General features: G+C 40.5%; 7 protein-coding genes across 11 annotated transcripts; 4 read left to right on the top strand and 3 right to left on the bottom strand.

Moving 5' to 3' along the window:
* The first annotated feature begins 50018 nt into the window (after positions 1–50018).
* LOC100710442 (rhomboid-related protein 4) lies at positions 50019–59820 on the top strand. Of its 4 annotated transcripts, XM_003456408.5 has the most exons (8): positions 50019–50171; positions 52018–52169; positions 54010–54322; positions 55696–55828; positions 55997–56085; positions 56269–56325; positions 57712–57855; positions 57983–59820. In XM_003456408.5, exons 2-8 carry the CDS (start codon positions 52026–52028, stop codon positions 58093–58095), a joined length of 993 nt encoding a protein of 330 aa, XP_003456456.2. In that variant the 5' UTR covers positions 50019–50171; positions 52018–52025; the 3' UTR covers positions 58096–59820. The 4 variants fall into 4 exon arrangements, 3 of the variants coding, with proteins under 3 accessions (XP_003456456.2, XP_013120283.1, XP_013120284.1); XR_002056429.2 differs by lacking the exon at positions 50019–50171 and having other exon boundaries at positions 50677–52169; positions 57693–57855; positions 57983–58039; XM_013264829.2 differs by lacking the exon at positions 50019–50171 and having other exon boundaries at positions 50677–52169.
* Positions 59821–59844: 24 nt separating this feature from the next.
* On the bottom strand, positions 59845–69595 carry LOC100710181 (solute carrier family 35 member F2). Its single transcript, XM_003456407.5, has 9 exons — positions 69550–69595; positions 67502–67668; positions 66075–66250; positions 65447–65574; positions 64764–64923; positions 63589–63745; positions 63453–63505; positions 62366–62520; positions 59845–60117 (listed from the first exon to the last, which is right to left on the bottom strand). The coding sequence occupies exons 2-9, from the start codon at positions 67564–67566 to the stop codon at positions 59857–59859; spliced, it is 1155 nt and encodes a 384-aa protein (XP_003456455.1). The 5' UTR covers positions 67567–67668; positions 69550–69595; the 3' UTR covers positions 59845–59856.
* On the top strand, positions 69546–93984 carry LOC100703753 (cullin-5). Its single transcript, XM_003456384.4, has 19 exons — positions 69546–69637; positions 72297–72406; positions 75618–75717; positions 76289–76465; positions 77004–77145; positions 77492–77637; positions 77817–77897; positions 79452–79545; positions 79956–80086; positions 80515–80622; positions 81282–81346; positions 81465–81597; positions 81690–81821; positions 82626–82749; positions 82965–83140; positions 83865–84026; positions 84939–85057; positions 85238–85361; positions 87008–93984. Exons 1-19 carry the CDS (start codon positions 69614–69616, stop codon positions 87200–87202), a joined length of 2343 nt encoding a protein of 780 aa, XP_003456432.1. The 5' UTR covers positions 69546–69613; the 3' UTR covers positions 87203–93984.
* A 2064-nt stretch (positions 93985–96048) lies between these two features.
* dcun1d5 (DCN1, defective in cullin neddylation 1, domain containing 5 (S. cerevisiae)) lies at positions 96049–104734 on the top strand. Its single transcript, XM_003456383.5, has 10 exons — positions 96049–96200; positions 99292–99349; positions 99504–99546; positions 100162–100258; positions 101113–101278; positions 101508–101599; positions 101680–101788; positions 102368–102472; positions 102589–102691; positions 103260–104734. Exons 4-10 carry the CDS (start codon positions 100194–100196, stop codon positions 103313–103315), a joined length of 696 nt encoding a protein of 231 aa, XP_003456431.1. The 5' UTR covers positions 96049–96200; positions 99292–99349; positions 99504–99546; positions 100162–100193; the 3' UTR covers positions 103316–104734.
* Positions 104735–105770: 1036 nt separating this feature from the next.
* Positions 105771–111315, bottom strand: LOC102078319 (uncharacterized). Of its 2 annotated transcripts, XM_025898210.1 has the most exons (7): positions 111114–111315; positions 110051–110189; positions 109895–109965; positions 109781–109819; positions 108960–109129; positions 107367–107772; positions 105771–107167 (listed from the first exon to the last, which is right to left on the bottom strand). In XM_025898210.1, exons 4-7 carry the CDS (start codon positions 109801–109803, stop codon positions 106411–106413), a joined length of 1356 nt encoding a protein of 451 aa, XP_025753995.1. In that variant the 5' UTR covers positions 109804–109819; positions 109895–109965; positions 110051–110189; positions 111114–111315; the 3' UTR covers positions 105771–106410. The 2 variants fall into 2 exon arrangements, with proteins under 2 accessions (XP_025753995.1, XP_005461209.1); XM_005461152.4 differs by lacking the exon at positions 111114–111315 and having other exon boundaries at positions 110051–110326.
* A 1046-nt stretch (positions 111316–112361) lies between these two features.
* Positions 112362–142397, top strand: LOC100709916 (calpain-5). The gene is made up of 13 exons (XM_003456406.5): positions 112362–112597; positions 121113–121272; positions 127606–127737; positions 136433–136641; positions 137720–137912; positions 137984–138177; positions 138272–138349; positions 138443–138638; positions 138729–138851; positions 138999–139195; positions 139522–139643; positions 139940–140076; positions 140157–142397. Exons 2-13 carry the CDS (start codon positions 121117–121119, stop codon positions 140331–140333), a joined length of 1914 nt encoding a protein of 637 aa, XP_003456454.1. The 5' UTR covers positions 112362–112597; positions 121113–121116; the 3' UTR covers positions 140334–142397.
* ompa (olfactory marker protein a) lies at positions 132551–136392 on the bottom strand. Its single transcript, XM_003456382.5, has 2 exons — positions 135113–136392; positions 132551–134058 (listed from the first exon to the last, which is right to left on the bottom strand). The coding sequence occupies exons 1-2, from the start codon at positions 135416–135418 to the stop codon at positions 133627–133629; spliced, it is 738 nt and encodes a 245-aa protein (XP_003456430.4). The 5' UTR covers positions 135419–136392; the 3' UTR covers positions 132551–133626.
* Positions 142398–142896: the final 499 nt, after the last annotated feature.

Below are 142896 nucleotides of genomic sequence, written 5' to 3'. Positions count from 1 at the left end.
GGTCTTAGTGAGGACTCTAGCAGCAGAGTTCTGAATGAGCTGTAGTTGTCTGACTGATTTTTTAGGTAGACCTGTAAAGATGCTGTTACAGTAATCAAGCCTACTAAAGATGAATGCATGGACTAGTTTTTCCAGGTCCTGTTGAGACATCAGATCTTTTATCCTTGAAATATTCTTGAGGTGATAGTAAGCTGATTTTGTTATTGTCTTAATGTGTTTTTCTAAGTTTAGGTCTGCATCCATCACTACACCCAAATTTCTCGCCTGGTTTGTGGTTTTTAGGTGTATAGATTGAAGTTCTCTGGTGACCTGTAATCGTTTTTCTTTGGCACCAAAGACTATTACCTCAGTTTTATTTTTGTTTAGCTGGAGAAAATTGTGGCACAACCAGTCATTAATTTCCTCAATGCATTTACCAAGAGCCTGTACAGGGCCTCGGTCTCCTGGTGACATTGTGATATATATTTGTGTGTCATCTGCATAGCTATGATAGTTTATTTTGTTGTTCTTTATAATCTGTGCCAGTGGGAGCATGTAAATGTTAAACAGAAGGGGTCCCAAGATGGAACCTTGGGGAACTCCACATGTGATACTTGTCTGCTCAGATGTGAAGTTACCTATTGATACAAAGTATTTCCTGTTTTCTAAGTATGTTTTGAACCAGTTTAGTACAGTTCCTGAAAGACCTGCCCAGTTCTCCAGTCGTTTGAGTAATATGTTGTGGTCAACTGTATCAAATGCTGCACTGAGATCCAGTAAAACTAAGACTGACATTCTTCCACTGTCTGTGTTCAGACATATGTCATTAAACACTTTGGTCAGAGCGGTTTCAGTGCTGTGGTTCTGTCTAAAACCTGACTGGAAGGCATCATAGCAGTTATTCTGTTTTAGGAAGTAATTGAGCTGTTGAGAAACTGCTTTTTCAATAATCTTACTTAAAAATGGGAGATTTGAGATCGGCCTGTAGTTATTCATTTGTGTCTTGTCAAGATTGTCCTTTTTCAGTATAGGTTTAATTACAGCAGTTTTTAGTGATTCTGGAAACACACCTGATATTAAAGAAAAGTTGACGATCTGTAACAGGTCTGACTCCAAAGTCTTTGTGACCTTTTTGAAAAAACTTGAGTAAAGTAAGAGTAAAGTAAGGGATTACTATTGCAACAAAGTAATTAGGTGACTGGTACTTTCCCGTAAGCACGCTGTGTTACTGCGTTACTAAACCATGATTTTTTTGCGAGAGTGTCTCATGACAATTAGTCCTTTATTTATTCAGGTAAAAATCTCATTGAGATTTAATGACGTAAGTGAGTGCGGCGTTTGTAGCAACAGCTGTGTGCAGATCAACAATGGATAATATTGCGAGTGCGGGAGAGAGTATGAGCATGCAGCGTTTAAAGCGTGGAAGTACTGACCTTACTTTGAGGTTGATTCCGTAAAAAGTGACAAAAACATTAGCGTCCGCTGCTCACTGCGTGGGAAGAAAACATTTTACAGCGAAAAAAAACCCCTAAACTTCTGAGCAAGCACCGAGTACGCTGCCACGGGAATGTGACATTCACAGAGAAACTCCCGGATCCTTCCACTGACATGACGGCTGTGACACACCTGCACCAGGGCAAACCTCCGCCTGCCCCACTCCTGCTAAACAGGTGAAAATAGAGCAACAGGTCAGCAACAGTCTTTGATTAATCAGTAATTAGATACTGATTACTTTTTTCAAGTAACTTGACCAACACTGCTTGTGTGTCTGTGTGAGTCTATTTGTGTGATCAGTGTTTTCTGTTATTGGTGCAGATTCTAAACTGCAACAAGTAAAACAACCACATGAAGCTGAAGTCACCTGTCTGACACTGAACACAGGAATCAAACTGTCCTAGAGTACATTCACTAATCTACCATCCAGTTTGTGACATGAAAAGAGAAACAGGACCAGAAACTACTTGGACTGGTTTCATGCGCCTCATCTTTTACCCACAAAGAAAGCATCAGTACATTATTAGTACATCTCAGAGATACTTTCTTTCTCAAGAAGTCACATGAAGAGTAATAGATTACATCTCTCACAGTATCTGACAGTATAGACACAGAGATGAAAGATGTTTAACTGAATGCTGATAAGTGAATACTAAGAATTTAGAAGGAAATGTTTTCATCTGAGGTTCTGATTAAAACTGTCACACTAATCTTTGTATTTTTAATTTTTGGACACTCTCAAGCAAACAGATCAGATATTCCCTTAACCTCCTAAGACCCGAACTCTTCCACGGCATGCATTTTTAATTTCTCTTTGATATTTGGGCATATTGGGGCCCGATAAATGTAAAAACAAAGAATTACCAGATTTTTTTTTTTACCTTATTTTTGTTTTTATGAAAAATCAGAGCCACATATGAGGATATTCATTTAAAATTTTGATAGAACAGTAGCAGTATAATGTCCTCGTAAATGGATATCAGGCCCTTGAAGAGCAAAATTGAGTATTTTGGTCTAAATAACCCAAAATGTGATGTCCACATATGTGGACGGCAGGTCCTAGGAGGTTAAATATGAAGCTTTGCTGTTTTTTCTCTTTCATTTTTGGATGTTCAGTCAGTAAAAACAGGCACAAACATGATGTTAAAAGTCATATTTTGGCCATTGTTAAATAAATCATGTAATATGACTATAATAAAATAATTTTGGCTCTCATGTTGAAGATGATGCTGGGATCCAAATGTAGGTTAAAATGAGACCTTTCATATACAGGGTGGGCCATTTATGGATACACCGTAATAACATGGGAATGGTTGGTGATATCAAAGTCCTGTTTGTGGCACAGTAGTATATGTGAGGGGGCAAACTCCTCAAGATGGGTGGTGACCATGGTGGCCATTTAGAAGTCGACCATCTTGTATACAACTTTTGTTTTTTCAATAGGAAGAGGGCCATGTGACACATCAAACTTATTGGTAATGTCACAAGAAAAACAATGGTTTGCTTGGTTGCTTGATTCTGAGCCAAATGCTTCAAAGTGTTCCTTGATGATGTGATAAAGAAGTGGCGTTCCTCCTCCAACCACAAACAGGACGCTCATGAAGCGAGCAGTGTCAGTGTTTGTACGACACTCACCAGGAGACCTCTGAGCAGGATGGCTGCAGTCGCACAGCTCTGCTTCTCCCTGCTGTTCACTCTCATCAGAAACATTCATGCAGAAGAAATTATCGCCATAAGAGAAGAAGGACGCTCTCTTAAATTCAAGCTCCCAGGTGAGGGCGACTTCTGCATAACCTCCAAACATGTTGGTGAAGATACTTTGGTCCTGTGGAACATTTCTCACATTGGGACGAGAGTCCCAACATTACATGAAGATGTGACGGGACGAATCAAATATTCAGCATTAAATGATTCATCTTCATTTACTCTCCACCAGCTGACCCACTCGGACTCTGGACTGTACCAAGATTTGTGTTGGAAAGAGGGCAAAGTTACATATGTGAGAAACATCAACCTGACTGTGTGTAGGAGAACATATCATTCAGGATTGCGTAGTAATGATGTTTTAACATGGGACATGCAATGTAAAGGAGCAGGTGAAAATCTGACGGTCCAGTGGATCAAATATGACGCGATGCTTGAGGAAGATTTCTGGACACCTTTGGTGGTGGACAGTGGAAGAGCACATTTCCTGAAGGAGACAAACATTTCAACTCTTCATGTGTCCAACATAAAAATGAGCACATTGTACATCTGTCTGGTGATGAACCAACAGCAGTGTGTGAGCAGTACTTCTTTACATGTGACCACAAGAACACAGATGTCGATCAACTATTACTTAGAGGGAGAGACAGCTGTGCTGCAGTGTCCCTTCAGTCATGACCAGACCCCAATTTGGAGTAAGTCGAGTAAGTCTTTCCCAAAATTAGATAAAAACTACTCGCTGGTGCTTCCATCAGTGATGTTAAATGATTCAGGTTTTTACACATGTAAAGGTCAAAGAATAAAACAAGAGTACTGGCTTATAGTGTGCCCCAAATTTGGTCCATCATCAGTAGAGGTCTTCTCAGAAGGAGATGAAGTCAATTTAACATGTTCAGCAAAAAGTGGGCGGTTCACAAAGTGGTTCATGAAGACGAACCAGACAGAAGGAGAAATTGGGCACTTTGATTGGTTTCTTAAACAAAAAGCCAGGATAACGCTTTCTGATGACAGCCTGGTAATCTCTAATGTCTCACTGGAAGATGCAGGAGAGTATTGGTGTGCAGGTTTAGAGTCAACTTATAGGTGTCTGTCAGGAGAAAAAACAGTTCTGATCCACAGAGAGCCCTTTGGGGTTTACTCGACCTTCTACAGAGTCAGGTGGATACTGCTCAGCGGTCTGCAGGTGATGCTTTGTGTTGTTGTGGTCTGTGTGATACAGAAAACCAGGAGAGGAGAGCGGCTTTCAGCTCAGACACACACTTAATATGCTTATCAGCATTTATAATAATAATTAAAATACATATAAGTAACAGCATGAAAACAAAACAAACAAAAATATTATTGTAGATATGAATATGTACTCTGACCTGATTGGACGGCCCGGGCTCTTATGTGATTATGATTTTATCTTGTCGCTTATATGTTGATTATCTTTGCTGATATTGTATTTCAACTATAATGATTTTGTGATTTTGTGTGTTTTATGTGATTTTTTCTATCCATATATCATTCACGTATCTATTTTTGTTTTATGCAATTTCATTCTTAGCCATATATCATTCATGTATCTCTCAGAGTATCATTTTGAATATTCTTCTGTTTCTATCAGTGATCAGTTCGATCTATAATAAATGTTAGAAACCAGTTGTAAATGTATTCGTTCTTCACTCTGATGTGAATCATTATCGTCTCTCTTGGAAAATGTATTTTGTTATTGTGTTTAAGAGCAGATTCATTACAGCACCATGTTTATCTGCACTATATTGTTTTCATTGTTGTAAATCATTTATATTTGCATTTCAAATTGTTGTGATGCAGCAGGCTGGAAACATGATTGTCTGATACAGCAAACACTTCATAATATGGACTTTACTGCTTTGATTGTGTTTTTATATTCTCCATTTTTGTTAGGAATCATTTCTGAAATAAAAATATCAAAATCTAATTTAACAGGCTGAATGTTGTGAATTGAGGTTGTGCCGCCTCATGTTACAGAGAGGCAGGAGAGCCATAATTGACTTCATGGTCAGCCAACATCAGGGAGATGAACTGCACACGTGTGCGTTTCAACAGTTTATTTTTCTTAGTTATGTTCCTAACTGAGCGACGTAACTCAGAGAAATAGCTACCTGGCGGCCATAAACAGAGTCTTTCCAATTCTCTGAATACTGAGGAAAGGAGCTTCAATGCTTCCTTTGTTGCCTCCTTTAGCACAGGAAACACTGGAGCATCCTTTATGAAAGGAGATGAGAAAATGCTGTTCCATAATTCACTGCAGCGGACCTCCATTCAGGAAAATGATTAACACAATAAACAAAGTGGCACAGATCATGCAAATGTTCATTGTAACTGTATTTTCCTATTCATGCCAAAACCTGCTGTCATATTTGGAGTTTTAACAGTTTTAAGCTCACTGTTGAACTCTGAACATCACACTGCTGGAATAAAAACTACTTCTTGTTGAGTTGTTGCTTTACATGAAGAACACACATTTATATAAAGTCAGGTGTGTTTAAGGCTCGATATAATCAGTTTGCAGTAATAATGCCCTTTGCTGAATTCCAAACTTTAGGATTCATTTTTACTTCAGTCCAGTTCAGCTGCTGGATGGAAGGAATTTTACTGCAGTCACATAAACCGTAAGAAGGGAGGAGGAAAGGAGACTCACTGAATCACAGCAGGTAAATATAAGAAAAGAAGATGTATTTAATGTTATATGCTTTGTGACAGACTTATTAAGCATGACCTAACTATCAGGTATTTACATCCAGCTGCAGTCAGTTTATTTCAGTTCACTTAAGGGCGAATCAAACAGGCAAATATTAGTTCTTGAAACAGTATATTATCAAAACATATAGGTTTTTGTTTGTTTTGTTTCTTGTTATCATAACAGTGACATCATTGGTAACTGCCCCTTTCTAGCCTACACTGCTGAGGCTAGTGGTCTCTCCCATAGTCAGCTAGCTAGTAGATACGGTACTACTACGGTTCAAAATGAAATAAAGAGGCATGACAGGAAAACTTAAAATCATCATTTGCTGTTTAAGTCCAGCAGCTGTCGCGTGTTTAGCCTCATGTTACAGAGAGGCAGGAGAGCCATGTTTGTCTTCATGTTCAGCCAACATCAGAGAGATGAAAGCAGGAGGGAACTGAAGTGCACACATGTGCGTTTCAACAGTTTATTTTTCTTAGTTACGTTCCTACCTCAGTGACCTGGAGAAATAGCTACTTTGCTGCCATAAACAGAGCCGTGAGAAGAAAGAAAGAAAGAATATTCCTTATGGTTGGGGTGAAGGGAGCGCCATGCATCGCAAAGCCCAAAGTCGCTCATATACTGTTTAATTATGCCAATTGCGCTGAGTTCCTGCTGTGTTGAGCCTATCCAATTCTTCATTTAGTCCAAGGTTGAGGTCGCCTCCAAAAATCTAGGTGTGCAGAGAGTGCACTGAAAAAACTGAGAAAGAATGAGGGGTCATCAATATTTGGGCCATATATACTTATAATACATAGCTTTTTGTTAAGTATAGATAATTTAATGATTAGGAATCTGCCCTCTGGATCTATAACCGTGTTGAGTACTGTGAAGTTAATTTTTTTATTTATTGAAATTGCTACCCAAGCGCAGCTGCAGGTGACCAAAACAAAAGCAGATCAGCCACCTGCAACAGGGAGAAAGAGGAAAAGAGACAGGGATGATGAGCTGCTAGACCTCATCAGAGAGGACAAGAGGCAGCAAAGAGAGGCTGAGGAGAGGAGAGTGCAGGAGAGCAAGGAAAGGGAAATTTTATACACTTCATCTGTGTAACGAAGCTTTTTTGTGGCCTCACAAATAACCCTCTTTCAGCTTTCTGACATTTTGACAGCCCATCTATGCACACAAATAAGTTACAGGATCAAATGACTAATAGAAAATAAATAGCAATAGAAAATGTTTTTCTATAAGTTTCAAAGAGATTTAGTTTACATATTTTATATAATACAGTAAATGTGCACAAGTGACCGGCACGGCAATCATTCGGTCACTGAAATTATCCATGAAACTAGCTAGGTCATTCCTAAAATGCGTGTAGATTAAATAAAATTATTTTACCTGGATACGATTGTCTCTCATGAGCCTAAGGTACAATACATGCCGGTGACAATAATAAAGTTTTTCTAGCTCCTCAAAAATTAAAAATGTACCAAAAAGTGGAGCAACATTTCTGGGTCCATTTTAAAGTTTTTGCACTGTGGCGTTAGTGACCGGAAAAATGACCGGAAGGGTGGACTTGAACGAAGGCTAGAAGACTGTCCAATTTCACAGCTGCTCCCTTCCGGCCTGTCCAGCCTTCGAAGGACCTGACCTACCTGGTCCATGTAGGGCGGGTCCTTCGAACCATGCTACCCCTGAATTTGGACACAGGAAGTGTGTGAGTTTTCATTCATTCATTGTCAGGTCGTCTGTTTCGCTCGACGCCATGTTTCCAAGTTTCTGTGTTCTAGTTAGCCACGCATCCACGCAGGTTCCATGATCAGGGTTTTTTCATGTTTAATTTTAGTTCATCCAGTTTAGGCTTATTGTTTAGTTTTGCCTAGGTTTGCCTTTACCATTTGTTTTGTACTTCTCCATCAGCCATAATAAACAGCTCGCTTTCTGTTAAAACTAAGATTTGTTCCACATTTCTGTTTGTCAGCTTTTGGGTCCACTGTCCTCACTCCACACAGTCTGGATCCATTGACTCTGACATGTTCTCAAGTTGTACCAGGGTAGCCGACCTCCAGCGGTGTCGTGGGGGCCTCCATTTGGGGCCTCCCTTCTTCTCCTGCTAGGATGCACACACCGATGACACTGAAAGTCAAATAACACAAGTAGAAATGAATAAATAAACAGATTCACATGAACAAGTGGAGCCTACAGAGGTCTTATACAGCTGTTCTTGGAAAAGCATCTGTTTGGAACCACAGTGCATTCACATCACAATTCTGATTGTAACAGCTGCCACACAGGACAGAATTTAAAAAAATAGGAAGGTGAAAAAACTTTTCTGTTGTTGAGACGTTCAGTGCGATGACATGCAAGCTAATCCAGAGGTTAGCAGCTCACAATCACAATGGATTTATGACCTCAAAGTCTGACTGGATGTAAATAAAAGAACCAGGCGGCCCCCACCAGTACAGGGCATGCTGTACCACACAAACAAAGACACAAGCATGCAGAATTATCCCTGCTTTACCTGATTATTGTTATTATTATTATTATTATTATTGTTATCATTATTATTATTGTTATTGTTATTATTATTATTATTATTATTATCAAGAGAGAAAAAAAATTATTTTTCTCTTTGGTCACATCCAAAAAGTGGTGATTTTTCCTGATGAAAGCTGTCCGTGCCACACTTCATCACTGTTTCAACACTCATCAGAGTGGGACCGTGGTATTGTGAGGAGGTGCTGAAGGGAGGAAAAAGGTGGTTACTTGTCTCTCTCTCTTTCTCTCCCTCTCTTTCCTCGTCTCTCAGTCTTTGTGCTGTCACCCAAAAGGTAAATGTAACAGTGAAACAAATTTCCAGTAAGTCAGACTTTCTGTCTCTACTTTAATTCACTCGCCATAAACGTCCCAATAAGTTGATTCTGTTTATCTGGACGTAGCGTTTTCATTAAAGTGACTTCTTCTGTCTCAGCTGACTGCAGGTTTCCCCAAACTCTAAACCAGGGGTAGGCAACCTTTCTGATGGCGAGTGCCATTTAAAATTTCCTCAGAAGTCAATGTGCCATATGATTGCATTAGCAATAAATTTAATAACGCTCTATATTAACAGTTACACATTATATAGAACCACTTTATAGAATTATATTTGTTCGCAGATGTTGGCAGCTATCAGCGAATAGTTATCAGCTATTTTGAAACAAAAACAAAAAAAAGTTCCATAACAAGAACTCCATTACAGCAAATACAGAAAATACAAATGCTATTTATGGTCTCCTCACAACAATGATAAGAAAAATAAACTGGGCCAATATGGCATGTTTGTTAATGCAGAGATACACATGTTAATGTGATCTCTGGTCTCCCACTCAGAGACACAGGTCTACGAGTGTCCAGCATTCAGACGACTACCCGAGGACGCTCATGTGATAGAAAATCTGCTCACACAGATATGTAGAGCCCAATACTGTCAATAAGGCCTCTGCAGTGTTCTGAAGACAGTTAAACTTGTCAGGTAGTGATGTCCAGCAGGTGACAATGCAAGCTCCATGAACACGCACAGCTGTGGATTCCAGCTACTTCAATGTTATATGTATGATTTCTATACATTTTATGTCAGATAAAAACTTTGGTTGTAAGCTTCAGATAATTATTTAATAACAGCTGGACATTTTAAATGAGAATAAGAATGAAAAGTATTTCTTTGTGCCCCCCTTTCCCTGTTAATGCCCTACCTGGCCCCCTGGCAAAACTTTGCTAGACCTGCACAGTTACCAGCTGTCAGCTACGTAGAAAAGGATCCTGGTGTTATTTGTCTCTCAGAAACAGTTCATAACTTCCCTTCAACTCATTCATGTCACCTAAAAGGTAAACCTGTTTCTCCATCACCTGTTCAGCTCTGATGATTCAGTAAGGACATCTCCTGGTTTCATCTTCATGTTTCCCTCTCACCACATATACAAACCATCATGACCAGCAGCTTTACAGCTGTGGCTCCAGCAAACATCATCTGATACTAGAAAGTAATATTAAATAAATTCTAACAACAGCTGATCAAGCTTAAACGTGCTGCTGTTGTTTAACGCGACATCCGCTGGTTTCCTCTTTCTGGCGCAAATAAACAAACACGAGAGAAAAGCCGATCAGCTGATCATTGATCGTTTCATGATTGAAGTAGCAACAGGAGAGGGAGGGGAGAGAATGAGAGAAGAAGAGGCAGCTGACAGTGTAACGACAGAATAAATCCAGCGTTGTGTCTTTTTTTCATTTTAGCTAAAGTACGGGACAAACTGTGTTCCTTTTCAGCTTAATACGAAACGTGTAATATTTTCTCTGAATGAGGGACGATTCCGTCCTTTTACAGGCAACTCTACTAACTAACCTTATGAATAAAATACAGTTCACTATGGTATCACTAACATCATAGCACCCACCCAGCTGTATAGAAACTCCGTCATGCTAGCTAGCACGTAGTACGAGTTATTGTAACTGACTGTAAAAAGTCAGCATAACGAAAATAAACTCCACCTAAACTTGGTTTATATCTGACCCAGATAGACTGCAGGTCATAACTTCTTACCTGAAGTTCAGTTCACCTGACACTCGGCCGCCTCGGGTCTCTCCTCCTCCTGCCTCCCTTTTCGCTCATCCACCTGCTGGCCTCCACCACTTGCTAATTTTACTGAATCTGAGGAAGCTTCGCCATAGCCACCACCACACAACTGAGTTATTTTTACACACCGACCAGCATCTGGACAAACCACCACCTTTCATTGTTTATACCGTTACAAAGGGAAAAAAAAGTCACCGGGCCACCGAGCAAATGCCCGATGGCCAGTCCAGCATTGGTCGTGCCATCAGTTAACCCTTCTTTGGCACGCGTGCCGAGGGTTGCCAACCCCTGCGCTAAACAGTACATTTGCATAATGACTGAAACTAGCACCACTGGTGAACAACAGGCTGTGAGGTCAGTTTCTTGCAAGCATGTTACATTTTAACCTGCTAGTGTTTGAAGTAAAGTGTGTTTTAAATCTACACCTCTGATTTGTGCCATGAAATTACCTCTTCATCTTCTTTCAGCTGCACAAACTCAAGTCTCACATATCAGCAGTGTTGGGACTAACGCGTTATTAAGTAACGCGTTACAGTAACTACGTTATTATTGTGGTAACAAGCACGGTAACTAGTTATTATACCAAAATCAGGAACGCGTTACTCGTTACTGGGATTTAGATAGGCTCGTTATTCGTTACTTCGTGTGGTGGATATCGCAGAGCTTCCACAGATTCAGTAACATTAGCAAGTGGTGGAGGCCAGCAGGTGGATGAGAGAAAGTGGAGGCAAGAGGAGAGACCCGAAGCGGCCGCCGGTCCGAGTGTCAGGTGAACTGAACTTCAGGTAAGAAGTTATGACCTGCAGTCTATCGGAGTCAGATATAAACCAAGTTTAGTTGGAGTTTATTTTCGTTATGCTGACTTTTTCGTACTGCGTGCTAGCTAGCATGACGGAGTTTCTATACAGCTGTGTGGGTGCTATGTTACTGATGTTGAACTTTATTTTGTTCATAAGATTAATTATTAGAGTTGCCAACCGTGCCCTAAAAAACGGAATCGTCTGGTATACAGAGAAAACATTATGCGTTTCGTATTGAGCTGAAAAGTAACACAGTTTGTCCCGGACTTCAGCTACAATGAAAAAGACACAAAGCTGGAGTTATTCTGTTGTTATGCTGCAGCTGCCCCTTCTCCTCTCATTCTCTCCCCCTCCCTCTCCTGTTTCTACTTCAATCACGAAACTGATCAATGATCAGCTGATCGGCTTTTCTCTCTTGTTTGTTTATCGCCCACTTTGCGCCAGAAAGAGGAAACCAGCGGATGTCGCACTAAACAACAGCAGCACGTTTAAGCTTGATCAGCTGTTGTTAGAATTTATTTAATGTTAATTTCTAATATCAGCTGATGTTTGCTGGAGCCACAGCTGTAAAGCTGCTGGTCATGATGTCGGTTTGGTTATCTGGTGAGAGGAAAACATGAAGATGAAACCAGGAGATGTCCTTACTGAATCATCAGAGCTGAACAGGTGATGGAGAAACAGGTTTACCTTTTAGGTGACATGAATGAGTTGAAGGGAAGTTATGAACTGTTTCTGAGAGACAAATAACACCAGGATCCTTTTCTATGTAGCTGACAGCTGGTAACTGTGCAGGGGCGGATCTAGCAAAGTGATGCCAGGGGGCCAGGTAGGGCATTAACAGGGAAAGGGGGGACAAGGAAATACTTTTCTTTATTATTCTCATTTAAAATGTCTCGCTTTTAATAAATAATTATCTGAGTCTTACAACAAACGATTGATAGATTGATACATATATACCATCAGAACAGTGTACATCACTGTCACAACAGTGTTTGTTTTCATTCAAAGGCTTTATGATTTTTCCTATAATGGTGGGCCGGTCTCTAGTCAAAATGCCCGGGACGATTTTTTTGTCCCAGTCCAGCTCTGTATGCAGCTCATCTGCAGTCTGGTGTTACCTACATCTTCCTATTCAGAAGGCAGAATTTCTGAGTTCTGAGTACAATCGAAAGCACCACGACTGCAGTTTTTGTGTTGGATGTAAAAAGCGCACATGACGCTGTGACGTAGGCTAGAATCATGGCGGCAGTCGACGATGGTCCAGGAGTGGGATTTCTCTCGTGGAAGTATGCACATTATTTTTTCCTTTCTATTGGTAGGTGGCACAGTGCACGTGTGGCAAGTAAGCAAGCTAGAAGACTGGCAGTCTGGCTGGGTATCCAGTTACGGAAGCAACACATTAACAAGAGAATTCTGAGTAAAACCAAAGTTACTTTCCCTAGTAACTAGTTACTTTGAAAGTAATGAGTAACTTGAAGTAACTGAGTTACTTTTGATGGAAGTAACTAGTAATGTAACTAAGTTACTAATTTAAAGTAACTTACCCAACACTGCATATCAGTGACAAACCACACTTGTGCTGTTGGAGCATCCACAGCCTCTGTGTGAGTGCACTGCATCATCATGACATGAAGAATACTGGACACTTAAACCTGCTTTCAGTCTAACTTTAACTTTGTATCTCTAGTAGACAAGTTGTCAAAATTTACCACTCAGAACATGGAGTCAGAAAATAATACTAAAACGTATTATTATTACTACGATTACCTTTGACTAAAACTCTTGTTTGCAAGCAGCATGTTGAGCTTGATAAAGACGTGCTGCTTACTTGTGTAAAAACAGTGAAATTTGTACCAACGTGGAGCTAAAACCACTGAAACCAGAGTGTTAGCAGACACACAGATAATGAAGACATGCTGCTCGGAAATGTAGATACAGATAAAAATGGAGTGTGTGTGTGTGTGTGTGTGTGTGTGTGTGTGTCCACTGAGACAAGATTACAAAAACTGAATAACTGCCTCAGTACTTATGGACTTTATAGTCCATTGTTCAAGTTACGTGAAAAAAGTTAAAATTAGTTACTTATAGTTATTACTGATTACTTCTCCGAAAAACGAATTTTGCTACATTACTAATTACTTATTTTCAAAAGTAATTAGTTACTTATTTCTTAGTTACTTTTTAAAAACATGATACACAACCTGAATACTTAATAAAGCAATAGAACTTTCAGCCCAATTCTATTTTTTCTGCATAATCCATCATATAAAAGTGAATCAAATGAAAAAGTCTCTTTTTAAAAATTGTTTTATTAGTTTTAATCTTTTAATTTTGTGCACATTGCATTAAGCAAAAATTTAATTACATGCAACAGTCTTTGACTTGAAGAAATTAATTTACATTTAAATTTAAACATTACATTTAAACCTTTTTTCTGCATATTCCAATATATAAAATAAAATAATTATTTGTGTTTACACTCACTCTTTCAAATAGATGCACGTAAAACAGAGCAAAAAATAAATAAAATCAAAGATTTAGCAGCAGTATGTGCTGTCGCTCTTAGATCTATTTTCACCTGTTTAGCAGGAGTGGGGCCGATGGAGGTTTGCCCGGTGCCTAAGCAGTCATGTCAGTGGGGGGATCCAGGGGTTTCTCTGTGGATTTCACATTCCGGTGGCAGCTTGCGAGGTGCTTGCGCAGATTTGAAGTTTAATTTTTTGCTGTGGAAAGAAGTTTTCTTCTTGTAGAGTGCACAGCGGACACTAATGTTTTTGTCACTTTTTATGGAATAAAACTGGAAGTAATGTCAGCACTTCCACGCTTTTAACACTACATGATCGTACTCTCTCCCGCACTCCATATTATCCATTGTTGATCTGCACATGTCTGTTGCTGCCACAGGCGTCGCACGCGTGTACGTCATTGTTATGAGACACTCTCACAAACAAAATCATGGTTTGGTAACGCAGTAACGCAGCGTGCTTACGGGAAAGTAACAGTAATCTAATTACTTTTTTGTAATCCCTCACATTACTCGTTACTTGAAAAAAGTAATCAGATTACAGTAATGTGTTACTTGTTTGTGACATGAAAAGAGAAACAGGACCAGAAACTACTTGGACTGGTTTCATCCGCCTCATCTTTTACCCACAAAGAAAGCATCAGTACATTATTAGTACATCTCAGAGACACTTTCTTTCTCAAGAAGTCACATGAAGAGTAATAGATTACATCTCTCACAGTATCTGACCAACCAGTTGCTCTGGAAAGTCTTTTTTAGACACAGAGATAAAAGATGTTTGACTAAATGCTGATAAGTGAATACTGAGAATTTAGAAGGAAATGTTTTCATCTGAGGATCTGATTAATACTGTGAAACTAACCTTTATATTTGTAATTTTGTGCCATTCTCAAGCAAACAGATCAGATATTCTCTTAAACATAAAGATTTCCTCCTTTCTTTCTTTAATTTTTTAAATTTTCAGTCAGTAAAAACAGGCACAAACATGATGTTAATGATGATCTTTATATAAATCATTCAATATGACTATATTATAAAATAATTTTGATTCTCAGGTTGAAAATGATCCTGGGATAGGTTAAAATGAGACCTTTGATAAACTATAACTAATACGATCCTTGAAAGTTTACTGAAAATACACTTTTTGAAGTTTTCTCTAGTGAATTATCAGAAAACAGATCAAACATCCAGAGTACCAATGCTGGTTTCTGTTACTGTACATCACAGACATGAACCTGTTCAGCTGTGCTAAATATGAAAAAAAAAAAGACTTTTTAAAACAACACTACAGTTATTAAACAAAGAAATCAGCTGATTCTGAGGTGGGAACTTTGTTTTTTTCAGATTTAATTGAGTTTATATGGAATGACCCTCCCTGGTTTCTTGCTGGTTTGGGGTCCAAAGGAGTTCAGCTTTAGGATCAGTGTCTCTGAGTTTTAGAAACTTCTAATAAATTTTTTCTTATTTGAGCTGTAAAAGGTTTTGTAACATTAAACAGACCGAACGCTTGATACTGAGCCAAATGCTTCAAAGTGTTCCTTGATGATGTGATAAAGAAGTGGCGTTCCTCCTCCAACCACAAACAGGACGCTCATGAAGCGAGCAGTGTCAGTGTTTGTACGACACTCACCAGGAGACCTCTGAGCAGGATGGCTGCAGTCGCACAGCTCTGCTTCTCCCTGCTGTTCACTCTCATCAGCAACATTCATGCAGAAGAAATTATCGTCATAATCGAGGAAGGAAGCTCTTTTGAATTCAAGCTCCCAAGTAAGGGCGACTTCTGCATAACCTCCAAACTTATTGGTGAAGACACTCTGGTCCTGTGGAACATTTCTCACATCAGGAAGAGAGTCCCCACATTACATGAAAATGTGACAGAACGAGTCAAATATTCAGTTTTTCATGATTCTACTTCATTTACTCTCCATCAGCTGACCCACTCGGACTCTGGACTGTACCAAGATGTGTGCTGGACTGATGGCAACGTGACATATGAGAGAAACATCAACCTGACTGTATGCAGGAGAGTAAGTGGACAAGCAATTATTATTGAAAGTCTTGAAGCAACAGTGGACGTACGATGTGAGGGAGCAGGTGAGAATCTGACCGTCCAGTGGATCAAATATGAACCGACGCTTGAGGAAGATTTCTGGACTGGAGGTTCTGGGTATCTTTTGATGAAAGACGATGGAAGAGCACATTTCCTGAAGGAGACAAATATGTCAAATCTTCATGTGTCCAAGATTAAAATTAACACATTTTACATCTGTGTGGTGATGAATGAACAGCAGTGGGTGAGCAGTCATTCTGTACACTTGAAAAAAGAAAGAGAGACAATCTATCACTCAGTGGGAGAGACAGCTGTGCTTCAGTGTCCCATCAGTCATGACCAGCCCCCGGTTTGGAAGAAGCGGGACAAACTTTTCCAAGAATTCAGTCAAAACTACTCGCTGGTGTTTCCATCACTGATGTTAAATGATTCAGGTTGGTACAGCTGTGAAGGTCAAACAATAAAACAAGAGTACGAGCTTGTAGTGTGCCCCACATTTGGTCCACCTGCAGTAGAGGTCTTCTCAGACGGAGATGATGTCACTGTCAGATGTACAGTTAAATTTGGATACAATCGGTGGTTTAGGAAATTGACCCGAACAGAAGGAAAAATTGAGCACCTTGATAGTTATAGTGATCTAAAATGGGGAATCACACGTTCCCATCATTTACTGGCAATCCCTCGTGTCTCACTGGAAGAAGCAGGAGAGTATTGGTGTGCAGTTTTAGAGTCAGATGATGAGTGTGTGTCAGCAGAAAAAACAGTTCTGATCCACAGAGAGCCCTTTGGGGTTTACTCGACCTTCTACAGAGTCAGGTGGATACTGCTCAGCGGTCTGCAGGTGATGCTTTGTGTTGTTGTGGTCTGTGTGATACAGAAAACCAGGAGAGGAGAGCGGCTTTCAGCTCAGACACACACTTAGTATGCTTATCATCATTTATAATAATAATAATAATAATAATAATAATAATAATAATAATAATAATACGTAGAAGTGATGAAATTAAAACAAACCTAAACATTATTGTAGATAAGAATCTGTGACCTGACTGGACGGCTCAGTCTCTTATGTGATCATATATTTCAAGCATGTTGCCTTTTTTAGTCGATGACTTTAAAAAAGAAAAAAACTTGTGTTCATATTTTATTTCAGCTATAATGATTATGTGCTTTTTTAATGTGATTTGATGTTTATCCATATCTCATTCATGTATCTCTGAGAGTATCATTTTGAATATTCTTCTGTTTCTATCAGTGATCAGTTCGATCTATAATAAATGTTAGAAACCAGTTGTAAATGTATTCGTTCTTCACTCTGATGTGAATCATTATCATCTCTCTTGGAAAATGTATTTTGTTATTGTGTTTAAGAGCAGATTCATTACAGCACCATGTTTATCTGCACTATATTGTTTTCATTGTTGTAAATCATTTATATTTGCATTTCAAATTGTTGTGATGCAGCAGACTGGAAACATGATTGTCTGATACAGCAAACACTTCATAATATGGACTTTACTGCTTTGATTGTGTTTTTATATTCTCCATTTTTGTTAGGAATCATTTCTGAAATAAAAATATCAAAATCTAATTCAACAGACTGAATGTTGTGAATTTATAAAGAACGAAAAACTACTTAAAGTTAAATAATCTACATCAATCTTGTTTTTAGTCATTAAAGAGGAGAATGGGGAGATGGCGCCATCTAGTGGTGAGAGTGAGCGGGCTGCTGAAGAATGAGGATAAAATAAATCTCATTATATTTCTGGAGCAAACAGATTCAAAGAGAAATGTCTAACAAGGATATTATTATCACACATTCACACGTTACTGTGTTTCTACTTCGATGCTGCTGCTCTTCATTATTTAATGATCCACAGTGGAGAGAGCACGGGAAACCTGTGATACATACTGTATCAGTAACAAGCTTAAGGAAGGAGCTTTAAAGAGCTGAATTTTAAGATCTTTATTTTTGTTTCGTGGGTTATTTATTCTCTTTCATTTAAATGACAGCTTTGATAATCAGTGATGTTTTTCAGCAGTGGTTCTGTTTGTATCTAACATGAGTTTTAGGTTGTGATAGTTCCACCACAGCAGACCCTGTCATGAACTGTAGATTTAGGAGCCAAATTCTGGGTTCAGAGCAGACAGGATAACATAAACTAACCTTTTATTCCAGTCAAATGATAAATATGACCTCTGTGTGGTGATTTCAGATAGTTTCATGTAGTTACAGCAATTTGGCAGATGCTTATATTAAATAGGTTATGCGGTTTCATAAAACAGAGTAGTATAATGTTTATGTAAACAGTCAATGTTTTTATATTTGCATAATTTTATATTGTATAAAATATATAATAAGAATTGGTTGGTGGATGGATCTTCATTCAGTCCAGCAGATGTCAGTGTGCTTCGTGCCGCCTCATGTTACAGAGAGGCAGGAGAGCCATGTTTGGCTTCATGGTCAGCCAACATCAGGGAGATGAACTGCACACGGGTTCGTTTCAACAGTTTATGTTTCTTAGTTACATTCCTAACTGAGAGACCTGACCCAGAGAAATAGCTACATGGTGTCCATAAACAGAGTCTTTCCAATTCTCTGAATACTGAGGAAAAGTTTCAGTGCTTCCTTTGTTGCCTCCTTTAGCACAGGAAACACTGGAGCATCCTTTATGAAAGGAGATGAGAAAATGCTGTTCCATAATTCACTGCAGCGGGCAGTGATTCATGAAAATGATTAACACAATAAACAAAGTGGCACAGATCATGCAAATGTTCATTCTAACTGTATTTTCCTATTCATGCCAAAACCTGCTGTCATATTTGGAGTTTTTAATAGTTTCTAAGCTCACTGTTGAACTCTGAACATCACACTGCTGGAATAAAAACTGCTTCTTGTTGAGTTGTTGCTTTACATGAAGAACGCACATTTATATAAAGTCAGGTGTGTTTAAGGCTCGATATAATCAGTTTGTATTAATAATGCCCTTTGCTGAATTCCAAACTTTAGGATTCATTTTTACTTCAGTACAGTTCAGCTGCTGGATGGAAGGAATTTTACTGCAGTCACATAAAGTGTAAGAAGGGAGGAGGAAAGGAGTCGAACTGAATCACAGCAGGTAAATATAAGAAAATTAGATGTATTTAATGTTATATGCTTTGTGACAGACTTATTAAGCATGACCTATCGTAACTATCTTTAATTGCAGCCAGTTCACTTCAGCTCACTTCAGCACAAATTAGAAACTCCAAAATCCCGAGGAGGGAGCGTGAGGGAGAGCCTAACAGACCTAACCAAAATAATCCAGTGTGAGCTCAGGTTTCACTTGTTTTTCTCTCTGAAACTCAGAAAAATGAGGAGGCTGAAGAAAAATCAACATGCTGTTTATATGACAAATAACTCTTTGGGTAGAAATTGCTGAGCAAAGGGTCTGAGGATTAGGACTCAGGTGCAGATTCATCAAGAGGAGCGTGGCATTATTACAAACTGTTCCACCCTATAAACACTAAATGCATGTGAACAGCTGACCGTTATTTACCTTCAGATCACGAGCCGTCCCAGTCAAAATGTGCATAAAGGACATTTTTGAAAAGCATATTGCAATACTCAGTTCAGTTCATTTCTGCTCTGTTTCAGTAAAATCCCAGCATTACTGAGGAGCAACAAGTGGGACTGTAAACGGTCAGCGTGAGGACTGAGTGAAGAGTTTTAGGACAGAGTTTAGACACTGTACTCTCAGCTTTTAGCCGACTGTCCACTTGTTCTGATAACTTCTCCTCCTCCTAGAAATAAACTCTCCTTGTAGCATTTATCACAATAATGTGTTTTTTCAGCATTAAATTTCATGTAGTTTGCAATAAATTGTGTGCACAGACTTTGTTATTCACATTTATTTGACACATATAGGTTGAACTACAAACTCACAGGCTAAGCCATAAATTTAGCCGCAAAAATATTCCTGTGCACAAGTTTCAGTTACAAAACTGACACTGTGCCTCTTCGGTAAATTCAACAGCTTTTTAACATTAAACACTTTTTGCTGCATGTCAATGGAAAATTGTACTTAGTAGTCAGTATAATCTTTTAATGATATAAGTTGCCATATATGCTTAGAGGTGTATAATCGATTGTGTAGTGATAGGATGTGTGATCTTTAGTAGGCTGCAAAAGGCTTTGTGTGCATTCCAGGGTGTTCTGGCATTCAAACCCACATCCTGGGAGCAGGGGAAAAGGGCATACCTTCTCTTATTGTTTTATGATAGGATAAACGTATCTATGTCTGTTTTACTCTAAGTGCCTTTTGTTTAGATGAACTGTTGGACTTCCAGACCAGCAGGTTTAGGGAAGTCATTTATGGGGTCACACTGACTCCCCCCCACACACACACACACACACACTCACCCAATGATGTATAAATAAAGACCAGGGCAGTGGCACGGTGCGAGTCTCAGAGCCCTCACTTCTGTGCAGGTGCTGTGACTGCCCTTGCTTGCAAGTAAACTAACTGCAGTGTGTGTTTCTCCTCTCTGACTCTCAGCTGAAGAAGTGTTATTTAGAATAAATCTCTTGACACTGCAGATGTTAGTAAATTTGACTCAAAGTGTAACTTTTTCTATAAATTTCCAGCCTTTGTACTGAACGGATATTTTTCACAGGTGCGTCTCATTTAAACGACCTGCATGAAACAACAAGGTTAGAACATGTTTTGGTGAATATGGACTTTTTTAGTTCATCTTCTGCACATTGTAGTTTCAGCAGCAATAAAAATATCAAAATATAATTTAGCAAATTACTTAGAGTTAAATAATCCACATCAATGTTGTTTTCTGTCATTAAAGGAGGAGAATGGGATGTTGTAGTTCCACCACAGCATGAATCATGAATTGTAGATTTAGGACCCAAATTCAGAGCTGAAAGCAGACAGGAAAACAAAAACTAAACTTTTATAATGTTATAATCATAAATCCCAATTTAGTCTTTGAAAAGGATGAGCTTTCCCAGTACCTCCATCTGTGATGCTAAAGTAAAGTCATACAACTGTAGCATCGAGTACTCAAATGAAAAGAAAAAACACGCACACAAAAAACGGTTGGTTTTTTTGGGTCACGCTAAAATACTAACACAGTTAATTTACAGATATAATACACATGGTATTCAGAACTGAAGAAGCTTCTCGGATGAAAGGTGAACGTCTTCAAGCAACTTAAAGAAGTCCAGACGCTTTTCTTTGCAAGCTCCTTTGACTACACATGGTATTGTTAAAACAGTGTAGTCTAATTTTAATGTTAAAAGTCAATATTTTTATATTTTCATACTTTCATATTACATAAAATCAGTGTTGGTCAAGTTACTTGAAAAAAGAAATCAGTAACTAATTACTGATTACTTACCCAAAGAAGTAATCCCGTTACTTTACTGATTACTTATTTTCAAAAGTAATTAATTACTTCGTTACTTCGTTACTTTTTAAAAACACGATTTACAACCTGAATAGGTGATAAAGCGATAGATCTTTCAGCCCAGTTCTACTTTTTCTGCATAATCCATCATACAAAATGTAATCAAATGGAAAAGTCTCTTTTTAAAACTTGTTTTATTAGTTTTAATCTTTTAACTTTATGCATCAAGCAAAAATTAAATTATATGCAACATTCTCTGACTGGAAGAAATTTGTTTAACATTTAAACCTATTTTCTGCACATTCCAGCACATAAAATAAAATATTTTTTTGTGTTTACACTCACTCTTTCAAATAGATGCAAGTAAAACACAGCAGAAAATAAATAAAATCAAAGACTAGCGGTCCTGTTGCTCTATTTTCACCTGTAAAGCAGGACTGGGGTAGGCGGAGGTTTACCCTGGTGCAGGTGTGCCGCAGCGGTCAGTGGAAGAATCCGCGAGTTTCTCTGTGAGTTTCACATTACATCATAGCGCACTCGCTGTTTGCTCGGAAGTTTACAGTTTTTTTTCGCTGTAAAAAGAAGTTTTCTTCCCACGCACAACGGACAGTAATGTTTTTGTCACGTTTTATGGAATCAAACTCAAAGTAAGGTCAGTACTTCCACGCTTTAAATACTGCATGCTCATACTCTCTCCCGCACTCGATATATTATCCATTCTTGATCTGCACACAGCTGTTGTCACAAACGTCGCACTCGCTTACGTCATTGTCATGAGACATTCTCGCAAAAAAATCACGGTTTTAGTAACAAGTAACGCGTTACTGCCCATCTCTGGATAAAATATATAATGACAATTGGTGGATAGATGGATCTTCATTCAGTCCAGCAGATGTCAGTGTGTTTCGTGCTGCCTCATGTTACAGAGAGGCAGGAGAGCCATGTTTGGCTTCAGGGTCAGCCAACATCAGGGAGATGAACTGCACACAGGTGTGTTTCAACAGTTTATTTTTCTTAGTTACGTTCCTAACTGAGCGACGTGAATAGAAAACTATTCTGCGCATATATAAAACAGGTCCGCGGCTCCGAACCGTAGTAAAGGGACCTCTGGCTAATACGTTAGATTCCGTGTTGGGCTCATAGCTGAAAACTAGCTTTACTATGTTGTCTGGGTCAACTTTGCTAGCGAGAGACAGAGAGAGAAGTTGAAAGGCTGCTCTAACGGAACTTATTGTTTCAGAGGAAAATACGAACACAGTGTACCAGGGCTGTACTGGGACAAAAAATCGGCCTGGGCATTTTGACTAGAAACCAGCCCACCAGGTATTAAAGGAAAAGCCATAAAGCCTTTGAATAAAAACAAATGCTGTTGTGACAGTGATGTACACTGTCTTGTTGGTATATGCATGATTTCTATACATTTTACATCAGATAAAAACTTTGGTTGTAAGATTCAGATAATTATTTGTTAAACGTGAGACATTTTAAATGAGAATAAGGAAGAAAAGTTTTTCTTTGTACCCCCCTTTCCCTGTTAATGCCCTACCTGGCCCCCTGGAAAAACTCTGCTAGACCCGCCCCTGCACAGTTACCAGCTGTCAGCTACATAGAAAAGGATCCTGGTGTTATTTGTCTCTCAGAAACAGTTCATAACTTCCCTTCAACTCATTCATGTCACCTAAAAGGTAAACCTGTTTCTCCATCACCTGTTCAGCTCTGATGATTCAGTAAGGACATCTCCTGGTTTCATCTTCATGTTTCCCTCTCACCAGATAGCCAAACCGATATCATGAGCAGCAGCTTTTACAGCTGTGGCTCCAGCAAACATCAGCTGATACTAGAAATTAATATTAAATAAATTCTAACAACAGCTGATCAAGCTTAAACGTGCTGCTGTTGTTTAGCACGACATCCGCTGGTTTCCTCTTTCTGGCGCAAAGTGGGCGATAAATAAACAAGAGAGAAAAGCTGATCATTGATCAGTTTCATGGTTGAAGTAGCAACAGGAGAGGGAGGGGGAGAGAATGAGTGAAGAAGAGGCAACAGTGCAGTGTAAAGACACAAAATAACTCCAACTTTGTGTCTTTTTTTCATTCTAGCTGAAGTAATTGCATTCATTTTCAGCCCAATACGGCCCGGCGTCTCCTCCTCCTGCCTCTCCTTTCCCTCATCCACATGCTGGCCTCTGTGGAAGCTCCGCCATAGCCACCACCAAACATCAGAGTTATTTTTACACATTTGCCAGCATCTGGCCAATCCACCACCTTCCATCTTTTTTCATACCATTACAAAAACAACAACATAAAAAAAAAACCCTCGGCCCACAAAAACGAAAAATCACCATCAGCTGGATGGCCAGTCAACTATGCAGTGTACAGTCGAGTCTTAATAGCTTACTTACAACTGGGCTACACTGCCCATAAGGCTTCATTCTTTAGGGCTATGCCTGTAACACTCTGCCTATTGCCTTCATATTAAATAATTTTTTGAACAATAATTTAAAAAAAAAATTTCTTCATGTCATTATGCGGGCTGCAAGTAGAGGTGACATGGGCTGCGAGATTGAGACCCAGGCATTAGAGCCTCTTAATGCTTGTATTTTGTTTGGGTTTCTGCCGGCGTAGCATTACCAAAAACAGAGAGGGTATAGCCTAACATATGAAACAGGAAAAGACTGCCGTGTAATCCCTTTATTTCAACAAAGTAACAGTATTCTGAATACCACCTTTTTAAACGGTAACTGTAACGGAATACATTGTAACTACAGGGGTCCAACAAAGAATGGCCACACATCATACTGATGTCTTCGGAAATTTATTTCTCTCTCTCTCACTCTTATTGTCTTCAGACACCATGAAAACTGAAGAAACACAAAGTTTACAACATAAATGTTTTGAACTTATCAGTCTCTCATATCAGTGTCCATAAACAGTCTTGTGCAAGCAGAACAGAAAAAATGCAAAATAATGGATATCACAAAAATGTCCTCTCATTACCAGTGTAGAACACGTATGCAACATTAAACAAACAATATACATGAAACCATACCGTGTGCGCCTCTTGGACCACATGCAGAATAACATTAACGTTGAGGCTGTAGATGGATCTGTAGCTCTGTATCCATGCTAGCTCCACAATGCCATGGTTGTGCTCTCAACCTAACTCTGGTCATGTGACCATTACAAACTCTACCTCATACAAACGTTACAGCACTTTACATATTTAACAAACCCATATTTTGTAATCACATATTTTAGACATGTTTTTTAATTAATTTTACACTTTCATCACCTTATCTTATAAATAAATGAACTAAATTAAGCATGAATCTATCACAGAAACATATGAAATAAACAACTTTATTTTAACTGTCTCAGGGACAGTTACAACAGTTACTCATAACTTCTATTTTAATTGCGTGAAGCCGGTAAATGTATTCCGTTACTCCCCAACACTGAAAATAAATAAAAGAACATTGAAGTTCTTGAGATGTTCAGTGCACTGACACACAAGCTAATCCAAAAGATAACAGCCCACAATTATGACTTGTGACCTCAAAGTCTGCCTGGATCTAAATGAGGGAACCAGGCGGACCTCATCAGGCCTGCTGCAGCACACAAACAAATATATATATGTATATATTAGGGGTGCAACGATACACAAAATTCACGGTTCGGTTCGGTTCAATACTTTGGTGTCACGGTTCGATATTTTTTCGATACAAAAAATGTTCATGCCTTTTTAATTTGTCATTTATTAAAATTATAAATATACATTTTAACTCAAAAGTACAGTTTTTAAATTTAATGTTGCTGAAACAACAAAATAATAATAATTAAAAAAAATCTATCTGATCGAAAAATCACTCATCTTTGGAAAAGAGAGTTTATTACAGAGAAATGGCTCTTTCCAAAATAAAAGCTATACTATACGCTTCTTCTGGGCTATATTCTCAGCAGCATATTAAACATATCAGGTCCCATAAGGAGAATCATGTGCTAACGGCTGTCTAAATGACTCGGGTAAAGTTTGTAGCATGTGTGCTTGTTGTTTTTGTCTGCTTCCACTTGTCTTTGCACTAGATGATGTCGGCGTAAATGTGCAGTCATATTCATTGTGTTCCCACTAGTGCTGTCAGCGTTAATCTCGTTAAAATGACGTTAACGCCATAACGTGGCAAATCTCCGTTAACGAGTTACCGCGGATCGCCCCGTGCGTGAGGCTGGACGGCGTCAACACGTTAACAAGCTAACTGCGCGTAAGTGACGGAAGTGAGAGGTAAGTGACGGAAGTGACGGCGGTAAGGTAAGGACCCATGTTGTAGGTGACGTCAGACGCCGGAGATTTGGCGGAAAAAAACAAAACAAACGAATGGTAGCCTAGAATTTAACAAAGCCTAGAATTTAACAAAGTTTCTTTAATCTTCAGTATTAATCTTCAGTATTGCCAAATAAACTAACCAACAGTCATATAACTAACAACATCTGTCCTATCATCTTTAACACCCTGGAGGACAACGAGGAGAGTTTAGACGCTCTCCAAGAATACATCGACCGGTGCTTCGAAGATTTAGTAATGAAGAAGGCCCAGAGCATGTCTTCCCCGGCCAAAACTGAGACGCCATCATCTAAAAGATATCGCCCAGCAGACTCCCCCGGCACAACATCGCCTGCCGGCAAAGATATCGTCGACATCCTGGAGTCAATCGATAAGCGATTGTCCAGTTTTGATGCGAGGCTGTCCCTGGTGGAGATCTTACACCGGGAATTTCAATCTCTAAAAGAATCCCTGGAGTTCAGCCAGAAGCAGGTGGAAACACTTGCTGCAGAAAACGCCACGCTACGGGACTCGGTCAAATCTCTAACCGAAAATGTGACCCAATTAAACATAGAAAATAAAAAAATAAAAGAGACCGTTATGGATTTACAAGCCCGTAGCATGAGAGATAATCTTGTGTTTTCTGGTATTCCAGAGTCTGCCGGAGAGGACCCGGAAACGACCGTGAGAAGCTTCATTAAAATCCACCTGAAGCTGCCGGAGGACACGGTGAAAAACATAGGGTTTGAAAGAGTGCATCGCATCGGGGCTCCGAAGACAGGAAGCGGGAGACCGCGTCCTATTGTGGCCAAATTCGGCCACTTTAAGCAGAAGGAGCAGGTGAAGAGTCGCGGCAGAGAGCTGAAAGGAACGGACTTCAGCGTGAACGACCAGTTCCCCAGAGAGATCCTGGAACGACGCAGGGTCCTGTTCCCAGTCCGACGTAGTTTTATTCAGAAAGGCTCCCGGGCTGTCATCGCCGTGGACCGGCTCTACGTGGACGGACAGCTCTACCGCGACCCCGGCATCACTCCATGGCTGTATTGACCGCACACCAGATAAGAATCCGCTGCGCTATTCTCTTCACTCACACTCTCTTGTATTAACTTTTGCTTAACTATGTAATATCAGTATGCTAATTTAGTATAACGTCACCGTCACTCTCCGCCAATGCTTTAATTGGAATGTTTCCGTTCTTATTTCTTTTTCCCCTTTCTCTCTCTTGTCGCTCACCTTGCTCTTTGGTTTCCTTGCTTCTCTTTTCTTTCACTATGTCGATCACCTGTTTCCCTATCCATCCACAAACGACACTGTCTATTTCTACATGCTCACTCTGCACGATCACGCACACACATGCGTTTAAAGGCAACAAATTTACAACAGCCACACAGTGCACACAGATATAGGACACACACGCACACATTTGCTCATTTTAGTTATTATGCACACACATAGTCAGACCTATGGAGCTTCACACTGCGCATTTTCTTCTCTTTATTTACAAAAAAAAAAAATATGATGTGTTTCCATTTTCCTCACCCGTCTAAGCAAGACACACAGCATATGTCATTAGCCACAAACACACAACTATGGGCACGCTAAGGTTTGTCTCATGGAATGTGCATGGAGCTGGCTCTAGGGAAAAAAGGTTAAAAATACTTAACCAACTTAAAAAACTACAGGCAGACGTTTTATTACAAGAAACCCACATGCCTGTCACAGGTTTGAATAAACTTAAAACACCTGAGTTTCCTAATGTGTTCTCAGCCTGTTATAATTCTAGACAAAGAGGAGTAGCAATTCTAATACATAAAAATATTAATTTCACAGTACTCGATACAGTTATAGATCCAGAGGGCAGATTCCTAATAGTCAAACTATCTATACTTAACCAAAAGCTAGGTATTGTAAGTATATATGGTCCGAATGTTGATGACCCCTCATTCTTCCACGTTTTTTTTAGTGCACTCTCCAAACACCTAAATTGCACAATTGTTCTTGGGGGAGACCTCAACCTTGGACTAAATGAAGAAATGGATAGGCTCAATACAACAGGAACTCAGCGTAATTGGCAGTCCACAAATATAATCAAACAGTATATGAGCGACTTTGGTCTTTGCGATGCATGGCGCTCCCTTCACCCCACCAGTAAGGAATATACTTTTTTCTCACATGTTCATCACTCCTACTCTCGTCTGGATTATTTTTTGGTCAGCAGCTCACTGCTGAGTGACATTTCAGACACTGAGATTCACCCTATAGCTGTCAGCGATCATGCTCCTGTATCTTTAACACTAATGCACAAGAATAATACTACGCCAAGTAAAAACTGGAGATTTAATACATCACTGCTTAAAGATGAAGAGTTTATCAAATACTTTAAAAAAAGAATGGACTTCATATTTAGACTTTAATGACATTCCTGGAACATCAGCATCTGTCCTCTGGGAAGCAGGGAAAGCCGTGATGAGAGGTAAAATAATCTCTTTCTCATCACATAAGAAGAAAGAAGAAAACAAAAATATTCAAGAACTGGAAAAAAACATCAAATCCTTAGAAAAAGCCTACGTATCACACCAAGATCAAGAAATATTAAACAATTTACGCAAAACAAAACTAGAATTAAATGAAATTATTAATAAAAAGACTAAATTCTTAGTACAAAGACTTCGCCTGCAAAATTATGAACACGGTAACAAATCCGGACAATTTCTTGCTAACCAGTTAAAAATCAATAAAGAAAAAACAACTATATGTGCTGTTAAAGATTTATCTGGGAATACAATATATGATCTTAAAAAAATAAACAAAATTTTTAGGGATTTCTATGAAACTTTATATACACCACAAATAAACCCATCTAAAAATGAAATTGATCAGTTTCTGGACAACATAACTCTTCCAAAATTATTAGACACCCAAGCAATGGCACTGGATTCGCCACTGATGCCAGGTGAACTCCAGGAAGCCCTGATAAGCATGCCCAATAATAAGGCTCCAGGTCCAGACGGCTTTCCTGCAGAATTCTACAAAGAATTCTGGACGATTCTAGCACCAGTTTTTTACAGAATGTTGCAGGAAATCAAAGAAAATGGCAGACTTCCATCAAATATGAATTCTGCAAACATTAATCTCCTGCTAAAACCAGACAAAGACCCTGTATATCCCTCAAGCTATCGTCCAATATCCCTTATTAATGTAGACCTTAAAATAATTTGCAAAGCTCTCTCGAAGAGACTAGAGAAAATAACCCCCCTCTTAATTCATCCTGACCAAACTGGTTTCATAAAAGGTAGGCACTCATCAACAAATACACGTAGATTACTTAATTTAACAGACTACTCATGCAATAAAAACATTGAAACCATAATATTGTCTCTTGATGCAGAAAAAGCATTTGACAGAGTTAACTGGAAATTTCTATTTGCAACTTTACACAAATTTGGTTTTGGAACCTCTTTCATAAACTGGTTAAAAATATTATATAATTCCCCAACAGCTTGTGTCAGAACAAATGATCAAACATCCTCCAGCTTCTGCCTCCTGAGGGGCACCAGGCAGGGATGCCCACTCTCCCCTTCACTGTTTGCAATTTTTATTGAGCCACTAGCAGCAGCAATTAGACAGAATACAGTAATTAAGGGCATAAAATGTAAGAACGTGGAACATAAAATCAGCCTTTATGCAGATGATGTGTTACTTTTTCTCCAAAACTCACAAACCAATATCTCTGGGGTGATTGAATTGATAAATTCTTTTTCAAGAGTCTCAGATTACTCAATCAACTGGTCAAAATCTACAGTTCTTCCAATTAATTGCTCCTTCCATAATTCTTCTCCTACACCACTGCAATCTGGAAATATAAAATATTTAGGTATTAATGTCTCTCCTAAACTTGCAGAATTAACTAAATTAAACCACATCCCACTTTTAAAGACAGTAGAAAGCGATCTGGCTAGATGGAAATCTTTACCCATATCACTCATGGGAAGGGTTGCCGCTATAAAAATGATGGTCTTGCCAAAAATAAACTATTTGTTTTCAATGATCCCAAATAAGCCATCACAAGATTGGTTCAGATCTCTAGACTCATGTATTTCTAAATTCCTTTGGAAAGACAAACCCCCACGTATCAGCTTAAAAACATTACAAAGGACCAAGGATAAAGGAGGATTAGATCTGCCTAACTTTAATCACTATTTTTTAGCCAACAGGCTTCAGTTCATCTCTAGATGGTTTAAACACAGCTTCTTAGATGAGCCCTGGCTAGATGTAGAACAGGCACTATGTAATAATCTAGAAATTTCAGACCTACTATTTATCAGCTCAAACATCAAAAGACATGAATGCTTTAAAAGCATCAACATCAGCTCTTCTCTGACAGCATGGTGGGAGTTTCTAAAAATGACAGCGTCTTCATTAATCCCATGCAAACGTACACCTATCTGGAATAACCCTGACATATTACAAAACAATAATATGATTAACTTTCCAGATTGGAGTTGTAAAGGAATTAAATACTTAGAACATATATTAGAGGGAACAGAATTTATTCCATTTGACAGACTAGTTACACAATATGGGATCAACAAGAAAAGATTTTTAGAATATCAACAAATTAAATCCATAGTAAAAAAGAGATTTAACCTCAGTCAAGCTGAATTACAAACACCACCAAGTGCGGTACACTTTCTTACTCTTAAATCCCCCAAATTATTATCTAAAATATACAGAACACTTTCTAAAATAGATGAATCAATATCCCTTCCTATTGCAAAGTGGGAAGCAGATTTATCAGTAAGCTTAGACCAAAACTTCTGGTCTCAGATTTGCTTAAAAACCTTTAAATTGATTAAAAATCCCAGTCTGCAATTAATACAATACAAAATACTACATAGAGTGCACTATACAGGTCATCGGATGTTCAAGATGGGCTTTACATCTTCCAACAACTGCTCACACTGTCAAGGCGATACACCAGACAATTACATCCACGCCCTTTGGTTCTGTCCACCAGTGCAGAAGTTTTGGCGTGAGATATGTGAAGACTTATCAAAGTGTCTGAAATGTAACATTCCAGCCTCCCCTTTAGTGTGCTTGCTGAGCAACTTGGATGAGGTCACTGCAGAAATAAACACAGCCCACATTGTTTTTACAGCCCTATGCATTGCCAAGAAAACGGTCCTCCTTAACTGGAAAAATAAAAAGAATCTTAATTCTAATCAATATAAAAACCATCTAATAGATCACATTAGTCTTGATACAGCCTCTGCCACCACATTTGATCAATCCCTTTGGGCTCCTTTGATCGGCTTCATCACCTAGTGGGGGTGGGGGTCATGGTTTGGTCCTGCCTTCGCTATTGTGGTTGATGTGGAGGTTGGGATGGGCTTAGGGCGCCAGGAGAACCCCTAGAGACGTTATCCCTGGAGGGCTCAACCCGGGGGTTGTGGTCATAACCTGGTGAGTGGCTCTGGTCGCTCTTAGAGGGTGTTCTCCTCGTGGCTGCGTGCAGCAGGGCTGGGGGATGGTCTGTACTGGCGGACGTAGGTTACTGGCCTGGTAGCCTGGCTGCCCTGAGTGGATCCGGGGCAGGCGGGGGGCTTGGGGTTCGGGGTGCTTCGTCTCCGTGATGGGGCTCTGGCTGGGCCTTGGGGCTTCGGTCCTCGTCGGTGTGTCGCCGAGGTTGTGGGCGGGTGGGTGCACGGGGGCTCAGCCCTGGCGCAGGGGGCCTCTGGTGCATCGACCTAACTGGGGGACTCTTCAACTGGCAGGGAGGTTGTTCCATCCTTGCAGAAGTCCACTCTGCAGGTGGGGGAGAGACATAGGAGAGGTGGAGAATAAACCTAACCTGGGTGTCTGTTGTCTTGTGTAGTCTGGAGATGATTGAATGTTGGGGTGGGTATAGTTTCCTCTGCGGTGGGGTGGGGTGGGCTTCCCCAGGTCCTGTGGGGCTTAGCGGTGCTGCTGCCATAGGCCCCGATCTGGATGGGCCTGGGCTCCCTTGCCTTGGTGGGTACTAGAGGACGGGGGTGCCTACTGGGGTCAGCCGGGGAGCTGGCCCTATAGAGGGGCATCTTGCCCTCCCTTCTTTTCCTCCCCATCCCCGGCTGCCTCCCTCTTCCCGCTCCACCACACCCACCCACACAGGTAGGGCCTTGGGGTGCGGGTGTGTCACCAGGGTGCAGGGGAGGCATTCCCCCCCCTCTGTCCCCTTCTGGCCACCTGTGCCTCAATTTTATTTCACAACTTAGACATCCACATTATTCACACTCTCATAACACACACACACATATATATATATATATATATATATATATATATACATATATAGGGCCTTGAGGGTGACCACGTTAACGGCGTCCAGAGGACGGTCTGTGTATTCAACCCTACCTCTGGCGCCGGTGCCCACCTCTCAATTTTAAATCCATGTAGACATTGAGGGTTCTCGGGAGGGGCCGTGCTAACACCTGCTGCTCTCTGGCAGCAGCACCATGCCCTCCCTTGTTTTAAATGCACTTTAGAACAACACGCAGCAACACTACACATGAGCGGGAGGAGGGAGGTATGGGGTCTTCACACACCCCTGTTCTCTACTAGCCATCGGGGCGGGGGGCTGGGAGGAGGTGTTGGCTGTCCGATTGGCCTCCCTGCTGCTGCGGAGCCTGGGGCGGTCTGCTTGCCTCCACCCCGGGGGAAAGGGTCACATCTCTTGGGTCTGGGTGCCGTTTCCCCCTCTGGGGGCGAGGGTACCTGGACCCAGGGCATAGAGTATGTTTGGGGAGTATGATTGTGTGTACATGTCTATGTATGTCTGTCCCTACGTTGGGTGAGTGCTGAGTGTTTGTATATGTGTGCATGAGGGTGGGAAAGCATGTTTATGTCTGTGTGTGCCTGTTTGTCTGTGTCTATATGTCAGGTCGGGTCTTAGACTCCACCTCCCTGGGTACTCCCAGGCCCTCCAAGTGTGGAGGCCTATCTCCCCTCACCACACTCCCTGCTGGTAACTGATGCCCTCAGGGGTTGGTGCATTGGTGGTTCTTGGTGTCCGGGGCTGGGCGCTCAGGTATGCACCAGCTCACTCCCGGTGGCTACTTGGCAGGGCCTGGTGCCTGTCGCTCGGTCAGGCCTCTTCCGGGGCAAAAGGGGGCCCTCGGGCCTCCGGCCTCGGGGCCTGCAACTCGGTTCACTCTGGCACAGCTGGCTGCTGGCAGAGCCGGCGGGCACGCCGGTGCAGCCACCTCTGGCTTCTGCTCCGTGGCTACTGGGTGACCCCTCGTCTGGGGATCTCCTCAGCCCTTCCCAGAAAGGTGGCACGGATGCCCCTCTGGTGGTACTCCTTGGGCTCTCGCACTCTGTGGCCTCTGGATGTCTGGAGCCTGGATCTCCTCCATGCCTGCTTCATGCCCTGGGGGACGGGCTATGGCCCCCACACCCTCTAGCAGACCGTTACATGGGGAAACCTTTTGTATACAAGCGCACTGATCCACACAGGTGTGCACACGGGTGTTCACTGTTCATAGACATAAACTACACCTTTCTTAGCTGCTACTTCAAAGCACATTGTGCGCTGTCTGTCCTGCGTGCTGCACAACAACTTTCAATATTTAGTATTTACTGCTGTTCACACTCAGCTAGATTAACGTGATGGTGTTGTGTTTAGTATGTTGCTTTGTTTTTGTTTGGTTTTTTTTGCTTGTCTTCTCTTCTTTTTCTCTCAACAGGTGATCCAGGAGATTTTTTTTTTTTTCTTTCTCTTTGTCTTTGTAAGTGCCCTTTCTCACTGTGCCTTTTCCCTTCTGTTTTTCTTTTCCTTCCTCTCTTTCTTTCTCCCTTTCCTATCCCCCCGTCATGTCTGTCCCGTCTGTAACAACTGAAAATAAAATAAATAATAACAACAAAGTTTGATCAAATGGACCAATACAGCAATGCCATGATGATCCATTTGGCAAAATAAATCCATTTGGTATCCTTGTTGGTCTTCAGACAACAATTCTGACGGCTTAAGAACCAAATGGGACAGAGAAAAGAAAAAAGAAAAAAAAAAAAAACAAGCTAACTGCGCTAACGCACTAGTTCCCACCAATTGAGCATTGCGTGGCACATCCGACATACTGTTTTACTTTTGTCCATGACGCGCTTACCATCAGGGTCATGCTTCACATGAAAACCAAAATAGTTCCAAACGCCGGATCTGAATGAGGGTGGGGGAGGTTCAATTTCGTTGAGGCAGTTGCCATGTTGCAACAAGCTTAGCTTCTGTCTTGCTAGCTTGCGCTGCGCTCAGTGGATCTGCACTCAACAGTGCAGCCTAGGCGGAGTAGTCGAACGCAGATCCACTGAGCGCTCAACACAGACAGCATCGTCAGAAGAAAAGTTGATAAATTAAATAAAAAATGTATTGTTGTATTGTTCGATACATATGCATACCGAACCGAAAGCACTGTATCGAACGGTTCAATATCGATACGAGTATTGTTGCACCCCTAGTACATATATATATATATATATACATATATATATACACAACAACATTGCAGACATAGAGGACAGTTACAAGTACCTGGGGATCCCACAGGCGAATGGGAACGATGAAGAGGCCGCTAGGAAAGCTGCAACCACCAAGTACCTGCAGAGGGTCAGGCAAGTCCTGAGGAGTCAGCTGAACGGTAAGAACAAGATCCGGGCCATCAACACCTACGCCCTGCCCGTGATCAGGTACCCTGCTGGGGTAATAGGCTGGCCAAAGGAGGAGATAGAAGCCACTGACATCAAGACAAGAAAGCTCCTTACCATGCATGGAGGGTTTCACCCCAAGTCTAGCACCCTGAGGTTGTACGCTAAGCGGAAGGAAGGGGGCCGGGGACTGGTGAGTGTCAGCACCACAGTCCAGGATGAGACAAGAAACATCCACGAATACATCACGAAGATGGCCCCAACTGACAGCGTGCTCAGTGAATACCTCAGGCAGCAGAAACCCAAGAAAGAGGAGGAAGGCGAGGAACCATCATGGAAGGACAGGCCCCTGCACGGTATGTACCACCGGCAGATAGAGGAGGTGGCTGATATACAGAAATCCTACCAGTGGCTGGACAAAGCTGGACTGAAAGACAGCACAGAGGCACTAATCATGGCAGCACAAGAACAAGCTCTGAGTACAAGATCCATAGAGGCTGGGGTCTATCACACCAGGCAAGACCCCAGGTGCAGGCTGTGTAAAGATGCCCCAGAGACAATCCAGCACATAACAGCAGGGTGCAAGATGCTAGCAGGCAAGGCATACATGGAACGCCATAACCAAGTGGCCGGCATAGTGTACAGGAACATCTGTGCCGAGTATAACCTGGAAGTCCCAAGGTCAAAATGGGAGATGCCCCCAAGGGTGATGGAGAATGACCGAGCTAAGATCCTGTGGGACTTCCAGATGCAGACGGACAAAATGGTGGTGGCTAACCAACCGGACATAGTGGTGGTAGACAAACAGAAGAAGACGGCTGTAGTGATCGATGTAGCGGTTCCGAATGACAGCAATATCAGGAAGAAGGAACACGAGAAGCTGGAGAAATACCAAGGGCTCAGAGAAGAGCTCGAGAGGATGTGGAGGGTGAAGGTAACGGTGGTCCCCGTGGTAATCAGAGCACTAGGTGCGGTGACTCCCAAGCTAGGCGAGTGGCTCCAGCAGATCCCGGGAACAACATCGGAGATCTCTGTCCAGAAGAGCACAGTCCTGGGAACAGCTAAGATACTGCGCAGGACCCTCAAGCTCCCAGGCCTCTGGTAGAGGACCCGAGCTTGAAGGATAAACCGCCCGCAGGGGCGTGCTGGGTGTTTTTATATATAGATAGATAGATAGATAGATAGATAGATATACAGTGTTGGGGAGTAACGGAATACATGTACCGCCGTTACGTATTTAAAATACAAAATATGAGTAACTATTCCGTTACAGTTACCGTTTAAAAAGGTGGTATTTAGAATACAGTTACTTTGTTGAAATAAATGGATTACACGGGGGTATTTACCTGTTTCATATTGTCGCGGGTCAGGACTGTTTGGGTTTTGTATGACAGCTACGTTCTGTTGTTCCAGGCGGCAGCGTTACGGTTGCCATGGTTACAGGGTGACGCGCGCTCGCTCTGCGACTGTTTGTTTCCTGGGTGAGAGAGCGCCTTTTTGTTGTTGTGCTAAGCTAATAGGCAGAATGCTACAGACATAGCCCTAAAGAATGTAGCCTCATGGGCAGTGTAGTCCGTGCTGCAGGGAGAATGGACTGCCATACCCGTTATGTGTCTGTGAGCGCAAGGAGGGAGAAAAAGGAGAGTGGAAAAGTACGAGTTGTCATCGAGCAGAAACGGGAGCTGGAAGCATGTAAATATAATAATAACCACTGCAGTCAAGAAGAGTGCCTGACGAGCCCAGCTGTAAGTACACTATTAAGACTCGACTGTACACTGTGTTCATGTTTTCCTCCGAAACAATAAGTTCCGTTGGAGAAGCCTTTCAACGCCTCTCTCTGTCTCCCACAAGCAAAGTAAAGCTATTTTTTGGCTACGAGCCCGACACGGAACCCGACGTATTAGCCAGAGGTCCCTTTACTATGGTTAGGAGCCGCGGACCTTCAGTAATAGTAATAAATCACACAGCAATAGTACATTCATGTAGTTGTAAAAAGCATGATAGTATATTAAGTAATCCAAAGTATTCAGAATACGTTACTGTTTGTGGCACATTAGTATATGTGAGGGAGCAAACTCCTCAAGATGGGTGGTGAGCATGGTGGCCATTAAGAAGTCGGCCATCTTGGATGCAACTTTTGTTTTTTCTTTTTTTTTTCCTTTTTTTAATACTTTCTCTTTATTGATTTTCAACTTATTTTACATACAGAACTAAAGAGGGCAGGGGAAACCAACACATTCACATATGTTCACATAGTCCAAAATACACATCGCCTCGTTTTACTTTCATATATTACATATTACACAGGTGCATGTTCCATTCCAACAAATTTGCAGCTGTCCCTCTGCATCACAGAGGTATAACTTTTGTTTTTTCGATAAGAAGAGGGCCATGTGACACATCAAACTTATTGGTAATGTCACAAGAAAAACAATGGTGTGCTTGGTTTCAACGTAACTTTATTCTTTCATGAGTTATTTACAAGTTTCTCCTTGTTCGCAGCCATTGACATGTCGAAGAGGTTAACACGTGAGGAGTGGATCGAAAGTGTTGATATCCGGTGAACGCAGTAACCGGGTCATTGCAGCAGATTTCAATGCAAGACACCCTACGAGACCACCCATCTCCCATGCTACAGTTAGCAAACTGCTTGCTAAGTTTCGTGAAACTGGTTCAGTGTTGGATTTGCCAAAATGTGGATGCAAGAAAACTGTCACTAATGAAGAAACATCAGTGGCTGTCCTAGCTTCATTCTTCAAGAGCCCACAGCGTAGCACTCGCCGCATGTCACTGGAGAGTGGCATTAGTCGAACATCCCTTCGGCGGATATTAGCTACTCACAAATGGCACCCTTACAAACTCCAGCTACTGCAGCATCTCAATGAGGATGACCCAGATCGGCGCACAGAATTTGCAGAATGGGCAAAACAAAAATTGGAACAGGACCCTCAGTTCACGCAGAAGATTTTGTTCAGTGATGAGGCAAACTTTTATGTGAATGGTGAAGTTAACAAACAAAACCACCGCTATTGGTCTGACACTAACCCACATTGGATGGATCCCTCCAAGACTGTCGGAACAACAAAAGTGATGGTTTGGTGTGGTATATGGGGTACAATGATAGTGGGTCCATTCTTCATCAATGGAAACCTCAAAGCCACTGGATATTTGAAATTGCTACATGATGATGTGTTTCCCTCTTTATGCACTGAAGCTGGCACGTTCCCTGAGTTTTTCCAGCAAGATGGTGCACCACCACATTATGGGTGCCAGGTCCGAGCATTCCTAGATGAACAGTTTCCTGGAAAGTGGATTGGTCGTCGTGGGCCAGTTGAATGGCCCCCAAGGTCTCCCGATCTGACCCCCTTAGACTTTCATCACACACATGTGTGTGTGAATGGGTGGATTACTGGGTGTGTAAAGCGCTTTGGAGTCCTTAGGGACTAGTAAAGCGCTATACAAATACAGGCCATTTACCATTTATTTACCATTTTTATCTTTTTTTATCTTTTATCTGTCAATGTCTCATTCACCCAGCGGTGCAGAAAGAGTTAAATTACGTTCTCTACTGGAGTCCTACGTCATGTGACAAATATGGCCAATGTGATTGGCTGTGCCTTTCAGGGAGCTCTGTTTAGTTTTAGCAGCGGCAAGCCTGCGCTGCGAGGACCTGCAAGGAGGAGAGGAGGATGGCAGCAAAAAGGAAGAACCTGGATATAAGAAAGTATTTTTCAAAGAAACCTGTAAGTCACTTAAAGCCAAGTTAACTCATAAAATGTGTCCGTCATAATAACGTTACAGGCTATGCTAGGCTTTGGCCCACATCAGTCTAAAATTGTATGTAACTATGAATAACGTGTTTTGGAAACTAACTGCACAACAGGCAGCACTATTAGTTATCTCAGTCTCTCAGAGTAGCATTTCTAATTTTGATTGAAACTGTCAGAGAAAACGGCAGCCTCAAGCAAGCCAGGATATTAGTTTAAAGAGGCTGTTAAAATTATATGTCTAACGTTAAAATATTGGTGACACAATAATTTCATCCTAATGGTACTGACATATTCATAGGGTTGATTTTTGAGACAAAATATCATGAGGTAGTCATGATTTTGCAAATATTCCACCTTGTAGTGCAGTTTGCACAAATTGTTTTAAAAATGCACTCACACTGCAAACATTACTGATGAGTCAAGATCTGCACAAAGTGACAGAAACACTGAAGCAGCTACACATTTTATTCTTATTGTCATGTATGTCCTATTTGTCAGGTGACAGAAGAACCAACACAAAGATCAGAGAGTAATGGTGATACAAGATCACAGGTGAAATTGGATGATGACCTAGTGGTTCATGACTGTATTTGAAGCACATATGTGACTGCATGTATTTGGAATGTCTCACTGTTATTTGTCAGGTGACAGAGGCAGCTCTGCCATGTTGTAGCTCGGACAGAGGTGAAGAGGCAAGGTCACAGGTGACTGACTGATGATTTGGTGCTATAGATTAACTAGTATTTATTATCATGACAATTGTTAGGCTGCTGATGTAAATTGATTCATTAGTGTATGTTTGACAAAGAATCTGAATTGACATGTCTCACTTTTTATATGGCACGAATCAATGTGTTATTTTATCAGGTGGCAATATGTCCTTGTCAAAAGAGAATATTGTATAATGTGATCAGCTATATGAAATGTATCTTTTTATTTTATCATTAAGCACATGTCTATGTGACTTTTCACCTCTTAACTTGTGTGATGAACTTATGCAGCTACTAACCGCTTCCTGTCTTCAGAGAACATTTAGATGTAGAGAAGTGAAACCTCAGCTCTTTTACAAGAACATGCAAATGTAGAGAAGGGGAAAAAAACCCGCTGCTCTGAGTGACGTTGTTACCTTTGTACACACACACACACACACAGACAAACACACACACACAGAAACATCTTGTATAAATAAAGGACGCAGACAGTCATGAGACGCAGATCCTGCGTTCCATGGCTGCCCTCGCGAGTTAAAGAAAATCTGCAGTGTTTGTGTTTTCTACCTCAGGTGTCTCAGCTGAACAAAGAACGGCAGGGTGATTTAAAGAAATCCCCTGTCATTTAAATTGGTCCTTCGAGCTTAGCGATGGAAACAACAGACACGTTTCTGTGACTCCAATGTAAGGTCTGACTACTGCATCCTGACGTCGTGGAGAAGCCAGCACCGAAGTCTGTTGACAGCCCTCTCCAGGTAGAGGCGAGAGTCCTGGGACGTTGAATTCGGGTCCAGGCCGGTGATTTAGTTCTGGTCCACGACGTTGGGATCCAGATGACCTGAACAACCAGCAAAAGACGACTGAGGGTGAGAAAACACTTTTTAGGTCTAACCCGCTGCAAGGGTCTAAGTTTTGCGCAACAGGTCTAACCTGCCGCAAGGGTCTGAAAAAAGAAACACGTGAAATAGGTTTGAGTTCGCCGGAAGGAACTAAGTTTAGGTTGGTTTTAGAGGTAGCCGTCAAATACTTCGTGACAAATAAGGTTTAAGTTCGCCACAAGGAACTGTGTTTAGAGTGGTTTCAGAAGTGACCGTGAAATGTCTATCTGTGTGTATGTATATGTGTTTTGTGTATATATGTTTTGGAAGTAAGTTGATTTTACAGCACAATAAACTGCTGAACTACTTCCATTGTTTTTTATTGTTTTCTTTGTGTATCCTGCAAAAAGCTCAAGTACTGGTGACAAAGGGGAAAGGTTGGGCTTTGTCTCATAAAACTGACACCGCTCCAGGAATAGCCCGGAGTAGAAGGCCGTGTCAGCAACCACCCCAGAGTCTAGTAGCAGAGAAAGCTTTGCAGTTCTGTGATAATGGGGAATCAGCCCACAAAACTCACTGCTGACGAGCAGTGGTTAGAAAAGAAATGTCCAATGTTGCATTTTACTCCTGTAAATTAGACTCTGTTGCGTCAGGCCTGCCTACGTGTGTGCAGTGTTTGTGTGTTTTTTAACTCGGGTGTCTCAGCTGAACAAAGAACGGCAGGGTGATTTAAAGAAATCCCCTGTCAGTTCTAGTGCAGTCAGAGGGGAAAAGCCAGGGCCAAAGGTGAGGCACATCAAGCACATAATAATAATTTTAATCTGAGGATAAAACGCATGTACTGAGCCTGAAAGAAGCTTCAGTGCTCTCAGAAGACTAAAAACATGGCTAAGGTCAACAGTGACTCAAACGAGATTAAACAATGCTGCTGTATGTCCACCAGGAGAGACTGGACAGTATAGATGTAAAACAAATATGCCAGCAGTTTATCTCAGTTAACGAGAGGAGAAGGCATGTGTTTGGCTCCTTCACATAGTGGACATTGAGTTGTTGTGTGGGGCACCAGTAGTCCATGTCTGTTGCTGTAACAGTAGTTCATGTTTAGAATAAAAAGTCCCAGCTCACTGATTTGATCGGGGCAATAGTGCCTAAAATGTTGCATAATTTTGCTGAGAGATCTTTTACTTTGTGGTAATCTTAGATGAGTAGTTTTATCGACAAAAACCAGCAGGTCATTCAGTGTTCCCTTAGTGCTAATGTATCAGAGATGTTGGTGTACTATAACTGAAGTAATGTTGTCCTTAAAGTCATATTCTTTTATTGTCATGACTGTATTTTTATTTTTGTATGATACCTGATTTATATGGAATATGGCTGAAGTAAACTAAAGTCTAAAATACTTACTTAGTCATTTGTTTAATAGTAATTTAACATTATATAATTCACATATAAAACTATGAATTGTAATTTTAAATGGTTTAAAAGCATGTAGAATAGCATATGTAGGCAAGTATATTTCTCCTTTTTTTATCAAGAAGCAAAGACAAAAAGGAAAAAAAAAAACAAAGAAACAGGGCAGGGTTCGGTGGTTGAATCATCCGTCTGCTAGCAGTGTCCAAGCGTCCCCCCCCCCCCCCCCCTTTCACTCATTTCAGTAATCATCTTGCTTACATATGTCACAGCAGTATAATTAACTTTCTGTGGATGAATTGCTCCACTGGTGCTCACAGACAGCTTTGTGGTTCAGACTGTTATCACACACACGCAATCAGTGGAGGAGAAATACCTTGTGCATGAGGTGTCTGTGGTCATCACCACAGCAGTTCATGCAGGTATGATGCCGAGTCTGTTTGACTGCTGCAGAAAAAAAGATTTCTTTTTCTTTAAACTTCATTAAACACGACTTCATCTTGTTGATTCTTGGGCACGTGGCTGGATGTTCTGGCTTGGACCTTTTCTTTGTCAGGGGTGGGGGGGCTTCTGCCGGGTACCGGCTGGTTCTTGGGCACCTGGAGCATTGGGACCCTGATCTCAGGTGGGAACAATGCAAAGCGAACATAGCCTGTTTTTCCTGATGGGGTACAATGTTGCTGTTGAGGGGTTGCTGCTGCTCCTGCTGCTGATAGTGCTGGAGGGCAGGGCTGTGTTGATCTGAGACTGTAGACATTAAAAAGTCCATAAGTCTGATTAAAGTCTGATTAAACAAGTGTTATGAGATAACAATAAAATACAAAGATTGGTGACAGTGCTTGGAACCATAAGGCAACAGATTAAAATAACTGTGGGAAATAAACTCAAAACTGGAATATTAATAGAGCAAAAGAAAGGGGTGTTCATGGTAGGCTAAGGATGTAACACAAAAATACATACACACACAGAAACACACACAGACACACACACGCACATAAAGTGAGATACCTTCTTCAGAACACTGCAAATACAATGGCCACAAGTTTGGTTCATGGTGCTGATCCAGAATCCTTCCCTTACTATTTATTTCTAGTGCTATAATAATAAAGTAATAAGAATAAAAAAAATAAAGTCATAAATATAAAAAAAAGTATTTATGATGATTCAAGTTGTTTGACTAATCACTCTGTGCAAAGAAAGATTATTAAATGTTTAAACTGTAGAGACATAATAATTTTGCTGCTGTAAAATCAGCACTTTGTCATATTTGAAATATAAATCTAATATAATCTGTTTCTTAATGTATTTTCTTTAAAATACAGTGAATGTTTTTTAATATAATAATTATAATAATCTATATTGAATGTGGATATGCATATCCGACAGTAGAGTTTTTAACTGTTTCTGTTTTTTTTCCTTTTTGTGTAATTTTAGATATTGTGTTAATGGTATTTTACCCTGCTGCCATTTGTAGGATTTCCTGGTACCAACTGGTGTGTTCACTGGGTGTAGTCAGGTTTTTGGTGGTACCTGGTGAGATTTTTGGTGTATGATGGAGTTAGTGAGTTTAATGTAACAGTGCTCCACACTGTGCTGCAACCTCTGTCTGTCCCATTGTCTACCTGAATTTTGGTCGGACCAACGTTTGTTTCGTTTCTTTTTGCTTGTTACGGTGCTTGAACTGGAGATTTCTGACTGCAGTGTTTGCCTTCATTTTAAAAGAGTGCTCACCGGTTTGCTTAAGCACTTAAATATGCTTTAACCTGTTTGTTGTGTCCCAGTTCACTACTGATTTATTTTCATATGAAATCAACATGAAACAAAGACAAAGATAACCATGAGGTAGGGAGGGGGATGAAACCCACTTTAAGGTCTGATGTATTGTGTACTTCCTGTCAGCTCAAAGCAGTCTGACCATTCTCCTCTGACCTCTGACATCGACATTTTCACCCAAAGAAGTAAGGCTGACTGGATGTTTTCTCTTTTATTGGTCATTGAAACAAACATTCCAGATGTTTTACCAGCTGAAATAAGGGAACAACCTCACCTGGACATGAAACTGATGCTCAGTCAGGTGTTCAGTTAATTCAGAGCCTCTGAAAATAAGAAACTGTGTATAAATATGTCTGTAATTCCTGAATAGTTAATACAAACCTTTTGATAAATTCTTTGAATTAAAGCTGAAAAATCCCAAACAAAATAAAAGCAGTACCAAAAAAAGAAGATTTATTCGTAATACATGGGAAAAGACCCATGGAAACTGAGTTAACGATAAAAACGATTAAAAAAATAATGATAAAAACTGATAAAATCCCTGAAAACCATAAATTTCACCCACGAGCCTCAACTCTGGTGGCCCGGTGCCAAACAACTCACAGACTAGTACCGGTCTGTGGCCCGGGGGTTAGGGACCGCTGTCCTAGAAACAGGACCAGAAATTACTTGGACTCGTTTCATCTTTTACCCACAAAGAAAGCATCAGTTCACTATTAGTACATCTCAGAGACACTTTCTTTCTCAGGAAGTCACATGAAGAGTAATAGATTACATCTCTCACAGTAACTGACCAACAAGCTGCTGTGGAAAGTGAATGGGTTAAATGCAGAGAGGAATTTCCCCACGGGGATCAATAAAGTATACATTATTACATTATTAGTAGTAGTACTGAGAATTTAGAAGGAAATGTTTTCATCTGAGAATCTGATTAAAACTGTCACACTAATCTTTGTATTTTTTATTTTTGGACACTCTCAAGCAAACACATCAGATATTCTCTTAAACATGCAGATTTGTTTATTCCTTTTTCATTTTTTGAATGTTTGTCCGTAAAAACAGGCACAGAGATGATGTTATAAATCCTTTTTGGGACATTTTCTAAAATAATAAAATATGAGTAAGTTTGAAATTAATTGAGAAAGAATCTCAGTTTGATGAGCCTCAGTTTAAAATGTAGCTCAAAAGGAGACCTTTCATATAACTTGTTTGGAGCAGCCATCTGTCGCACATCGTGATATGACCCTTAAAAGTTTACTCAAAATACACTTTTTGATGATTTTTCCAGTGAATTATCTGTCAGTGTCCCTGGAACTTGAACCTAACTTTTTCTGTTTTTTGTGAGTTCGTGATCTGTTTGGGTTTTCAGAAAGGATTTATGTTTAGCTCTTTAGTTTTCTAACCATAATTAATCAGTTGTTCCTTTTTGGTTTTTCAGTTTTGTCATGGCTTAAGCTCTTGCCTAGCTCTTGTTTGTAGGTTTGTTAGTCGCTGTGGCATAGGAATAACGGACCCGACCACATACTTTTCTCCCAGTGAAAATGTTTCCTCCGGAATTTAAGGAGCCCGGGTGGAAGTACAAAGAGTACTTCCATTGCGGGTATTGCATTGTGGGTGAAGGCGACATGGGAGGAGGGAGTCCAAGGGGTCCGGGTGAGAAGTGATCCAGAGGGTCCAGAATGTACTTGGTCCAACAGCTCTGGCAGGGAGGCAGGCAGGTGGAGCGCCATGACGTAGGGAGTGTAACCTGATAGCAGAAAACCAGCATCCAGACAGAGGTGAGTATTGTTCCGACTGTGAAGCATGATGACCAGGCAGGTAAACGAGTTAGCTGAAGATCTGGCAGAGGTCTGTTGTGAGTGCTGCTCTTAAATGCCGGTGACTTGATTGCAGTCAGGTGTGAAGGCTGATTGGAGTCTCAGCCCGAAAGTAGAACTCATCACAGTGTACAGTTATTTCTCAACAAATCAACTGATCCTGAGGTTTCAGATTTCACTGAGTTTATATGGAATGACCCTCCCTGGTTTCTTGCTGGTTTTGAGTCCAAGGGAGTTCAGCTTTAGGATCAGTGTCTCTGAGATTTAGAAGCTTTTAATAAACGGTCAGTTTTTCTTGTTTGAGCTGTAAAAGGTTTTGTAACATCCACACATTAAACAGACCGAACGCTTGATACTGAGCCAAGTGCTTCAGTGTTCCTTGATGATGTGATAAAGAAGTGGCGTTCCTCCTCCAACCACAAACAGGAAGCTCATGAAGCGAGCAGTGTCAGTGTTTGTACGACGCTCACCAGGAGACCTCTGAGCAGGATGGCTGCAGTCGCACAGCTCTGCTTCTCCCTGCTGTTCACTCTCATCAGCAACATTCATGCAGAAGAAATTGTCGCCATAATCAAGGAAGGAAGCTATTTTCAATTCAAGCTCCCAGATCACAACGGCTCCTGCAAAACCTCCAAACATGTTGGTGAAGATTCTCTGGTCCTGTGGAATATTTCTCACTTCAGGAAGAGAGTCCCCATATTACATGAAGATGTGACAGGACGAGTCCTTTATTCAGCATTAAATGGTTCTTCTTCATTTACTCTCCACAAGCTGACCCACTCGGATTCTGGACTGTACCAAGACATGTGCTGGACTCAGGGCAACGTGACATATGAGAGAAACATCAACCTGACTGTGTGCAGGACAGTAAGTAATAAAATAAGTGATATTACAAGTCTTGAAGCAATACTAAACGTACGATATAAGGGAGCAGGCAACAAACTAACGGCCCAGTGGATCAATTATGAATTGACAAATTTGGATGACATATATACAGGAACTTCCATGGTCAGATTGACTTTGGGGAAGAATGCTGGAAGGCAACGTTTCCAGGAGGTGACCAACATGTCAACTCTTCATGTGTCCAACTTCACAGTCCACACATTTTACATCTGTCTGGTTATGAAGCAGCAGCAGTGTGTGAGCGGTAACTCTGTACGAGTGACCACACAAACAAACACAATCTATCACTCGTTGGGAGAGACAGTGGTGCTGCAGTGTCCCTTCATTCATGATCAGCCCCCGATTTGGCGGAAGTTAGACGTTCACAGCCAAGCTTACAGAGAAATCAGTCAAAACTACTCGTTGGTGTTTCCATCACTGATGTTAAAGAATTCAGGTCGGTACACCTGTCAAAGTCAAACCTTAAAAAAGCGGTACCAGCTTATAGTGTGCCCCAAATTTGGTCCACCTGCGGTAGGGGTCTTCTCAGAGGGAGATAATGTCACCGTCAGATGTTCAGCGAAGAGTGGACAGTTTACGAATCTTCTGTGGTTTATGAAGTCGATCCAAACAGAAGGCAAAATTGTTCAAATTCCACAAAACAGAATGAAACTTTCAGATAAAGGCAAGATAATCTTTAATGTCTCACTGGCAGAAGCAGGAGAGTATTGGTGTGCAGTTTTAGAGTCATATGGTCCGTGCGTGTCAGCAGAAAAAACAGTTCTGATCTACAGAGAGCCCTTTGGGGTTTACTCGACCTTCTACAGAGTCAGGTGGATACTGCTCAGCGGTCTGCAGGTGATGCTTTGTGCTGTTGTGGTCTGTGTGATACAGAAAACCAGGAGAGGAGAGCGGCTTTCAGCTCAGACACACACTTAGTATGCTTATAATCATTATTATTATTATTATTATTATCATTATTATCATTACGTGTTATGTCTCTCACATGATTATATTTTTTTTAAACATTTTGCCTTTTTTTAATCCTTTGACTTATATCTAAGATAAATATTTTATTTGTGCTCATATTTCATTTAAAAGGTAATTCTAAAGTGGGGTTTTTTTTTTTTATATATGATTTTAATTTATAATCTTATCCATTCTATCAGTCAGTGATCAGGTAGATCTAGGATAAATTTATTAGTTCTTCACTCTGATGTGAATCATTATCATATCTCCTGGAAAAATGTATTTTGTTATTGTTTTGATGCATGCTCAATCATCCAGTTAAGTACATCCTAAAAAGTTGATTCTGTTCATCTGGACGTAACGTTTTCAGTGGGAGAAACGTTTCTTCACTCATCCAAGTGACTTCTTCAGTCTCAGCTGACTGCAGGTTTCCCCAATCTTATAAACAGTACAATTGCACATGACTGAAACTAGCACCACTGAATGAACAATGGGCTATGAGGTCAGTTCCTTCATCATTAATATGCAAATTGTCATGATTATTGATCAACAACCACGAATTTGCTCAATGGCCATGAGTACCCTTCACAGAGAGTTAGGAAATCGCTGCGATTGTTGTGGATTTTATTATGATATATACATATACCTGTATACACTGGACATATAATCATAATACTCACATATATACTTTGTATATAATATCTATATATAGTCTGTAATATATCTATATTATTGCTAATATATATTTTGTAATATATCATTATTATGGCTAAAGCACTTCTGGATGGATGCAAACACATTTCGTTGCCTTGTACTTGTGACATGTGCAATGACAATAAAATTGAATTCTATTCTATTCTATTGTAATCATATATACTCATATACACTACATATACCTACACCATTTTATAAGTGTTTTTACCCTACATGTTTAAATCACAAGATGCATACATTTAGGTCATACATTATCTACAATTATATTAACAAAGTCTGTGCCATTTGTTGCATGAGCACCTGTTGATCCATAGTGTTTGAAATGTAATAATTAGGATCAATGAATAACCTTTGGTCGTGTTATTGCCAACAGTGATAAGGCCAAACACAGGGTTAAATAAACTTGGTCCTGCTAAAGATGAAACTGGGACTCTCTCATGTGTTGGTTTTGACATCATCCTCAAGATCTGTAAGAGGATCCAGGCGAGCCATCAGTGAGTCCCAGTCTCAAAATAACTTACCTGGAGTAGTTGACGTCACCACCCTGTCATGTCATCTACCTGCCTGACCAGCAGCCTCCCCTTGGCCCCCCTTCGTGATCCTCTTGTAAAAAGTTGCACATTTTCCAGCAAGTTTTTCTTGCTGGATTCTCTCCAAAAGAGGATTTAACATCATCTGCGTGCCTGTTTTTACTGACTAAATATAAAAAAAAATTAAAGGTTTAAAAAGAAAGCAGCAAGTCTTCATATTTAAGAGAACATCTGATCTGTTTGTTTGAGTGTGTCCAAAAAATAAAAATATAAAGGTTACTGTGACAGTTTTAATCAGATTCTCAGATGAAAACATTTCCTTCTAATTTCTCGGTATTCACTTATCAGCATTCAGTCAAACATTTTTTTTTTATCTCTGTGTCTAAAAAAACCAATAAGTGACTTTCCACAGCAGCTGGTTGGTCAGATACTGTGAGAGATGTAATCTATTACTCTTCCTGTGACTGTGAGAAAGAAAGTGTCTCTGAGATGTACTAATAATGTACTGATGCTTTCTTTGTGGGTAAAAGGTGAGGCGCATGAAACCAGTCCAAGTAGTTTCTGGTCCTGTTTCTCTTTTCATGTCACAAACTGGATGGTAGATTAGTGAATGTACTCTAGGACAGTTTGGTTCATGTGTTCATGTCAGACAGGTGACGTCAGCTTCATGTGGTTCTTTTGCTTCTTGCAGTTTAGAATCTGCACCAACAGCAGAAAACACTGATCAGATCAGGCAGAACAAACTCACACAGACACACAAGGACCGAGTCAGTCCAGTCATAGTGTCTTCAGATCGCTCCAGCCTTCATCTCCCTGATGTTCGCTGACCATGAACTAAAGCACGGCTCCCCTGCCGTGTAGCTCCTCCTGTCACGGTCCTGGATCTGTGACCCATCATTTTGTGTTTTTGAATTATTAATAATCCTTGGTTTCATTGTTATTTAGCTTCTAGTCTCTTGATTTCTGTGTCTGTACTTCCCCTATGTTCCTTATGTCACATTTAGTCAAGTTATGTTTTCATGTCTGTACTTCTCATTGTTTCAGTGTCAAGTTTGTGTCATGTTTCCTGTTTTACTTTGACAATCTCGTGTGCTATGTTTGTGTTTAAAGTTTTGCTTCCCCTGATTTTGTGTGATTTCTCCCTGCCCTCCTCTTGTGTCTCATTCCCTCGTTATCCCTCTGTGTTTTAAGCCCTTTATCTGTGTGGATCATCTGTGTATCACCTGCTTCATTTCTCCGTGTTCCAGGTTTCATGGTCTGTGTTTCATGTCTCTGACTATCAGGTTTTTAGTTCCTTTAGTTTAGTTCTTAGTCACTGTCTGCTTTTGTTTGTATTCTGTTCCTGCCACCATCAAAGATACACTTACTGTAAGTCCATTCATCAGTGTCTGCAGTTGGGTCCATCCTCTCTCCTTTCCACGTGACACTTCCAGTCAAAGGCGGCACTAAAAACAATGACGGGTATCTGCTGGACTGAATGAAGATTTGAGCTTAAAGTGTTTCCTTTGTACAAGTTTCTATAAAATATAAAAGTATGTTTTTAATTAAATCACACTGCTCTGTTTTAATATTTGCATCATTGTTACACTTAGGGCTGTGCGATATGACCAAAATCTCATATCCCGATATTAAGACATCTATCGCCGATAACGATATAAATCACAAAAATTTTACATTTTCTGTAAATTCTGTGAATGTCGGGCAGCTCGACTTGCGTGAAGTGTTTCCAGCTGGGCGTCGTGTACCTGGAGTCAGTGTTTTAACCGATGCATGAAACAATACATTTTTAGACATAAGTTGTAACGGCCGCTGTTTTCTTTGTGAGTATTTATTACACAGCGTGCTGCGGGGAAAAGCCTGTTCTAACGTTTGAGTCTAAGGTTTATTTTTTTAGCAGTGTGGTTAACAGAAAGAGAGAACTTTAACAAATTAATATAGCCACTACAATGATCATCAAAACGGTGAAAAAATATTGCCGTAAACAGTTTACTTTGCGACACCACGAAACAAACGATAGCGTAAAATGAAACATAGACGTTTTTATATCGTCATCCGATATATATCGTTATATCGAACAGCCCTAGTTACTCTATTGAGAAAACTGATATGAGACCAGGAAGTGAATTCCCATTTGGTCTTTTTAAATCCACGCATCTGCCAAATTGCTCTACATGAATGATATGACCTGATGTGATGAAGTCCACAAGGCTTGGCATGTTTGTTGGTATGGCCAAATTAAATTGATGAAATTGAGACTTGTCATCTATTTCCCTGAGTGCTTCCTGTGCCACACCGAGTCTGCAGCTCAGAGAGTAAAACGGCCTCCATTTAAAATGAATCCAGTTTAAAGCTTCAGAGCTGCCGTCACCTTAGAAATAAACAGCAGGGTGAAGTAAAGTGAAACGCCCTCTTTTAGATTGATCATGTGCCACAGTGCCACCCTTTCCCGTGAACGCGCAGGGGAAACCTGGGTTAACTTAGCAAGTTAACAACCAGCCTAGTGTGGTCGGTTATCCTGATCAGCGGTGTTAGGGTAAGTGAATCCACATCACGGAAACATAACCCGGGTGTGATTAACACACTTCGCCCTGGGCTCAGAGCGGTTAGTTATCACATGCTGCAGAGCTTTGTGTTTGTTAGCTGTTCTTTATAAACTCAAATATTTTAATAGAAATGCAATTATGGAAGGATATAAGGATATAAGCATCCACGTCGCAGGATTTACACGGATGCGTTTCAGACCGTCTCTAAAGCCCAGCTCCGTCCTCAGCCAATGAAATCTCGCTGTGCAAACATACCGAGGGTGACGTGTTGCCCGCTGATCGATTTATTTCCCACCGGCAATCAAACTGTTTGTGCTGCTATTTGTTTATTAATTTATTGCGAGGGGTCGTTCTCCTCTGAGGTATCACTTTCGATTTTCGTCCCCCGGCGGGAGCGCGCAGACAGACGCGTGCCCACAGCAGAAGTGTGTGCCCGACCCAAAGCATGCATAATCAAACACATCGCCAGACGGCACTGAGTTGACCTGTAAGTTTGTTCAGATTCTGCTGATTCTTATTAAAAGAGAAATAATGAGGAAGAGGAGCAGACACTGCTGAGTCTAAAGACTGCAGATTCATGTTTACATTATGTGAAAAAGTGAAGGTTTGGCTGTAACTGTGTGGGCACCGCCAATCTCGTGATGCACAGGTCTATACAGGCCTAGATGCTAAACATTTTTCTGTTTGTTTGTTTTTTTAGATATTATTAGACAGACCCCATCTTTGTCATTTAATTCATGGAATAATGAAATAAAGTGACTCATCTGTGAAAAAGAAACATTAAATGAGCAGTTCAACATTTGGGGAGCTAAAGGAGTGCAGATAAATGCTCAAGAGAATGTGTATTTGAGCGTCTTTCAGCACACAGTTATTATCATGTTATATCTGCTTATCAAACTCTAAACATGTCCGTTTGCTCGCTTAGGTTTGACAGTCTCACTCTGTTTGTTCTTGCACATCCACCTAAGGGTGCAGGGAGATCTTTGAGGCTGTGTGGCGCATGACCACTGGAGAGCTCTGCCTGCAGCACTGAGCTCTTTTAGAAGTCAACTAAAAACTTAAATAGTAATGTTATGGCGTGTACCATCCCCCACCTAAACCAACCCCACTCTGCATGTACGTGAGCGTGTGCGTTTCCCCCAAGACATGGCTATGCGCACTCAGGTGATTTCATTGTTTAATGTTTAATTGCATTTAATTTTGTCAAAGGCCAAAAGATGTTACTAGCATGTTTTTATTTAAACTTTTTTATCGATCTACAAATGTCTCGATTACAATAACAGCAAAAGAGTGGACATCTGTTAGGGGCATCTGTTAATGGGATAAAATGTGTTTTTTCCTCATAAAGATTTTGATGTGATTACATGAAATGGTCCCTTCAGTATTGCTTCTGTGAGAAAGAAGTTTTGACACATGATAGTTTTTAGTAAAAGGTTTAAAACAAAAACTGTAATATTCTCTTTTGGCTGGATGGTTTTTGTTTGTGTTTATAAGTGTAAATTATATAGTCGGTGGTGAGACAATCAATTTTACTTTTCATTGTCCTTGTTTGTTTGATAGTCACACCTTGTGACAGAGTAGCGCCGTCATGGACCGCAGACACAGTGGCGCAGTGGTTAGTGCTGAGGCCACACAGTAAGGTTGAATCCACCGGCCTGCCGGTGCTGTTTGTGTGATCTCTGTCCTGTGTGGGTTTTCTCTGGGTACTCGGGCTTCCTCCCACAGTCCAAAGACATGCATGCATAGGTCTGGTTAATGGGTGATTCTAAATTGGCCAGAACTGTGAATTGTTGTCTGTCTTTATCTGTCATGTCAAACTGTTCCTTTAAACCTCAGCTTTCAGCATGCAGAGGGGTTTCCAGGCAGGTCTCCTGCTCCTGCTTGTCCAGCTGTTCCAGGAGGGTCCGGGAAACATCCCAGCCATCACCCTGGCTGTCCTGGGATTCAATGTGTACCTGTACGTGTTTCCTCCTGCTCCACCACTGAAGGTAACTCCCCACTGTAGAATTATATGTTATATAGATTTAATAAGAGTGGTATGATGAAATGATGGGATTTAAAGATGGGGTCGTCTGATTGTCGGAGTTTCTATGAATTACTGTAGAGTCTTTACCTCGTGATATCAAGCGCTTTGATGTGACTGTTGCTGTGATGAATAAAATAAAATTGAACTGAATTGAGGAAGCTAGCCAGGCTAGCTGTTTCCGCCTAAGCCATAACCCGCATTCACTCTAAAGTACTGTAAAAGCCACTGAAGTGCCCAGTCTTGGTTTGAACTTGGAGATATTTGTCAGTGTATAAACATCAAATACAGGCCCTCATCTTATATAAAGTACCTTGTTGTACCTGTAGTAGTAAAATGTATTGTTACTGGGGTGGTACTGCCGCTGTACTTGAACAGTCCTGTGAAAAACTAAGTACATGTCATGATTCATTAGCTTGTAGAACCTTGTTAACAGAAAAAGGAATTGTTTTCTGTTTGACTTCGTCTCTCATATCGTTGTGGAGGAAATTTGGCCCACTGTTGTTTACAATCTTGCTTCAGTTCATTGAGAATTTGAGGCATTTATTTACACACATCTCTCTAAAGGTCTCAGGCACAGCCTTTTATTTAGGACCAGCTCTAGATTTTGACTGGTTTATTGCAGCACCTTGATTCCTTTCTTTTGTTGCTGTGTTTGGGATTATTGTCCTGTTGCATGACCCAAAGCTTTAGACACCCAAGCTCTGACAGATGGCTTCAAATATGACCCTAGAATACTTTAGTGTACAGAAAAGTTCATGGTCTAGTCCAAGGGTAGGGAACTCCAGGCCTCGAGAGCCGGAGTCCTGCAGGATTTAGGTCTGTCCCTGATCCATCACAGCTGATTTAAATGGCTAAATTACCGCCTCAACATGTCTTGAAGTTCTCCAGAAGCCTGGTAATGAACTAATCATTTGATTCATGTGTGTTGATCCAGGGTGTTATCTAAAACCTGCAGGACACTGGCTCTCGAGGCCTGGTCTAGTCAATGACTGTAAGGTGCCCGGGTCCTGTGGCTAAAAAACAAGTCCAAATCATCCCCCCAGCTGTGTATGCTGATATATCCTCCTGGGAAGTATACATGATGTGTTAACACACCTGAATGCTCCAGAACAGCAAACTGCCGAAACCTCTGTTTTTTCAGAGGTGCTCACACTTGCTGATGACCAGTTAACCAATGACATTTGATAGCAGCAGCTCTCTGCTACTTAAACTGTGTAAACTGTACCTGTTGGGATAGAAATTAACCTGTAATTTTATAATTAGTTTATGAACAAAACGTCCAGTGATTGCATCTTAGACTGACTTCCTTCAGAATCAGAAGTTGTTTTTATTTGTAATAAGCAGGAGAACCAGAAAATGTCAGACATTCGGATGACAGACAAAAATACATAATTAAGTCATAAAAATTGAAGATTATCTTCCTGGTTGAAGAGAATCATGTCTTTAATGATGAAACAACGAGTCTGAGCAAAAAATGGAAAAACCCTGAGGTGAACCTTTAAACAGAAAGACAGGCGAGAATTTTGTTGAATAATTTAGCAACTGAAAGAGGAAACTGGATCACATGGCGGTGCTTCTGTGACAGCCAACACCTGCAAACCTGCAAACAGAACTGACGAACTGGTTTTTCCGCTGATGAATATAATAAAAGGTGTGAAGGAGCATTCTTCATACTGAACCATCAACTGAAACATCCTGCCTTCAAAGTCTCCTGTCACTGATTTTGGATTCACATTATTGATGCATTAAAAAGTATCAAAAGCAGTTTTTGTCACATATCACTGTTTTTACTTTGTGTCCAGGCTTGCATGAGCCTTGATCAGGTGTACCGGAATAAAGAGTGGCGACGACTCCTCCTGTCCCCCCTGCATCACATCGATGATTGGCACCTTTACTTCAACATGGCGTCCTTCCTGTGGAAAGGCATCAGGCTGGAGCGACGTCTGGGTGGAAGCTGGTTCCTGTACCTGCTGTCAGTCTTCTTTCTGCTCACTGGATTGGTGTACCTGCTGCTGCAGGCACTGATGATTAAGCTCATGGAGGGCACGGATCGTTCTGATCCATTATTGGAATATGTGCAGGCTTTCAGCAGAGAGTGTGCTGTCGGCTTCTCGGGTACAAACTCCCAGCAGTAGTAGTGATTCAAAGGAAGAAAATTTAGATTTATGGATAACAAGATAAAATAAAAAAAGTACTTTAAGTAACTGTTAAAGAAAAAAGTGAAGGAGTGATCCATCAGCACCAAAATTATCAGCATTTATATTTTTTATACATGATTAAAAATTAACTTTTGAAGTATAATATAAAATTTTGGTAGTTGAATGTGTTGATCTGGAACCAGCATCCCAATACAGGAAGTCTGGATCGGCTCTCTGTTCAAATATACCAGTCACTGATCCCATGGGTTGTACCCAGTAGGCAGTGCACAGCTTGGATGCAGCTGATGGGTGAGGGGACTAAATTCTGACTGCCCCTGTCCTCCAGATGTCCACCCTGCCCTGCAGCCCCGAGTAGCCTTGCAGGCCCACTTTCAGGCCACCAATCACACCTGTTGGAGCAGCTCCCCTCTAGATCAGTGCTCTTGGAATATGACTGGATTTAGTTTAGTGACCTTGTCCACAATAACATTTAAGTGGATACTGGTCAAATGTGAATAAACTCAAACACTAAACACTAACAGAAACCAACTAAGACTAAGGATCCTAATGACCTGATACAAGTTGAAGATACAAAAACACAGAGGAATAAAAAAAAACCTGCTAAAATACTTAAGAACAAAATGAATCAACTAGAAAAAAAAACTAGACACAAAAACAAAACGTAAATCTAAAAACAATAAAATAAACAAAGGAGAAAAAAAGCCAAAGCCAAAAGAAAAACATTTTTTTTAATAACTATAAGAAACTCATAGTACAGAAATAATAATATACTAAAATCCACTCACTAAGAATTCTAAACCAAAAAAACTAAAGAACCAGAACTAAACATGAATGTAAAGTCCTGAACCTGGAACCATGACACCTGAGAAAATGACACTGAATTTATCAAAACCTAAACACAACATAACTAAATGACTCTAAATTAATATTTTGAAGTTGAATGTTAAAAATCCTGCAGCCACAATAAATCCAAGTTATAAAATCAAACAAATATATAAAATAAGTAAGTAAAAAAATAGTCTATTTTAAGCTAAATGCACTAATTTAAACATAATAACTATAATACATTGCCAGAAGGTTAAAGTTTCATCTTTTAAAATGAGAAGATTTGCTGTTTTTCTTCCTCTCACAGAAACTGAATTCTTTTCATTTTTGGACTACATATATTTTTTTTCACCTCAATGATTAATCAACTAATCATAACGAGATATTTATAACATTTTGTCAAAACCAAAAAACATGAAATGAAAAAGAAGATAGGAATATAAGAATAGCTTCACATGGCCTCTTTGTTTCCTTCCTTAATTTTACTACCACATCTGTTTGCAGGGGTCTTGTTTGCACTGAAGGTCGTCAATAACCACTTCAACCCTGGTGGTGTGACGTACGTGATGAATATTCGGGTGTCCAATCGCTTTGCTAGCTGGGTGGAGCTGGTGCTCATCTATCTAATCGCTCCTGGGTGAGAGACTGCTCCAGTCAAAGATGATCACAGAGAAAACAAATCGATTTTGAAGCGTCGACTTGAAGCCGGCATCTTTTTTATCTAAAACCGAGCAGATATTTTATCATCATGTGGCTCACATGATGAAACAATATGCTGAGTTTTTTCCCTGCTGCTGGCTTTCAGGACTTCTCTGGTTGGCCACCTGGCAGGTGTCCTGGTGGGTCTGCTCTACACTGCGGGTCCACTGAAGACCATCATGGAGGCATGTGCAGGTCTGAATGCTGCTTTCTCAGTTTGTGTAGCAAATGAATTCTTCATTCTGCAAACAACGAAAACAAAAATGATAAAATTATGTTTTTTACACAGTCATGATCAGTAAACATGTGCCTGTGTGAAAGAAATCTTTAATACTTACATATGAATCTGAAAATGCTTTTTTCTCTCTCTCCAATCAGATATGTTATCTTCAGATGGAGTTACTTCACGCCAGCGTTCATACTACAGCTCTTCAGGTACAACAGCATTGTTATAGAAAACATAAAGGATCCACTGTTTTATAGAATATGCAATAATCCAGTGAGAACGACTGTTTGTTCAGTTTTCTAGTACAGCTTTTAAAACCTGCTGAAGGTGCCCACTTTCTGAAAGACGAACCAGTTTAGGATTCATGATGAGGTTGCCTCAATTTATCTCCAACACTTTATTATTGGAGATAAATTATCTGAATTTCAGGAGTGGGACCATGCCTCCAAACACGCCCCTTCCAGGTCTTACCTACATATGACAAGCTGTTCGTTCTTGTTTTTGTACCCAACCTCCCCCTTTTTCAGTTCTTTCACTTCTTCACTTCTCATTAGTACATGAGGATCTGCCAGGCCCTGGAGCCGCCGCCTGTGCTCACGAAGGCCTTCCCCAAACCGCAGATCAATTCTTGATCAAGCCATTCGCCTTTATCTACTTAAAAAACGCTGCCAATCCTAAAATGAGGACATGGGACCAGCTAGTGAATCTGCACCTTGCAGTCTTGGACCCTTTTTGCCTTCACAGCAGTCTGAAGAATTAAGGTCACATGAACATCAGTGATGTGACTCTCATGTTGGCGATCTGGTGACTGTGGAGGCCATTCGAGTAAAACTCGCAGTTATGTTCAGGAGACCAGTTTGAGATGATTTGAGTGGCGTGTTAACCTGCTGGAAGCAGCCATCAGAAGATGGCGCACTGTGATCATAAAGGGATGGACATGATTAGCAACAATATGTTGTCACAGGTATTTAAATAAACCACAGGTGTTTAAATGATGCTCAGTCAGATCTTCAGCAGGTTGTCTCATCGTGTCTATGTGCCTAAATACACTGAGCTGCTGCTCAACAGATATTTGTGTTGACGAGCAGCTGAACAGGCGTGGCTGGTGAAGTTTAGAGGAAGGATATCTAATATTGCCTGTAAAAGTGCTTCTTTAATTTTTTCTTCACGCAAGGAGGTCCCAGGGATCTTACTGAAATGGTGACGCTATCCGAATCTCAACCTGCTCTAGAGCAGGTTAGGTTCACAGCATAAGTATCCATGGCGATTTACCCCGGTAAGAAGTGAACCCTGAAGTTATCTGGATAAGCCAAAATCCTGCTTCACAGTGTTGGCCACTAGTGGGAAGATAAATGAGAGAAATAATCAGGATGAGAGGATTTCTGACAGTTTGGTTTGTGAAAGTGCGTTATGTAGGTTCCAACACTGCCACTGCAGCCTGGCTTTTGATTGAATCTGCTTTATAGACACTCAGTGCTTTTATTTGTATTAACTTTCTGTGTTGTAACCTTTTCATTTTTACCCAGCGTTGCAAGATTTAAAAATTAAACTCAAGTTTGAAACTTTAATCTTGTAGTGCACATGTGTGCCTGCAGGCTACAGCGGGACCAGACGAGAATACTTTGAAGAGCCTCGACCTGCGGAGGATCACACGTCTGATTATTCTGAGAGCTACATCTCAGGACTGACGGAGGACGAGCAGATAGAGCTGGCGATCAGAAACAGTCTGAAACATCCAGGCAAGAGGCAGAAGTGACAGTTTGCTTTTACTGCTAAAATTAATACTTAATTTATAAAATAAATTAGATACATTTGAGCCAAATTACATTTAAAAAGTAAACATTTAGCCACAACCTAATTTTTCAGGACAAACCAGGCGAAGAGAAACTGAACGTCACCCGGGGGACTCTGAGGATCTCAGGAGGAGGCGGCTGAGGAGGTTTGAGCAGGAAGTTACCAACCAGAAAAGAAGATTGTAATTACGGATTTTTATTTTCCAGTTTTGTTTTTTTCTCATTTTCACTGGTTTAACTGGGAAGATGCCTCCCATCACTCTCCCTTGTTGCTGCGGGTCACATAAGAGGATTGAGGTGCGGCCTGCAGCGGTCTTCAAACAAAGACTTCCTCCTAGTTTGGACTTCTTGTATTACTTGGGGACTTTGTTTTCTATTGTATGTGCTTTTACTTCCTGTCTTTATTTTCCTGCTGTCTGGTTTTCTGCCAGCATATCGGTTTCATCTGTGGTTAATTGTTCCCACTTGTGTCTCGTTATTCAGTCAGCTCTTCTGTGTATATTTAGTGTTTTTGCTCCTTGTGTTCCACTGGTTTTCTCACCCTTACCTTTTTGAATTTCACTGTGGGTTTTGCCATTGGTGGTTTTTCATTACTCTGCCAGCCGCTGCAGCTTATATCTGGCTCCTCTCCACCATGTTTAGGCTACTCAGCATCATTCATGTAGACCTGCACATCTGAACCCAGTGAGCACAGACCTGGTTCACCATCACTTTAATATGTGCCTTAAACTCTGTGTATGTGGAACGCTCCTTTGTTTCCTTTGGTAAGCCATTCCAACATTTAGCTCCTGTATTGACTGTCTAAATGTAGTGCACCTATAGACTACCCCACACTCCCCTCTAGCGGTGGCCCTTGTGCAACTTCACAATCTGACTTTTGATTAATAAATTCCTTTAAAGGATGTGGAGCAAGTCTATGTAGATTCTTATATATAAAATAGGAATACTGATTTTTTTAAATTATGAAAACTCAAAAACATGTTTTTCCAGAATTTTTCAGGAATAATGAGTTTTTATCAAAAAGTTGAGGGTTTTTTGTAATTTCAACTATTTATCACTACATAGTGAAACAATACTCGATATATGATAAAAGTCTTAAACTGTAGACGCATCCTCTCTGCAGTCTGATTTGCTTGAAACTCTAAGGGTTACATTTTACAAGCTGGATAACTTTTTAGAATCATGTTTAGATGTTAAAGTCGGGTCCAAAGTGAGCACAGCATATTTATACTAATTTACAGCCTCAAGCTCCTCCTCTTGAATCCTTGACTCCTCTCCTTGCCTCCTCTGATTTTGTATTAGTCCCTCCCACCAGAGATGAGGAAGAGGAGGCGAGGGGAAACATCCATCCAAAGGTGTCCTTTGTTAAACCGATGTCAGTAAAATTTGACATTTGACACAACTGCATCATTGTTAACGGTTTTACGATCTCGGGTGTGACACGGCAATGTGTTATATTTAGGAACCCTTTTAATTTAAGGATATCACACCTTTTCTTGAATTACACACACAGAAATTGTGGAGGGTAGAAAATGTAATAATCTACTCTGAAACATCATCATCACAGATAAAAAGCACTCCCTCTGTAGTGTGTGTGTATATTTCACCTGTGTGCAGGGCCTCTTTTATAAAAAAAAAAAAAGACATTTCCAGGAAAGACTCACCTGTGCACCTCTGATTATCACTCCTCCTGCAGCTTCACGATAAATGTTAGGATTTGAGACAGCCTTCAGTATGGCTCAGTGAAACAATGTGTTTAAAGAGGTAAATGCTGAAATTTAAATCACTCTTTTCTTTTGCATTTGCACTTTTATTTATCTTTTTTTACATGAACTTCTGTATTGTGTGTTTTTACATGTACCATATGTGTTATATAAGAAGCAAAATTCAATAAATAACTGGTTAAAAATACATATACGACATGTTTGCAGACTGTAAACCAGCTGATCACATTCTAGTGCTGAGCTCTGTGCTGCCGTAGCTCTGCGATGGCCCTGAAGCGCTCCTCTTCCTCCTGTCTTCAGTCGGCTGCAGCTCTTGTGCATCCCCCTGAGCAGCCACAGGGTTTTCAGAGCAGCCTTCCTCGCAGGTAGCAGCAGGTGAAGACGAGGGGCTGGAGTCTGTGGCAGCGGTGGGAGTCGGCACAGCGTTGAAGGCGACAAAGCCAATGAGGATGACCACCAGCGAAACAATGTAGAGGCCGGAGAACTGAGGAGGAGCAGAAAGTGAATGGGGAGTGTTGCACGAAACACATGAGTGCAGAAGAAAAGCCAGTTCATTGGGTTACAGTTATGAATGACATTTTACCTGAGCTGTGGTTTGGCCCAGCTGCAGACACTATAACAGATTAATGTAGCTCCAAGATCTGCAAAGTGCTGCCACAACCCAAGTGTCTTAAACCAGCATTCTTTCCAATGGCCAGCAGGGGGCAAGTCTGGATCCAAAACAACTTCCACATAACAGAAGTTTATGGAAAACTGACCTCAGTTCCCATTCTGTCAGTAAGACCTCAGGAAGCTCTTTACTGATGAGTTTATGGCTCATTCATTAGTTTCAGTCATACTGAATGAAACATGAAGCACATTTTGTAAATTGCGTAACCATTAGAGTCAGAAAGAATCTAATGACAGTTAATCACAAGCTAATGGGTGACGTCACGGTGGCTTAATCGATCCTTACATATGGTCTGTGGTGGGGATGAGCTCCAGATTTATCTGATAATGCTCTGAAAGTGTTTTTTTTAGTACTTTCATACGGTGTTAGTATGAAAACAATTTTAAAATCACACCTTTGACTCAAAATGTTGGGTCAGTCTTTTATTTGACTTGGATTCTGATCCTGAATGTGCAATATGATGTCCGTGTAAAGTCTGACACTGGACATCTGTGTTCACATTGATGAGTTTCTCTGTTTAACGTTTAATTGCAGGATTTAACTTCATGGTAAATAATAAGAACAGGTCTTTCTGGTAAATGAGACTTTGAGTCTCACCTGTATAAATAAACGTTAAATTAAAGAAAAAACAATATGGGAGTTTAGATGTTGACACAAAGAATGTAATTATGCTTATTAATGAGAAAACTTGAGTGTTTCATTAGGTGAGAAATACTGTAACACCTCACATGTGGAACTGACTCATTTAAATTCACTGCCAGGTCAAAAGAGACAGATTCATATTCAGCAGTTACACATGCACAAACTGCATACATGCATGGAGCTCTGCATGAGAACACACAGCACAGAGTTACATTTTAACTTTTATTATTATTATTCATTAACACTTCTGAGCATGCATAACACTCAGCAGGTCACTATGACCCAAAGACGGGGTGGGAAGAGACACTATCAGTGTTTATATGTGTGTGTGCTGGAAATAAGTACTGTCATTAACTGACATTAAAGATTCTCATCTGACCCTGACTGGAAAACACATAAAAGCTCTGTTAAAAGGTAAATAAATCATTTTTGTATCTATTCAAAGTTTCACACTCTAAAGATTAAAAATCTAATGTGTGTTCAGTATTCCTTTTCTCTGTGTGTTATTAGCAATTTTGAGGACGTGCACATCCCCAAGTGTGTACCTTCACATCACTGTCAATGCAGCCTGCACAGGTATGAATGCTGGAAATGGCACTGACCACTTGCGTACACTGTGTCCTAGACTCCTAATTAGATTCACTGAAGAAGCACAATTCAAGCATCATCTCAAAAGAGAATGTGGCAAACTAGCAACAAAGTAACAACTTGATGTTTCAGTGAGCCTTAAATAGCTGTTAGAGGAACTACAGTCGTTTCACTTCGTTTTGGCTTTAGTTTTTAAGCCCCTGTTGGTTGCACACCATTTCAGTGAAACATGCTGTTCAATCCAGAAACCACAGAAAATGCTGTGTTTTCTCATTTGAAAGTAGTAAGCCTCTGTTCATACACCTACATACCTTACCCAGAGTTGACTGGTTACCATTCATTGTGTTTTCTCAGTGTCTGTGCTGCTGACAAAGAAAGTATCCACGTCATGTGCAGTTAAGTCTTGTCAGAGCCTGTCTTCCATGGTAGGAAAAATGCATAACTTAGGGTAAAGGTAAAGATCATAATCAGTCCTCCTGTTGCATGATGCTGGTGCTGGATGTTCAGAGGGAAGACTTGAAGACTGATTAAACTGATAAAACTTCAGCTCCTGCTGATGGTGGGCTTTTTCCAATAACATAACTTGTGAAATTGTTCCCTCTAATGAGAAGGAATCACATACTGGAATACACTGGATAGATCCTGTAGTTATGACCTTGTAGGATCAACACATTGACAGATGATGTGATGCTTTTTACTAAGATTAAAATTGTTTATTTACAGTCCAACAGTGGGGAGGGTGTTAAAGTGCAGGTCAGGTTTCCTCCTTAGGCGAGTTTGAAGGAAGGGACTGTCAGATATATAAAGTAAGAATAACAGAGTGTGCACTCACGTTGTAGTGGAAGAGGAAGATCCCACAGAAGAGGCTGAAGAGGTCAGCGGTGAGCAGGGAGAGGTTGACGGAGGTGGCGCTGCTCAGCTTTATCACTATAGGCATGAAGCTGTACAGAGCATACATACACAGTGCAAAGGCAGCGAACAGCAGTCCTGAGAAGAGACATGACCACTGTTAGTTCATTTAAGTGTTAAAGAAAACTCAAACATGAAAGAAAAATCACTTTATTTCTCAGGTCTACTTCTCCAACATGGCGATCAAAAGTGTCTCATAAAACCTCTAAATCAGTCATCTTTATACGCTCAAAGATAAGTTACTGAAATAAGGAATATGAGGGGTAATACTGTGGCTTTGTGTCCAACAAGCCAAGTTACATAACTTAAAAGGTTTGTTAAAAACTGAATTTTGGCAAACAGTTGGTGTATTTTCTTTCCTCTGAAACAGACTGACTGTGATGTCCTGCTTTGAGTCTTTTAAAATTCACAGAAACGTCTGTAAAAAAAAAAAAAAGTTTAAACTTTCACTGAGAAAATGTGACAAACGAGATGAGAACTGTGTTTCTGTGAATTTGGGTTAGATTATTTCTGTCCCTTTGTCATGGTCCCTGCTGTATCCATCAGATTTTAGTTGCCTGTAGTCTCATTTTCTTCTCATTTTTTCTCTTTTTTGTTAGTTACTTTTTGCTCTCCTTGAAGAATCACTGACCTCGTGTCTCCTGTTTTGTACCTTTATGTTTTTAGTTATTTTTTTAAGTTAGTTTTGTCGCATTAGTTGGATTCATTGGTTTTCCTGCCAGCTTTGTTCTTTTCTTCTGGCTTTTATTAGTAAAGTTTGTTATTTTTGCATTGTGAAAATGTCAGTGTGTTGAGAACCTTATGTTCTCATATTTTAGAGCATTAGTTATTCTGACACATTCTGTGTTTTTTCAGGTCCCAAAGAGTATCCACTTAGGGGTATTTGTGTTGACTGTACTATAGTACCTTTATATTTATAGTTTCATAATGTGTTAATATGCGTAACCATCTGGAGGCTTCCGCATTCCTGTTTTGTCTTCAAAATGTTCCTGTGTCAGATCAGTACTCACCGACTTCCCAGCTCCACTGAATGGCAGGAATTTCATTACGCTCTAGGATCACCCTGAGTAAAAATAAAAACAGAAACACCAGATAAACCATAAAGTCCTCTGAGTCCTAAAACTGATGCCAGTGACACACACTTACATCTGTATGGTGCTGATGATTGTGCTGAAAAGGCCGACCATGCCCAGGAACTCCACCCTGCTCAGGTTCTTCACGGTGTACTCCTGACACACGTTAGACACCGCATACAGCGAAGCACTGAGGAGCACCAGACCATCACCCAACAAGATGTTTGAGGCTGAGGAGAAGAATGCAAGATCATCACTAAGGTTCAACATCGTCAGACGAACACTGATGTTGCCACAGTGTTGGTTTCCCTGTATGTCATGCACAGGCTGGAAAACACTTTTATCCCAGATTAGAGACCAAAAAGTCAGCAAAAGGTTGGAAAAATGGTGGCGATGGGATGTATTGTTGGTTTTATAACCCTAGAGAAAGTGGTTTTCTTTATTTTGTATATGTTTTGCATTGATTTTTCCATCACTAAGTGTAAAACATGTATTTGATTTATACTTTTTCGTCTATTACCTGGTTAGGTTTAGGCACTTACACTACTTGGTTTGTGTTACATGTAGGAAAACACTGTGGTTTGGATGAAAAACGCACCTTCACGACAGTATCTAAACTTTTTTTCTGTAATAGAAGATCTCAGGACTTTAAAATGTAATACTGACACAGGTCTATCTAAAAATTACCTGATATGTGAAGGATTTTTTCTTTAGTCGTTCACTTAAATCCAAAACATCACATGTGTCATAATTTAGGATTCTGTTCATATAAAGGTTAAGGTCACTTCCTGTTTTATTGTGCACTTCCTGGCCTCTTTACCATGTTTTCAGTTTTACTTCTTTTGTAATTATCACCTGTTTCCAATTAGCCACCTGTGTAGCTCTTTCTATTTGCCAGATTGTCTTTGAACTCATCATAGTCAGTTTTCCAGCTTTCCAAGTGTTCCTTGTATTTTTCCATAAACAGAATAAAAGCTTATTATGAAGTCTCGAGTGTTTTCAGTGTAACCATCTTGGTGTTGTTCTGTGTCCTGTAGAGGTGGGTGGATTGATCCAAATAGTGATAGATACCAACATTGATATTGATATCAGATCGATACTCACGTGTTAGGATTGATACTTTGTCTCTATTCTCTAAGTTAAGTTTTTTTTTTCACTGTTGTCCTGCATTGACCTGATTCATTAAACAATTTATAGTCTTCCATCTGGGATTTAATTAGTGAGTAAACTCTTTGGAGAATTCCTTACTGGAGCCCTGGTCTCGTCCAGCCAGCAGGTCTGCCCCCACCATGGCCCCCACTCCGAGCAGACAGATGCAGACGGCGACGTAGTGGATCAGCCTGTAGCGAGCCTTCAAAATCCACCAGCTCAGACCCATCAGGACCGGGATCACGAAGCAGTCCAGCAGCTGGAGGCAGAAATGATAATTGCACAATAATGTATGCGATGGATCAATTAATTTGTTTTGAACTAATTTTAATGACCACTAATTCACTGTGATTTTTTTTACATAATAATTAGTTAAAACGACAAAACACCTTTCAATTTCAACCTCAACACAACTCATTAATTTAGCACAGTTTAGTGGGCTACATACTGAAGTGAACTGAACTCCAACACCAATACCGGCTGGTATTGATACGATCGATTCTTTGGATCACACTTCTAGTTTTTGTTGTGCCTTTTGGAGCAAATTGATGGAATCATTTGATTTGTATTATTTACCGTGTGGAACATCCAAAATGCTTCTGATCCAGCTGTGACTTTTGAGTTCAAATTTAGTGATGTGTTTACATTTCAGGAAAGGTTGATAGTGATCGATTGATACGATTGAGCATATTACGTTACATTATGTACTGAAGGAGTGGTTGCACCCTTAGTAATCTTGGCACTTTCATAACACACTGAAATACATTTTGAAGTGTACTCACCTGTATGCTGGTGATGGTGGTGTATTGGTACGCTTTAACCACAGTGTAGTTTGCTTCCACATCCACCAGCCCGAGCAGCAAGTACTTCCACCATCGTCTCTTCAAAATCTGTAAAAAATTGCCATCCCCTGCATTTTAAAGGGGAGCACCCCTGAACTTCAGTACTGATGTGTTTGTTTCTGCAACAAGCCTGAGGACACTCTGCCTCACTGCAAAGCAAAATACATTTGCATATTTACAAAAAAATAAATAAAAAATCCAAGACAAAATCTCACAAATTTCTGAAAAGGACAGTCCTAAACTTTAAAAAAAAAAAATTAACAAATTTACAAAGAAAATTTTTGACTTTAAGTCAGAGAACCACATTGCTTTACTTTTCAAGTCTGTTTGCAAAGGGCAACACAAAACAATATTTCTATCATCACAGTTACTTTACACATTCTGTTAATCCCAATACAACACCCAGTTTGGAAAAACCTGCCTCTGAATATCCCAGTAAAGACTGATCAAGTGTTCTGTGTATTTATGTATAATATGGCATATAAAGATTTAATTTTACTGCCATAAAGTGTTGCTGTGCATGTCATAAATTTCAGCGTTAATCTCAGGTGTTCAGCACGGGTGTCACCTGTTCTGCAGAGCAGCATGGTGGTGTAGGTGACAGTCAGCAGGAGGTAGTTCAGGAAACTCTGCAGCATGGGTGTGTTCACGTGGAAGTTTGAGGCCAGGAACTGGGAGGTGATAGCTGTCCCACAGATGAGGCCCGCCAGCCCCTGACCCATAGCAAATGTCTTGGCCAGCTGCCTGAGAGAGAGATGAGCAGTGGATCTTTAACAATGGTCACAATAGGCAGCTTTGCTTTTTGAAGTCACTGTAAGTAGATTGCCTGGCAGATGATCCTGTTCAACATGTATATACAATGTGTTTTTCACTTTTCTAAAAAAGTTTGGTGTTTGATTGATGATGTTTCTACATGGAGTTTTCCCAGTATTACTAACACACTGCACACTTTATGTTCCACATAAGAGTTTGGTATCAATCATATCTGCTGTTGTAAACTGCCACATTATTCCTTTAAAGGCAAGTTTTTTATGTTTTATAATTTGATGATGAAAATGTATTTGACAAAAAAAATGTAAGTACAAACAAAATTAGTTTTAGTCAACAATTTAACCTACTACTCTTTAAAATAAAACAGAGTAGAAATGTAAAGATGTCTGCTGAAACACTGGAAATAAAGTTTAAAACAGATGATATTTAAATATTCATAAATGCTGCGAATAACATTTTTTAGAAGAGTCTTCATCATCCAGCCTGCAGCCCACTGCAACCGTGGTGTCACAGCATTTAGGTTTATGCCCCTCTGCAGAGGGGTATCGGCTTACGTCAGTGACCTGGTTGTACACAGCAGTGGCCCAACCACAGACAACAGTTTGAAAACTGCTTGTGCATAACTAATGAAGTCGAGCTAAAGAATAACTTCTTTTTATCTTTCAGCCTCAATCTGTCATTTGCATTTAGTTTGAAAAAAAAAATGCTGGACTTTGGTTTATTTTGCCATTTGGAAAATTGTTAAAGCATTAGCCCTTTGGTGAGGCTGTTGTTCACAGCTAATATTTACAGATGTCTCCTACATGAAGGTAAATCATAAAGTTGTCTGTTCAACACTTGACTGCAGCAATGTTTGTAAAAAAAAAAACATTCACCTGATTTGGAATGTTTTAATGAATTTCATGTGAAATTTATATGTGAGACGCTGTAAATAAAATATCAGAAGCTGTGACATCTGCAAATGTTTAGGGACTACAAGCATCCATCAGTCTATGTAAACCGAGCTGCACGCCTGAAGGACTTAGTTTCTAGATAATATGATCTTAAATGGCCCCTAAAAAACTGCAAGAAAAATGTCTACTTGGCCTCCGTGCCATTCGGCAGCTTTTTAACTTAAAAAAACCCAACTTGTAATTTACTTGAAAGTCTAATTAAAACACAAGTAACTGAACCACTTTGAATCAGACTGCTGATCTCCCCCTCTCGCCTCCTCTGTTCACTCACCAGGTGAAAACCTCTTTGGGGTTGAATTCTCGGATCCTCAGCAGGAGTCTGCTCCTTTCGTTCATTTCGCTGGTGTTCCTGGAGGAATCCTCAGACCGTTTAGCAACCGTGTCGTCTCACCAGTGATGGAGGAGTGAGTCCTCTCTTCAAGCTTTTAGCTCCTCCACCTTCACGGTATCAGAGCTGAATGATTAACAGCCTTAGAGGGCAAAGATTACTCCTTCACTTATCTGTTCGTGTGTATGCGCCGAAGACTAAAAGATAAGAACTGATGATGAAGGATATATATTTTTAAAGTCATCACTGGGATTCTTTTCACCACTGATGAGATGAAAAAGTCCTTTATCCTGTTTTTTGTATGCAAATGTCCATGGTGAAGAATATAGTTTAATCATGACGTAGGTCGTTACTTAAATCTAAGTTAATATTTCCCCACTTTAGTGTTCACTGCACTACTTTAGACAATGGTGATTTACTGCTTTCAATATTAAGATAGAATTTAAAAAACATATAAAACTGAAATTATAAAACACATTTAAAATATATATATAAACAAGGACATCTTAACCTCTTTGGTTTTCAGTCAAATAAGGTTTGGGAACATAACATGATTATTTTATTTGTAATACTGGTCAGATTCCACAAAGAAATTTCAAAGGATGTTTATATTTGCACAAGTGAAATTATGTGGGGGGTTTCATTTTGGGTCTGTTGAGTGACCGGAAGGTTTTCTTGCATTTCCTGCATTCTTAGGCAGCAGTTTGTACCTTTTCCCCTGTGTGCGTTTACGCTTCTGTCACTGTAAAGATATCAGGATGATTTTCTGTTTTTGAGGATGTCACCTGTTCAGCCTTCAAGTGACCAAGTTGTCCTGTGGTATTAATTGTAGGAAGGCTTTCCTCTTATGTTATAGGTGAGTCTACTTGTCCTAAGATAAGATGACCTTTATTAGTCCCACAGGTGGGAAATTTGTTTTGTTACAGCACAGTGCAAAGTTATGTAGCAGAAATTAGAAAACACTGGAAAGCAATAAAATACAATAAAATAAAATACCATATACAAGAGAATAAAATAGAATAGAATAATATATACAATAGAATAAAATGGAAATACAAATACTATATACAACTGAGTAGGAAAATACAAAAATACAACTTCGTCAGAAGAAGAATTGCACATATAGCAGTCTTATTGCACATTTACAACATGTGCATGTGCAGGTTTAACGCCTGTAAGACAGAGCAGGCAGGTAGGCCATGGACAAACAAGGATAGTCTAGCCTTTTTACCCAAATACTCTCTCCATTGTACAGATTTCTGTGTGGATGAACAGTTGGTAGCTTTCAGAGGCAGGTGCAGTTTCAGCAACACATCCCTGCTAAACCGGCCAAGTGTGGCATAAAGATCTGTTGTAAATGTGATGCCAGAACTCCCTTTTTACACAAAAATGATTGAAAACTGTGAACATGTTAATGTTTGTAATGAAAGCAAATCTCATAGTAAAAAAAGGTTTGCATATGAATCCAGATAATTCAGTAAAGCACTAGAAATTTTTTCTTTGTTCAGATACAGAAATAACTGCAATAAATAATATTTACTTTAAACCTCTCCACCCATCAGCAGCTAAATTTCAGATTAAGAATAAAAGTCAATGTCAGTTCTGTACAAGATTTAAAATGGGAAATGGCATTCTCCAATATTCAGCATAACATAGACACTATAACATGTGAATATTTACTATCTCTTAACTATTTAAATAGAAAGATTATTAATACAATGTCACCCTAAAATAATAATCCTAACCCATTGCAAAGTCTTTCCAAAAAAGTTATACAGCAATCACAAAACAGACGAGTCAACATTATTATTAATACTGTTGTTGTTGTTATAAGTCCATGTTATTACACAATTTTATTGTTGCACTTGTTAGGACTAATTGTGGCACGTGATCTAAGAGAACAGGCTCTCCGCCCCTTCGTGTGTGCGTGAAATAAGGTTTCTAGGAAGATTTCACAGTAAAAACGCTCCTTTTGTGCGGGCTGACATTACCTAATGCTGAGCCGGCTGCAGCAGGAGTCTCGCGAGATTCTGCGAGGTGATAAGTTGAAGAAACATGGCGACGTCTAATTTGTTAAAGGTAAGAAGCTCTCGAATATATCGCATTTCCTATGCTTGTGTGCACATTCAGTTTCTCCGTTTCAGTGTGTGTTCACGCCTCTAACGCAGATATGTACTGTCGGTGCCGTGTTTTGCATAAAAGCGCGCTAATTTTTAAATAGACGGATTAAATGCACAAATAGGTGCGCCTGAAGTCACAGTTGTCACGGCTGTCGTCTGTCCGGTGTTAATATCGGAGTCCGTTTGGCCCGGTGTTCGTGTATGGCTCCAGCAGAGCAGAAGCAGAACCGAGCCTGTCTCCTGCGGTTCTTAACTCGAGCCAAACCGTAGCCGTTAGCCGGTCACCTGAAGCCGGCGACGACGAACCGACAGCCGGAGCTGGAGAGCATGGGAAACACGGCTCGGGGAGAAAATCAACCGATAGGACATCACGTCAACCCCGCAGCTCAACCGTAAATACGTTTCTTTTGGCCAGGTCTTTATTCTTTATTGATTTTAGCGATCTAACAGCCGGTAAACCGACACCGGCCCTCTGCAACCGGAACCTGCTAAATCTACAAAAGCCTCCATTAAACATAATGTCTTCCAGCAGCAAACGTTAATAACACACCGGGCCACCTATGACAGAGGCGGTCAGGTCGGTGCTGAACATAATTATCCCTTTATAGAATTGCCTCACAGTCACCTGACAGGTTCGACAGGCGGCTCCCCACCCCCCTCCCCTCTGACCCTTGACCCTGGCTGCTGTCACACCTTTGGGAGACTTGATGAGCTAACATGTGCTGTTTTTCAAACAGACTTGAAATCTCCAGCTTGTCCTAGTGTCTCCTCCCAGCTGTACATGCCTGACACACCTCACCCAGGAGGCATCCTAGGTTGGGTCCTCAATGTGAAGGAGCAGGAGCTCTGCTTTGAGTGCCTCCTAAATCACAAAGCCCCTCACCTTATCCCTGTCTATAAGGCTGAGCTCATACACCCTTCAGGGGAAGCTCATTTCCGGCATTTGTATCCACAATCTCATTCTTTCAGTCACTACCCAGAGCTCGTGGCTGTAGGTGGGGGTAGGAGCGTAAATTGGTCAGATCTATGTCAGATTATGAGCTCCAGCAGATGAGCAGCATTCTCTCTGCACCACAATTCTCTGACTTTACGGTCCAGAGGTGGTTGAAAGGGTCAAGAAGAAAAATCGTGAGGTCGGGAGCTTTTCCCACTTTCTAAAACAGCCTGGCTTAAATACAGTGAGCATAGGGCTGCACATTTGAACAGAAACGTAACAAAGTGCTGAAATGTATAAAAATCCATGAATGTCCTTAAACATTGCAGAGTGCTTTAAAATCGAGTCATTGTTCCAAAAACCTTGCTTTGATTGCTTAAATGAAGTGTTGGATGGGCAGATATGAAGAACGAGTATGAGAAGTGCTCCAGTACTCTAAACCTGTGGTTCCCAAATGATGTAAACAACCAATCTTTTATTATTACTGTGTAAGACTGCATATAAAGTAATGTAACAGTTTGTACACGCTCATTTCCCCTGGGGGGGGAAAAAAGAGAAAACCTCTGTCATAGGTAGCCCGGTCTGTTTGCATAGTTACTGGATGATGGGGATTATGAGTGTGAGAGACAAACCAGGAAGTCAAAGTGGGTGTAACAGGATCATTTTGTTTTGGGGTTTGTTTTGCGTGTGTGGCTCAAACCACAGCTGACTACCAGCACCGATCCCCGTCAGCTAAAGAAAGAAAAAAAAAGGTTCACAGAGGGCTGGAAAACCATGTGGTGGATGGTTTGAAACCGAGCAAATGGAAAATAAATAAATTAGGTGATGACAACAGGCTGTATGCTAGTGGAGGTTCATGCAAACAAACCTAGGTTCATGCTGTTTTCAAATGGCTGAATGTTACCTAATCTTACTAAGGTCAAACTGCTGAAGGGAATTCAATTAAAATGATCACAACATACATGCATTAAGACATAATTATAGATCAGAATTTGTATTTAAAACACACATTGAAGGGTTGTGTCCAAAATGAATGTTAGGTTTTCGGGGGGGTTTAACAAATAATTACTACTTTTAAAAAAAAGCTTCTTTTTTTTTTAATGTTATTAGATTAGAGTGGATCATCTGCTCCTAAAGAATAAGATGATAAAATTTATTTTACATTATAATTATTTATCCCAGAGTTGGGAAATTTCAGCAGTAAAAAATCGCTCAAATAAATGGAATGGTGCATAGCTATTTAAAAGAGAAGACAAAGTGCAAGTACAGCTAAGTGGTTGTCTTTTCTCACACGCTTGGATTGGTTTCCTCTTATCTGCGTATGTGTAAAAAACGTAATAACACATATTTGTCCCCAGAGTCAGGACAGAGTTGGGGCTCAAAAGCTTTTTTTTTTTGCACTTTGCTGTGACTTTAACAAAAACGTTTGAAAACCTCTGCTCTAAAGTCGTCTTTTCCTTCTTCCAGTTCTTATATAAATGTGTGCAGCTGAACAGCAAATGTTACCACAGGTGTCACACGCATGTTTATGAGTCTTATTTAAAATATTAAACTTTACTGCCTGTCATCGTGTGTCTGTATTTGCGTACTTCTGCTTAGTCTTGCTTTCTGTCTTCACACCTCTGTTCTCATGGCTGTTTTTCTTCTTCCTCCCACTCCCACCCATCCCGTGTCTCTCCTGCAGAACAAGGGGTCCCTGCAGTTTGAGGACAAGTGGGATCTGATGCGGCCCATCGTCCTCAAGCTGCTCAGACAGGAAGCTGTCACCAAGCAACAGTGGTTCGACTTGTTCTCGTAAGTGATGCTCTTTCGCTTTGTCCGTTAGTTACACAGTAGCTGCTGACGTTTCTGGAAACAGCTGCTTTATTAGTTCATTTTCACGCAGGTGTTCTTCAACAGGTGTTGTTATTGTTCTGCAATGCTTTCACAGGTCCTGCAGATCTTTCAAAAGTCTTAAAGCTTCTGTATCTATAGAGCACAACAGTGAGATTCTGGAAGTAAAAATCCAGTTCACATCCTCCACAGGAATTTTGATAATGAGCCATAATGTTGTAACCACCAGAAGTGGACTTACTAAAGCTGAAATATTGTGAAATGATGCTAGGCGCTCCTGTAGAAAGCACACGTCCATACGATATCAGCTGTGTTTTAACCAAAAAAACACATTTTATTTGCAGTGTCATGAAGAAGAACTGTTTGACCCACAATTCTAAATTTAAATAACGACTGATTGGTGCAGGTTGCTGTTACCATGGAAATGTTTAAACCAGTGCATGTCGGGTCACTTAGTGAACGCAAAACTTCAGAAACTGCAAGAGCGGTGATTAGTCGGGAATGAAGCTCTGCAGCATATCAGTGCGAGGCTATTTTTACTGCACACACCACGATAATGAAAAGGAATAAACTCAAGAAGGCTGGAAGTCGTTCTCTGTGGAATCTGGGATTTGTAGTCCTTTATGTAATGAGTAGTTCCTTCACAGTTAAAAGTAATTATGCACATGGTTTTGTACCATTTTTTTTCTAAATCACATCTTTTTATGGTCATGACGCAAATCAGAGCAGGTTGTTTGGTTCAAACTTTAAAAATCTTCAATTTAGGATTTTCCAAAAGGTCAGTGGAGAAAGTAAATGGGCAAATTCATTTCTACATATGGAACCTTGAGAAAGTGAAGCCGTCACTGTTGTTGCCCTCTGTTCACCTAAAACTAATGTATTAATATAATTATTTTAAGATTCATTTATTAGAAATAGCTCAGTGAACAGTTGTTCCTCGGGAAGTAAAGTGGGTGGTAATCAGAAGTCCATATGAACGTGGTATAAATGCCAGTCCCTTTAAATTCAGCCTTTCTGACATGCGTTAGCTCACCTTTTTTGTTATCTCTGTACACAAATCCTTGTGCTAGATTCCAGACTAACCAGTGTGTTGTGGAAATCTCAGAGAAAACTGTTATTCGTAGTTTAGTTACAGGTAACTCTGAAATTTCCTCCCATAAAGCACAAGTGGACAGGCCCACGAACTCTGTCGGTTTCTTGAAGGAGGTGCAAGTTCCTTTTGTGTAAACATGGGCATTATATGAATTTTTGTCCTTTTGTGAATTAAACAGTTAATTGAGGTCTTTACTTACTAAAATGTGCCTGTTTCATGTGTGCATGTGTGGTCATGTTGCGTGTTACCCCCAATGGGAGGCAATAAAATAGACTTAACCCTATTTTTCGTTCTGTGAAGTCTGTTAGTCCAGAGTTTAAAATATTTCTGACTAGACAGCTTACATCAGCACGTTTGCAGCTGATGTAGCCCAAAACATCTCAGAGCAGTTTGTTGTTGGTAATAACAAGGACACCTAACAGCTCACAGAAACTGAACATCTGGAGACTCGTTGTTTTTTCTGTTTTGGTAACTATAAAACTGGTCTGGAATTTAATGCACAGTAGCATTAAACATGTCTTACAAAGGCTGAAGATGTGGGAATCCTCAAAGTAGTGTGGAGTTTGTGTTTCCAGGCTTCATAGAACAGAAAGCAACAAGCAGCTGCAAGTAAAACCCACAAGGGGATAAAGGCATATTTTCTCCGGTGCTTTGACCTGTTTCCTCATGAAATATGATGATTTTGACTTTAAAATTTGTGTTAAATCATAAAAGGCGTGAAAGCAGCAAGTGCTATTTCAGGATTTAAGAGCTGTACAGAGGATTACATTCATATTTAGCACAGCACTTATAACGGCTTTGTTGGAGAATTTCATTTATCTAGCCTTCAGTCTAATGTCAAAGATTGCAGAAGATCGCGTGATTCATAGGTTAAAAAGCCCTGCAAGGCTTTTTTTTGTGATTTTTGCACTATCTAAACTTGAACTGTGTGGAGGCCAAAAGAGGTGAAGAGGAAGTTGGTGACTTGTCATTTGGTATTGAGAAATATGATGAAAATAGCAGAACAGGAACGCGGAGAGTTTTACTGCAACTTCTTATCTTATCCAAAGATATTTGAAGAGAGATTGGTCCAACAGTTGATGGAAATATTAGAAAGTTTATAATGTTTCATGTGGAGACAGGAGCTCTGAGAGCGTTCATATGTAACGTGCTTAGTTGCAGGTGAGAAGGATTAAATAAACGTGGTGAGCAGGACAAAGTCCCCAAACTCAGTATCCAAGAAAACAGCTCAACCCACCAGTGTTTGATCCACCAACGAACAATATTTTCTCCACATCCAGAACAGTATCTGCATCTGGGCTTATTTGGACTATTCTCTTTTGAACATGAAGGAAATATCTCACAGTTGTTCTTATTTTAATGTGATATGTATTTGTAAAGATCACAGTCACAATCTAATGTACTCCTAGTGCCAGTTCAATGCTTGGCTGATGGGAGGGTTGCATCAGGAACAGCATTCGGTATAAAATCTGTGCCAAATGAAATATGCAGATCCATCCGCTGTGGTGACCTCGTGGGAAATAAGGGGACAGCCAGAAGTATTTTATTGAGATGTAACTCAATTAAGCACGTAAACAGATTTATTGAACTTAAAAAAATTATTTAAAGTGGATGTCTTTGTATTTTAATTAGGATTTAATTGGAAAATAATTATTTGAGCTGAATACAAATGCAGTAGCATTGCAGGGAGTGAATCTGGAACAGTTGCACTAAATTTGAGTAATTTCATAAGCCTGAGCTGCAACACGAGCATCCGTGCACGGAGGAGCTTGGATGTTATTAAAGAAAGTTATAATAGAAAGATGTCTAAACACATGTGGACACAGATGTGGTTTTCCACTGTCATTAAGACCTGTGGGTATTTTGGGTTACAGTTTTTTAGACTCTTTTAGGGGGGATTCTGTGTTTGTGTAAAGCAGCTGTATTTGCTTGGTCTTTGCACTTTTTACTGTCAGGCAGTTTGTGACCTCAGACCTAGAAAGGAGCTTTATGAAGAAGCTTAGATTACTCTAAATTTAAGTTTACATGAAAACAATTTCAGGTCTGATGCCTCACAGATGTGCTCTTTCTGTCCTCCAGAGATGTTCATGCTGTGTGTCTATGGGATGACAAAGGACCGGCCAAAATCCACCAAGCCCTCAAAGACGACATCCTCGACTTCATCAAACAAGCACAAGCTGTAAGCAGATGAACGCAGATCATGTCAGGAGGATTAGGCTGGGTCATTGTCCAAAGTTGCCCTTTTCCACATGTACTGTGATTGGTTTAGACAAGGGAACTGCTTCAGTAGAGTGACCAGGAGACTCTTTACACTCACTTGCTAACTGTGATTTTCCCCACAACATGTCATGGACTCGGTGATGGGGAGCTGGAAGGTTAAATCCTGTTTCAATGTGACCTCATCAGACATTTGGGCTCTCACATCCAGGTCCACTGTTTACAGTATAAAATGCCTTGAGATGACAGTTGTTGTGATTTAGTACTATATAAATAAATTTTGACAGCTAGGTGGTTTGGTTATCAAGCTGCATCCATATACTGTACAACTATACAGACACAGATATCTGCTAATTAGTGCAAAATAAGAGACTAATCAATTACTAGAAGCACACATGACCATAAAAAGCATGAAAACCACCAGATGTGACCTTTAATTGTCATGCTTACTCTGGAAAGGGACAAACACAGACATGTTGAGTGTGTTTGTTTGTTTGTTTTCTGGTTGATCCACATCACCTCTGTCTTGGCAGCGAGTGCTGAGCCATCAGGACGATACGGCGCTCCTCAAAGCCTACATTGTGGAGTGGAGGAAGTTCTTCACCCAGTGCGACATCCTGCCCAAACCCTTCTGTCAGCTGGAGATCACACTGATGGGAAAACAAGGCAGCAACAAGAAAACCAACATGGAGGACAGCATTGTACGCAAGGTGAGAGGTCAACATATGAGCTGAGGAACCAGAAGCACAAAAGGAAGCAGAAGGAAAACACGGTGGCTGGTGTGGACGGCTGATTGTGAAGAAAAGCTAAAAAGCAGGAGGGGATTAGATGAAAGAAGACAAGTATTTTATGAACTTTATAAAGTCATAAGTGGAAAAGGTTAGTAGGGAGGGCAGATATCAAAGTGGAAGAATAGTAAAAGGCAGAAAGGCTGTGAAAGTAAGAGGCTCACGCAGAAGAGAACATTGAATTTTAACTGTTATACGTAGACGGTGGAGAGCAGCTAAGGGTCAGTTAGCCTCAAAGTCTCGAATCAGTGAACAGCTTAAAGCATGACTCATACGATATTTATTTGATCTCTGTGAGGAAGGTCTCGGAAGTGAGGGGGATGTTGTGGGTGAGGGAGTGTGACTCAGCAGGCAGGAGGTTTTGTTAGAAGCGCTTCATAAATAAATTCGGCTTCACTATTCTCAGGTTGCAGAAAACTGATGGTAGCTTATTGTTTAACTCCCACCTTATTTTTCGCAGCTGATGCTGGACACGTGGAACGAGTCGATCTTTTCAAACATTAAGAGTCGCCTGCAGGACAGCGCCATGAAGCTGGTGCACGCCGAGCGGCTGGGCGAGGCCTTTGACTCTCAGCTCGTGATAGGCGTACGAGAGTCATATGGTAAGACACGAAGGGGGGCGGGGCATTGGTGGGTCTCCAGTTGAAGCTGTGCTTCTCCTCAGTCTCCATCACTGCTTATCCAATTTTTAAAACCCATGAATGGTGGATGTTCAAATCTGCCTCGGAAGAGTAGATAAAATAATAATAATAAGAGCCAAAAACAGTATTTTTGAAATCAAAGTGATAAATTTAGAAGGGAAAAAAATGTAAAAATATACATTGAAAATGTCAAGTTATGAGGAAACAAACTGTGTTCAGCCTTCAGTAGCCCCAATATGTCATCATAATTTATAAAAAAAAATCTTGAAAAATATAAATAAACACTTTCTTACTTCTCTCCCACCAGTCAACCTCTGCTCTAACCCGGAGGACAAGCTGCAGATCTACAGGGATAACTTTGAGAAAGCCTACCTGGACTCTACAGAGAGGTTCTACAGAACTCAGGCGCCGTCCTACCTGCAGCAGAACGGTGTCCAGAACTACATGAAATATGTACGTCACAATAGTACTGATACATATGAAATGATCCCACTAATGAATACTGAAGTCCAACTTAAAACATTTTGAGGACAGAGCGTAGAATAAAGTTGTACTCTTGGCTTTGTGCATTAATAAAAGCTTTTGTTTGAGCCTAATCTTCATTTTCTGTGTTTTTGTGTGTTTCCTTACAGGCAGATGCGAAGCTGAGGGAGGAGGAGAAGAGAGCGCTTAGATATCTAGAAACACGTCGTGAATGTAACTCTGTTCAAGCAGTAAGTGTCTTTAAGAGGAACAGAAGTGAGAAAGTTCTTTTACTGTCCTGAACGTATGTTTCCAAACTGTCCCATCATCTGCTCACATTATATTTGGGGTAGGACAGATAAGATTATTGGCCTGTGGAGAAAAGTCACATTAATGTCTTTGCCTTCATAATTTATGTATTTCTTGATCTATATAACCAACAAATTAGCAGATTTATATTTTTGATTCTATGATCTAAATCGGCACAATAATTAGTATCCATCCATCCAGCGATCCATTTTTCTAACAGCTTATCCAGTTCACGGTCGAGGGAGGGCTTGAGCTCATCCCAGATGACTTTGGGCTAAAATTATTACTAATAAGAGCTTCTCAAACTTTGGAAATCAGGGACTCCTCCTTACAGGGGTTAAAATTTTTCCAAGGGCCGCCTTACGATCCTCATGCTGATAAAACTCTACACTTTAGCTTGGCTAACTTCATTTGCTACCACTTGAAGAGACACAACCCATTTTGGTCTTCCATCGTCATTCTCGATAAAGCCAAACTCAAACTTAACTGTCGTCATACTTTCTAATTTTAGCTGGTTTGGCTTGGACTTAAAAATGTGTCCATTGTGCTAATTAGCTCAGCCCCGGGTGATGCGCATGTATTTATGTGCCACGACATGTTTTCGCAGACCCCCAGTATATGGCTCGCAGACCCCTTGGGGTCCAGGCACCCCAATTTGAGAGCCACTGTTATAATGAATAAATGAACATAATGAATAAGCTAATTAAAGTTTATTCTGCCACCCGCCTGCATGCTGCCGGCATCGCTGCCAGAAAGAGAGACAGCTTTTTTATTTCTGGAGTTCACCTAAAATCAAACGGCTTTCATTTGATTTTAATTGAGTTGTGCTGTCGCTGTGTCGATACACCTGAGGGTGGATGGAAGGAGACGCTTTTCTTCATGTTTAAGCTTGTTGAACAGGTGCTTTCATGAAGAAAGGATTGTCATGGACTTTTTACCCTCTCAGGTTTAATTCTGACTGCAGTAAAAAGTACTGCTGGTGCTGACTCAGCTCCACCTGCTTTCACCATCTTGGTTGCCGTGCTGGCTCTTTGCTTCAAACTTCTGTTTTGTTGTCACATTTTTTGTTGTGGAGAAATGGGGCCTGCTTGGGCTCCTAAATATGTTTTGCAGCCTGCGTATGCTTCCTTTAACGCAAATCTTCTGACTGCAAAAAAAACCAACTTGTCATATCTTGTTACACCTACGACTTCACGTGTGAAGGTGTAGGTGTAACAAGATAATGTAGCAACAACTCCACCTGTGAAGTCGTAGGTACGACTGGAGGAAACAGCCTCATTTCAGCAGCTCATCACTAAACTTTTTCTCAGTCGTCCATTGGTTGTGTTGAACCCTCCTGTGTCTGCTTTTCTTCATTTGGCCTTTCTTTTAGGGTCACTTCCTGTGTTGGTTTCAGCTTAAACACTGAATTTCTGGAGTCTTGTTAAATGTACGTGCTGCCGTTTAATTTATATCTTGTCCTAACAGCAGTCTGTATGTTCTGTGTGTCCTCACAGCTGATGGAGTGTTGCGTGAACGCTCTGGTGACCTCGTTCAAAGAGACGATCCTCGCCGAATGTCCAGGAATGATCAAACGCAACGAGACAGTCAGTGAGTACTTCTGCACCGTCACTGCTGAAGTTAACTCGGTTGATTCGCACTACAAATTTTAACATCTGCTGAAAATAGTGGCTTTGAAATTCACTGCTGCATCAGTCAGGGTAGATTTAAAAATAGAAACTGCTTCTGCTCTGGTTTCCTACATGTAGAGCTGTTTGTTCACCAACCACAGTCAGGGCTCGTGAGCATTTACAACACAAGTTGTATTTTTTAGTAGAAGGATTTATAATTTCATGAACAAATTCAGCTTACTCTTTAAGTTGGCAAAAATCATTATGAGGACTTGAATTATGGCAGTCCTCAGCCATCTGGGCTTTCAGTGAGCCAGAAAGAGCAGGAAGTTTTAGTGTCATCCCACGTGCTTCTTGTCCAGTGTGTGACGCTGATTTTCTCTGGAGCAGAGCTGCACCTCATGTTTTCACTGATGGACAAGGTTCCCAACGGGATCGAGCCCATGCTGAAAGACCTGGAGGAGCATATCATCAGTGCTGGACTAGCGGACATGGTGGCTGCTGCCGAGACTATCACTACTGTACGTGCACAAACACACACTTCAGCAACCACGGTCACTCGAAGACGAATCAGTCAGTTCCTGTAGCTGTTCCCCTCAGAGTCGGCTCAATGTTTTCTATTTAATGAAGCCATGCAAATACATTTAACATAGTTACAGCCCTCACAGTGTGTACGGGTGAAATTTGGCACATTGAAAGTTGCTCTTTTTCTTTAAGTTCAAGGTTTTGACTCCTTTGTTGTACTCGGGAAACATTCATAGTATGAATAAACCTTGCATGGCTTCATTTTAAAAATCAGCTGATATAAGTGGAAACGTTTTTGAGATTTAAAATAATTTTTTTGTATTTTGTTTGTTGGCATGTTTGAAAGATGAGAGATGAAAGTTAATATTCGAGGTCTGCTCTGACAGCATGCTCAGTCATTTTAAATGTGTGTGTGTTTGTCCAGGACTCTGAAAAGTATGTGGAGCAGCTGCTGACTTTGTTTAACCGCTTCAGTAAGCTGGTAAAGGAGGCTTTCCAGGATGACCCACGCTTCCTCACAGCAAGAGATAAGGTCTGTTTTTTCTGACTTCCAAAGAAGTCACTCCTTTAAGTTTTAATATCCAGCGATATTTAAATGAGAATGTGCAGGCCTGAGCATTCTTCACAGGTCAGAGCCAGGGTCAGGTGGAGCGTTTGGGCTGGTATTTTGGTCAAAGTTCATGTGAACAGGTTTCACTTTTACAGTGTCAGTGCTGCAGCACAGCTTCAGAATAGCAGGAGGGTTCTGCACGAGTACTCCAGGTTCATAAGAACTTAACTGTAGCTTTATTTAGCCAATGTCCTCTACCGGGAAGAAAAATGATCCGGTGTTCACACATGTGGATTCATCGTACTGTCACAGCCTGATCTGTGCTGATTCGAGGAGGTTTCTGCTAAAATAAACAGAACGTCTTAACTCAGGACAGCATGGACTACTGGAGGTGGGGGCTGCTGGGATCTCTGTTAGGGTTACAGTAAAAATCAAACACCATCACATGTTATTTTGTTCAGCTGTTAGCTGGTTTATCAAGGACTTCGGGAATCTTTAGTCTGCTGTGCTTTTACTTAAACCACTAGTGAAGAAATCGAAAATTGTTTCAATTTATTGTCTGAAATTGAATGTTTTCAGGGCTCTTCAATATTTTAAGAATTGTTTTTCTCAGTGCGGTGGTATTTTCTGTTACCTCGCAGGCTTACAAAGCGGTCGTCAATGATGCCACAATCTTCAAACTGGAGCTGCCGATGAAACAGAAAGGGTACGTTTGGTCACTGTGGGTCTTAAATCGCTCGTCGCTGGTTAAAACTGGTCACAGTGTTGATGTGTGTGTGCGTGCGTGCGCATAAATGTGTGAATGCATTTCCCTGTTGAATCAGGGTGGGAATGAAGACTCAGCCGGAGTCAAAGTGTCCGGAGCTGCTGGCAAACTACTGTGACATGCTGCTAAGGAAAACCCCGCTCAGCAAGAAACTGACCTCAGAGGAAATCGAGCTCAAACTCAAAGAAGTGGTGAGTCTTATCTCAGAGCATGTCAGTCCATTTATGACTTCCCCTTCTCTCGTTCTCTCGCAGATTCATGCTTTTCTCTTCCCTCCTTGCAGCTCTTGGTGCTGAAATACGTCCAGAACAAAGACGTGTTCATGCGTTACCACAAAGCTCACCTGACCAGGCGCCTGATCCTGGACATTTCTGCCGACAGCGAGATTGAAGAGAACATGGTGGAGTGGCTGAGAGTGAGTTCAGCTTATGTTGAATTTTCAGCAGCAGAGTCATAAAATCACTCCTGGTTTCAGCAAATATCAGCATGCCTTTATTACTCTAAACTTTTTTCTGTTAAACAAAAAATTACATCCATGTTTTTGTCTTAACACAAAGTGTTCAATTCAATTCAATTTTATTTATACAGCACCAAATCACAACAACAGTCGCCTCAAGGCGCTTTATATTGTAAGGTAGATTCTACAATAATACATACAGAGAAAAACCCAACAGTCAAATGACCCCTTATAAGCAAGCACTTTGGCGACAGTGGGAAGGAAAAACTCCTTTTAACAGGAAGAAACCTCCAGCAGAACCAGGCTCAGGGAGGGGCGGGGCCATCTGCCAGTTGGGGAGAGAGAAGGAAGACAGGATAAAAGACACGCTGTAGAAGAGAGCCAGAGATATTTATGATTCAATGCAGAGAGGTCTATTAACATACTCAGTAGCCTACGCCTTTTGCAGCATAACTAAGGAAGGATTCAGGGTCACCTGATCCAGCCCTAACTATATGCTTTAGTAAAAAGGAAAGTGTTAAGCCAGTTTTAAGTACTTGTATTCTTTCTGGGTTTCCTGTAAGTGATTTATGTTTTTGTGCTTATGCAAAACATCTGCTCTTCCCAGCGCAGAAAAACTGGTTACTTGATAGAGACGAAGACTTTGGTTCTTTTAAATATTTTATCACATCATGCCATGTGATGTAAATCTGATGTTTAACAACCAAATTACCCGTTTGTCTGATTCTTTTCCTTCCTGTGTGTGTCTGTGTGTGGCTGTAGGAAGTAGGAATGCCTGCTGATTATGTGAACAAGCTTGCCAGGATGTTTCAGGACATCAAGGTGTCAGAGGACCTCAATCAGGTCTTCAAAGAGATGCACAAACACAACAAGCTGGCACTGCCAGGTAACACACACACACACACACTCTGTAGCATACAGCGCAACTATTTTTATGCTGACCTGCGTTAGCTATACCATACATCTGCGATATTATGTGTAGCATGGTGCCGCACATGTCTCGGACAGTTAAAGCACAATTTGATTATGACATGTCACGTATTAAACTGAGCGTAAACGGTTTCTCGTGATTTTTCACTTCATCTTTCCCTCTCCGTGCAGCGGACAGCGTGAACATTAAGATCCTGAACGCTGGCGCCTGGTCACGAAGCAGTGAGAAGGTTTTTGTCTCGCTGCCCACAGAGCTGGAGGACCTGATCCCCGAAGTGGAGGACTTCTACAAGAGGAATCACAGCGGTCGGAAGCTCCACTGGCATCACCTCATGTCCAACGGCATTGTGAGTGTGTGGAATAAAGCAGAGTTCCTGCTCCCATGAAGAGCAGAAAACATGAATCTCCTGGAAAATGGAAACTGAAATCTGAATACATTTTTCTGTTTTTCTCCTCTCTTCTTTGTTTATCTGTCATCCATACAAATTTGTTCTAATTTTTTCTGCACGTGCAAAAAACAGGGCATCTTCCTGTCTGTACATTTCAGAATAAAAGCCCAGAGATATAGCAGTGTGGGAGATTCTGGGAATTTAAATAAAATTGTATTTTTGTTTTTTACAAATTAGGAAATACAAGATTATTTTTGTTTCTTAACACCTTCTTTTATGAAGAACGGCTGATATTTGGAGTTAAGGGAACTCTAAATCTTTGATTTTATTATCAAACAGGACAGGTGATACTCTCTCAGTTTTACTCATATTTTCATTAACTTTTCTCCTTCAGACTTTTGTTATCTCTGTGATCTTTTTTCTGGTCACCTCCGTTTACACTTTCCAGTTTTCAAACGGAGATTCTTTGGGTCACATGGAAAAGTTAGAAAAAGAGTTTAACTTGACTGTCTTTTGGAAGTGCTGGTTGGGACTACTGAAGAGTTATTCTGGTGTATTTTTTAGCAAAGCTGCTGCCCACTTCTACAGCTCAGCGAGTGTTTTCTCTTTAGAAGACATCGGGCTGCCAAACCAAACTGACACTCGCCTTCTCTTCCTTGTCCTTTGGTTCTCCTCTGATCAGATCACCTTTAAAAATGAAGTGGGGCAGTACGACCTGGAGGTGACGACGTTCCAGCTCGCCGTGTTGTTTGCCTGGAATCAGAGACCCAGAGAGCGAATCAGCTTCGAGAACCTCAAACTGGCCACAGAGCTGCCTGACGCAGAGCTACGCCGAACACTCTGGGTCAGACCGAAATTCTTCACTTACAAGTTAAACCAGAAACATCGAGGATTTAAAAGTTACTGAGGTTGAATCAGTTCTTCGTAACTTGTAGTAGAGAGAACGCTGCCTGTATTGCAAAGCCATCCACCCAGTGGAGATTGCAGATGTTTAAACAACACTGAGATTTGGTTAAAAAGTGAAAAGACTTAGACACAATTTTACTTTTTTTAACTTTGTTTGAAAAGTGAAAGGACATCTATTCCTGCCCGACTCTTTGGACAACAGGCAGGTTTGAACCCAGAATCAGCCGTGCTCAGCGCTGTTACCACTGCCTGTACTTCATTTTTATTTTAAGTCTCTTAAGATTAGAAATGTCTTTTGCAGCAGTGTCCCGGCAAAGGCAGGCATCGGGTCAACCAGCAGTGGTTACATAGATTAATAATGCATGCAACAACACGAAAGAAGTTTAAACATGTATCAATAATGAAAATGCTGAATGACATAAAAACATGGTAACAGGTAACTGTCACAGTTATCTCTGACCACAAGGGGGCAGTAATGTTCCAGCAGCCTTGAAGTAACTGTCTGCAGGTCAGTTAAAATGAGCTTAATGCTGTTTAACATGAGCAGCTCTTTTAGGTTTGGTTTATTTTGCAGCTAATTCCACAGAGAAGGAGCCTGTGAACGCCTAAGATGGGAACAGACCAAGAATGGACTTATTAAGAACACACCAGTTGCTGATTCTAGGGAAAGACAAAAAACATCCTAACCAAAAATCCAATGAAACTTAAGCAACAGTTATGCCCACAGAAAATCAGTGGTGATTAAATAAGAGTTGAGCTGTCCTTTAACACGCATATACTGGCAGTATTTGTGGCGGATAATGATGGTAAAGTTTAACTTCAGGTCTCCTGCTCTCTCCTCACTGTGCAGTCTCTGGTCGCCTTCCCAAAGCTGAAGAGGCAGGTGTTGTCTTACGACCCACCAGTGAGCTCACCCAAAGACTTCACAGACGGCACGCTCTTCTATGTCAACCAGGAGTTCTCTCTCATGTAGGTCTTGGCATTTATACAAATCTTAACCTCTGGAAACGATGTCGACATGTTTAAATGTTTCATTGTTATTATAATCCACTCATGTACGGAGTAACTAAAGCTCTCCGCTATATCACAGCTGTGTAAGTCCCAATATTCAGATACTGATCTGTGTCTAAATGTCAACATTTTTCTCAGTAAAAACTCCAAAGTCCAGAAGCGGGGAAAGATCAATTTGATTGGTCGTCTGCAGCTGACCACAGAGCGAATGAGAGAAGAGGAGAATGAAGGAATCGTTCAGCTCAGAATACTCAGAACTCAGGTACGGAAACACTCCGCCCACACAGACTGTGTGCAGCCTTGATGGCTGCAGGGCAGAGATGCTTCAACTCTGCTGCTTCTCATCAGCTCATCTGGGGCATGAGCAGGATATGGCTCGACAACAGTGCTGGGTGTTGCCGTTATCACATTACATTTTTCAGCAATGTAAAACCTGACTGTACTAAATTCACTAATTACATTACAGTTATAGTTATGTCATTACCTGCATTACAAAAGTTGAAAAAAATTAAACGATTTTCTTTTCTTCTTCATGTTTTTCACTTGCGCTGCAATGAGCTGATTTCAGTTTGTATGTGGGAGGAAGAAAATTGTGACGTTGTACAGCTTTGAGGAGTGGAGATATAAACATTACTTTTATTTTTATTGCACGAAAAAAAACCCACTTCAGCAAACATCTGCACAGCCAGCATACTAACGCTAAGCTAGCTGTATCCACACGTAAACACTACAAGAAAGTTCGTATGTGTGTCCTCAGTAGTTATTTATGTGGGATTTGTGTTTGAGACTGTAGCCTCAGGTTTATGTTGTTAACTGGTAATTATGTGACAGTGCGTTTCAGGACATTTTACAGAGTAATGATAAGGCAATGTAACGAGTAGCGTAGCAAATTACTTCCTGCGACAAGTAAGAAAGTAACTTACTGCGTCATGTTTGAGGAAAGTAATAAGTAATGTGTAATGCAGTACTTTTCTTGAGTAAAAACTCTGCTCAACAACCAGAACTGGCCCAAAAATGTCCAAACAGCAATTCTAAAATGAAAACAAAGAAATCCCAAAGAGAGAGAAACCAAGGAAGGTCGGCTTTATCTTAAGGAATCTCAAGATGCTGTTTAAATTGATTCCAACAGAGGGCGCTCTACTTATATGCAAACAAACCATAAACTATATATAAATGATGGAAATACCCAGTGTAACGTCACATATTGTTTTCTAGACTTTGCATTTTCAAACTTTTCACATTTTATTCACCAAAACTGAAGCATAAACTTTAACATCCTTAACTTTTAGTGCTGATTAAATCCAAATGGGTTTGTTATTTAGTATAAATAAATAAATAAATAAATAAAACACTCTCATACAGAGAAGGAGTGAAACTGTCCAGGACAAAAATGTTTTATAGGAGAAGGTTGTTAACGTATCTGAGGAGTCTGTGGGGACTGACCAAGAGCCAGATTCTAGAGCTGAAAAGGAAGCCAAAAACTGCAGTTCCTCTAATGGCCACATGAGACTAGCTCCAAACGGGTTCAGTGCCCAACAACTACCAGTTTCACCCTAAATAACTTTATTTAAACTCACCCATTCAGATGATTGAGTCAGGAGTTGATGGACAGGTGTAATACTGACCTGTGGAGTCTGCTAGGCCTCATCAATTAAGTCCAAAAGTGGGTGATGTCATCGTAGCTACATCTTTTCAAGTGGCCACTAGAGGAACTGCAGACTCGTCCATAGAGAATTTACGCCACAATTCACCAAATGCCCATGTGCCTAAGTGGCAGACTTCAAAGAATTATAACAGGAACAGAGTATAATCCAGGTTTAAATCAGTACGACCCTATAAATGAAATGCCGTCCATCCCTGGTCTACACAGCTGTAAAGTTCTAACATTTCATTTTCTTTCCTCTCCAGGAGGCCATCATCCAAATCATGAAGATGAGGAAGCGGATCAGCAACGCCCAGCTGCAGACGGAGCTGGTGGAGATCCTGAAGAACATGTTTCTGCCTCAGAAAAAGATGATAAAAGAGCAGATCGAGTGGCTCATTGAGCATAAATACATAAAGAGGGACGAGGCGGACATCAACACCTTCATCTACATGGCCTAGGCAGCGAGCACGGAGTGTGTGTTTTGCTGTTTTTTACGACTGGCCTGCATCTGGCGCTTTAAAACCTGCGAGATGAGACAGACGAGGAGTTAAAGGATGTGTTTGAAGAAGGAGAAGAGGGTCGGGAGCGCGCTGAAGGACACGGAAAAGCCTTTTTAACAAAACTGTGGCTATTGTTTGTGTTTGTGAGACGCCAGTGTGTTACCGGAGTGTCATTTCAAGCCGTAGCGTTGAGTCATCTGGCCGTGTGTTTGTCCCTGCTGCCCTCTAGTGTCTGCTCAGAGGAGAGGAACGGCGGCATGCGCTGTCCGCCAGCAGCTCAGAAGAAGAAAAAATAGTGATGTAATTGAATACTTCCTGCCTTACTTTCATCAGCAGTGGACTGCGGAGAAGGAGGTGGAGGAGTGAGGACAGAAAAGGAGAACAAAGCTGATATCAGTCCTTTGCTTTCACTTCATGCGACGGCTGCCATCTTAGCTGCAGCCACTTAGCATCCCTCCTGTCCTACACTGATCTAATACTCAAAGAGGGAATGCAGAGTGAAAGCTGCCATCGAGGAGGAGAGAGACGAGTTCAAACTACCGAGGAGTATTTTGCCAAATCGTGTGTGTGTGTTTGAGTGCATGGTGTGTATCTGATCTTTTAGTTGTGCGTGTTTGTATGTGTGTGTGCACTTTCAACAGCATGCTGCTCTATGATTTTTTTTTTCCCCCTTCAGTGGAGAATCTGTCACATTTTGTGGTTGTATCGGAAAGGGTTGGGAATTTAAATGCTGGTATTCAGATTTTCTTTTGTGATCCCCTGACCGGGCTGCAGGTGACGTCGTCTTTGCAGAGCCTCAAGAACAAAACGAAAAAGTGTAACTGCCCCAGTGTGTGAGGTCTGGACTGTGCACGCACTCAGATGGAAGTTCAATGTCTAAATTTTTACCTCATTCATTGTAAGAGTGTCTTCTTTTTTCCTTTTCTTTTTGCACAGTTGGAGAAAACCACACAGCTGCTCAGTTGCTTTTACTTAAGGTTTGAATGAGCTGCTGGTTTTTGGACCTTTTTCCAAAGCAGAACACTGTCTGAGTTTGTGTGATGTGTGCGCACTGCCCTTTTGTTCTCCCTCTCTGCCTGAACTCTCAGAAACCTACAAATCACCGTCAGCCCATAAACCTTCATAGTGTTTGAAGCAAAGCAACAATTTAGTCCCTTTAAAGCAGCTCTCACAATTCTGCAGCCATAACTTTAATTCCGTTATCACCGGGACATAAAAACTATTTAGAATTGTCAGTTTGTCTCTGAATCACAAAAGCCTTTAAAAGATTGCTGACTGCCTCAAAACAAGCTGAGCTTATTCTACACACTCACACAGCTTTTCAGCTCGGTCCAGAGTAACAACACGATTGTTTCTCATCACACCAGAGCTCTGAATTTGCTCCATGCTAATGGAGATGGAGTAAATGATGAAAAAGTGAAAACTTTCCCCTTTTTATTACCATAATGAGGACCTAGAAACACCTGCCACCACACAGGTGAAGTTCCTAACGTATGCTGGGGTTTTAGGGGGAATTAAATAAAACAAAATCACAGGATGTATCAGGAGGTCGGACCAAAAAATAATTTTTAGAGATGGAAGTTGTGCTGTACAGCAGATCCATTACACTTTATATAAATGGTAAATGGCCTGTATTTGTATAGCGCTTATCATAAACCTGGCACAGGACGAGACCTTAAAGAAAAAAGACAACTATGAACTTCCTGTTCGGGCTAATGTGCTATTTCCCTATGTTAAAGAATTCAGAGACCTTTGGGAGGTGACCGTGCACTGCAGTAAACACTGTGTTACATACAGTAAAGGCACAGAGGCTGTTTTATCATATTTAACCCAAATCTTTGCATTTTCCATACAATCTATAAACATTTGATAAGCTTATACTCGCATAAGACCAACTTAAATGAAAAACATGTTGAGGAGAAACAGTAATCCAGTGTCTGATTGGTGGAGGGCACCAAAAAATTCCACCAAACAGGAAACAACCCTGGAAAAGTAACGAGTTCTTCTTCTACTCTTTCTCACCTGATTGTAATTTGCCGCTGTAGCCTCTGCGTCATCTTCAAAATGAGTGTGAAAATGTAGTTTGTCAGCTGACCGGTCAGTGAATGCGAGATCAGCTGCAGTGAATTATAGAGAATAAAAAGCTGCTGGGGTAAATATGAAGCACCGGGGTCATTACATGGAAAACCAATCAGTGCCCTCCACCACTCAGAATCAGCTGATTTTGTTTCTGTAAAATTACTTTAGTGTATTTAATGAAGACATGTAAAACTTTACCTCACACTATGATTTTTGGGGGGAAGTTGCAGACCCTTAAAGTACACAGGGTTGAGTGGAAGACTGAACTTTTTAATTTATTGATTTCCAGCATTTTTGAGCCCTCGTAACTCCAGATTAACTTCACACCCACTCCATGTGTCATCATCTTAACAGAGTTTTAGTTTTTTCCATGATTTTTGGACACGACATACTGTGCATCATACTTCCAGTGGCTACAAAACTATTTTACTTTAATGTCTATAATTCCGAGTAACAGAACCAGGTTTTGGTATCCTGGAGAAAAAGTGCATTTTGGGTAAACCTTCAGTTGTCATCTCACCATGAGGGATGGGTGGATGATCAAACCATGTTATGGCATGTAAAGGTTTCATTTTTAGCTACGTTTTGATGCCAAGCTCACCTTCAGAGGTGATCCCTTCATATTAAAAAAATGTGGTTGATTTTTATCAGTTGCACTGGGAATCGTTTTGCTCTTGTTGAACTGAGAATCAAATCCTGTGAGCAGTGAGGAAAAAGAAAGACGACCGTGAATGTGTGGGGTTGTTTTTTGTTTGTTTTTTAATATTTATTCTGTATTTATGAGGAATGTTACTTTTTTTGTCCATTTTTTTCTTGCTTTGTTTTTGCAAACATGTCTGTTGCCGTTGCAGTACTGACTTAAACAGTACCGACTTACTGACGCTCTCTCCTCTGTTTCAGCCTGCAAAAAAAAAAAACTGTTAGTCTAATTTATTTCACTTTCCACATAAAGATTTATCTGCAATTTTGTCCAAATGCTGAAGCCGCTTTTAAGTTTGTTACTACGACACCATGATGTTGAGAATAATCCATTTTACACACTGACGTGCAAAAAAAACATTTTAAAAAACGCTGGAGTTTTCTGATTATTGTAAACTCTTCTGAATGCAGTGAGGCTGTCTGCCTCAGGTTTCACCTGAGATGAAACTAACTCCACATGTCAGTCGCATTATATGCAGTTTTATTCTCTATGCACAGGCCTGGCTCACTTAGTTTTTTTTTTCTTTTTCTTTTTTTGTTTTTTTGCAGATGATACCCTGTTGTATTTTTAAACACATTTGAGGACACCGGGGGACTTTAATGAGTTCTTTCTTTGTGTGATCTGTGAGGAAAACACTCATTTAATTATATTCAGTCTCATCTGTCTCTGTGTTAGTCAGTAGGGGGTTTCTTCCTTTGGCTTTCTGAACAGAAAAATCTATCCCAAAACTCTTAAGTCTCAGTGCTGGGCTGCTTTATTCTTATTTTCTGTCAAAGTTGAGGAGTTAAACAGTTAAACCTGCAGTAATCTGTCACACAAAGCACAGAGACGTGCAGCCGAACTGCCACAAAATCCCAAATAAGGTGCACCATCTAACCTCTTATTCCGCTTGTTCCGGTGGTTTTAGAGATATGGTTTGCCTAAAAACATCTAAAAAAGAAGAATTGCTCCACGACTATCAGGTCAGCATGCATGATCTCTGTCTTTTAGGATAGTTAAAACCTAAAAATCTAATCTGTGTGTCTCATACTGTGCATGTGTTAAGCTGCTTTACCCTGCTTACAGGTTATCTGCAACCTGCTTTGCAACCCACCAATACTCAAGCTCCATTTTTTGTTTTTTTGTTTTTAAACTGCTGTTTCAGATTTATTCAGTTTCAGATCCACAGTCGTAGGTGACATGACTAGATGGGTTTATTTATAGGCTTAAATCCTCAAATCCACATACAGCTAACTGGATGAAAGGCGTTTCTCAATAACTGGACCCAGCACACTAAATATTTTTGGGGTGGCTCCTTCCTTTATTGTTTCTGATAAGCATCTTTTTCTGATTAACTTCTGGCCTCAAGGTGTACTGTGTCTTTTTGATTGAAGAAGTTCCAACAATCACAGAAACTTGGTCTGAAAATCATTCTTTAGATGGTGGATACTCAGAAATGATAACTAAGAAATTCAAGTTTGTTAATCTGTCAGTAATCTGTAGTTGGAGGGGGAAAATGTCACCAGTGAGATTACAGAAGGGCATCAAGGTACAAAGCTGGTTTTGCACTTAGAAACCTCCAAAAATGTTTCAGGAACTGAAACAAAATTTCAGCTTTGAATCTGCCATTTAATTATTTTTTTCTCTTTTGTTTTTCTCAGACTTCACCTCACTGTTGATAGAAATTATCCTACTGATGCTCAGCTCATAGCCGGGCTAGTGGTTGTCTTCAAAGTTTAAGACTGAAATAACAACCATCCATCCATTTTCTTCTGTTTATCCTTGTCAGGGTCACTGTGACCCCAGCTTGATTCATTCATATAAGCACTTTTATTCTGTGCTTTCTTAAGCATAGTTTTCATTCATCATCCCATGGATGTGTTGGAGAGTAGCTTGGGGCTGGTATCCTGCCCAAGGATACTTGGTATCTAGACTGGAGCAGCCAGGGAACCAGCAACTTTACAGTTATAAGATGACCTGCTCTACTTCCTGACATAGAAATCTAAATCTTCTAAATTTAGCTCAGGCATTCATGAATCCAGATGATGTTTGTAATCTTCTCACTTGTTCTGAAATTTATAAGTTTTAACTTATAAGCAGAGGTATCTGGAACAACTTCATACCAAGCAGTCAGATGTATTTGTGGCTTCCAGAGGGTTGGGTTACTGTAACTCTGATGTCCTTTCTATTCAGCCCCTCACAGAAAATTGTACAAATCCTTTTTGGTCTTTGTGGGGTTTTTTGTCCTGTTAATTTTTGACATCAGCTTTATTTGTTAATGTTTGGAAAGTTTGCTGTTATAGTACCAACAACAGAAGAGCTCAGTCTGACTCACTCCTTGCTTACTTGACAACTTTGGGTTTGAATTCAAAGAAAGTTAAGGCATCCTTCCCTGTGTGGCCACACTTTGAGAAATTTAGAATTCGTTTTCTAATCACTTTAATGTTTTTTGTTTAATATGTCACTTATGTAGAAGTGAACACCTCCAGGTTAACTGAATTTCCATCCGCTTCAGCTGTGCTTTGTGTTAAGTGCTAGTTTTCAACTATTACCATGTAAACAGACTGAACTCAGAGGGTAAGCATACCTGTTGCCTGTCAGAATACGGGCTGAAGCCGAGCCTCACACATTTGAATTGTTTATACAGGCTGACAAACTTGAATTTCTTCAGAGGTTTTTCAGTTTCACTGCATCATTTCACAAGCTGTCAGTCTTCAATAAAGGGACCCTTTTATGCTTCTCACTGTATGTCATATATGTGTACTGTTAGAAGCTATTTTACTGGCTAAAATGACAGAGTAGTGTCATTTATGACCCCATTATTTAGCTTAAGGTTACTCTCCTGATCTTTTAGGAGACTATAAACTTTGCATCAGTACCAGATATTACAATAGAAACTCATGAAATGGACAGACTTGTTTTAAATGGCTCTGTCTGTGTTTATCGTACCTATACTGTTTCCTTATCTATGACGTATTCTAAGATATGTCTTAGAACTGAAGAAGCTTCTCTGAGGAGAGGTGGAACATCTTCAAGAAACTTAAAGAAATCCAGTTGCTTTTCTTTTGAAGCTCCTTAGAGTGCCATGACCTGGATGACTGGGAACCTACACAGACATTCTAAAATATTCTTAGTCATTTGTTTATTCATTAGTTTTCGATCATTTTTGTGCAAAAAGGAGTCGGCTGGACTCATTACTACATCAGCTGAGCTGTCAGTTTGGGCATTAAATGTCTGTCTCAGGGCTTCTGCAGCAGTAAATCTTTGCATTATAGCTGTGTTAGCCGTGGTTCACTACAAAACATCACAATGATTCATTCCCACTTTCAAGCACAAACGGGGATTAGAAATGGGAATTTACCCGTAATGTCTAAAAACATTAATATATTTCCTCACAACTTTCCATGATCTTTACCACACACATGGGCAAATTATATTACAGAAAACTATGAAAGGTTTTCAAAGAAGGAAACTGACAAATTGTTGGGGAAACATTTTTAAGATTTAAAAAAAACACAGCAGTAAATATAAGTATTTAGCTGAAGTCATAAATGACTCCACTCAGTCGCTTGAGTATGGCCAGAGTTCCAAATAATGGAAGAGTGTGTCTTCCACACTCTGTCTAAATGAGTGTGTCTAAATGTGCTCAGTTTCACACGTTTTTTCCCTACTTTTGGACCTATGATGTCAGTGAGAACTAATTGGCACAGAAGCCCTGCCTACTTGTTCAAGCGGCCAATCAGAAAAAACTGGATGAAAGCAGATTGTTTCAGAGTATGAATTGAAAGACTGAACGAAAATCCAGCGTTAGCTAAATAAGAATGATTTCGATCTTCGAGTCATGCAAAGCTACTCTATCAGAACCCAATCATCAAAATATGGAAATAAGCATAAGTGGACGCCTTTAAACTTCCGTAACTTCCTAAGCTAAAAATCTGTTCAGACTGTGAAATTTAAATAAAGAGAATCCCATCATTTGCAACAGTTTGTACCTTTATTTAAACAAAAACAATACAAAGACAAAATATCAAAGTGTTTTTAATAAAAACCTTAAATTTTATTTCAGCAACATGTTCCAGAAAAGTCAAACCCAACTGCAGAAACATCCCACAGCTCGTTAAATGTATTAATGACATGATTCCTAAAGAAAATGAGGGTTTAATAAGTAAATATGAGGAAGCCTTCACCACTGTGAAAGGCTGTGTGAGCAGAGTTTCAAAGTTTTTCTCAATGTAAAATTTATTTTTCTAACTAAACACTTACAAGGGTGTCACTTCCTGTGTGATCTCATTTTATGCCCCTCCCCCTTTTTAAAGATATATTTTCTGATTTTTGCATTTTACTCTGGTTTGAAACATTTGGATTAACCACAGCTGACATCAAAAGGCTGTGAGTGATTCTTTTCTTTTTCTTTTGGTTGTCTCATGTGAAAGCCCGGCCTGCACTGCACAGAAGTCAGATTTTACTGTAGCCTTGTGTGATGACAACACTTGAACTAAACACAATCAGCCACAGCCTGAAAACCAGCTGAATGTTTGCTATGACATCAAGGAAGGACTTTAAAAGTGTGTATTGGCAATAAAAGAAAAAAAAATGGATGAGAGTGCTTCTTTGTTTGTTTTTGCTTGTTTTAAATATTTTTTAAAGTTGAATAATTTATTTACTGGCAAAATAAAGACAAATGTTCGACAACAGCATTCAGTTTTCCTCCTACTTCCAGTTGCTGTAAAATGTAACAAGTTGGATGCATTTAAATTTATCAAGAAGATAAATCCCAAGAACTTGATGTAGTTTGCAGACTTATTCTGCAGTTAAATTTACTGAATTTCCCGGAGGAACCCACCCGAGGGATAAATAAAGTTTCATCTAATCTAATCTTACTTCATATTACCTTAATTAAGAAAATGGTAAATACACAAATACAATGTCACTGTGAATGACCTAGATTTTTTTTTTTATTTAAGTTTTTCTTTTAAAGAAATCTATGAGAATTTGTGCTGAATATTTACATTTTAAGAGATGGTGTATGGGCCACAATCATGTGCTGCATACACCGCACAGTTACAGGAACACTGGGTTTATTAATGTTCCAACAGCCCTCAGTATAAACATTAACTCTGAGTTAATAAACACTACACAAGTCTCAGGTCAAATGTTCTTTTGCTTACTAAACCTTTAAAAACAAAGACTAGAGAGCAGCAAAGTGTCATATAATGACACCTGTTATATGCATATGTTTCTACTAAACTATATTTTGCATGTAGATTATACTTTTTATCCATAACATTTATTTTTAAACTTGTTATTTTGCAGATAAATTGTGTTATTAAAGGTCAAGCTCTCACTGCAGGATCATCCCTGGATCATCTGCCTCTATCCCGTCCATCCTGCTCACTCCGAACAAACATCATAACATCCTAAACTTCTCTGTCTTTGGCCTCATGTCCTGTCTCCTGCCACTGTCTCCAAACCATACATCACAGCAGGTTATGGAGGGCTTCTCTTTTACTCTTGCTATCACTACCTTTCTGTCATAAATCACATCACCCCTGACACCCGTCTACACCCAGTGCACCTAGCCAGCACCTCCTCTCCACCTCAATGTTTCGTTTTAGTTAACTAGGATAACCTTGCTTGTCGTTAACTCAGAGTGATGGACGAGTTTTTGAACTATGAACAGCTAAAAATAAATAAAAAGTTCAGAGGAAACTCTATGTTAGAAAAATAGCTGACAGAGATTTTACAGTTTAGCATAAATGTTAAAAATATTTTAAACTTTATTACACCCTGCCTCTCGCCCTATGACAGCTGGGATGAATGGATGGATGGATGCATGGACATGAGTATATGTGAGCATGTGAGCCAAAAATAGGGGGACTATTTCTTTAAGAACTAAAACGATATATTCGGCTCTTCGGGGTGTACATTACAACCATCAGATGTTCTCGTTTGGATAACTGTTGTCTAAGTCCATATATCCCTCTTGTAAATGAGGTTAAATGTCATGTTGTATAAACCTCCATTCTTAAAAAAGAGCGTTCGCTCACATTTCTCTGAAGAGGGGAACGCTTGTTTTGTGTTGCACCCCCATAAAGCGGTGGTATCGTCCACTCTCACGGAAACGCCGGCTCCAGCCAAAACTCCGGCAAAAGAGAAGCAGGTGGAACTGAGACAGTAGTGAGAGTGTGACTGAAAGTGGTAAGTGTTTAAAACAGTGCCCTATCGATTACCAGGTGTTGCCCCAGGCACCTGTCTTATATTTGCTTCTAATTATGATGCGAGTGATTTAAAGACTTTTGACGCGTGTTTGGACACATTAGCAGACGTTAGCAGAGCAGCTCTGAAACCCGCGGTGCGCCACTAATGTTAGCTAGCAAACAAAAGAGGTTCACTGTGAGTCAAGACTGACTCTTGGAAGAAAATGAAGGAGATAAATGTGGATTTTGTAATACGAGTCATGTTTTTGTGACATTTAAGTAGCGATAAAATACGACATCCTGGCACGAAGTCTGCTATTAATCATCCTAGCCTGGGTAGCTAACGTTAGCATCAACGGCAGAGACCCGCAGCCGTTTGGATTTTAGCCCAAAGTTTAAAGTTTAACAGTGTCCAGACCCTTAACAGACTTTTTATTCAATATGTACCTGTGTCTTGTGCTTTAGGTGTGTGTGGTGGAGGAATGGTGACATAATCCTGACGTGTGTGTTTCCCACAGAGCTTTTTAAACTGGTTCTGCAGCAGTGCTGTCGTTACCATGTTTATTTTTAACAGTTCAAACGCTGGAAAAAGTTCGCGTTTAATGTCGCAGACACTGCAGCTGCGCGACAGTTACGTTTGGTGGTTTTTGTTGAAATGCAAACGCGACAGCGCCTGTTTTCTTCCGAGCAGTGTCCTCGTTCTTCTGGTGAGCTTTTATATCAAGTCTGAACACGAAAACGGAAATTTAGTGTGATGAGGCAGTCCCTGTTTGCTCCTTCCTTTTAACCAGCTATGCAGGCCGAACCGAACAAAAACAGTGTTTACGAACTGGGCCATTTCAATCTCCAACAATGGCGTCACCATTCATTTTAACAGTACTCAAGTGAATTTTGTGCATTTATGAATCGTACTTGTGACAGTTGCTGCGATGCCACACTCTGCCTCTCCACACATCATCTCCAGGAATCACTTGAATGATCCTAATGGCGAGTAAAGTCACAGAATTCATTGTTGTGTATGTGTCTGGGATATGTCTGCATATGATCATAACTTCCACTGGGTCCTATACTTAAAGGCTGTGGTTCCCCAGTGCTGCCCTGAGGCAAGTCAAGGTGTCCCCTGAGATTTTTGAATCAACGAAACATTGTAACGGCACAAAGTACTAAATGTCATTTCAGTTGACCTCATTGGCCTGATTGATAGTGAGGAGATATAATTGAGCAGCTGGACTTGTGATGTCAGCAGCCTTCAGCCTGAGTTAATCTGTTAATGCTAATATAGTGAGCTAAAGAGGGCCTTGGAAACTAAACATCCTTTTATAGAGAGACTTCACCTGCTTTAAAAGGGTAAAAGAGAGCTGTGTCTGAACCAGAGGCAGCAGGAATCTACACTACATAAACAAAAGTTCTAGGCTGCCCACATATTACACCCACAGGAGCTGCTCTGCCGTAGAAACCCATGCCATGAAGCTCCCAGTGCACAGTTTACATGCTGATCTTAATGTCAGAGGAGGTTTTCAGGTCTGCAGTTACTGAGTCAGCAGAACATATGTGCTTTACATCTCAGCACGCAGCGATCACACTCTGTAACTTTACATGATCTGCCACTTCGTGGATGAGTTATTGATTCCTGAACACGTCCACTTTACAATAATACAGCTGACTGCGGAATATCTAAAAGGGAAGAAATTTCACCCGCTGACCTGTTGCAATAGTGGCATCCTGTTTCAGTAATACACTCAATTTCTTTTAATTCTTTAGAACGACCCATTCTTTCACAAGTCATTCTAAAGGCTGACTGCATGGCTGGGTGCTTGATTTTATACACCTGTGGCTATGGAACTAAAAACACCTGAATTCAAAGACTAAGAGGTGTGGCCCCATATTTTTGACCATATGTATGTGTTTTTGTGTGATAAGAGGATGGATGCAAGTCATAATTTGGTGGTGTTCATTGTATTTCTTAAAATCAGCTAACATTGCAATCAAAAGAAGGGATGATATTTGAAAAGAGAGAGTATGACATGACATTCTGCACATATGAAGACAGCCGAGTCTTAATTTTTGGTTTGCTGTTTGTTTTGCTTTGGGACAAAGGCTTAAAAATCACAGCTCTAAAGGCAGAAATCGGTTCTTTCCTTGAGTTTCTCAACATTCAGTTGACTGTAAGCCCAGCAGTGTAACTGCAATGAAACTTCAATTAACAACGACGCACAGATATGATCAGAATGCCTTGGCTTTGGAAATCTGCTGATACAAAGTACTCCCTTGATGCCAGTGTTAAATAAATTTTCTTCAATCTTCATTTAAATCTTGAAGTAGTGCTTTTTTTGGTTTGTTTGTTTTTCAAAAACAACTTTGTCTAGTGTTGTTATTTTTGATAATTTCATAAATATCTTGAAAATGACTCAAATTCGTATTAGCAGAATGAGAGAACACCACACAAATCCAAATATTTTAGAGACTTCAAGCATTTATCATTCTGAATTAACCTGAGCTGCACTCCTGATACTTCACATTCATAAGATAAGATGAGATGACCTTTATTAGTCCCACAGGTGGGAAATGTGTTTTGTTACAGCAAAAGTGCAAAGTTATGTAGCAGAAATTAGAAAACACTGGAATGCAATAAAATAGAATAATATATACAACATATATACATAGTCACAGTATCAGATATTTACCCTAAAACACAGGGGGTTTTAGAACAGGTTTTTTTGATAATGGAATTTTAAAATGTTAGAAAATCGTGTAAAAGCAGCCTTAGCTTCACTTAACAAACTGAAATGGTATGATGTGTTTGTCTTGGACCGTGACTTCATCGAAAAGAGTAACGACAGCACTAAACTGTTATTTTTGCCTTTTCTAACTAGAAATTATTATTCTGACCGTCTTTTCCTGGTTTACAGAAACTATAAAAACATTTTGGATCTAATCTGAGGTCTTTGACCTATGATCAGATTTTTCCTCTTGGTTTCAAAGTGACGGTGGTGTTAGTAATGCCTCGCATGTGTTTTGGCCGATGCCTTCAGTCTTCCTTGGCTGACGTTCCCTGAATGATGCTGAGTCAGTGCTTGTGTGTTGTCTCGTAGGAAAAGTGCTCACAGCCTGGCAAACATCAGCACGCTGTCAGAAACGCTGGACAAGCTTGTGAGTATTTGTGTTGATTTGTGTGTAGCGGACAACGCCGGTGCAGTCCGGCATGTTTACAGTGATAATACTGCTGAACTTTAGCGTACAGCATCCATCAGCTTATCAGGTGCTGTGCAGAGACTTTTTTAACGAGTTTTCTTTTTTATTCCAGCATTGCTTAGATTTGAATGGACAAGGCAGCCAGAAGTATACAGGTACAACCTCTCACACATCTCATATATATCTGTGTGCTGTTATTTTTTTAATCATAAATATGTTTCACACCATAAATTTATCAGTTTACTTCTAATATTTTAACAGGGAAGGATAATAGAAAGATGTGCAGAAATAGAAGTATGTTTTTAAAAAACACAGGCTTTGATTTAATTTCATTTTTTCATTTTTTTCACACCTACCACTACAGAAACTTGAGGCAGATGCTTAAAGCCCAAAGATGTACTGATTGGCTACTGATGTTAAACTAATGAAATGAACACAGAACTTAAAAGTCCAGATTTTTGAAGATTAGATTAACTGATTCTTACACTGCATCAGTGCTCCTCCAATACTTATTCCATAATTGGCCGTCTCATTTTGACAGTTACCCTTTGAGATAATTAAGTAATCAAAGTATTTTGAATGTTCATAACATTAGAACATTTAGGATACCCATCATAGATGGAGGAAATGTTTTGGGTATGAAACACAAAAAGTAAAACACATTCCTGTATAAAATATAAATGTACTTGAGTTGTTGTAGCTGCTAAGATGGCTCAGTCTCTCCAGGGTCAAACGGATGTTTGACTGTTATCTTTGCTCTGTAAATGTAGCCCAGCTAGTGAAGCCCAGTAAAGGTGCCGTGATGCCTGTGAAGAAGAGGAAGCTGCCTGATGCAGATGACCATGAGCAGAATTGTAAAATTACGAGGTAAACAGATATATCTGCTCACACTGAGTGTGTCCTGTGTCTGCACCGCTAACCTTTGTCTTCTATCCATCCTACGTGCTTCTTGAACCTTTATTGATTACCTTGTGAGTTCGATGCTCTCTCAGCCGAGTGTAGGCTTTCTGAGCCCTTCACCTTCTTCTCTTCTTCATTGTGTATTAAGAGTGTAGATGAATGCTCATGCTGCAGTCACAGTGAGGATGTAGCCAAAACACAAATATCTTCACACATGTTGTGAGTTATGCTCCTTACTAATCGAGGCACTCAGCACATACTTGTCATCTTAATCAGCACTGCCTCAGTCTTCAGGACTGTAGGAGAGTATCTAAGATGCCACTTTATTAGGTACCTTTGCTTTATTCTTGGATATAAATGAGGTGGATAATCCATCAGTGCCTCAGCACTGTACATCCTAAATGTCTGTGCAGACTTAATTTCAGGTTTTTAATGAAATATGGTGACCGTTTGAGTCTCACGTGAATAATCACCCGAGCCATTTGCATACAGCAGCATCTGATCTGACCTGGTAGCAGTTGATTCTAAGCTGACTGGATACACCAATGTTCTTGGAGAACATCCAGCTGTGAGGCAGCTGTGGTAACCACTGAGCCACCGTGCTGCCATTAACCTGCAGGAAATACTGACAGGCTGTTTTCTGAGCCACTTTACCCTGTTCAGAGTCAGGGGTGCTGGAGTCTATCCCAGCTCTCACTGGGTGAAATCCTTTGTTGTATTTTTGCTTTGACTGTAGTCCAGCTGTTGTATAGCTGCCATGTAACAACCTCCTGAAGTTATGACTGCACATTTATCTTTAAAATGTTTGGTCTGTGCCGAAGTTTTACCCGACCTCTGATCCGCGGTCCGAGGCCAATCAACACTGAGAAGCCTTTTTCCAGTAAGAAGTGCCTGGCCTGGTTCCACAAGTACGCTGCCCCCGACAAGGTGTTCGGCCCAGAGGCCATGGAGAACTTCTGTGAGGACATCGGCGTGGAACCGGAGAATGTAAGTCAGCAGCTTGACTCTTAGTCACTCCGCATGTCCCTTACCTGATGAACTCCTGACAATCAGGAGTCATAGGGTAACACTCAGAAATGAGACTGTGAGACACTCATGATGTGAGAATGTTTTATGGAGCTTTATTTTAGCAACAAATGGTTTTTCTGTGAAAAATAAAGATGGTAAGAAACAAGCTTTCTGACACTTGTTTGAATCTCCTCTTTCTTTCCTGCAGATTATCATGTTAGTTTTAGCGTGGCATCTAGAAGCAGCAAACATGGGGTACTTCACAAAAGACGAGTGGCTCAGGGGAATGACGATATTACAGTAAAAAATCTTATTCTTTCAGTTTATTTGTGGTTGAGGTTACAAATATGCTTAAATGTGTTTTCTTCGTCTACGTGCAGGTGTGACTGCACAGAGAGATTACAAAGCAAACTTGATTACCTGCGCAGTGAGCTCAACGATGCTGCAACCTTTAAAAATATCTACAGATACGCCTTTGACTTTGCCAGAGTGAGTCCATTTATTTTTTTATTGTTATTATTTGGAAGTTAAACCTGTAAAAATTCTTCAACATCATTTTGTAATATGTCTGCAGTGTTTGTGCTCCTGACTTTGTGATTGTTGTGAGGAAAAGTTGGAATAAAAATAATAATTTAAAAGATTTTATCACAAAATATATAGGGAACTATACCACAAAATGGTTCCCTATGGGGTGACCATGTTTTAACCAGGAGGAGCAGATGCTACATTTAAACTCTGAGCTTCTGAAAAGATTTGGTGTGGTGCCCATAAATGAAGCATATCTTCACCAACACAGGATTTCAGTTCAAGTCTCTGAATTCTGACTCTGGGTTTGATGCAGTGAATCTCCCTGCTGATGCAGCTGAATTTTTTATTTATTTATTTTTTAATAACCATAAATGAGGGAGTGTCTTTTCAATTTCAGTGCTGCGACCGTGCAGTTAGGTTTAACTATTATGACTAATGGGATTGTGGGAAAACACTCATCAGCACATTCATGGGATCATAACAGATATGAACTGCTGCACTTCTTACTGAGCTCACTCACTGAGTTGCTTCTGTCCTCAGGATAAGAACCAGAGGAGTTTGGACATGGACACGGCAAAATTAATGCTGGCTCTGCTGCTGGGGAGGTCATGGCCACTCTTCCCAGTCTTCAGCCAGTTCCTGGAGGTAAATCTCATTGCTCTGATAAAGGAGACGTGAAATCAGTTCATCTTCAAACAGCTCTTCACTCCTCTCTCTGTGTTGTTTCCTCACTGACTCCCTCCCATTAATGTCTCCCGCAGCAGTCCAAGTACAAGGGATTGAATAAAGACCAGTGGTATAATGTTCTGGAGTTCAGCCGGACCATCAACCCAGACCTCAGTAACTACGATGAGGATGGAGCTTGTGAGTACCACTTGTACTAAGAAAATAGCTGCTTCAAGGCGGGAGTATAAACCTGTGTGAAAGGTCCAAACATGGAATAGGATGTGTTGCCCAGTTATCGCCCCACCCGGACCATCCAGGGCTTTGGTTTGGGAATGGCCACTGTCGCACAGTTTGTCATAATACACAAGAACGCATCTGGATCAGTTCACGCTTTTAGGACAGAAGGATGAGCATGTTATAATTCTGGGGGGTCTTCCATGATGGCTCACTCATTTCTGTGAAAGAAAATCTATAACATCTCTCCATCACTTGTAGTCCAAAATGCCACAGCAGTCCTGATTTTTAACAAATTTACACCAGCTCCCCTCCATTTTTGCATTGATTTTAAGATCCTTTTACTTTCTAAGTTCTAAATGGTATGGCGCCCGGCTGTTTTAGCAAACTTTTCAACATGTATAACTGCAAAAGAATTTCAAACAAGCACTTCAGTTTTAAACCTTAAAATGGCTTTATGTCTTCACTGAACAGTAATAACGTGCAGGCGCACCTTTGTGTCTATATTTACGGGTTTATTTGTTTTTTGCAGGGCCGGTGCTTCTAGACGAGTTCGTGGAATGGCGAAGAAGTTGGTCGGCTTCATAGCATTAACAACCACAAAAACAAAAGGATGAAGAGGGAGAAAACTGAGAACCCAGGAAGGAGTCTGTTTGGAAAAAGGTTTCATCCACACATACACAGAAATATGGAGTACAACCTCGTCCCTGTGGACCTTCGAATCCCGTTGGAGGCGTCTGTGCACCATCGTCCAAATGCTAAGAGGCCTTCCTCCTGCTGAGAAGACTTTTTTTTTTTTTTTTTTTTATAGTGTTAATTTCAAGAAAAGAAACTGTCAGAGGGAAAAAGGAACTGAGAAGAGCTGTGGAATTTATGTTAAATGTTTGTTTTTTTCCCCCCATTTTTGTGTCTTGTTTATAGAAGTTTTCACAGTAATAAAAAGGAAATGGAAATTCATCAAGCTGCAGAGCCCAGGTTTCATTCGCCACTCCTGCACCGTGTTTTCACACTAATGCAGTGGTTCTTAACCTTGTTGGAGGTACCGAACCCCACCAGTTTCATATGCACATTCACTGAACCCCTCTTTAGTGAAAAATAAAATATGATTTTTTTTTTTTTTTCCCAAATTCAAGACATAGATATGTTTTTTACTGGTGCACAAAATGAGCCGTGCATGTCACGGCAGAGGCTCTGCCGAACCCCTAGGGTTCGATCGAACCCAGGTTAAGAACCACTGCACTAATGCATGCAGAAACTGGTCAGCCTGAAGAATTTATTTACCATTTCTTTTTTAGGTGTCAGTCCAGCAACCCCTGAGCAGATACAGCAGTTATCCCTTTACCTCCTAACACTTCTTATTAGGCCACATCCTGCCAGATAACCAGCACCTAACCTGCTAGAAGCAAGTCTCACCACTCTACAGCTATCCTGAAACCCCTCTGGGCAGTTAAATTAGTGAATGTTTTAAATAACCTTAAAGGTACTTTCTAAAATGACCAGCTGCAAATGTCAACTAAAACTGTGACCAGCAGGGGGAGTTGTTTCCCCAGAGCTCATAATGTTTCACATTTCAATTTCTTCTTGGACTTCCCCACATTTACTCACGAGACTCTTTCACCACTGTAAATAAGAATATATTCTTAGCTGGTTAACTCTTACTGTTCATGTTGTATGCCTTGCACAGTATGATCTGGGCCCTACAACAAATTTTGAACTGCACATCAATTTAGACTGTGTAAACCAGCGGTACCCAACCCCTGGGTCTGTGAGTCATTTGGTACCAGGGTTGTTGAGGCTCGGGTGTGAAATGAATGGTTTTCAGGGTTTTTATTGTTAACTCTGTTTCCCTGGGTCTTTTCCCGTGTTGTAGTTGTGTGTATTATTTTGAAAGAATTATTTACGCGTTACCGTAGCGACCAGAGAGCATTAAGGGGCCAAGAGGAGGATGTTACTCTCAATGTTGTTGGCGCATTTTAGGAGGATGCTGTTAATAAAGTTACAAAATTACACAGTTAATTTGCATTTATTATTATATTTACAAAATAACAGTTCTTGTCTTGATCATATCATTTTATTTGTTGTATTTATCTGCGACACCTTAAAGGCCGGTCCGTGAAAATATTGTCTGACATTTAACCAGTCTGTGGCACAAAAAAGGTCGGGGACTGCTGGAGTAAACGGCCTCCCTTAATAAGTGGAAGATTAATCCTTAATTAAGAGAGCAGGGAGAGTCAATTTATTTCCCCCAAAACACAAACTAAATTTACTATCTGACATCATGTCCTGTTTTATACATGAAAGCATAATAGCCATAATGATTTAATCATATTTTATTGAAATTGTAAGTAGCAAGGACCTTCTCAGAAGCGGCAAGTCATTTACTCCATTTCATCCATACACAAGTCACAGTTTAACTGTTCACACCTAAAGGACTTCATCTACCTCACATACATGACCATTTAACCTAACATGGATGTCTTTAAACCAGGCTGTGCTCTGAGGCAACAGCGTTAACCTCCATTCACGCCCATGCTGCCCTATTTCAGGTGTTGTGCCCAAGCCAATGCATCTTGTGATCTCTGGTCCATATGATTGCTCTTATGCTGTTTTACTTTTTCACAGTTTAGAGATTTGCCCCTATAGCCCTTCAAAAACCATCAGGTCTCAGTCTCTGCAGAAACCTGAGTAAATCTGATGGGAACAAGCATTAGTGCAGGAACGGGTTCTCATTAGTCTCAAATGTCACCACAGTCCCAATAAAAATGCACACAGACATGGCACGTACCACTTCAGTTTCAAGATTCCTTAAAAACGCCATTTTCCTTGACTTGACCCAGAGTGGTGAATCTAAACTTCATCTGAAAAGATACACCCGTATGACGGCGTACAAGTTAAAATCTTTGACCCGAGCCATATGTAAGATTAATTTACTTGTTGTGCCACCATGTGGTACAAAGTGGTATTATGAAAGTGAAGCCTAGTTCAGCTTCAGCTGTTATCTCGTCAGCAGGATGTAAAGATGATTCAGGAAAAAGTCATAGCATTACTTTGATGATGCTTCGTCTTTAGCTTTTTTAATTTATGCAGAATTGATTTCCAGATATAAAAAGTGCATGTGCAGATTCACCCGTCAGACCCCATAAAAATACAGTGTCCAGTCTAAGGGTATGTATAGATTGATTCCACACCTAACATATCAGGTACAAGTGTGCATCATTTCAGTTCAGCCACTGGGCGATGGCTGTTCTGCTTCATTCAGGTGTTTACAGCATAACAAAACATGAAAGTCCTTTTATTTTGTACATTTTTGCAGATTTCCTGAGATAATCAAATCAGTGCAACTCAGATCTGCAAGTAAGCATGAGTGAAAATTACTGCAAATATAACTTATGACAAATAATAATAATATGCACTGAACATCTGTGCCAAAGAAAGCATTTAACTTTTGAAGAATGGACTCCCCACTCGTGCATTATATGGTATGCCCCCTAATCATTTTACTTTGGAAACTTGAATGTGTGAGACTTTGTCCTTTATTGTCCTGAGGAGTAGCAGTAAAGCGTAACACAGGCTCGGTTTGTGGCGCTAAACGTGGACTCGACTTGAGCCTTGGTGTTGTCATTATTTTGTCCACTCTCTGTAGCATCTATCAAATGTCCATGTGGAAGTTTGGCATCTGCTCACTATCCTTCTTCCTGTTGTCTCTGGTCCAGTGGCCCTGTTGAGGCTGCAGCCATGATGGCGGAGAGGCGCGTCAGAGAGACAGAGCGCTGTTTGAATCTGGGGGCGGGGAGAGGAGCGTCAGGGCCAGGGTCCGGAAGGTGGCCGTATCGCTGGCCGTCCTCGTCGTACTGGTACAGGCGGATGACGCGGCTGCGGCGGGCTGGGCGTGGTGGGGAGGGCGGCAGCGCTCCTTGATTGGTCACCTCCTGGGTTTTGCCTCCTGTGTCCTTGTCTTCACTTTCAAAAGATGACTTTTCAGAATCTCTGGAAATCTCCGTCTCTCCATCTTTCTCCTCACCTGCCACCGCTTCCTCTTCCTCCTGCACCATACCCATCTTCTCCCTGCTCTTGCTTCCATGTTTGTCCTCCTCGTCCTCATCTGTTTCACTTTGACTCTCTCCATCCTCTCCTATCAGATACAAGCGACCAGACCGGCTCTCTTTCTCCTCCTTGTAGTCACATCCTTCCAGATATGCAGTGGTCTCCGGTGGCTCGTCTTCCTCTCGTTTGTGCCGGAAGCTTCTCTGAGGTTTGGCAGGAGGAGACAGGTTAGTCGCAGAGTTGTTGTGCACCACCTGGTCGTTTTCAGAGGCCGGGTTCTCGTTCGTGGGCGGCAGGGTTGTCATGCTGACCTCGGGGCGGTGGTCAGTTGTGTCGCTTTGGCGCTTTCGTCCTCTTTTTGGTGACCGCAGCTTTGCCCTGACTGCCCCTAAACACCTGACAGGAAAACACAGACCTCTAATGTAAAAAGGGTCAGTCCACATGTGGTGTTCTCATTGGCTCACACATAGATTATCTAGTGTTTGTGTCTTTCTCTATACTTGTTTAAAAATACATTGATTACAATGCTGGTGATTTAGCTTGGGTTAAAACTTCTTCAAGAGGCACCAATAATGACGTAAGTCACTGAACTCACCTGAAAACACGAGTCCTGCTCAAAGCTCCAATGCTGAATCCCAACACAAAGGTCAGCAGTACTGATGCAGCCACAGCTCCTGCAAACAGCTCAGCTGAAACACCCGCCTGCTTCGCTGCCTCAGACCCAGCATCCCTCCTGAACCTGAATGCAGCACAGTGGCTGCTTCGCTCGTATTCTCCCAGTTCCTGAAGGTTTTGACCATCGTGACCGACGTGGAGTTCGTATGGCCACAGTGTAGTTCCCTCTGTGTGCTGCAGGAGGCAGTAGTACAGGCCACTGTGGAGAGCACTGGTGTTGGGGACCAGCAGGCTCCCATCATGGTGCATGACGACGGGGTCCAGTTTACTGTGGGAACCAGGAGTGTGGAGGTCTCCAAAGGGAGTGTGCCAGTACTGGACCACACCTGCACATGAGAGAAGAAGCAGGTACAGGTGAGGAGTAATGATTTCATGAGTACCAAAAGAGAGAAACAGTTTCACAAAAACTTTTCCTTCGTGTCTCAAGTGAAGGTAACAAAAAATATAGATGTGGAAGATTTGTTGAGTGCACGCCTGGAGGACACATTTTCTACTTTTGGCTCTTTGTGACGTGAGCGGCAATGCTGCAGTTCCTCTTTCGTCCACTCGAGGCTGGCTCCAAAATAAATAATAAATTGAATCCATCCATCATTTACAAACAGTTATGGTTTATCAGTATTGAAATGGCCATCTTAGGCACAAAACTATGGCTGTAAGCACAGAAGCTCCACCCACCTCCTTTTCAAACCCACTGTTTGTGATGGGTAGCCAGTCAGAAGAAAGCTGACTTAAAGGGGAGGAGCTAAACAGCTTTTTTAAAAATTATTTTAAAATAAAGGCCTTTCCTTTCTGTTTTAAAAATCATTGGTTACACTTCATAAACATGATAATCAACAGTAATAAGTGGGACACCACCAACATTCAGTACCGTAGTTCAGTAAAAGTTTTCTCTCATGTCAGAGCTGCTGGTGTCAGAGACCCAGAGAGACACGGATTTTCTGATTTATCAACCAAAAGAGACAAAAAACAGAGTTAACATCTTCAGGTGTGTTAGTTTGTGTTAGCAGCTGGATGAGTGTTTGAATGTTGGGTGTGTGATGGAGACGGTCAGCTCTTAAATGCTCCAGGGAGGCGGGCCAGGTGCACTAAATAACTCCACCTACTGAGAACCTGCAAGACAACACAGAGAGACACATGGCAGGCCCAGTGGGCAACCCCATCCACCTACTACACCTGATTTAAACACAGTGAACATCTGTCAGCATTATCTGTGTTTTATTGTATAGTTGCATCTGATTCACAAACTAGCTATTTAGCAGCTAGTACACTTGAATAAGTAAAGTTTAATTGTTAGCCAAAATTATTATAGAGTGTTATCGCTTTAGATTCCTCGGAATGATTGGTTTCTATTAATGTACAATCTGAAATATTTACAGCAGGAACGTGACCACTTTCTACATTTAACAGAAGTCAGCGTTTGCCTTCACACTCTGAGAAACGGGAATTTAATAACTTCTTGAAAGTCGGTTTTGCAGAGAGTGAGTTGGAGGCAGGGACGATCGTCTTCACTCACCTAAATCCTTTCCATCTCCACAGTGTAAAGTCAGCTCCACCTCTAGATGACCTTTGACCCGGCAGGTGGGTGCCACAGTCATAGTGCCCTGGCCGGTAGCTCCTCTTCCTGGATTGGCTGGGACGGCAAGGAAGGCTGTGAACGTTAACCACCTGGTTAACATTTTAAACCTGCAGAGGAAATAAAAGTCAGCTGGTTTTTACACTTTGAGGGCAGTAAAAGACACGAGTGTGTGATCGCACATTAAATTAAATGTATTCTTCTTTAGTGTGCAAATTCAGTCTAAAAAGAGCAGCCAGTAAAAGTACAGTGATTCAAGTTAGAAGAAAGTGGAGCTTGTAGATGCAGAACGGAGCTGAAAGAAAGTGAATGCTAGACCTGCAAGTCAAAAGAAGAGCAGCTGAAAACATTCCCAGCTTGTGGTAAAGAGCTTTTAGTTTAGAAGGTAAATGCAAACAAGGGCGAAAAGCTAAAACAGCTTGTTACAGAAAACAGCCAAGATAAAATAAAGACTACTGTGAATTGTGTATCGTGCAAAGTTATTGTGGCAAGATCCAAAAAAAAAAGAAGCAGTGCCATTACTTTCATTAAATTCCTGCTCTGGTGAGTAAAATACTTGAGTGAGCTGTAAATGTAATTACAGCAAGCATCTTGGCTGCACCATATAAGATGCATCAGGACCATATCAAATTGTGAGTTATCCAAAGCCATTCTGTTCTGTTAAAGGCGTAACAGGAGTGCTTGTAAAGGACTTTACTGTCATTTCTATTCAAAGTTTCAAAGTCAGCTGTTTAAAATGATGATTCAGGTTTTTTACTCACAATAAAAGAGCACCTGAACACATCACAGGACCCCTACAGCTTTAGGAGAAACAAGTCAGTGCGAATAAATCAGATGACAAACCCTCCACAGTGAGACAGTATTTTAGAAAATACCTCAGTTCTGCTCTCAGCCTTTTTAAATTATTTTATGGGGTGAACTGTTGAGTGAGTTGGTTCACAGCACACTAAATCAAACCAAAAAGAGTGAATCTGTGAGTACAGTTTAAATAATAAAGCAGCTAAAGTAGAGCCCGAATGTTTCATATTTACCTGATGTGGTTCCTTCCTACTGTGGTCGTGTTATCCCTTTAAGTCTGATCTCGTGGGTCTGATGCTCGTGCTGCTGCTACAGTTTCCTCCAGCAAAGTGTAAAGTGCAGTTTCTCACATGACTCTGTGGATGTCTTCTCCTGTGATGGTGTTAAAGATTAATAACGTCACACTGACAGTGGCTTTGTTTTCACCTGCCTTCTGTACGACCTGCACTTTTCACACAACTTCAGAATAAGAGTAAATGGACTGTGAGGTCAGCGAGTACCCTAACCCCTTTAACCCCATAGTGTTCTCTTTCTCTCGAATTCATGTTCCAAAGTAAAATAGTCCATTGTGAGTTGGGCTTAAAGATATATAAATATAGAATAAAGATGCAGTTTTAAATTGTAAACATTTTACATCTGGTAAGGTGTTGAACAGAGCTGCTTTAGTCGTTAAACTGTTTTACTTGCTATAAACGAACACAGGAAATGGGTAATTATCTGCTTGTGGCTCCCTTATTTCTCCCTGTGCAGAGTTGATTACACTGATACAGTACATGTACGCACCACCTCTTGATTCTTTGTACCACTGACCTCTATTTTATAAACACAAATGGACAGCTCCCCAGAAAGTACTAAAAGTAAGCTGGGAGTACACCTAAACCCATAACAGTTCATTCTGGCCTTAGCAAAAGTGTCTTCAATCACAGATTAATTGCTGGTTATTCACATTTGACTGTGGAATACTAGACCAGGCTAAATAAGATGTGCTAATCTGAATGAGCTGGGCTGAGGGTACCTATGAAACATGAAACAGACCAAGCAAAGCCTAAAACTGTATAGAAGTAAATCTGAAGAAAGTAATGGCAGCACAGAAGAGACTGATCTGAAACCTTTAAAGTAAAAGGTTTACTGAAGATGAATAGCACAAGCTGTGGAAACAAAGAAAAGCAACACCTGGATATAAGTTTGTAACGAATTCAGTGCCTCAGTGTGTGAAGCCACAAGAACAATGCAACAACTTCAGGCAATGTGCATCAACTTTCTCTTTTGTAAAATTACTGAGGTAACAGTACTCACAGGTGTTGTGGAAGAATACAGCGATACATCTGAAACACAAAAGAGAGGTTTAAAAATGAAGGTGGAGCTGCGAATCAGGACAAGACACCAGCTGGAGGAGTTCGTGGCAAGAAGAACAGAGAACCAGCAACCTTGGAGAGCACACCAGGTGATGCCTGACTACACAGCTCAGGTGATCTCTCACACACACCTACACCCAGTCTATGAAAACTTTATTCTTTTTTTTTCTCTTGAATTAAAAGATAAAAAGAATGTGGCAAAGGAGTCACTAGTGGTTTTTATGAGGGAGAAACTTATGTATGGTCTTTGTACTTGCTAGTTCTTGCTTTATTTTTTTTTTCCTTTTTTGTTGTGCTACCTCTTTCTGAAATAATTTGCTTAACCTTGTAGGGGTGTGTCTTCGTGGTCTCTGCTCTTTTGGTGAAGGCATTTTAATCACATGGGATTTCTTAATTGAATAAAGCTTCAATTAATATTACTGAAATGTTAATGTTCATCATCATTATCATTATCATTCTTCTTCTTCTTCTTCTTCTTCTTAGTAGTAGTAGTAGTAGTAGTATGCATGTGTATATGGTTTTCTCGTGTCAGGTAATTACTGGAACAGACACCAGAGGTCAGCGTTGTTTAATAAAAAGCCCAGAAGGAAACTGTCTGAATAATTTACAGCTTAAAACACAGTAAGACGTTTTTCTTCTTTAATTTTTTAATTGTAAATCATTCAGTGATAAAAATCATCCGATCTTAATTAATTTATCACCTACTGTTACTGAACTTATTTTAATTTTATTAAATTTTACACAGGACCGTCAGTCTTTTGTTTACAGTATTAAGAGGTTTTTGTGTAAAGTTAACAGGTTTTTTTGTTTGTTTGGTTTGTTTAGTAGAATTTGGAGGGTTTTCCTTATAATTTTTATTGTCAATTTTCCAGCCTTTTCATATAGTTGTACATTTTTTTCTTAAAAATAAACAATTTTTCCGAAGTAAAGAGGACAAATTCTTTTTATACTGTATTTTTTGTAAAATTGCCAGCTTTTTAAAAATTTTCTTTTTTTCTTGTAACTTTGCATGTTTTATTGTAAATTTATCAGTTAGCTTGTAAAGTTATCGGCTTTTTGTTTTGTAAGTTTTTATCTCATAAATGTGCCATCCCTCCTCAATTTCTACTTAGATTTAGCACTTTATTCCAAAAATGATTAAGATTAAGGAGAGAGGAATGGTTTATCTGAGCGTTACGTGAACGCATCTCCTCCCTCTCATTATCGGTGAAGGCGGGCTGGGCGGTGCGACAGCAGCAGCGCAGAAGCTCCTCCTGTCTGTTTCTGTGTGGTTTTTATTTTTAGGGTCGCAAAGTAACCAAAAGAAACGTCCTCACATCACCGAGCTGACAGCAGGGGGAAACACGCTAAAACCACTCGAGAAAAGAGCGAGGGACGCGGAGTGAAGCAGTCAGGGAGCCCGAACCAAAACACAACCATTTCCAGGTGAATATAATTAGTTACAGCTAACTCGGCGCTGAAATGCAGTTACTTCTGCAGTCGTAAATCACACTGGAACTCTTATTAAAGAATTTTTGGGTTGGTTTTTTTCATGCAGATATATTTTATTAAATTTGCCGCTTTTTTCATTAGCAAACGGGACGCAGAAATGTTGGAGTTTTTGCGTTAAAATAAGAAAACGCTGGAAAAAGATGAATATTGTGCTACAGAGCTGCCCTGCAGCAAAGGGCTCTCTGTATTTGTTCACGCTTTCGATTTCCTCCCCTTGACTTAAGATCACAAGATTTAGAAATAATAATTAAAAAAAAAACAAACTTCGAGCAAAACTTCATCTTTTAAGCTAGCTAGCTTTCACGTACACATCCGGCGCGCCCTTCAAAATAAAAGCAAGAAATTGTTGCAAGATTTTGAATGGGTTTAGTAGTGGGGCTCGTGGAATAAGACTCGACTACAAACAACAGATAAAATAGAATAGAAGTGTTTGCGTGGTGTAGTTTCAAGAATAACGAAAGAAACGTTTAGGGATATTGTAAGTCATTTTGATGGTTAACGTTTGAGTTTCCGGTTTGATTTTATTCTCTCTCCGGGTGTCTTTACAAAGCTGTAAACATCGAAAGTCTTCATTAATGTAATCTCATCTGAGGCAGAGTGAGGCAGGTGGACTGGGGTGCAGATTATTGTGAAAATTCTTCACGCTACACGCATTTTTGTGATGTCACATGATATCACACATCATGCGATGTTTCAACATCTGCTTTGGGCTGTTTGTGTCACACATCCGTTGTCTGTTTGTGCCCACATGAAACCACACCCATGTTTGGCTGGTATTGGTCTTATTGCTCCATGGTTAAAGCGCTCTGTCTGTAGATACCAGGGGTTAATCCAGTCACGTCAGAACACAGTGGCTTTACAGTGAGCTGCTGGAAGCAGGAAGACGAGCAACCTGCAGCTGTTATAAGCAGACTGATGTAAACAGATGTGTTCAAGTCTTTAAGGTGTTTGTCCTGAAACGGGTGCAGACATCAAACCTCATGAAATATGTTGTCTTTCCTTCACCTCTTGCATAAACCTGTCAACAAATTGACTTCTTAAGTCTGAGTTTATTAAATGGCATTGTTTAGCAGATTCCATTGGGTGACAAATTAAAGGAAAAACCCAAACCTCTGAACCAACTTTTTAATTTTTGGCTCTCCACTATAAAAGTCCTGAAAATGAGGGTCGATTTGTTAATAACACCTGTTTGAATTTCAATATATATAGTTAGGGGCGTGGCTGTTTTGACTGACAGGTGTCCGATCAGTGTCTGTTAGACCTTACCTGAGTGACTCAAAGGGTCCTGGCGACTGTGTTTGAGAGGGTGTAATTGTATTTCCTTGCCTCCTGCAGTTTTCTGATAAATATTAGGGTTTGTTATGAGGTACGGCCCATATTTTTATTCTTGCACTCTTTAACAGTAGCTTTGCACTATTCATAGTTCAAATGAATGCTTGTATGTCTCGCACTCAGTTTTGGTGCAGCCCCTCACTTCATCCTCTGTGTGAAACAAATTGTTTGAGTCCTCCACCCGTTTATTACCACCTTTTTGTAAACAGGGTAGGTGATAAAGCCCAAGCCCACTTTTAAATAGACTGTTATAGCAGTCTGAATAAAGCAATAAAGGCACAAAGATAAAAGAGATGTAAAACAATATAAAATAAATCCATTCAGATAAAAATAAATGCAAACAGAGCAAGTTTTTTTTTTTTTTTTTAAGATTTATTTTTAGCAATTTATCTTGAGGGGGAGTGACACTTGGGAAGTACTCTGGGCCGGACTCCAGCTTTTGGTATATGGGTGCCAGCTCAACCAGGTGAGCAATAGTGGCACCGCTGGGCTTGAATGTCTGTGTGGGATTAGGAGGCCTGCACAAAGTTTAATCTGTGCACAGAGCCACAGTGATCTAATAAAGCTCAGCCCGAAGTTGCACCGACTGGCCCAAAGTGGAGGACCTCTCAAGCATGCCCTGTGCTTCCCTGGAAAATTATGAGCTCCATCTGCTGATTCACAGTCTTGCTATACTGGTTTTATAGGCGTGAACTTGAAGGCTAACTTGAAGACGGGCTGCGTACAACGGGCAGGGACTTCAACATGAACAATATCAACACGAACTGTCCAGGAACCCGCTCGCTGGACGGCAAAAGGATGTACGGCAGTCCAGGTTTATATTAACAGGATTCATCCTGAGCATATTCACAGGTTAAAGGTGAAGCTGCAGTCCAGAGAAAAGTTTCAGGCTTGTGAAATGATGTGCTTGATTTATAAAATATTTGATGCTCAGGTGACAGAGGACAATAAAGGGACAGGGCATGGAGGAAAAAGGAAAGAAAGCCACCCAAACAAAGACACAGCAGAAAATATAATAATGTTGTAGTCAGTGGAGAAAGGTCTGAGTCTGAGGTGAGAATGTAAGACCTGCACTTAGAGATGTATAATTCCCTCCTTCTGGGATGTATTGAAAGTCTGATTTATACTTCTGCATTAAATCAACACCGTAGCTAACCCTTCTAAACCATACAACATGACCCCCTCCCCCAAAAAAACAATAGTCACTACATTTATAACACAGTTATAATGCATTGCCCAGTTTACACCAACATTGATTTAAAGTGATTAAAATGATTAGGTTGTCTGAATTAGCAATCTTCTGCCGATTGTTCAACTTGTGCGGAGGGTAGTAAATAAACATTTCTCCTCTTTTGACATCAACGTGATGATTTTAGAGGATTTTTAAGCCAGCTTTTTTCTGATTGGATGCCACTAACAAAGGGTAGGTGTGAACAGCTGGTGGGTGGGGCTTCTGTAGGGGAGAAAAACAGTCTGAAACCGAGCATCTAAAGCCTGAACTTTTGTTGCTCCTTTATGGCAGAAATCATAATAGGTTATTTCAATCAGTACTGAGATTACAGTTATTTACCCGGATTACTCTCAGACTTTGGAAAAGAGTGCATTTATTTATCCCACACATGAAAAACTGTTCTTTTAATTAAGAGGATTTCCATTAATTCAAATTCTGCTGGGTTGAGATTTTTATGGAGGGAATGAAGAGCAGGAAGAGGATGTGATGAAATGAGAGCATTACTACAAAACCAAATGCAGCACGATAATTATTTATCTTTATTATCCTGTTCATATAAATATTCAATGAAAGCCAAGGTTGTAAATCAAATTCATATTTAATTGCACAGCTGTACTGGTGTGTACTCCGCACTTCAGTGTGAATGTCTGCCACCGTAACAGGATATAAACGTACATCACCTCTGCTTTATATCATCATACCTTACATATTAATGTTCTTAGAAACAGCGTGCTGTCGCTTTAACACTTTTACATTTCATAAAATCTGAATAAACTGGATGAAGTCACGTAGGAAAACCACCTCAAAACAGGAACTTTACATATAACTACATTCATTTTGAGGAACAATAACAGACCCCCCGAAACAAAAGCAGTATTGAAACATTTTTTTCTTTCAGCTTCAAGTCAAATAACTGTAAATCAACTGTTCATGTAAATCAGTAGAGACGCCATCTTATTGGTGATCAATCTGTTATTGGTGCCACTAATTTGCCACGACTTATTAAAAATGGCTGTAAATACGAGACACAGAAAATCACACGTCCCCCTCCTCCCATCGGGCAGTGAGTCATTTCCCAGTAACGCTGCTGAAGAAGGTCACAGTGGTTTCTTCTAAACAGACGCTCGCTCAGATCCTCTCAGGGTCTGCGTGCTTTCCTTCAGAAATGTTTACTGGCTGTTCCTTTTTACTCTGTCGTACATTTGAGGTTTATTCTTACTTTCTCTCAACCTTCAGACATGTTATGAGCTGTTTTCTGTAGAAGCACTCCTGAAATTTAAAAGCTCTGCAGATAAAACCCAAGTAATAAAGGTTAATTTCACCTGCATTTAAAAAGCAATAAATAAGTTCATGTTAGAGGATCTAAAAATGTAAAGTTATTATTTACATTCATGGCATTTAACCCACAAACAATTTTACAATGAATACTTTGCACTTTGATTAAAAGCTTTTAAAAGTTTCCTGTGTACATATCTAAAATAAATAATTGTGCCGTACCACAGTACAGCTGATGCACTTCATAATTATGTAAGTTCAGTATTTTTTTTTTTAAACATATGTTTATTTGTTTTTTTTTTGTTTGTTTTTTTTCAACAGTATCCAACACAAAAAAATAATGAACATATGGCAGGTATTAAAATAATAATAATAATAATAATGATAATAGTAATAATAATTGAAATGTTAATACTAAAAGAATTCAAAATAAGTGAATAATTAAATAATTTAAGATAGCAAACAATACAAATAAATACAATTTTAAAAAACAAAACAAAGGAAAACAAAAAAATCATAACGTAGGTTACACAGTATATTCCCAACAGCAATTCTAGTTATCTTATTCACCCGCCGCCGCCCCCAAATCCCCACTCCTCAGTAGATCTAGAAATATCTTCCAAATGTTGTAAAATTCAGAAGCCTTCTTTCTAACAATATAAGTCAGTTTCTCAAGAGCTAAACTCGATGTTAAGTTGTTTAACCAGTGGTTAAAGGAGGGGCAACCAACATTCTTCCAACATAATGCAATACAGCGTTTGGCCTGTAGCAAACAAAGATCGACCATTTTTCTTTCCTCACACAACAGAGTACAGTCATCTGGATACAAGCCTAAAATACATAACTTAGGGCAAAGCGGTACAGGGGAAGTTGTGATCTGAGAGATATATTGTAACACTGAGCTCCAAAATTTTTGAATCTCTTCACATTTCCACAGGCAGTGGTATAGTGTACCCTGATGTCTATTACACTTATAGCATAGATCAATTATATTAGGATCAAATTTATTCAATTGCACAGGGGATATATATGTTCGCATTATCCAGTTAAATTGTATCATTCTCAAACGAGTGTTAATGGTTTGAGTGTGTGCTTTTAAATATATTTTACTCCATTCAGTAGATGAAATATCTTCTTGTAAGTCACTAATCCACTCCCGTCTTCTACCATCAGAGTTGTCCTTATGGTTTTCAACTAACATGCTATAAAACTGGGACACCAGTCTTTTACCAAAACAGTTTTTTGTAACATGAGTTTCTAGGATGGAGAGTGGGGGTTGATGCACTGAGTTGTTTAAGTGTGCCAGAATAAAACTTCTAAGTTGTAAATACTTAAAGAAGTGTTTCTGTGGAATATTAAACTTTGCCCTTAATTCACTGAATGACATTAGAGAGTATTCCTCATATAAGTCCTGTAATTTCGCAACACCCTTGTTAAGCCATTCTTTAAAGCCCAAGTCATTCTTAGCCGGAGCAAAGAGTTCATTACCCCAAATTGGGGAGAAGTTCAGTATTTTTATATTTCTGAAACTTTATATTTTTTGTGTTACTGGTCGTTTTATTGTTTGTTTGTTTTTTGTCACGCGTTATGCGAGCTTGGCTTAACTGTAATTTTGTACACATGAATATAAAGGTCTTCAGTTTAAATCCTGAAATATTTAAAGTGTTTTGAGTTTTATCAAAGTAATTTTAGGTTGTTTTAACATTTCAGATCCATAAGTGTGTCACGTTTAGTTTGTACTTAGTAAATGTTGGCAGGAGGACTCTGTGTGCTGATGATGGGAGGAAATGGGGACGTTTAACAAAAGCTCCTGAGAGACACGAATGAACTCCAGTGAAATAATAGTTCATTTAAAAACAAACAAAAACGAGGGAGAGTAAGATAAAACGCTGGCCCTGACAGAGGCGCTAAGGCACGACAGAGTTTAGGACTACATTTAGAAAAAAAAATATTGTACATAGTTTTTTTAGAATAAAGTCAAAAATAACGTTGAAAATGTGGAGATTTACGTTGTTGTTTCAAGGCACAGTGTCACGTTTGCTGTACCTTCTACAAAGTGACTTGTTTTTTCTCAAAGTAGAATTACGACTTTAATCCCGAAATTTCGACTTTATTCTCAAAATCGTCAATAATATATTTTTTCTTAATCTGGCCCTAATACTCCATCAAGTGGGAAAAGCATAAAGGAGACAAGTTTCAAATAAAACAGGAAGTAAACTAAAAAGGAGGCCGTGCACTTGTTCAGTGTTTCCTGCATCATTCGGGAAATCCGTTCTGTGGCTGTGTTTATTGAACCAGACCACCAAGCAGGAATCTAATTTGTTGGGGAAAACACACGCGCTCATTATTCTGCTCTGTTCAGCATCATCTCCGTGTTTATTGGCCTTAATTGACAGTGATATAATTAGAAATGGGCCTGATGAGTCCCGTGAAGAGTCTGAAAATCGTGCGCAGAGGTAGATTCATGTCAGTCCAGTAATTTTCATGCATAGACATGCATGACATACGCATGTCAGTTTTCATAACTGTGGCATTGTTTTGAAGGCTGATTGTCCTGCCTATATGTGTTGTTTAGCCTCTGTTTCTTTTTCTGAGTCTTTTAATGCGACTCAGTTATAATGACTTTATATGTTGTTTTCAGTTTTATTGATTTTCTTATTGTATTCTTTTAGCTGTACAGCACAGTTGTTTTTGAGTGTCCTTATAAATAAAGTGACTGTCACAGTTTGATGTGACCCATGTCCCGGGTCGATGAGCTCCTGGGTTTCGGCACCACTGTGACACAAAAAGGACCCGAAGCACACAGCTTTGCACCCTATGGAAATGGGGAAGGCATGACCAGGTGTTGAAGAGCACCTGTTTTGATCAGCCTCCCCTTACACCACACCCTGAACCCACTGATCCACCCCTCCCCTGCAGCTGAGCCACAAACCACGCCCTGCCACAGTGACTTATTTTACCTGGTAGTCACTTTTTAAAAAGAAAATATACCTTTAATGTATCCTGAATATCTGAACATCACAGTACTAAGTGGCATCTGCAGCTCTCCTGCAATGAATGCAGTGTTTAATTGAGGAATGCTTTCGGCTGAAGTCCTGTGGTCAGTCCTTCTCTGTAGATCAGTGTGAGAAAACATGCTCTAACCTCAGTGAGTCACTCTGAATCTGGATGCAATCCCATTCCTGGAAAACAAAATAAAAATATACCTTTAGTACTCAGCAGGCCTCTGGTTTCTCCACCTGGGAAACAAAAGCACAGCCCTTCCTCTTTTTGTCTCACTTTTTATTTATCTGACAGGAAGCTGAAGCTGCTGTTAGGACTTTTTTGGTCAGATCAGGCTTTAATGTCACTACACTTTCACACAGCCATGAAACTTTGATCGTGTATTTACTTTGCTGCCGATCCGTAGTCAAACATGACCGCCTGAGTTTCTGTTTGCTATCCTGTCACATGACTGGTGATGATCTGACTATCTTGTGAGTGTGTATGTGTGTGTGTGTGTGTGTGTGTGTGGTGCATGTTTAAGGAGTTTTAAAGAAGTACTCCCTTGTTATTAATCCTCATCCACAGCTCAGTGTGCAGTTTGAGGCCTTGAACAGGATCAGGAGACACTGAGGCTTCTTAGAAATCTCTGAATGTTGTCTGTAGAATTCTTTATTTCCTCTTTTACTTTGAAGTTTAGTTTTCCTTTCTGTTCTCTGTTAATTTAGCTTCCTGCTGTCTTCCATTGGTTTCCTGATTATTTTTTTCCTTCTGCATTGTTTCCTGTGTTTCACTTTGTCGAGTTTCCCTTCGCTCCTCGTGGTTGTTTGGATTTATTTTTTGACTCTTGCTCAGTTATCAGTTTATTCTGTCTGTGGGATTCTACATTTGAGCCCTCTAATCCTTTCTAAGTCCTTTCTGCACACTCACACACCCTCCTAAAACATGACTCATGATGCTAATCATGCTGCTGTTGGTTTAGGGTTGTATAGTGGCTAAATCGTTGGTTTTACCTCAAATGTTAAATATATTCTTCATGTAATTCGAGTATGGTGAAGTCTCTTCCTTTAGACTGACCTCCAAATTCAGACAGATCATTTGATGTGTTGTGGTTGAAATGAAATTCAACATAGCCAGATATATTTTTGATACTATTAGAACTCACTTACTGTAACATCAACAGTCTGTCTGTGCAGTGAGTGAAGGCGCTTATTGACTGGATGAGTCAAGCTGCGATTCCCCGTTCCATGGTCATATGGCGTGAACAGTCATTTCACATAAAACTGTAATATTAGAACAATATAAAGAGGTTCAGCACACTATACAGACTGTGGGTGTGTGTGAGGAATAAGGTCAGTAAGACCAAAGCCTCCAAGGGAAGGCGGCAAACCTGTGAGTCAGTACGACGTGGCATAATTACAAGTGAATGCAATGGTGATACTGTTTTCCAGTCTGTTCATGTTTTGCATATGCTGATAAACTTCACAACACTTCATAGGAGGCTAACTAATTAAACCCCTTATCCTTCCTCATAGCACAGCCCTCTGATAGCGAGGAGGAGTCAGTAATTATGTATCGTGTAAATGCTGTTGGTGCTTCGTTGTAAAGCTTCATTTTGTTTCTCTGCAGGGGGATGGCGGTGCCGTACGAGGGTCAGTCTTTCTCTGCTCTGAGGAGGCAGTGCCAGCATAAAGGAACTCTGTTTGAAGACCCTCTGTTCCCCGCCTCCGACCAGTCTCTGTTCTACCAGCGAAATCAAATTGGGCGAGTCACCTGGAAAAGGCCAAATGTGAGTGAAAATAATGTTTTACCGAGAGGGGAAGTAGTAGTGCTGCACAATTATTCTGATATGCATTTTATACATGTGGAAAATAATAATAATGATGACAGATGATATTTTGCAAAGTAAAATCAGTCAGGTTAGCAGTATTTAAAAAAAATATTTTCTTTGATGGTCTGTATCACATAACAGGCCAGAAAACAAACACAGTGGTGAGGTCTGTTTCAGTGTCTTTAATTATCAGCTGCAGCTGCTCGTATAACTCCGAGATGAGGTATAAAAGAGAATAAGCTCCCACAGAGTCGTTATAAAAGGGGAAACTATCCATAGAGGCCAGCGCTGCTTTTAGTCACACACTTTAACCCTTTAAAGCCGGTCGGAGCGGGCACGCTCTGTTTTGCGTAACTATTTTTAAATCCCTGTAGCACTGCAACTACCTAAGCTAGCGCAATAATTTTTTTTGCATATGAAACCGGAGGAGTTGTACTTACATCTTATACCATCAGCTTGTCCTAGGTCACAGTTTCCTTCCACATATAGCTTTGCAAAAACTGCATAAAAAGCGCTTGCAGCAACAAAAACACAATATTCCAGAAACACGCTTTGCCGAGCCGATCAGCTGTTCATAACACTTCCTAGGTTGGAATAGACGTCAGCGCGAACTTTCACATGTCCGCCATGACCTGCCCGAAACCGGAAGTGACGTCATTTTCGCGGAAATGTAGTCTTTTTACCATCAGGGCCTCATGAGCCTGTACTGGTGTTTTTTAAAAGTTATCTTTGACTTTATGACTTTCTGTGTCGTTCCTGGGATGCTTTGGACTTATTTTGCACTGTTGGAAATAGTTTATTTTGATGCATATGCTGCTTTTTTGCAAATTTGCACTATAATTTTTATTTTCGTTTTTCCTGCAGTATATAAAAATTGGTGTATCTCAAAAATAAAACTATGAAGACACTCAAAATAAATTTCCTGTGGTGGGAAACTATTTTGTGCAACTTTTTTGTATTTACAGTTTTGAGGGATAAGCCTCTTAAATTTCTCTAACTAGAAATATATGTTAAAAAAACAAAAACTTTTCAATTTTTTTGTAGTTTATTGCACTTTTTTGCAATTTATGTAATTACTATGCACTTAATCCATACATATTATTAAAATTTGGGCTATAACGGTTGTATTGATGTATAGCAACTTGAAATGCTCCCAAAAATGGCACTACAGCATGTAAAAATATAATATAAGCTCTGGCGGACTTGGTTCTATGGTAGGTCTTAAAGGGTTAAACATGTTTATTTCTGCTGGATAGTTGGTCATTTTAACATGGGCGTCTATGGGGACTGACTCACTTATGAAGGCAGCCTCAAGTGGCCATTAGAGGAACTGCAGTTCTCAGTGTTTGCTGCTTGTTTTCATCTTTTACAGCTCAGTGGGATCAGCTGCATGATCGTCCGTGCAGGCGATCTTTTGTAGAGCTCTTATTTTATGCCTGTATGACAGAAAGAGGTTTGTTTTTTTGTTGTTTTTTTTAAAGGGTGTGAAAGAAGACTGCAGTAAACTCAAAGAAGGTGGAGAGTTAGTGATACATCAGAGATGAAGGATCAGCTGTTTATTCACAGTGGAGACGGAGAGAGGAAGTAGGCTGGGAATGGCGGTGGTGATCATGAGACAAGGCTCCATATAAAGAGAGGAGAGGTTACAGGGGCTGAATGGGAGAGGAATTCATGGAATTTCAAGCCAACAGCAAGGAGTTGTGTGTTTGTGTGTGTGCGCGTGTTCACACACGCACGCACACACCAGTTTCTGGTAGTTACTGAACAAAAGGAACTTTAATTTACTTTTGTATTGTGACCTGTGTGAAGTGCTTTACAATTGGTCGTCTTCACACTCACCCTTAGCAAAAAGCACCTTCTGTGAAGCTTTCGACTGAGCTATTCCTGTTAAATATAACATACAACTGTGACTCACAGGAAAGATTTTAATATTTGTCTTTGTGGCTTTATTATCATTACTATTATTTTTTATATATATATATAGGCAGAAGAAGATAGATGGATGGATTACAGAAAATAAATGTGATTTATGGATAAGTAGTTGTGCATTAACCTGACAATGAGGGTGTAGATTTATGAAATAACCCCTGAAGTTGTCCTCTGCAGGGGAGAGCTGAGGGCTAAAGAAAAACACGAATAACTGAATTTCTGTTTTTGTTTCGTGTAACATGTGACATCACCAAACACCCAATCATACGATATTATTGAGATATTGAACCTTTTGCAATATGCTGAGTACTGCAGTAACACATATTGTGATTTATTCCTTTTTTAACAGCAGTTTATGTCTTCAAAGTTCAAATTTAAACTTTGTCAGTATCTACTTTGTCCAATAAGATGAAGTTATCTCACATCAGTTATTTTTTTGCTGCTAAATAAACACCGTCGCTAAAACCTGCCATAGGACAGAGTCGGTCGGATATCAGTCTGCAATTGAAATGGATCGAGTTGGCAATTATTTGCAGTCTGTTTCTGATAATACAGCAATTAATCAAATTTGGCCTCAGCTGTTCATCAGCTGGTTGTATTCCTATAGATCAGGAAGGTTGCCGAGTCGAGCCCCCTCGAGTTAACAAAGACTCGTTCACACTGATCACAATAAGTTTTTAATCTGTCTGCATTTATAAACTAGAGAGCAATTATTTGCAAACCTACAACAACTTCTCTGTGTGACTGAAGTCAGTCCAGGTCACACTGCGACTGTTTGCAGGAAGGTTGACTCCGATCAGGCAACCTGTGGAATCGCCTTACGATCAGAAGTGACCGAGAGTGTTCAAAATGCTCAAGCTCTCCAGAATGTGAAAAAATTCAGTACTGCTGTCCTGTTTTTACTCGTGTGACTGACCCATTAGCTTGCTCTGATTTAGGAGGTAGCTTTATCAAGCTAAGTGTGCCCAGTGTCTGACGATTTTTTTAGAGCCAATTTAATACAAGTTTACTCGGCTACCGTTATCTCAGGGTGGTGGTCTGCACCAGGGGCTTCACCAATGTCCAGTATGAGATAATAAGGATCATTTAAAAATTAGCAACAATGTTTTTATAGACCTATTATTATTTTTGTAATGTGGTGGATAAATGTCTAATGTTGCCTTAATTCCACGTTGAATTTTTTTAGGATCCTTAAACTGCAAAAGTGCTTCTTATCAGAGGCTTTGAGTCAGCCTCGTGAAGCTTAGGAAAGCTTTATGCAGTGGAACAGCAGCTGTTTAAGTTCAGATGATGGCTGAACATCGTGCTCGTAATGTTGCTTAATAGATTTCCAGCCTCGCTCTGCTGCTATGTACAGAATCTGTGCTCGGCTTTTCACGTAATGCTGAGTCAAAAGATTAATTTATTTCTTGTCTTGTGATTTTTACTTGACCTGCATAAAATCTAAATGCACTGGTCTGCACTGAGTGCTTCTCATTGAGTCTTATTTGATTAAATGTGTAATTTTCTGTTTTCCTTTAGGCTTGTAGTGCATATAGAGTATGAAAGAGTGATTTCTCTGTATTTAGGATGCGTTTACTGTTAATTATTCATGTTAAATTATTAAACAGAGCACTTAAAGCATTTGATCAATATTATTGATTTGTTCAGGGAGTGGGTTAGGGTTTTTTCATAAACATTTCTGATGTGGATCTCTCATACTTTATTCATTGTGAATATGTTAATGTCTTTAAAATGCCACTGAGAGGCTTATTGACTGATGCATGCTTCACTTTCCAAATTTCTTTTTAACAATTTAGCTTTGAACTAAAGAAATGTTAATGATGAGGTATTATTAACATTTAATGAGGTAATAATTAGGTTAATAATAAGTTAAATAAAAGAAATCATTAGTTTAAAATCAGAATAGTTCACTTGGACGTCCAGCATCTTGCATGTTACATGGTCGTAAACCATTTTACCTCTAATTCTCCTGAATGCATGAAGTAAATGCATAAATACACAAGTGCCAGGTTACGATGGAGAAGCACCGTTTGGTGGCTAGAGGTGAAACACGAATCAAAAATGGCTCCTGCACTGCTAACTTCTATAAAAAGATGATGCAGACGAAGGCAAGTGACCTGAAGGTTTCTGCTCACATTTCTAGTCCACGTGGAGTAGAAAAGAAGCGCTGTGTGTGGAAGTAAATTATTGTTAATGTAGCCGAGGAGGTGTGTGGAATGATAAGGATGGCGAGGAGGTGGTTCATGGCATGTTGGAGCCTGTTAATATTATGTTGACATGCAGATAACGATGGCCGCAGTCGTTGTGTAAGGCAGTTACGACGTACATATCAAAGGTTATTTAGTGATTGGTCCCATTAAGACAAAGTTCATCTTTGAATTGTAAATTAGAAATGTTTCCGTCTGCGTCAGTGATCGAATGGGGAGATACAGGTTTCTGATTAAGACGAAGAACATCGCCCAGATAATTTTGTACACGCCAATATGTGTTGATGTTTCGGGCAAATCAGTATGATGTCATAGATTTACAGCTTAATGGAAAAAAGCTAAAGCACGGCTCGTGCTGTAGTGGAAGAGCAGCAGAGTTCATGTAAAGGCGAGGCTGTGGTGCATTACAGCATCAAAGTGAGGACTTTGATCCCTGAGACATTTTGTATCCTGCAGTGATCCAAAAGTGAAGAAGGAACTATTTTTTCACTCTTTGAATTTCTCACAGTGTTCTTAAGTTTAGAGAAAAGTTCATATTTGAAATTAACCATTTAACAGTGTTAACTGTGTATTAAAAGCACTTTTAGATTCATCATTAAAGAATTTTTTTTTTATTATTATTGATATTATCTCTTTTGAGTTTGTATGGATGCCTCACCTGCTGCAGGTTAAATCCACTTACGGATACAAATAAAGGAACCTGATATCACACCGTGCCCTTTTATGAGAGTATGGAGCATTTTCAGCATCGCTATCTTGGTGTTTGAAACCAGGCGTGACAGGGGAAGGCAGGCTCTGGCAGTGAATCTGAGGGACGTGCTCATTGGCTAACAAGCTGTCACAACTGTTGGTTTCTAAACTCTGACTGTAATAATGATCATAATTTACTAAATGACCATAAGACTTTATTTAGTATGATCTCAAACTCCTCATGATCGTGTTTACTGACGTCAGAGAGAGAGAGCGAGTCAGCTGAGGGTCATTTCAGCATCGACTTCAGCGCCTCAACAAATTTGTTGGGGACCAGAAGAGTCTCCCCCTGGTGGCCATTAAAAAGAATGCTTTTTTAAGGCACTTGTGCACTGGCTTCACTTTTCAGACCTAGAAGCGACGTTCCTCTTTTATACTGTCTCTGTTTCCTGGAGAGGATCTTACCTCTCTGTGACTGGATCTCTACCCAGCACCTGCAGGAGGTGGAGAGTTGCATGCATCTATGCTGAGGCTGCAAAGCAGACCAAGGACCACCATCTGTAGTCAAACTGCAGTCAGTCCACAGGATGGAGAGCTGACTGGAAATGGAGATGAATATTAGTCCTGTTATCTCTTGTCCCACAGAGCACACACACATACATCCTCCATCTTTCTCCTCTTACATCATCTCAAACACAGTCTTAGGGAAACACTGGCTCTTTACTGTCTGTGCATATATAGTGACTATATGCACTAAAAATAGTGGCCTTTAATTTGGAGAATGCACACAGTAAAGCTTTCTTCCTGTTTTCCTATTTTAACATCAGACTTTTTAGCAAATGTGCCGTGGGCTGGCTCTGCTCAGATCTGCAGCACGTACACATACTTTCTACACTCTATATAAGACCCTGAGAGGCTAACTTTGTGTAGCCATGTATACATTTGTCTCTACATACAGTTAGTGGTCTTCCTGGGCGTGTGCTGTGGTTTATCCCACCTCTATCATTTGGCTGCTGTCCCGTTAGTCTGCCTCTGTGGTTTGTTTGGCTTTGAACCCTCAGGAGAGACTTGTACTTAATCGGGGAGTGATTTTACTCTGTATTTACCTTATGATGTTTGACCGAGTGCTCTGGGTAACGCCCTTCTTTACGTTCATCCACACCTGGCAGCTGTCCTGACCACATCCGCCTGATGTTTTCCAGAGAGACACTGCAATAAAATACACAGTATAAAAGGATTCAAACCTGGATTAAATTATAAGACCGTTAGAAGTGGATTCATTGTGCCTGTAAATAAGAAGTTGAGGATAAGTATTAACTCTACCGTGGCTGTGATAGTTCCTGTACAGCTGCCTGTGGGTCAGATTTTATGAGTAATCAGTTACAGTTTTGAGTACCTGTAATACCTCTAAGGAAGAAAATTAGTTTATCAACACTGATTTGTCTCATCTTTGTTGTTCCAGGAGTTGACCAGTGACCCCCATCTGTTTGTGGACGGCATCAGCGCTCATGACCTGCACCAAGGTCAGCTGGGAAACTGCTGGTTTGTAGCCGCCTGCTCCAGTCTGGCCTCCAGAGAAGCACTATGGCAGAAGGTGAGAGAAGGAAGAACAAAAGCTGCACTCATTCCAGAGATTTTTATAGACGTGGTGGGAAAGTCTTTATAGGAAAGAGAAGGCATTGCTCCCACACTTCTGTGGCATCCAACTCCCAGGATAAAATGCAGCAATGGTTGTTGTGAGAGACACGGGGCTTTTCTAGAGGGCTTTTAAATGAAGGCCTAAACTGTTGTAACAACAAATAATAATAATCCAGAAGTGAGACATTTATTAATCCAAAGGGGAATTTGTTAAAGGTGCTCAAGTGTGAGTGTGAAATATAGAAAAATATAAACCGCAGTGTGTGTGAAACTAAACAGTGAGTGAGGGTGATCCAGGTGTTACAGGTAGGAATGATTTCCTGTGGTGCATCGTCGAGCACGTCGTGAGGCTGTGAAGACAGCATGCTCCTTTCTGACACCATCCTGAGTCATAAAATGATCCTGTTAGTTTTTACAGCAAAACGCACAAAAAAAGCAGCTGCAGAAATATTAATATTCATTTTAAACACGTTGTAAAGCTGTTGTGGTTGGATACGAGGCCTGACATGAACGTCTCGGTATAAAAACATGCAGTTTTAAGTGTCCTGTATCATTAATGCACTTTTACAATTTGTAGCATATCAGAGTATTTTAAAATCGATTGAAAATTCAGCGAATTTTGAAGGAAAAAATGTGTTTGGTGATTAGGTAAGTGCATATAAAAACAAAATAAAGTAAAAGTAAATAAATAAACATTAATTATTGTAATGTATAATAAAAATAGAGGGAAAAAGGAAAAAATGATAATAACTGAATTGAATTTATTTCGACAGTTTATCACTTTGATTATGTTTTTCATGTTATCTGAGCTGAACTGAGAGAAGGGGGCTCTACTTACTACTGGCTGATAAGTGTGTGTGTGTGTGTGTGTGTGTGTGTGTGTGTGTGTGTGTGTGTGTGTGTTGGTAGGCGTGGACATGTGTGGAGAAGCTTGTAAGATTATTGTGAGTGGGTGTGTCGCCTTTAGTTGTGTTTAAGCAGCACTTTGTGTAATCTGAGTGATTTTTCTTATCGATTAGCTGCTAATGGAAGTTCTCTGAAACTGAAACCACCACACCAGGCATGAACTGAGTCTTCTTGAAGAGGAAAGAGCTGATAAGACTAAGGCTGCTCCTGCTGACTAACATACTCATCATTCAAACTGGGGAAAATCTGGCTTAATGTAGGTCTAAAAGTCCGAAAACGTGAAACGGTCTAAGATGAGCGATTAAGTGCTGTCCACATAAATAATGTTTATGAAATAAGAGACGAGGGAAGCGATGTTTCATGAACTAATCGATTAAAGATTACATCTCCAGATGAAACTGTGCTCATGAGAGCAGATCATATCTTCAGTTCATGTCTCCTGTCTTAGTTTTATATCCACGACCACACAAATATCCTCTGCTGTTGTATTATCACCGGTTTACTGAGCACACGAACAGGACTGCACACGTCTCTCCGCTCTGGGATATACTGATAGTTTCTGATATTTTTGAGAACATCAAGCTGATTTCTCCTTTTGGGAATTAAACTAATCGGATACTTTCCAAAGATTTGATCTAATACGCCCAATCTCAAACCATCTTGTGATAAAGATTCCTTCCAAATATATTCCAGGATGGAGATCTGGATCAAACCCCATCTTTGGTAATACTCACATGCAGATCCATCTATACCTTTTGGAGCTTCCTGCTAATAAATGCTAAAAAAATCCAACTGCATGCAGCCTTTGGTGTCAGAGGTCACCAATGGAAGTAACATCTGTTGTCCACAAGATGGCAGTATAAACTGATGAACAGATTTACTGTGGGTTGGAGACAGAATAAATTAGCCACATGCTTAAAATAAAAATTTTTGCCTTAAATATTGAGATATAAAGTGTGTTTACTTTCTGCTGCTTAGAGGGAAAGATCACCGCTGTTCGAAAAGTATTTAATTAGGCTGCTTTTATTCTTTTTCCCATTAAGTCAGCACTTTGTTACACATGAAAAACATGTGTAACTTGCTGCCTCCTCCTTCCTCTCTGCTCTCCAAGGGCCTCCCCTCAGCTTCCTAGTTTTCCATCAACTGGAGGGAAACTGAAGTCTGTTTTAGGTGTAGTTGCCTCTGTGGAGCACCCAGTTGTCTTGACACCCTTCAAAGGTCCGAAAACAAACAAAACAGCTTCTGTGGTGACGACAGCAAAGCACACGGACGCTTGTACAACAGTTACTGTTGTGTGAAATGATGTGTTTGTGTTGCACAGAGAGCGTGGAAGTGTTTCAGTAACACAACATAAATAGAACATTTATAATTAATAAAGTTAAGGTCTTAGTTTGGGAACTATTAAATATTGCCAAATCTAAGACTGACGCTAGCTGGTTAAACCTGAAACAACATTTCCTTCTTTGTGTTTGATTGAACTGATTTATTTTCACTTTCTGATGATTTGCCTGTTGAGACCGATTCTCCAATAACACCTTTGCTTCCGGGAGCTAACAGCCACAGTCCGTTTCAGTTCTTTCTCCTTAATGTTGAAATCCTATAAGACATGTTAAGGATTTAAAAAATAAATAAAGGAGGGGAGGGGCTGAGAATGAAGAGTAACTTTAACAGCTTAGCTTAATACTCCTAGAGACTCTTTCACCAAGTGGACAAAAGGGCCAAAACAGGCAAATAGACTCTTTTCCAGAGTTTTGTTGTAGTTTCAGCCACACGACCTGGATGGACTCCTGGCACTATTTACACAACTCTGTTCTCCGGCTACAGAATTTGCACAAAATAGTACATAAAGAAAAAGGATCATATTTATCAGTTGTGCTTCTGTTTTTTAAAAAGAGGACATTTCTTCAATCTGTTTGCTATGGTACAATTTTTCCTATGTTGTGATTATAAATTGCACTTTTTTAAAAGTAAAAATAAGATGAAGAAGCTTTAAAGTTGTTCAACTTGATTTCTCTTTAATCAGAAACAGGAAGTAAGAGCGAAACGTTTTGAACCTAAATGCAGAGGTTGAACTCTTGAGATAAAACTGTCATTTTTCTTAGCTGGAAATGTTCATCCTGGAAGATTGGGACATTTTTTTAAAAGTAGCTGCCGTTATTTTTCAAATGAGTGAATCCAGAGGGACAAAATGTTTGAGTTATCTTCTACAATGTCCAGTTAAAAGGGTGCTTTTTCCTTGTGATTCAAAGATTACAGTGGTTATGAGGAATGTAAAGGAAAAGTCAGAACTGTCAAAAGGAAAAACAACTCGACTCAAATGCACTTACAAGCTTCTCCCAGCTCTTGTTGTTGGAATTGTTGGAGAGAAAGCCCCCATCATTTTATTGCTGTTTGAGTAATGTGGAAAGTTTGAGTGGAACCACAGTGGGAACTATTGTAAGCCAAGACCAGATACTGTAGAGCAAACCAAGACATGCTGGAGTTTTTCCCAATCGGTTTCCATTCATTCAAAACACAGAGAAACACAGAGAGAGGGGGAAGCAGGATCAGATAATAAGTTACAACACAGACCTCTAACCTTTTAAAACAATTAAATATACTGTTATAATGGTGAATGTATAGACATGCAGGTGTTTTGTTTTGTTTTTTTAAGAAATTAAAACTTGTAGGAAAATCAGCAGAACTGTAATAAAGATTATTTCTGATCAATTATAAGTAGGTTTAATTTACTTTTTTAGCAAACGTGGAGGAAGGTGACAGTCTAAAAGTCCAAAAATGTGTAGTGGTCACACATCGGACGAAGATGGTGTGACAAACAATCTAAATGAGGTTCAGGCGAACGACTACAAGAACCCAAAGCAATTCCTAGAAAGCTCGACTAGTCCTGACAAGCAGCACAGCTCGATCTGGTAGCGAGCAAAGAGAAACTAAACGCAGAAAACACTAATGAGGGCGGAGCAATTATCAAGAAGTGAGGAAGTAAAGCCGGCAGGAACAGACAAGTACCCACGATAACAAAATAAAACAGGAAATGACCTGATGGAAACTTAAAAATAGTTTGTTTATCAAGCGGCCAAACAGGAAAATCTAGAGTGTAACATGTAAACAGTCTTTGTTCTAACTATGACCCATTGTGCTTACATTAGTAGACTCTCAGGGAAAATCCTGCTGACCATGGCCTGAGTTTCCAGTAATGCGGTCAGTGCACAATCCCTGTGAGTCCTCGCTGATCTAAAAGCTCTGTTTCAGTTAGGTTTCTGACGCTGAATAAAGTCATGGGCAGAGTTTTACTTCTCTAAAGCCTTCCTCGTAGACATGTCAATGCTAATTGGAAAACTCAAAAACCAGTTTTATTTTTTATCTGTCAACTACATGACCTTTACTCTGAGTTTCTTTCTGATTTCTCAGACTTTTTATCTAATTTGGTGCTCAGCTCAGATAAAATAATTATTGTGAGTAATTTAATTTTAACATCCACGTTATGCTGAAAATGACAGCCTCAACACGGCATTTAATCTATAATTAGACTCATTTGGCTTCTTTCTAAAAACTAAAGAGCCCACCCACCACTTTAATCACACTCTGGAGCTTTATCTGAAGAGTGTTTAAATTATAAACAACAACAACCCTTCCTTTGTCTGATCATTTGTTAATAACATTTACATGTACAATAATGAATTGCAAAGCACTGGGGAATACATTTCATTACAGTAGATGTCTTTCTGAAGTGCTGTAACTACGTTTAAGTTCCTCCACTGTTGCTTCCTTACATCCTCACTGTGTACGACTGTCCCCACCCTCGTTACCTCCCCTCTTTCCTGCTCAGTAACACCAATAAAAACCAGCACCAATGAGAACACACACACGGCTTTCAGTGGTTATTTAATCTGCGTCACACCATTGATCTCTGTTTCTATCAGCAGGCATGCAGTGGAAATATTTGGTTATCTATACTCCTAGAAACAATGAAATAAATAAGAAACAACCAAACAACAACTGCAGCAAGTCAACAGTCACAAAACAAAGTAATCGACATGTTGTTAAAACAGTCAGCTGATCACAAGTTGTTGTTTTTGTTTGTTTTGGGTGTTTTTCTTCAAAGGTAAATAATTTCAGAAAACTTTAAAGGTTCTAAAAAGTGTCAATATTTATTATATGAAACCTAATTTAATAATCTAGTAGATATTTGATAACCACCTGCGAGCATCAGTAACATTGTATTTAGCATAGTTTCAATAGCAAAACTTCACAGATGTGATACATTGTAACAGAAACCAGCATTGATACACTGAGTGTTCCTGATTGTTTACTGGAGAATGCTTGGAGAGTCCATTTTCAGTCACTTTCAAGGATCATATCACCATGTGGGCTTCAAACCAGTTAAAACATATGAAAAGTTTTCTTTGTACCTATAATTTGATGCCAGGCTCATCATCTTGCTTGGATATCTTCTGTAATTTTCTAATGTAGTCATTTTTTAAACACTCACAAATGGATCTTATGTCTGTGAAATAGAGAAACCGGACTGCATCCATTGGGGTGAACTGTCCCTTTAATTAGCACCAACATATATAAAAGCATATTAAGTGTTAATTCAAAGCATTATGTTTTCTTTCTCTTGTCATTGTGTTCATTTCAGGTTTTATTTTCACAAAAAATGTTGCTTTTGTGTTGAAATACTTGCTGTAAAACCTGTTTTGGTGTTTATGTAACTTTTACTGTTAAAAAAATCAAACAGACGTTTTACTTACACTCAACGATAGAAAGAGAGTAACTGTTTAACTAGTTTGAGGGAGAATATTTAAGCTCATCTATCTCTGATTGGTTGAAAAGGAGTTGTCAGGTTTTTCTAATCAACAGTAAAATAATGGCTGATAGAATAGAAATTTTAAAGGCTTCTTCTGGACTCTATCAGGATTCTACTGGCACTAAATAAAAGTCATTTCTCTGTTGTGAACTCGATCGAGCAGTTGAGATTCGCCGCCTCGGCCCCATCCTTGAAAGCAAGCAGGAAGTACATGACCTTCCTGACTTTGGCGAGCTCTGCAATCCTTTCGCCGAATTCCTGCATGTCCGCCTCCAGGCACTTGAGCTGCGAATCTTCGGGGTCGCCGGCATTACGCCAAAATGTTCCAATGGGCTCCAGCAGCTGCCGGGTCATCAGGTTGGTGAGGTCGGGGGTCCAATGCTGGCAAATACCGGTGATGGTGACGCGGCCGTAGCCGGAGAGGGAGAAATACCAGCGGGAGAAGTTCAGCTCCTGGATGGCGAAGTCCAGCCGATACACGGCCTCGTAGGGCAGAAGCAGACGCTCGCCGTCCTGACGCTTCTGCCCTGACCGCTGCAGGGAGGACACGCGAAGGCGCATCATCTGCACAGGAAAGAAGAACACAGGAATTCAGTTCATGTTTGGTTTGGAGGGAATTTTCAGTCTGGGTGCCGGTATCAGTCTCTGACTGCCGTTGTTTTACGTTGCGCTCAGCATACCTGTGCTGTGATAAAACACACAATGAAGGGAAGGTGGTGAGGCTCAAAGGTTTGTGCGTTTGTGTGAGAAGAAGCAGTGTTTATAAAAGAAAAGCAGGTGGATGGCACAAACGGATGATGTGCTCTCTGGTGTGTTTTATACAAAGTGCCGTTCATACCTATAAAATTAAAATTATGAGTCTGCAGTTTTATCAACTATTATCAGATTTTTTTTAAAAATATTTTGTGCAACTCCACAGAAGAGATGATAGATGAAGTATCACAGGCACTGCTGCTCCGTTTTCTAAAAAAATTCTTTTTGACTGTAAAGTTAGTGTGGCTGCTTTGACTGGCAGGCATGCCGACACAGACTGTTACAGCTGATTGTTACACATCTGCTAATGAACACACGCACCGAACTGGACCTCTCAGCTGTGCCTTTTGGAGCATATTTAATGGAATTCCCCAAAAGATATGTCCTGTTGTGCTGTTTGAGGAGTTTCAGTTTGTGAAGTTCAGTCTGGCAAACTATCCATCAGCCTCACTCAGTCACGTCCTAGTGTTGTTAGTCTGTCACTTGGCACTAATGGGGCAGAATATTGGTCTGTGCAGTGCAGCTAGCCCACTCCTCTGTCTGTATGATACATTTGAACTCAGTCATAAAAGCTGATCACCTCCACTGTGACAGCCACACAGCTGAGTGACCACACGTCAGTCTGATGGGACTTTAGTGCATCTTTGTTACCATCACACACTTGACCTTTTAAATTTTGTCCCGCCACATTATAATAATTAAAAAGAGCTAAAGTTACACAGAAAATGAAACTTTATATGAAAGAAACATTAAAAACTATAACTGCTCTGATCCAGTTGCACTTTATTCTGGAATTTGCATCCACACATATTGTGCCGACAGACTCTTCTGTTCTGCATCTGAAGTTGAGAAGTAAAAACCTCACCTCTGTCAGCGCGGTGTCTTCTTTGAACTCCAGCACAATGGTGTTGGAGGGAGATTTGGCCTCATCAGCGTCCATCTCTGAGGTTTTATTCCTGGGATAAGGAGAGAGCCTGCCTGCCTGTGTGGATGGATGCTGTGAGAGATGAAGCTCTGATGGAGTTTTTAGTCTCAGCCTCTTTTCTTCTCTCACTCTATTCTCATAGGCTCTTCTCCCCCTCCTCCCTTCCCAACAGTTTCCATCACAGTGTACCAGTTTCTCATTTTGTCCCATCTCCCCGGAGCCAACTGGGTAGTTTGGTTGGGACATATTGATTATCAAGAGGGGGCAGAGGAGATGAGATCGATGCAAACAGCTGATTATTGTGACAGTAACGGTCACATTCGTTAGTCGTCTGGTTGTGCAGCCAGCCCTGCTCGGGTTATTTCAGTCCTCCAGCCTGAATCAGACGTTCCTGCAGAAACTGGACATTTCTGCAGAATCACACACGTCAGGTGTTTATAAAGCAGTTTATAGTTGACATGAACGCTGAAGCTAACACAGAACAGCTGAGAGCATTTTCTGTAGATTGATTTTTCTCTGCCGACTGTACAAAGTGTTTGAAAATACTTTTTGAGGTCTTTTTTTTTTTTAAGGTGTTCAGCAGGCAGGTGATGTGTGAAGGTGCTAAGCAACAGGAAGTGCTGCTGACGTATGACAGGGAACGCTGGGAGTTTCCTGAGGGCTTCTGGGAGCCCGGCTCGTCTTAGCTCAATGGATCGCTTATTTATTTATATCACTCACTTCACTGGGGAGTGTGTGTGTGCGCGTGGATTATGTCAACGTGTTGTCAGCTGGGATTTCAGCGCAGGATGTGGATGGATGACGTTTGCTCGTTAAAAACTTTAATCCTGAGTTGCTTTTGTTAATCAAAGACGCTGAATGTCATTAATGGGAAACGAGTGGAAATCGTTTGTTTCAATCTTTATTTTCTGTACGTGTTCGGAGTGTGGAGCTGTTGTATTTATCTACATTGTTTGTTTAATAGAAAGTGAAGATGAAAAAATATATTTTCCATGAGTTAGAATCCACAATCGCTCCCTGTCTGCACCTGAACACGTTTTATGGTCGTAAACACTCGTTATGTCCACATACTGTTTATTTAACATGTGGCTTACATTTAAAACAGCCTTGAAGGACATCACCTGTAAAATAAATAACGCTGTAAGCAGCGATGGTCAGTCGCACCTTTGTGCTGCGGTCGTGGTGTTTCCTTTGGGTATGATTGAGGTCGAGTGAGGTGATGACCGTGTTTTCTTTGGGTTTTTTTGTTTTTTTCCGAAGGTGATTCCTGACTGGAAGGATCAGGAGTGGGACAAAGACAAACCGAACTCCTACGCCGGGATCTTCCACTTCCGCTTCTGGCGGTTCGGAGAGTGGGTGGACGTAGTGATCGATGACCGGCTCCCCACAGTGAATGGACAGCTGGTGTACTGCCACTCCAACGACAGCAACGAGTTCTGGAGCGCGCTGGTGGAGAAGGCCTACGCCAAGTAAGCACTTCCTCAGATCAGTAACTGAAAACAGCGGCATTAATGCAGGTAATAAAAACACAGAGGATACGAAGAGGCGGGATGAAATAAAATCACTTAAATAATTTTCAGCTGTGGAAAGAAAAAAAACACTTAAGGAAACTCATGTTGAAGAAATGACTCCAGAATACACAAAGGCATTAGAAACTGAACCAAGGCTCTCCAGTCACATTAAAAAAAAGAACCAAAATTCAAGTAATTCAGCTCAGAACCAAAAACACGGTACATGGAAGAATTTTAAGAACTCTGATTGGATGATTTTTTTTTCTGAAACATACAAAACATGCTTAAGGTTTAATTCAGACAAGTTTAATTCAGGTGAGTTTGTCCCAAAATAAGGACTAACACGTTAAACTCTGGAGGAAAGTGTTCCCGCAAACTAACATAGGACAGGAAGTCTCTTTGCACATGTGGCCATCTGGTGGACTTCAGATAGAACGCAGGTTTAAGCCACCTCCACAGTGGCTTCATTTTCCCCACTCGGAAACTACGTCCATGTCTTACAAGTGATCAAACCTTCTGTTTACAAGGGGCAGCCAATCAGAAAAAGGTTAGTTTGAAGGGGGAGGAGCTAAAACAGCCCTTTTCAGATGAAAATGGGCTGAGGAGCCACACAAAGGCAGCATACGATAAAGGAGGATTAATGAATTGAGTCCGGGAAGGAGCAGAGTGAGTCCAGTATAAAGTTTCATTCTGTTTTTTTAGAAATGAAATATGCGGGCTCAGATTTTTAACTCTGACTGACATTTTTCCCTTAAACTCGGTGTTGTTGAGTCCGCAGCAGATCTTTTTTCTCATTTTAACAGTGAAATTCAAACAGGTGCTGATGTGATCCTAGTTTAACATTTCAAGATATTAACATCCAATTGATTAAATGTACATTTTACCCCCTGTAATTATGTTTAATTAGCAGTAAAAATGATGGCATGAATCCCTGACTCTGTGTTGTAAACCTAGATAGTTACTTGAAAAGCAGAGTGAGACTCAAACATTTGTTTAGACTAGGAAAAATAAATGTAAATGTTTGTGTGTTTTCCAGGATGTACGGGTGCTACGAAGCTCTGGATGGGGGCAACACGGCCGACGCTCTCGTGGATTTCACGGGAGGCGTGTCTGAGCCGATGGATTTGATAGAAAATGGGTACAAACAAGACGAAGAGAAGCAGCACGAGCTGTTCGAGAGAGTCCTGAAGGTTCATAACAGAGGAGGCCTCATCAGCTGCTCGATCCGGGTAAGGACACGTCAAATGCAAACCTGCGCCAGCCGAACGAATTCATTCATCTTCCCGACGTGTCGTTCCAGGCGACCACTCAAGCGGACATGGAGGCCAGGCTGGACTGCGGCCTGGTCAAGGGCCACGCCTACGCTGTGACGGATGTCCGAAAGGTGAGGCTGGGCCACGGCCTGCTGGCCTACTTCAGGTCAGACAAACTCGACATGATCCGCATGAGGAACCCCTGGGGGAAGAGAGAGTGGAACGGGCCATGGAGCGACAGGTGAGGAAGAGAGAAATCCTTTAAACAGGTTGTCTTGCTGAGATCTGAGGTGTGATACAGATGATACAGATAAAGCGTTTGTGCCTGTTTGCAGCTCTGAAGAGTGGCAGAAGGTCAGTAAGAGTGAGCGGGAGAAGATGGGCGTCACTGTGGAGGACGATGGAGAGTTCTGGTGAGTTTTAGTGCTGCGCAGCCCCCTGGTGGCTCTTTTTTAAAATTTATCTCACAGTAAATCATGCGAGTCCTTCCTCTCCTCCTCCTGCAGGATGACATTTGATGATTTCATCGCCAACTTCACAGACCTCATCCTGTGTCGTCTCATCAACACATCCTACCTGAGTTTACACAAGACCTGGGAGGAGGCGGTGATGCGGGGCTCCTGGCACCGCCACGATGACCCGCTGCTCAACCGAGCTGGGGGCTGCGCCAACAACAAGCACTCCTTCCTCCAGAACCCGCAGGTGTCCCATTTGTCCAGAGTTTCAGGTAAAATTCGTCCTCTCTCTCTGTCACTGTTTGCGTGACAGTGTGCTTCATTTCTGTGGTCGCAGTACGTGTTTGACGTGAAGAAGCCGGAGGACGAGGTGCTGATCTGTCTGCAGCAGAAGGACCGCAGGGCCACTCTGAGAGGCGGGCGAGGAGAAAACCTGGCGATCGGCTTCGACATACACAAGGTCAGATATTCATGGGCGTTGTTAAAATAATAAAATCTCCAGGTCGTTTGTAGTTAAAGACCTGATTAAAGGACGGCTGTATTGAATTCAGTAATTTAAAGTGAAAAGCTCAAACTGGAGTGAAAACTTGTGCTGCTTCCTGTTCAGGTGGAGTTAAACAGGACTTACCGAATGCACGTGACCCAGCAGAAGGCTGGCGGCAGCATCTACATTAACTCGAGGTCTGTGTTCCTGCGCATCGACCTCAAAGAGGGCCGCTACGTCATCATACCCACGACCTTCGACCCTGGCCTGGAGGGAGACTTCCTGCTCCGCGTCTTCACCGATGTCACCTCAGACTGCAAGTACGTGGCACACGTGGTTTAGCTCGCCATTTTCAGAAACGTCCTTCTGTTTCTACTAATGTAGGCGAACAGTAAAGATGGCGGACGCTCTTCCTGCTGCAGTTTCAGGGGATAATAAACTTTTATTTTCCATTAAATCCATCAGAAATGCTGGGAACTGAGAGTGAGAGGAGATCTTTGGGCTTCCTCTCAGTTCAGACACACAGCCAATAAAGACTTTATGAAAACAACAAAACATGAAAGCATTAATTATCATACTGTGTGTACTCAGCGCTGCACATTTAAACACTGAACCACAGAAACGGATCTTCCTGTCTGTCCTGCAGGGAGCTGACTGTGGACGAGCCCCGGAAGACCTGCTGGTCGGGGATGTGTGGTTATCCCTCTCTGGTCACTCAGGTCCACATACTGCAGGCCGACGGACTCGCTGCACAGGACTCAGACGGAGGTAAATGTTTCTGTTCTTCACAGGAAACCTGCCTTACACCTTAAAGACTGTATGTAAAAGATGGACGTAACCACCGTGATCCACTCGGGCATGTTTGTTTGGCTTTGTGAGAACGATTTGGGGCATTAGACTTTTACCCCAGATCACGGCCTGATGAGTAATCAGCTTTTGAAGTCCTGTTATAAATAAATGTTTAAGGTGTGGTGAGACCTGTGTGTGATGCGTTTAGGGGACATCTGTAAATTGAAACATCAAGTGTCCACTGAAGTGTTGATAACTCAACTGTGTCTCTCCAGCATCGGATCCTTACGTGATCATTCGCTGCGAAGGACAGAAGGTCTGCTCGCCGGTCTATAAAAACACGTGCAGTCCCGTCTTCGACACCAAGGGGCTCTTCTACAGGAAGAAAGCCAACCAGCCAATCAGCATTGAGGTTTGTGACACACAGAAGCGTGTGTGTGTGTGTGTGTGTACATTTAAAGCGCTGACCTTCTGTCTCTCTGTGTCTCTCAGATCTACAACAACAACGTGCTGAAGGACTCCTTCCTGGGTCAGGTGACGCTGCCCGCCGAACAAGGAGAAATAAAGAAAACGTTCCACCTGAAGGACAAGGGCGATCGCCGTGACAACGACCTCTCTGGTACCGTCACTGTTGCGATATTGACGAGCTCAATACTCACCGGTATCTAAGATTTGGAGCCGGGAAACATTTCTGAAGTTCCACAACACCCAGAAATGTCTCACAGAGCACCTACGCTGGGTGTATCCATAGACTGTAAGTAAAAGATGGATGCAGCTAACGAAATGATATTTCTCAGCAGCATGATCTCACCTACACAGCCTGCATTTTTGTAGTCCATTTTAAGGATGTTGTAGTCCTTGAAACAGGCAGCAGAGAAAACTCTAATTTCCTTTAAATCCTCGTGAATTCCCCACATCTTTCCTTCTTTTGCTTCCTTCATGAAAAAACCACAGCAGGGAATTTTTGGAATCTAACGGTGACCAAAAATATTTTCAAAAAGTTTCAACTCGAAGCTTCAGAAACCAGACATAGCAAACCAACGGATAATATCGCTGTGGCTGCTGCCATCTTTCACATACAGTCTATGGAAACTGAAAACGTCAAAGAGTTTGATTGTAAAAAATTTGTTTACACTTTCACAGGTTTTCTTTTTTTCTCTCCCAGATTTAACATTCTGTCAGCAGCTCCTCTGTCTCAGTTTTTAATCGACAGTTTAATGTGTTTTATCTTTTATTTTCACATGTTCATTCCTGACGGCCGAGGTGAACTCTGGTCGCGTGCTCTGGCTCGTTATGAAGCTAATACTGTTTACGTGCCACCCTGACACAGACTCCATGTTTGTTATTCATGTCAGAAACAAGCCAAAGATTTTTAAAATCTGCCACTTCATTATTTGTACCAGCAGTCTGTAAAATATCCAGACAGCAGACGTGTTCAGACGTGTGATGCATGAGATTATCTAGTTGCCTACACCCGCGGCTGGTTTGTGCCACCTTCAGTCTTCTCTTTGTAAAACTGTCCCAGAGTCACTTTAATCTTAGTTAAATATAATAAAGATTTTTTTGTCATGTTTTATTATAGATTCGATTTAATCTCAGTGCTCGCTTTGCACTTCGTTATAATGCCTTCTTAGTTATCGCAGCCCTGAGTTGGAGAGCAAGGTCTCAGAAGGTTCTGGAAGTTCAGCTCAGTATTTTTAGGTTTTGTTATTAAAGTGCTCAGTGAGTGTAGATCACTCAGTAACACTAAAATGACCACTTTGTCCATCTTTGACTTGATGTGTGTAGACCTGTGGATGAGCTGTGTGCTCATAAACCCGCTGAGACCACTGAGGGAGGGGACAGCTGTATATAAAGATGAAAGGTGAAGCTGCATTCTTTCTAATGGCCAGCAGAGAGCAGCAACTCTCTTGTAAGAATGCAGCCCTGCTTGAGTTCATGGTGCCAGTTATTTGTTTATTTTGTGATTTACGGCCAGTATTACAAACAAAACTCAGAATAAACACGGTGTAGTAAGCTTTCTGATTACTGCAGAAGTCATAATCACAATTACTTTGGCCTTTAATCTTAATTTTTGAACATGACTGAAGATCTGGGTTCCCGTGGTAAACTTTGGTCAAGGACTTTCTACACCCTTTACTCTGGGTGTAGTCCACATAGTCAAACTTTCTATTACTTGTATTTGTATTACTGGCCTACAGTCATCGTGTAGTGTCTGACACCAAGACTGTCCTCCAAGATGATTAGTTATCAACAAACGTGCACTTCTTGACATCGGATTTGTGTACTTTTACAAATCAAATCCAGATGAACGCAAGTGAAATGAAAAGGAGGTGAAGGGGGCACGGAGTCATTTGGTAGGGAATGACCTTGTTGACCGTTGGCTCTCTCGCCATCATCTTAAAGTAAGCTGAGTGAGTTTAAGCTTTTATGGAGCATACCACTTCAAAGGAAAGGGGTGTGTTCAATTTATAACAAGATAAAAGGAGAGCTTTGAGTAGATGAACAGCTCGATTATTCTGGTTTCACGACAGACAATGAAATTCAGTTGCACGTCTGATATCCTGTTTCTCACCTCCACAAACGGGGTTATGTCCATCTTTGATTACAGTCAGTCCGTTTCTCAGTCAGTGCTGTTCAGTCTGATGTAATCAGGCCTGTAAGAAGCTTTGTTTCTGTCTTATGTTCAAGTCTTGCAGTGTCTGATGGTCGTTTTAAATAAAGTTTACTTTTTAAAAACTTTCCCTTTTTTGTGCTTTGATGGAGGCACTGCACTAAAGTTATGCTTCATAAAAATCCCACAGCCTCACGTCAAACTCACTGATCATCACACTCGCAAAAGCCAGTTTACAGAGTACTGCACATGTCCTCAAACTACATTTAAACTCTCTATATGTATCTCTACAAAAAAACAAATTATCGTGTAAAAGAAGGTTAAAATAACTGATCACTGTTCAAAACCTGCAGCTCCAAATCTCAGTTTAGAAATAAAACCCTGTTTTTGTGTCATGGGATAAATCACAGCCACACCTGCTCTCATTTAATGACCCATAATAACGGAAACAAGCATCGGTACCCTTTCTAATATCTCACTGTAAAAATGTTAAAAGTACATTTTCAATACCATGCGGTTTGATCTGCTGATCAATAATGAACCTCTTTTTTTTTTTCGTCTTTAAATATATTTGCTACCAGGCTCACCATGACCGTCTTGCCTTAAAGTGTTTTCCAG

Source organism: Oreochromis niloticus, linkage group LG14, assembly GCF_001858045.2.
Source record: "Oreochromis niloticus isolate F11D_XX linkage group LG14, O_niloticus_UMD_NMBU, whole genome shotgun sequence".
Lineage (NCBI taxonomy): Eukaryota > Metazoa > Chordata > Actinopteri > Cichliformes > Cichlidae > Oreochromis > Oreochromis niloticus.
This window is presented reverse-complemented; position numbering and strand designations above follow the sequence as displayed.

What these genes read in the sequence shown, in the direction of transcription:
- ompa (XM_003456382.5), bottom strand. Translation starts at nt 135,418, where the DNA reads ATGTCCCAACCAAACTACCCAGTTGGCTCCGGGGAGATGGGACAAAAT. An exon ending in AAGACACCGCGCTGACAGAG is followed by an intron (nt 134,059 to 135,112) that starts GTGAGGTTTTTA and finishes TTTCCTGTGCAG; the next exon opens with ATGATGCGCCTTCGCGTGTC.
- LOC100710442 (XM_003456408.5), top strand. Translation starts at nt 52,026, where the DNA reads ATGCAGAGGGGTTTCCAGGCAGGTCTCCTGCTCCTGCTTGTCCAGCTG. An exon ending in CATCATGGAGGCATGTGCAG is followed by an intron (nt 56,086 to 56,268) that starts GTCTGAATGCTG and finishes CTCTCCAATCAG; the next exon opens with ATATGTTATCTTCAGATGGA. An exon ending in AAACAGTCTGAAACATCCAG is followed by an intron (nt 57,856 to 57,982) that starts GCAAGAGGCAGA and finishes CTAATTTTTCAG; the next exon opens with GACAAACCAGGCGAAGAGAA.
- LOC100710181 (XM_003456407.5), bottom strand. Translation starts at nt 67,566, where the DNA reads ATGAACGAAAGGAGCAGACTCCTGCTGAGGATCCGAGAATTCAACCCC. An exon ending in CATGCTGCTCTGCAGAACAG is followed by an intron (nt 65,575 to 66,074) that starts GTGACACCCGTG and finishes TTTAAAATGCAG; the next exon opens with GGGATGGCAATTTTTTACAG. An exon ending in ATCATCAGCACCATACAGAT is followed by an intron (nt 63,506 to 63,588) that starts GTAAGTGTGTGT and finishes ATTTTTACTCAG; the next exon opens with GGTGATCCTAGAGCGTAATG.
- LOC100703753 (XM_003456384.4), top strand. Translation starts at nt 69,614, where the DNA reads ATGGCGACGTCTAATTTGTTAAAG. An exon ending in CAAACGCAACGAGACAGTCA is followed by an intron (nt 79,546 to 79,955) that starts GTGAGTACTTCT and finishes TCTCTGGAGCAG; the next exon opens with AGCTGCACCTCATGTTTTCA. An exon ending in ACATGGTGGAGTGGCTGAGA is followed by an intron (nt 81,822 to 82,625) that starts GTGAGTTCAGCT and finishes GTGTGGCTGTAG; the next exon opens with GAAGTAGGAATGCCTGCTGA.
- LOC100709916 (XM_003456406.5), top strand. Translation starts at nt 121,117, where the DNA reads ATGGCGGTGCCGTACGAGGGTCAGTCTTTCTCTGCTCTGAGGAGGCAG. An exon ending in TCACCTGGAAAAGGCCAAAT is followed by an intron (nt 121,273 to 127,605) that starts GTGAGTGAAAAT and finishes TTGTTGTTCCAG; the next exon opens with GAGTTGACCAGTGACCCCCA. An exon ending in ACCAGCCAATCAGCATTGAG is followed by an intron (nt 140,077 to 140,156) that starts GTTTGTGACACA and finishes TGTGTCTCTCAG; the next exon opens with ATCTACAACAACAACGTGCT.
- LOC102078319 (XM_025898210.1), bottom strand. Translation starts at nt 109,803, where the DNA reads ATGTGTTCAGGTGCTCTTTTATT. An exon ending in TGTTCAGGTGCTCTTTTATT is followed by an intron (nt 109,130 to 109,780) that starts GTGAGTAAAAAA and finishes TTTCCTCTGCAG; the next exon opens with GTTTAAAATGTTAACCAGGT. An exon ending in AGCAGGACTCGTGTTTTCAG is followed by an intron (nt 107,168 to 107,366) that starts GTGAGTTCAGTG and finishes TTTTCCTGTCAG; the next exon opens with GTGTTTAGGGGCAGTCAGGG.
- dcun1d5 (XM_003456383.5), top strand. Translation starts at nt 100,194, where the DNA reads ATGCCTGTGAAGAAGAGGAAGCTGCCTGATGCAGATGACCATGAGCAG. An exon ending in TCTTCAGCCAGTTCCTGGAG is followed by an intron (nt 102,473 to 102,588) that starts GTAAATCTCATT and finishes TGTCTCCCGCAG; the next exon opens with CAGTCCAAGTACAAGGGATT. An exon ending in CTACGATGAGGATGGAGCTT is followed by an intron (nt 102,692 to 103,259) that starts GTGAGTACCACT and finishes TGTTTTTTGCAG; the next exon opens with GGCCGGTGCTTCTAGACGAG.